The 144,179-nt window shown below is 34.7% G+C and overlaps 1 protein-coding gene across 1 annotated transcript; it reads right to left on the bottom strand.

The window, feature by feature from the left end:
- Positions 1–59,252: 59,252 nt before the first annotated feature.
- On the bottom strand, positions 59,253–137,233 carry YTHDC2 (YTH N6-methyladenosine RNA binding protein C2). The gene is made up of 29 exons (XM_001370029.4): positions 136,713–137,233; positions 133,656–133,746; positions 128,556–128,752; positions 125,248–125,447; positions 121,901–122,067; positions 121,163–121,265; positions 120,525–120,681; positions 116,623–116,730; positions 113,513–113,661; positions 112,194–112,329; positions 109,466–109,592; positions 109,213–109,278; positions 102,331–102,509; positions 101,971–102,067; positions 101,716–101,803; positions 101,546–101,626; positions 93,947–94,029; positions 88,649–88,754; positions 87,882–88,001; positions 86,131–86,403; positions 81,915–82,041; positions 79,881–80,086; positions 79,282–79,477; positions 68,344–68,453; positions 67,336–67,628; positions 65,019–65,196; positions 63,658–63,861; positions 60,880–61,062; positions 59,253–59,692 (listed from the first exon to the last, which is right to left on the bottom strand). The coding sequence occupies exons 1-29, from the start codon at positions 136,948–136,950 to the stop codon at positions 59,612–59,614; spliced, it is 4,344 nt and encodes a 1,447-aa protein (XP_001370066.1). The 5' UTR covers positions 136,951–137,233; the 3' UTR covers positions 59,253–59,611.
- Positions 137,234–144,179: the final 6,946 nt, after the last annotated feature.

Raw genomic sequence — 144,179 nt, 5'->3', positions numbered from 1 at the left:
GTAATTACAGTCTATACTAGACAATGAGGAAATATCTGTACTCAATATGTATGCACCAAATGGCAGGGTATCCAAATTTTTAAAGGAGAAACTAGAGGAGCTCAAGGATGAAATAGATAGAAAAACTATACTAGTGGGAGATCTGAACCTTCCCCTATCTGGACTAGAGAAATCAAATAAAAAAATAAATAAGGAAGAGGTGAGAGAAGCAAATGAAATCTTAGAAAAATTAGAGTTAGTAGACATATGGAGAAAAATAAATAGGGACAAAAAGGAATACACCTCCTTTTCAGCAGTACATGGTACATTCACAAAAATTTACCATGTACTAGGGCACAAAATCATTGCAAACAAGTGCAAAAGGGCAGAAATAATAAATGCAACCTTCTCAGACCACAGTGCAATAAAAATAATAATTAGAAAAGGTACATGGATAGATAAATCAAAAATTAATTGGAAATTAAACAATATGATGTTCCAAAACCAGTTAGTTAAAGAACAAGTCGTAGAAACAATTAATAACTTCATTGAAGAAAATGACAATGGTGAGACATCCTTTCAAAACCTCTGGGATGCAGCCAAAGCAGTACTCAGGGGGAAATTTATATCCTTGAGTTCATATATAAACAAATTAAGAAGGGCAGAGGTCAATGAATTGGGCATGCAAATTAAAAAACTAGAAAGTGAACAAATTAAAAATCCTCAGATGAAGACTAAATTAGAGATCCTAAAAATCAAAGGAGAAATTAATAAAATTGAAAGTCAAAGAACTATTGATTTAATAAATAAGACTAGAAGCTGGTACTTTGAAAAAACAAATAAAATAGACAAAGTACTAGTCAGTCTAATTTTAAAAAAATGAAAGAAAAAAACCAAATTGATAGTATCCAAGAGGAAAAGGGAGACCTCACCTCTAATGAAGAGGAAATCAAGGCAATCATTAAAAACAACTATGCCTAATTATATGGCAAAAATATGGCAATCTAGGTGATATGGATGAATACTTACAAAAATATAAATTGCCTAGACTAAAAGAAGAAGAAATTAATTACCTAAACAACCCCATATCAGAAAAAGAAATTGAACAAGCCATGAAAGAACTCCCTAAGAAAAAATCCCCAGGTCCAGACGGATTCACAAATGAATTCTATCAAACATTCAAAGAATAGCTAACTCCAATACTATACAAACTATTTGACAGAATAAGCCAAGAAGGAGTTCTACCAAATTCTTTTTACGACACAAACATGGTACTGATCCCAAAGCCAGGCAGGTTAAAAACAGAGAAAGAAAACTATAGGTCAATCTCCCTAATGAATATAGATGCAAAAATCTTAAATAGGATACTAGCAAAAAGACTCCAGCAAGTCATCACAAGGGTTATCCACTACGATCAGGTAGGATTCATTCCAGGAATGCAAGGATGGTTCAGTATTAGGAAAACCATTCACATAATTGACCATATAAACAAGCAAACCGACAAAAATCACATGATTATTTCAATAGATTCAGAAAAAGCCTTTGACAAAATACAACACCCATACCTATTGAAAACACTAGAAAGTATAGGAATAGAAGGGCCTTTCCTAAAAATAATAAACAGTATATACCTAAAACCATCAGCAAACATCAGCTGCAATGGGGGAAAACTCAAAGCCTTCCCAATAAGATCAGGAGTCAAACAAGGATGCCCATTATCACCTTTATTATTTAATATTGTACTAGAAACACTAGCAGTAGCAATTAGAGAATAAAAAGAAATTGAAGGTATTAAAATTGGCAATGAGGAAACCACGCTGTCACTCTTTGCAGATGATATGATGATTTGCTTAAAGAATCCCAGGGAATTCACCAAAAAGCTAATTGAAATAATCAACAACTTTAGCAAAGTTGCAGGATACAAAATAAACCCACATAAGTCATCAGCATTTCTATATATCTCCAACCCAGTTCAGCAGCAAGAATTAGAAAGAGAAATTCCATTTAAAGTCACCCGAGACAATATAAAATACTTAGGAATCTATCTGCCGAGACAAACACAGGAACTATATGAACACAACTACAAAACACTCTCCACACAATTAAAACTAGATCTAAACAATTGGAAAAACATTGATTACTCGTGGATGGGACGAGCTAACATAATAAAAATGACCATCCTACCCAAATTTATCTATCTATTTAGTGCCATACCCATTGAACTACCAAAAAACTATTTTACTGAATTAGAGAAAACCATAACAAAGTTCATTTGGAAGAATAAAGGATCAAGGATATCCAGGGAAATAATGAAAAAAAAAATACAAAGGAAGGGGGCCTTGCAGTCCCAGATCTCAAACTATATTACAAAGCAGCAGTCATCAAAACAATTTGGTACTGGCTAAGAGACAGAAAGGAGGATCAGTGGAATAGACTTGGGGTAAATGACCTCAGTAAGACAGTCTTTGACAAACCCAAAGACCCCAGCTTTTGGGACAAAAATCCAGTATTTGATAAAAACTGCTGGGAAAATTGGAAGACAGTGTGGGAGAGATTAGGTTTGGATTAATATCTCACACCCTACACCAAGATAAACTCAGAATGGCGAATGACTTGAATATAAAGAAGGAAACTATAAGTAAACTAGGTGAACACAGAATAGTATACATGTCAGAACTTTGGGAAGGGAAAGATTTTAAAACCAAGCAAGACTTAGAAAGAGTCACAAAATGCAAAATAAATAATTTTGACTACATCAAATTAAAAAGGTTTTGTACAAACAAAACCAATGTAACTAAAATTAGAAGTAAAGCAACAAATTTGGAAACAATCTTCATAACAAAAACCTCTGATAAATGTCTAATTACTCAGATCTATAAAGAGCTAAACCAGTTGTACAAAAAATCAAGCCATTCTCCAATTGATAAATGGGCAAGGGACATGAATAGGCAATTTTCAGTAAAACAAATCAAGACTATTAATAAGCACATGAAAAAGTGTTCTAGATCTCTTATAATCAGAGAGATGCAAATCAAAACAACTTTGAGGTATCACCTCACACCTAGCAGATTGTTCAACATGACAGCAAAGGAAAGTAATGAATGCTGGAGGGGATGTGGCAAAGTAGGGACATTAATGCATTGCTGGTGAAGTTGTGAATTGATCCAACCATTCTGGAGGGCAATTTGGAACTATGCCCAAAGGGCGATAAAAGACTGTCTGCCCTTTGATCCAGCCATAGCACTGCTGGGTTTGTACCCCAAAGAGATAATAAGGAAAAAGACTTGTACAAGAATATTCATTGCAGTGCTCTTTGTGGTAGCCAAAAATTGAAAAATGAGGGGATGCCCTTCAATTGGAGAATGGCTGAACAAATTGTGGTATATGTTGGTGATGGAATACTATTGTGCTAAAAGGAATAATAAAGTGGAGGGATCCCATGGAGACTGGAACAACCTCCAGGAAGTGATGCAGAGTGAGAGGAGCAGAACCAGGAGAACATTGTACCCAGAGACTGACACATTTTGGTACAAGAGAATGTAATGGACTTCTCCAGTAATTGCTTTAGAATGTCCCTGAACAACCTGTAGCAATCTATGAGGGGAAAAAAAAAAACTATCCTCAAGCAGAGGACAAACTGAGGGAGTAAAAACACCAAGGAAAAGCAACTGCTTGACTACAGAGGTTGAGGGGACATGATGGAGGAGAGACGCTAAATGAGCACCCTAATGCAAATACCAACAACAAGGAAATGGGTTCAGAGCAAGGACACATGTGATACCCAGACGAATCGCGCATCGGCTAGGGAAGGGGAGTTGAGGGTTGGGGGGGAGGAAAAGAAAATGATCTCTTTCCAATGAACAATGTATGAAAATGACCAAATAAAATAATGTTTAAAAAAAAAAGCAGAATAGGCCAATTGGTAAGAGAGGCAGAAAAATCTAAATAGAACTTCTTAAAAAGCAGAATTGGTGGGGACTGCCAAGCCAAGTTGGAAAAGAGCATGGAAAACTTGAACTATTTTGAGAATCCTCTCAAACCAACCTTAAAATAGCTTCTCAAAACGAATACTAGAGTAACAGAACCAACATGGAGGTGGAGCTAAGTAACTAGTTCTTTAGAAAGCAACTTGAAAGTTAGGTGAAGGGGTTCTGTTTCTGTAGGTAGCTTCTAGCTACCTACACCCTACCTACTCTTGTGGGGCAGCACCCCACAAACTACTCCATGTTCTGAACATTGGCCCATGCCCAATTTGAACCCCCAAGACTCTGTCTAGGCTAATACCAGAGCACCCCAAACCCCCTCCTTAAATTCTAAGATGTAACCAAAAGCCTGGTGTGAGGCTCCAAGTCCTAGTACAAGGCAGTTCTTGATGCCTGGTCTATTCAAGCTTAAGTGGAGTCCTAAAGCCCCTGCCCAAGCCTGCAGTTAGGCCATAAGATGTATCTCAGGGAAGTCTACAGTGCATCAGGCTGGTTTAAGCCCAGAGTAAGCCTCTGAGCTTCTGCCAAAGCCTACAGTGAATACCTGAAATACAGAGCATCCCCAGAGCAAAATAGTCCATGTATGTCTGGTCCAGAGCCCTGCCCAAGACTGCACTGAGACCCCAAGCCCCAGGGTAAGATACTCTCCATTGTTTCTGATTGGCATAGGCCCCCAATTTGGCACAGAGCTCCTGAACAAGACTGTAATGAGGCTCCAACACTTGGCCTCAGTGAGCCAGAGCCTCTTCCCAGGCTTGAGATGAGGCCATGAGCCCCAGTACAATGCTCTGACCCCTGCAAGCCAAGAGTAGTCCTGAATAAGCAATGGGAGGTAGCTTTCAAAGCTCACAGCCCTTAAGTCATCATAACAACTTGGAAATTCTCAGAAACTGAAAGTGGACCTGAGGAAAGCAGCAAAGAAAAACTGAAGTTTAAGATCCTGCCCCCTCTACCCTGAGAACAGAGCCTTCCTTTGAGATAAAAGTAAATTTTTAAAAAGTCCAAGAAAATGGGGGAAAAAAGAACAACATATAACCATAGGAAATTATTATGGAAACAAAAAAAGGCCAAGGCACAGACCCAGAAAAGGAGAGTGAAATCAAAACAGATACATACAAAACTTCAAAGAGAAATGGGAATTGGTTTCAGGCTCTGGAAAAACTAAAAAAGGCATAAAAACTACATAAGAAAGGCATAAGAAAAATGGAAAAGAAGAATGAAAGTAATACAAAAAGAAAATAATTGCTTAAAGAGCTTAATTAGCCAAAAGGGGAAAAGGCACAAAATCCAATGAAGAAAAGTGCTTTTTAAAAAATCAGAATTGGCCAAATGCAAAAAAAAAAAAGTACAAAAATGTAACAAAGAAATGAATTTTCTAAAAAGTAGACTCGACCAAAAGGAAAAGGAGTTTCAGAAGCTCACAAAAGAAAAGAATTCTCTAAAAATTGAAATTGGGCAAATAAAAGCTAACAACTCCACAAGACAGCAAGAAACAATAAAACAAAATCAAAAGAATGAAAAAATAGAAGAAAATATGAAACATCTGATTGAAGAAATAATTGACATGGAAAATAGATCCTGGAGAGTCAATCTAAGAATTATTAGACTACTTGAATATCACAATTTTAAAAAATTCTAGCCATAATATTATAAGAAATCATAAAAGAAAACTGCCCTGATATTTTTGAACAAGAAAGTAAAATAGAAATTGAGAGAATCCATCATTTACCTCCTAAAAGAAATCCCCAAAAGAAAACTCCCTAGAATATTATAGCCAAATTCCAGAGCTCTCAGGTGAAAGAGAAAATACTACAAACAGCCAGAAAGAAACAAATTCAAATATCATTGAGTCACAGTCAGAATTAGAATTAGCAGCTTCTACATGAAAGTATTTTAAGGTATGGATTATGATTCCAGAAGGAAAAACCAAGAATAACTAACCCCCCCCCCCAAAATTGAGCATATTCTTTCAGGGGAAAAAAAGTGGTCATTCAATAAAATAGAAGATTTCCAAAAATTCCTAATGAAAAGACCAGACTTAAACAGAAAATTTTGAGTATCCAAATGCAAGACTGAAGAGAAGCATAAAAAGGAAAATAAGAAAGAAAACTTAAGGAATTCAACAATGTCAAACTGTTTATATTCCTACATGAAAGATGTTTGTAACTTAAAAATTTTTATCAGTATTAGGATAGTTAGAATTCATATATATATATAGATAAGGGATGTTGGAGTAAGCTTTTTAGGATGACATGCAAAAAAAAAACAAGGGGTGAAAAAGAGGAATGCACTGAGATGAAAGGGAAGAGAGAGGCAAAATGAGGTAAATATTATCACTTAAATAGGCATAAAAAAACTTACAATGGAGGAAAGGATGAGGCTGGTGATGGGTAGCGCTTAAACTTTAATTTCATTATAATTGGCTCAGAAAGGAAATAACAGCTAGGACTTCAACCAAGAATCACTTACCCAACAAAAATGAGCATAATCTTTCAGGGGAGAAAATAGGTATTTGGTGAATTATATAACTTTCAAACATTCCTTATGAAAAGACCAGACCTAAATAGGAAATTTGATTCTCAAATACAAAACTCAAGAGAATCATAAACAGCTAAACAAGAAAAAGAAATCAAAAGACATGTCAATAAGATTAATTTGTATATATCTCTCCATGTGGAAATGATTTTTATTACTCAGAAAACTTTGTTATTACTAGGGCAGTTATCAGGAGTATACATAGACAGTGGGAAATGATGTGAATTGAATAAGGTGGGATAATATAAAAAATAAAATTAAGGCATGAGAAAGAGAATTCATTGGGAGGAGGGAGAAGGGAAAATAGAATGGGGTAAATTATTGCACATAAAAAAGGAATGAAAGAGTATTTACAGTAGGTGAAGATGGGAAATGTGGAGAGTAGATCATATGAATCTTAAATATAGAATATACACAATTGAGTATAGAAAGCTATCTCGTCCTACAGGAAAGTAAGAGGGGAAGAGGATAAGAAAAGGGGGGGTGAGACTGATTGAAAGGAGGATCAGTTGGGGGAGTTAGAGCTTAGAAACTAAACAGGAGGAAATAGAATAGAGAATAATTATAATGGTGCAAATTTTTTTTATAAAGGCCTCATTTCTCAAATACATAGAGAAATGAGTTGACTATATAAGAATACATTGTTATCAAACTGATAAATTGTCAAAGATATGAACAGGCATTTCTCAGACAAAGTAATTAAAGCTCTCTGAAGTCATGCAAAAATGTTCTAAATTCCTATTAGAGAAATGCAAATTAAAACAACTCTGGGGTAACTCCCCATACCTATCAGTTTGTCTATTATGTCAGAAAAGGAAAATCACAAAACTTGGAGGGGATATGGGAGAATTGAGACATGAATGCCCTCTTGAGGGAGTTGGGAAATGATTTACTCATTATGCAGAATAATTTAGACCTATGCCCACTACTAGTTTTGTATCCCAAAGAGATTGATGAAGGCAGAGGAAGAAACTAGAAGTAGTAATGTGGAGCAAGGAGTATTTAATTGGTCCAGAACAGAGATCACACTGGCCTCAGTGACTCTTGGATGAAGCAAAAGAGTGTAGTGCTGTTTTTCCATATTCCTGTCTAATTATCATTTTATTTAGTATTCTATTTCATCCATTTGTGGGCGTTTTTAGACATTGCTGGAATTATTTATGCCAAGATATTTATCAAAAGAAGCAGTTTCAGACTTTTAGTTACACTTTCCCAGTACTGGCTACAACTTCATATAGTCTTCTCAACTCATTCAATGTAACAAGAATCTAGGTACCAAACCCAAGCCAACTCAGTGCAAGGATAGTCTATATGCTAAAAGTCAAAATCTAGACTGTTGTCTGGAAACCAGGAACAAGACTAACTAGGTGTCTGGGCACAAAGAATGGGGTTGAAAAGAACTATTTGAATTCAGAAGTGAAATGGTAAGATATGCAATTTAGAGACAATTTGTAGAATATGGATCAGAGATAGAAAATGTTGAATCAAGGACATCAGCTAGGAGACTGTATTCCAAACCAGACATTATGGGGTCCTGAACTAGAGCAGTTGCTATGTGAATAGAGAAGAAACAGATATGAGAGATCTTGTAGAGGTAGAATTGATAAGACTTGAAAAATATCTTGATATGAAAATTAAGAGTGAAAATTAACCTGGAAAAGTGGAGGTGTGCTAAGTTAAAAATATGCTGTCCAAAATGCTCATCATTTTCATAACATGATGTTGATTAAACATGCATTAGTTGGTTCATGAAATAAAGGTCCATAAGCAATACTAATAAGATTTCTAAATTAATTGGAAGAACTCAATACTTGATGAATATCCAACAAATATAATACAAATGTGTAACTTTCTGAATATAATTTTAAAGATTTAGAATCTTTAAAAGACAATAGCAAAAAAAAAAGAGCTGTAATGAGAAGCAATAGGAAAATGCCATCCCCTTTTTAAGAATTTTTTGAAAGTTTTCCAATAGTATGAAAAATTTATATTTCTAGCATTTACAATAATCCATTACTCAGAAAAAGATAAAGGTAGTTTTACTGACCTGTTGTATATTTTCCTGTGGTTCAGTCTTGTATCCGTGCTGAATTTCTGTTTGGTTCTTGCCAGACTTTCTCTGAAGACTTTTCTCTCTTGTTCTGATAGTTGTATCCAGCTTCCAATCTCCTCTACTAAGTAAAATATTGCCTCTATTATCTCTTTTTAGGTCAAATCATTACAGAACTGCTTTATTTAGAGATTAAAACCAATATTTTAAAACAAACAAAAACATTCATTTCAAGCATCTAATTCTCTTGCTTGTGATGGGGACTAAGTAAAGATAAGATTTTGAAAGAAAAAATGATATTTCTATGAATAGTAAATGAAAAAAATCATACTCAGATCCCTAGAAGTTTCAAAAAGGCTCCTACAGAAAACAGCAAAGGTATAACCAAAACCAAAGATATACTAGCTTAACTAAATAGTTTCTGTGCAAGGGGAAATGAATATCTTACAAAAGACATACATCTGACAGAAAAACAGTCTTTTGAAAGGCTAGGATGGGCTATAGAAATACAACATGATTGACATTCTCACAGCCCTTTTTTCTTTTGTGTTGCCATCTATGCATATGCATTTACATTTCACATACACACACACACAAAGAACTAAAAATAATTCCATTTAGGCTACCAAAGTTTTACAGAATAAGAGCCATTTGACATGCTAATAAACCATATTAAGTCTATAATGTACTACTTTATCTTATATTAATTGTTGATTATTTTTGGAATAATATATTTTGGGGATCTGGAGACAGTAATAAAGGAGAAAATATATCTAAGGCTTTTTCTCAAATTAACAGAGAAATGTTGCTGTGAATCTTACCTCTGCTCCATAAAGAAATACAGGAAAATTATACTATTGATATTATATGCTTTGAATTGCTTTCTCTTACAGTGGTAAAATATGTGCATTAATATAGGAACTCCATCACAAGTCTCTAGTGAGAACAATAATATACATTTAAAATATGATTGTCTTTGGTGTAGTTTATAGATATTAAACTGAAGAAAATATACTGGGAGTTATCAGGGTTAAATATATTATTTTGGTCTCATTAGCAAGGTACTCTAACTTAATGATCTCAAACTTTTTTTTTTTTATCGCAATCTCCTACAGGTAAAATGTTTCTGAGCCTTCTCCACTAATTTGTGTGTAAATTCTTATTTACAAATTATATATATAAGGTTTATAATGAATAAAATGTCAGAATTGCTGTTAAAATGGGATGAAAAAAGGATGAAATACTATTTTATCCTAGAGTTGAGAGAACAATTGGAATTTACTGATAAAGAAGATGGTATAGTCAGACACATACTTTAAGAAAATCACTTTGGCAACTATGTAGAGGATGAACTAGAGAGAAGAAACATGAGGCAGGATGACAATTTTGTCCAGGAGAAAAATGATGAGGTTTGAATTAAAGTAGTGACTATGTGAACAGAAAAAGAAAATAGATGCAAGAGATATGGAGAAATTGACAACTGACTTGGATATATTGGTAAAATAGACTGAGAAACTAAAGATAACACTAAATTGTGAACACTAAGGCAATGTGGAAAGATAATAATACTCTTGAAACTAATAGAGACATTTGGAAGGAAGGTAGCTCCTTTCCTTCTATCTCAGACAGTAAGAGAAAGAGAGAAAAGATGTCACCTTCTCGAAGCCCTGAGAAAGAGAGAGAGAGAGAGAGAGAGAGAGAGAGAGAGAGAGATTGACTCTGCCAACTGCCAGAGACCAACTGCCACACAGAGAGCAACTGTCACAGAAAAACCGTTAGCCTTGAAACTGACACTCTGTCTCTCTCTGAAACTCCAATTCTTTCTCAAGCCAGCTTCTCAACTTCTTATCTCTCTACTATCATCCTCATAACTGTGGTCAGGGAATTACAGAAGGAATCAAAATGACTGAAATGATGAAGACCCAAGAAAAATATACACATTACTGTTTCCTTCTTTATATGATTTCATTCCAAGCAATACACAACTACTAAAAATCACCAATCTACTTCCAATATTCTTTTCACATCAAAGCTGGTCTCATTCTTCTACCACCGTTTGATGAAAATGGATACTCTTTTTTTTCTTTTTTCTTTTTATTTGGTCATTTCCAAACATTATTCATTGGAAACAAAGATCATTTTCTTTTCTTCCCCCCCCCCCCCACTCTCCCATAGTCGACGCACGATTCCACTGGGTATCACATGTGTTCTTGATTCAAACCCATTTCCATGTTGTTGGTATTTGCATTAGAGTGTTCATTTAGAGTCTCTCCTCAATCATATCCCCTCCACCCCTGTAGTCAAGCAGTTGCTTTTCATCGGTATTTTTACTCCCACAGTTTATCTTCTGCTTGTGGATAGTGTTTTTTAGATCCCTGCAGATTGTTCAGGGACACTGCATTGCCACTAATGGAGAAGTCCATTACCTTTGATTGTACCACAATGTATCAGTCTCTGTGTACAATGTTTTCCTGGTTCTGCTCCTTTCACTCTGCATCACTTCTTGGAGGTTGTTCCAGTCTCCATGGAATTCCTCCACTTTATTATTCCTTTTAGCACAATAGTATTCCATCACCAACATATACGACAATTTGTTCAGCCATTCCCCAATTGAAGGGCATCCCCTCATTTTCCAATTTTTGGCCACCACAAAAAGTGCAGCTATGAATATTCTTGTGCAGTTCTTTTTCCTTATTATCTCTTTAGGGTACAAGCCCAGTAGTGCTATGGCTGGATCAAAGGGCAGACAGTCTTTTATCGCCCTTTGGGCATAGTTCCAAATTGCCCTCCAGAATGGTTGGATTAATTCACAACTCCACCAGCAATGCATTAATGTCCCTACTTTGCCACATCCCCTCCAGCATTCATTACTTTCCATAGCTGTTATGTTAGCCAATCTGCTAGGTGTGAGGTGATACCTCAGAGTTGTTTTGATTTGCATCTCTCTGATTATAAGAGATGTAGAGCACTTTTTCATGTGCTTATTAATAATTTTGATTTCTTTGGCTGAGAACTGCCTGTTCATGTCCCTTGCCCATTTATCAATTGGAGAATGGCTTGATTTTTTTGTACAATTGATTTATCTCTTTGTAAATTTGAGTAATTAAACCTTTGTCAGAGGTTTTTATGAAGATTGTTTCCCAAGTTGTTGCTACCCTTCTGATTTTAGTTACATTGGTTTTGTTTGTACAAAAACTTTTTAATTTGATGTAGTCAAAATTATTTATTTTACATTTTGTGACTCTTTCTAATTCTTGCTTGGTTTTAAAATCTTTCTCTTCCCAAAGGTCTAACAGGTATACTATTCTGTGTTCACCTAGTTTACTTACAGTTTCCTTCTTTATGTTCAAGTCATTCACCCATTCTGAATTTATCTTGGTGTAGGGTGTGAGATATTGATCCAAACCTAATGTCTCCTACACTGACTTCCAATTTCCCCAGCAGTTTTTATCAAATACTGGATTTTTGTCCCAAAAGCTGGGGTCTTTGGGTTTGTAATAAACTGTCTTGCTGAGATCATTTACGCCAAGTCTATTCCACTGATCCTCCTTTCTGTCTCTTAGCCAGTACCAAATGGTTTTGATAACCACTACTTTATAGTATAGTTTGAAATCTGGGACTGCAAGTCCTCCTTCCTTTGCATTTTTTCCTTCTTTTTGTCAGTTGATGCCCAATAGATTTGGTTCCACCCTCTTACTTTCACCCTATGTGTATCTACCTTTCTCATATGTGTTTCTTGTAGACAGCATATGGTAGGGTTTTGGACTCTAATCCACTCTGCTATTCACTTGCGTTTTATGGGTGAGTTCATTCCATTCACATTCAGAGTTATGATTACTAGCTGTGCATTTTCCAGCATTTTGATTTCTGTTCCTTTACCTGCCTTTTCTTCTTTCACTATTTCCTTCTACACCAATGTTTGCTTTTGAACAGTCCCCCTTGTTCCCACCCTTATTTTACTTCCCTTTCTACCCCACTCCGTATTTATCCCCCCCTTATTTTCCCTGTAGTCTTTCTAAAATTAACCCCCTGCTCCCTCCCTCTCTTGTACTGCTTTCCTCTCCACCAGACCATTTGTTACCCTTCTACTCCCCTTATAGGGTGCAAATCTATTCTCTGCCCCCAATGGATTGTATTGTTTTTCCCTCTTTGAGTCACTTTCAAAGCACGTAAAAGTTGAGTATTTCCTGTCTCTGACCTCTTTACCCTTCCAGTATATTGATGTTCTCTCCCCTCCCACCATGAGCTTCTTTATGACATATAAATTTACCCCCATTTGTTTCTTTTCCCATTTCTTTCAATATTAACCTATTTTTAAGCTCTAGTTATATGCATACTCATGTGTATGTATTTTTGCATGCATATATCTATATACTTATTTATGTCTTGTCCTTTCATCCTATACAGTTTGTCACTGTTCCCTCTAAGTGTACTTCTTTTTGCTGCCCAGGCAATAACAACAGTTTTTAAGAGTTACCAATGACCTCTTTTCTTATAGGGATACATATCATTTTAACTTATTGAGTTCTTAAAAATTTTTTTTATTTTTCTTTTTTCCCCTCTTTTTTTATTACCTTTTGTTGATTCTCTTGAGTTCTGTGCTTGGACATCAAATTTTCTGTTCAGGTCTGCTCTTTTCTTTATGAATTCTTGAAATTCTTCTATTTTGTTGAATGACCATACTTTCCCCTGTAAGAATATAGTCAGTTTTTCTGGGTAGTTGATTCTTAGTTGTAGACCTAGTTCCCTTGCTTTCCAGAATATCGTATTCCATGCCTTTCTTTTTTTCAGTGTGGATGCAGCCAGATCCTGAGTTATCTTCACTGTGGTTCCTTGGTATCTGAATGACTTCTTCTTGGCAGCTTGTAATATCTTTTCTTTGGTCTTATAGTTCTTGAATTTGGCTATAACATTCCTGGGTGTTGTCAGTTGGGGATTAAGTACAGGAGGTGATCTGTGGATTCTATCAATCTCCACTTTTCCCTCTTGTTCAAGGATTTCGGGGCAGTTTTCTTTAATAATTTCCTGTAATATAATGTCCAGGCTTTTTCTTTTGTCATGGTCTTCTGGTAGGCCAATAATTCTTAAATTGTCTCTCCTTGAACAGTTTTCTAAATCCTCTGTTTTGTGAATGAGATGCTTCATATTTTCCTAAATTTTTTCATTCTTTTGGTTTTGTTTTATAGTGTCTTGCTGCCTTGTGAGGTCGCTCGATTCAAGTTGTTGTATTCTGGTTCTTAAAGACTGGATTTCATCCTTAGTTTTTTGGTCATCCTTTTCCTTTTGGTTGGATTTTCTTTGGAGGTCATCTTTCATCTTCTTCACCTCATCTTTTATCTGCTTTGCCTCATCTTTCATCTCCTTTGCCTCATTTCCCAGCTGGTTGATTTTGGCTTTCAAGACACTATTTTCTGTTTCCAGATGACTTATCTTAGTTTTTAAGATCTTTTCCCAATTGTCTTCAGCCTCTCTTAATTGTGTTTTGAATTGCATTTTGAGTTCTTCCAAAGCCTGTATCCAATTCGCTGGGATTTCTGATTTTTTCTTTGCTGGGTCCTCTCCCTCTGTTTCATTCGCTCTTTGCTCATTACCTGTGCAGAAGCTGTCTATTGTAATTTCTTTCTTCTTTTTCTGTTGTTTGCTCGAGTTTACCCCTTCTTTGCTCTCTGTATTTGGCTGTGCTCTTGCTCCTCTCATTTCGTTTTGGTTTTGGGGCTGTCAGTCTCCCCTCTTGGAGCTTTGTCAAATCTCTTGGTACAGTCTCTAGGGGAGGAATGTTAGCTCCCCTGTCCTCTGGAGGCTTTTGATTGGATTGAGTTCAAGTGGGTTGGGCTGTATGTGGTATGAAGCACTGAGGCTCTGAAGACTCCTGGAAGGCTGGGCGGCCCAGGCTCTCTCCAGTTCTCTCCAGCTGCTTCTCCGCTGTCCGCAAGTGCCTTTGCCTGCCTCTCTAAACTCTGAGGAGTTCTGATGGGATTAGTTGAACTGGATTGGTCTGGATGTGCCCAAGGCAAGGGTGAGACTGGAGCCCAATCGAGGGACCCAGCCATGGCCTGTTTCTCCCTGGCTTCCTCTCTGCTGTCCAAGCTGGATGCTCCGAGCCCGGCACCCCGCTGCTCCCAAGGTAGACCCTGCAAACCAGCACCTTTGCCTGCTCAGAGGTTCCCGCTGCTGCTGGGGGCTCAGCGCTCTGGGTTGTGGGGAAGGGGTCCTGGGACCTTCACTCTGCCTTCCCCTTAGCCCTGAGTATTCTCGGATTCTGGCTTTTGGGGGGGCGTACCTTTTGATTTGAGTCCAGAAGGAGGGTTCTTTGCTTCTGTCCTGTTGTTCAGATTGAATTTCAGTGCCCTAGGAGCATTCAGTCTGTATTGGTAAGGAAGGGTCTTCCACGAGGTCTGAACTTTTGCTGCTTGCTAAGCTGCCATCTTGACTCCGCCAAAACAGATCCTCTTGATATTCTTGATACCTGAAAATACATTCAGAGAGTCAAAAATCAATCACTTCTCTCTTCAAGATATTAGCAACCGTAATGTCATCTTTAGATTGCTTAGAATGATGTCTACTGTTTTTGTTCATGGTCTGGTGAAGACTAAGGATACTTCCTCAAAAAAAAATTTATACCTAAAATTGAAAGAAATGCTAATGTTCAGTTGGAACTTAGAAAAAATAGAGATACAATTTTTCCCATAAAAGTTTACAGAATTGAAATCTTTCCATGGATCCCTAGGAGATCATGGACTCCAGATAAAGAATCTCTGCTCTAAGTTCCAAGATCGGCAACATTAATCAAAGGCTTTCAGTCTTTTGACATTGAAATTAGAACAGTATTCCCTAAAATTTTTTCAAGTTATGAGCATATGACCATGCTTCATGATTGTGCCTGTCATTGACTAGCAAAAGATTAGCCACACCCCAGTGGCATTTTATTTTTAATTTTTTCTATTAATATTTATTTTATTTCCCCCAATTATATTTGGAAATAACTTTTAACATTTGTTTTCTGACATTTTGCAATCTGTATTTTCTCCCTCCTCCAAAATGTCAAGTAATTTGATATGGATTGTAAATATGCTATTATGCAATACGTATTTCCATAATTGTCTTGTTGTGAAGGAAGGACATACAAGAGAAAACTCATGAAGTAAGCAAAGTATATGCTTCCATCTGCACTCAGTTTCTATCAGTTTGTTCTGTGGTGTTGGATAGCATTTTTCATCATGAGCTCCTTAGAGTTGTGTGAATGTTTGCATTGCTGATAATAATGAATTCATTCAGAGATGATCATCCTAAATATTGCTGTTACTATGTACAATGTTCTTCTGGTTCTTCTCATTTCACTTTGTTTCAGTTAATATAAGTCCTTTCAAGTTTTTCTGAAATCATCTTGTTTGTCATTTCTTATGGCATAATAGTATTCTGTTACAATATATACTACAACTTGTTTAGCCATTCCAAAATGGAGGGACATGCCTTCAGTTTCCAATTGTTTGCCATCGCAAAAAAAGAGGTGCTATAAATATTTTTTACATATAGATCCTTTTCCCTTTTCTTTGAGCTCTTTGAAATACAAAGGGCATGCGGTTTTGGGCATAGTTCCAAATTGTTCTCCAGAATGTTTATATCAGTTCACGACTCCACCAACAATGTATTAGTGTCCCACTTTTCTCACATCCCCTCAAACATTTACCATTTTCCTTTTTAGGTCTTTCTTATAAGTGTGGTAAGGGAAAAAGGAGTGAAAGGATAGGGCAAAGGAAGGGTAGGAAAGTAGCTAGGGGTCTTCCCCTCACCCCTGGCCTGGCATCAGGGAAATTGACCAGGCTTTCTTCTTCTTAACTAGGTTAGGGAGTTTAAATCAAATCAAAGCTAGACTCAATAGAAAGTCAGGCATTTTTATTTGGGATTTTAGAAAGGGAAGATTTGAATGTATAAGAAAGTTTGATCTCCAGCAGCTATGCAGGGACCAAAGCTTTCTACCCAGGTTCAGGAAAAAGGCACCAAAACCAGCACTTCTCTCTTCTTTTATTCTCTCTCAGACATCTCCCACAAAAGAAATGAGATATGTCCAAGGAAGTTTCAGTAGAGCAGTGGTTCTCAACCTTTCTAATGCTGTGACCCCGCAATACAGTTCCTCATGTTACGGTGACCCCAAACCAAAAAATTATTTTGGTGGCTACTTCACAACTGTAATTTTGCTACAGTTATGATTTGGAATGTAAATACCTGATATACATTATGTATTCTCATTGCTACAAATCAAACATAACTAAACATAGTGATTAATCACAAAAACAATATTTAATTATATGTTGAGAAATGTTAATCCAGCAGGAGGCAGCCTGAGCACTGGGGCAGGAGATAAGTCCTGCCTGGGGAGGGGGTCCGCAGAGGCTGCCTTCTTCTTCCTGTCTCCCTCCAGCTCGAGCTGAGGCTTCACTTTGCGGGGGTTACTTGGCTCCGTTATCCGCTCCAGGAGTTATCCGCTCCAGGACTCATTCTTAACCCCTCTGGAGCCAGCGCCCAGGTGCTCTCTCTGGGTCTCTGTTTGAGTCCGGTCTCCAGACAACAGGGTAAATCCATCGTCCCTCATAGGGGGAGGGCTGCTGATAGGTAACTAATATTAGTACAATGTGTGAGCAGCAGGCTCCCTGTTCTTTCTGAGATCTTGCTGTAAAGTGGTGTGATTTCTCAGTGGTTTTAGGCGACCCCTGTGTTTTGGTCATTCGACCCCCACTGGGGTGGCGACCCACAGGTTGATAACCACTGCAGTAGAGAGTCCTGGGAGATGTACTCTCCCAGGGCTTAGATCCATTTCAAAACTCACATAGATGTGAAGTGGTAGTTCAGTATTGTTTTAATTTGCATTTCTCTAATCAATAGTGATTTAGAGCATTTTTATATGGCCATAAATAGTCTAATTTCTTTCTTTGACAACTGCCTGTTCATATCTTTGATAATTTATTAACTGGAGAATGACTTGTATTCTTATAAATTTGCATCAATTCTCTATATATTTGAGAAATGAGACACTTGCTATAAACCCCCCATTTTTTGATTCCTTTCTTATCTTGATTGTATTGATTTTGTTTATAAAAAACTTTTTAATCAAAATGATCTATTTTACATCTCAAAAAGTTCTATATGTCTTATTTGTTATAAATTTTTCCATTATCCATAGGCCTGACAGGTAAAGTATTCCATGTTTCCCTAATTTGCTTATTTTTTATTTCTAAAACATGTATCCACTTTGACCTTGTCTTTGTATGTATATAGTGTAAGACTTTGGCATATGTCTAGTTTCTGTCATACTTATTTTCCAGGTTGACACTATTTTGTCAAATAGTGAGTTCTTTTCCCAAAAGCTTAGATTTTTCAGTTTAACAAGCACCAAATTACTATGGTTATTTATGTTTTTAGAGTATCAAATCTATTCTACTGATCCATTGCTTTATTTATTTTTATTTATTCATATATATTATTTATTACTTTTTATTTATTTATTACCCAGAATCAAGTTATTTTAATGATTACCACTTTATAAGTTTGAAATCTAATATGATCAAGCACTTTCCTTAAAAAAATTTCCCATTAATTCCCTTGATATTCTTCACCTTTTGTTCTTCCAGATTCATTTGTTATCTTTTCTAGCTCTATGAAATAATGATTTATGAAATAATAATTTTTGTGCAATTTGATTATTATATTACTGAGTAAGTAAATTAATTTAGGTAGAATGGTCATTTTTATTATATTAGTTTGGCCTACCCATTGTAAACCTTAAAATTTCTTAGGCTTATAAATGTTGGAAATTTCACCATTGGGAAATTTCATACTTGAAAAATTTCCTATTGATAATGGGAACTCTATTGGAATGTGAACCCCATTGGCATGGGAGGTTCCTACTCCTCCCTTCTTAAGATTACTTTAGGACAGAAACCTTTTGCTGAACAATGGAAAGGGCTTTGACCTATGCTTAAGCATAGAACAGGAATTTCTTTGAGTCATGATTGATTTTAGAATTGATACAATAGAGATACTTGGAATGACAGAACCAGGTCTTGGAAAATACAATTTCCACCCCACTCAGTCCTAACAGGATTTAGGAAGGGCTGCAGCAAAGGATCAAGATTTAATTATTTGAGAATATTACCTTCAACAGACATGTGCAAAGCCACAGACCTCTGGGTGGTCCTGGGTTAAGCTAGAGCCACCATTGGCACAGGGAAGACATGGACAGTGATTGGTAGATGTGAGAACCGAGGGGAGGGAACTTGGAGGGTTTCCTTAAAGAAAGAGGGGTCTGAGGACTGAGGGTGGTTGGTTGGAGAGGTTTTTGGTCTGAGATGTGGTGCTTTGAGAGTTGGCTCTGAAGGAAGCTGGAGGTGGAGGCCCCTGAGACTGTTTCTCCATTTTGGTCACGTGAGTGATAGGGACTGATCTCCTTTCTTTGCCTCAGCTATCTAAGGGCTTGGGCCTTTTGGCCCAGCCTAAACAGAAGGGGGTATTTAAGCCCTATTCCCTTCTCTCCCCTTTCTCTCTCCCTCTCTCTCTCTCTCTCTCTAATTCCTTTCTTCCTCCTGTTTGTAATTAAACTCTATAAAAGGTTGACTGCTGACTTGAGTTTTCATTTAGGAATTACATATCTGAATTCCTTGGTGACCTTAAATTAATATATATCAGTCTTTTAAAGTGATTTCCTTGTCACACCATGAGCAACTAATGTTCTTCCAATTATTTATTTTTTTGGGAAGTGATAAATGTAGGACTTTTATTTTGAATTAATATGTTTGTTACCAAGGTATCCCCACTCCATCATCTCCCAAAAAGCAAATGCTTAGTAACTGAAAAAAAAATTATATTTTAAAGAAAGAGCTCTGAGGGGCATGGTAGGGGAAGCCTACAGTCTTTATATTAAACAAAGATGGCAGGGCCAGCTTTTTCCCTGGAGAAAGCTAAGAATTTCATATGAGTCATAAGTATAAGATAGTCAATGTCTGTCAGACTACATGGAAAAGCAGTGTTCAGTCCAACAGCACACATACCCTTGAATGACATTAGTCAGTGGTTATGATGACAGCAGAGTGGGGTCCAGGACTCTTCCAATTATTTAGATATGACTCTATTTCTGTGAAAAATGTTTTGTAATTATGTTCATATAGTTCCTGGATTTGTCTTGGCAGGTAGACTCCCAATTATTTCATATTTTCTATAATTATTTTAAATGGGATTCCTTTTCTGTCTTTTGATGGTGAACTTTGATGTTGAACTTTGTTGATATAATAAAATATAGATTATATAGAGTATAGATTAGCACAGATGATTATGTTATTTTTTTTATTCCCTGAAATTTTGCAAAAGTTATTGTTTCATGGTCAATTCTCTAGGGTTCTCTAAGTATTCCATCATATCATCTGCAAAGAGTGATCACTTTGTTTCCTCATTGCTTAACCTAATTCCTTCAATTTCTTTTTCTTCTCTTTTTTCTTCTTTCTTTTCTTCTTATTATATCTAGATTTTCTAGTATAATATTGAATAGTAATAGTGATAATGGGCATTTTCTCTTCACTACTATGAAAGTTTCTTGCTTATCCTGATTAGAAAATCATCCTTGCTGATGATCTTAGACTGATGTTATTCATTATTTTAAGGAGACCTCCATTCATTCCAATGTTCTCTAATGTTTTTAATAGAAATGGATGTCATATTTTGTCAAAAGCTTTTTCTGTATCTCTTGAGATAATGATATGATTTCTGTTGGTTTTATTATTATGGTCAATTATTCTAATTGTTTTCCCCATATTGAACCATCCTTGCACTACTGGTATAAAGCCCATCACAGTATGTGATCCTTGTGATATATTATTGTAATTTCCTTGTTAGTCCATTATTTTAAATTTTGTATCAATACTCATTAGAGAGATTGATATATAGTTTTCTTTCTCTGATTTTTATCTTACTGGCTTAAGTATCAGAACCATATTAGTATCATAAAAGAAATTTAATAGAATTCCTTTTTTACCTATTTTTCCAAATGGTTTACATAGTAGTGAAATGAGCTGTTCTTTAAATGTTTGGTAGAATTCATTTGTGAATCCATATGTCCAGTTTATTTTTTCTGAGATATGGTCATTTAAATATTTTGTTACCTCTTCTGTTAGGGCAATATTCATCTCTTTCACTTAGACTGTTTTATGAGGAGTTTTATGAGGAAGAGGTGTTTAGTAGGAAAATGAAGGTTTGCAGAGGATAGATGAATGAGACCTGCAGAGAAAGATTCTGGAATGCTGGAAGGAAGGATTAAGCTGGAACTGAGAGGTGGTTGACTGTCTAAGCTGGGGAGAGGGGCTGTCAGTCCTGAGGTTTCTGATCCTATCCTGCTTGCTGTCCTTGTTGTTATCCTGTTGCTGTGTTTCCTTGGGAGAAGAACTCTGCACTGTCAGTAAGCCAAGGTCTGGGACCATTTGTACCTGGGACATACCCTGGGGCCCTGCAAAATCTGTCACAGACCATCACCTCTACTAATAACCAAGAGAGGGGTTTAGTGCTGATTATCTAGAACAGGGACTGGGTTTATAGATTAAAGAGGAAAGGGTGATAAGACATTATATCTTTGAAGACCCTCTGTGAGGAGGTTTAGTATTCACCTTACCCTTCAAACCTCTCTCTCTGGAAATAAACTATACCTTCCATTTACTATATCCAGCTCTGTGACTAGGTAAATCTGTGTGCTGGTCCCAGATCAGGCTCTGGCCTAGTCAGGGCTAACTGTTAGGCCCTTCATCCCACAGTGAGGAAATCCTGACATTGGTCCAAAGTAGTCCATTGGTATTCCATCTGAACCTACCTCCCCAAAACCCCCATTATAGTTTAGCGAAGCCAGATAGTGCTGAACCTTTTTGAAATCAGGATTTTTGAGTTCCAACTTACTGTGGGTCCAGATTGTCAGTTGGGGCCTTCAGGAAAGTTTGAAACCAATTGGGAGTAGGTTTATTCAACATGCTGGGAGGGGCTAACTGCTTGGAATCTTGGCAGGGTGCCAGTGGAATTCTGAAGCTGGTTAGCTGTGCTACTGGAGGAACTGTCAATCAAGTCAGGAAGTTAGTGAAACTTTAGCAAAGTCCCCCCCCCCCCCCAGGTCATTTTGAAATATCACAGTGGCAGAGAATTTTACTGAGCCATTGTATTTAAACCTACAGTGTACAGGGTACTCCTGCTATATGGCCATAATGGTAATTTCGCTACCAGAGGCTATACCAACTTACTGCTGGTACCATATTTTATCCTGGTGGTCATCCCAGGTTATTGTTATGAGGTGTTAGGGTATCATGTTATTATATTGGTTATGCAAATTGCTCTTCAAAAATATATGTTCCTATATACCTATAGGATTGGTTATTGTTGGATGCCTTTATAAATCAAATGGGTTATACTGGCTAGCATGTATAAGTTCAAAGCAGTTGTTTGTACAGTGTTTAGGGATCCTGAATTGAAGTTGATGGTTATTATACTGCAGGTTAAATTGGATAAAATGGAGCAATGCTGTTGTGGTGGTGGTAAACATGATGAGGTTAATGAAAGTGGTCAGCAAACTGAGGGGGGTGCTGAAACATCCCAACTTTCTTCTAGGCTTGATAGGGAAACTGAGGCATTAAGTAACAAGGCTGCTTCATTGTTTCCCTTGCATGAGTTGACCTTGCATGAGTTGACCTATTTAACACCAGATGTAGGGTTGTGTGCATAAGAACACACTAACAGTTTACCTCAGCTGATTTAGATTCACTTAAACAAAGAACACCTCATTTTTATGATGATTCCCATAAATTCATCAAGGAATTCAAATGGGTTGTTAAAAGTTTTGACCCTGATTTTGCTGATTTGTTTTTGATGGAAGAATTGCTCACTAGAAAGGAAAGAGAGCAATTCATTGAGGAAATACACAGAAATGCTGATTTAACTTCATGGCCTGTTACTTTCCAAGAACTTGAATTGAATTCAGTAGACAACTACAGATTTCTGAACCAAGCTAGGGGACCATTCTTGAGTCTATGAAAGTCTATTCAAAACAACCTGACACCTGGTTTAAATTTGAGAGAATAAGACAGGAGAGTGGAGAGTCACCTACAACATATTTAGACAGGTTAATGTTTGCAGCTGAAATTCAACTAGGAATGGATGTATTATCTAAGGATACTATTGCCCATATCAGGAGACAATTCGTTAAAAATTCTTGCAGTATGGTTAAGAATTTCTTTTAAAATAATTGCCCTGATTGGGAAAGTTTGGGTTTGGAAGATATGAAAAGGAAAGCTTGTTATATCTATGAGGCCACTAAGGGTAAACATTATGAAGAAAAGAATGGGGTGATTAAAGATCTGAAAAAGAAATTTCAGGAAGCTGATAAGAAAATTAAGGATAGTGAAATTAAAGAAACAAAGACTGTGTCTGCTTTGATATCAGTGAGGCCTAAAATACAGTTTGTGTCTAGTCAGAGAAGATCAGAAGCTTCAAGATGTTTCTTATGTAATCGCTTAGGACATTTTGTTAGAGATTGTCATTTTAGGGGACAATTCTATAGACAAATAAACAGGAATAATGGGAATTATAACAATAACTAGAGACAAAATTTGTTTGGGTAGCAAAATAATAATAATGCAAATAGATATTCCCAATACCAAGGATGGGGTAATTCCAAAGGGTGCACTAATTCTTGCTGCCAAGGAAGGCAAACTCCAGACTTGGTTACAAATTACATAAAATCAGGAGCTAGACCCAAGTTTTCCCAGGTAGATGGTTGCCAGAAGGGGGATCAGAACAAAGATGTCTGTTCATTATGAAGGTTTACCCAGAATTCTCCAGTGTTGGGTAAATCACTTCAAAATGGGTTCATGGTTGCAGATATTGGATGTGATGGGGATAATGTAAATGAATCAGTGAACAGTGTAATTGATGATAGTGAATGTGGGGAACAAGAACATCTTGATGTAATAATGTCTAAAAATTCTGTGGATTGTGTAATAATGGATGATATTGGAGAATGTGAAATGGATACAAAAAATGTCATTGCATGTATAAAAAATGGAACTAATTCAGAAGTTGATGGGACCAATGAGAGTAGTGTTAAATATGGAGAATGTGATACAGATGTAAAATCCTGGCAAAGTCATGCAGTTCAAGCAGTTATGTGTTTGGGTGGACTGATGTGACTGTATTGTCTCCAGTGTTGGAAACATTCCAACCACCAAATAGCATGGACCCGACTATTGGAGACCAGATTTATGATCTTTTGTAAGCAAACTCTGTGGTAAAAACTCCTCCTAAAAATTGTAAGGCTATTGGTACAATAGAAGTTGTGGGAGCTACGGGAAGACCACAAAGAGTAACCAAATTGCAATCAAAGATGGTTTCTTTGGGACCATTGTCTGTAGAACATGCTTTTCTCTGTATGCCATGTGGCCCAATGAATCTCTTAGGAAGATATATTTTACATAAACTGTGGGCAACAATCCACTGTACTCCAACTGGAGTAATTCCATTGCATCTTCCTGAAGAATCTTTGAAAGCCTTTCCAATGCTTTTCTTAGATTTAGTGAGTACACAAGGGGAATCAGGTTCAGTTTATCCAATACCTGGTGACATCCCTAAGGATCTCTGGTCTAAGTTTTCTACAGATGTGGGATTTTTAAAATCTGCTTCTCCAGTAAGGGTGAGGACCAAAGGAGGACCAGTTCCATTTGTGCCTCAATATCCCCTGACCAAGGAAGCAATTGAGGGAATTAGGCCAATAATAGAATCCCTAATCCAACAAGGGATCATAATTCCTTGCTTCTCAGAATTTAAAACTCCTATCCTTCCTATTAAAAAGCTAAAGTTAGATGAGAATGGCAGACCTATGTATCATTTTATTCAATATTTATAGACTGTCAATGATTATGTTATCAAAAATTATCCTGTTGTACCAAGTCCAACTACTATATTTTCTTCCATTCCAAACCAGGCAATATATTTCACTGTGGCAGACTTATGCTCAGCTTTTTTCTCTATCCCTATTCATGGGGATTCTCAAAAGATCTTTGCTTTTACTTGGAAAAGGGAAAAAGACACAGTGGACCTGGACTCGTTGGCCTCAAGGGTTCTCAGATTCAAGTAGCCAATTTTCACAAATTTTAAATAGAGACCTTAAGAGAGACATTCAAAGAGAGAAAATTAGTGCATTTTGTGGGCAATATCCTCCTTGTGTTCCCAAATGCCAAAGTGTGTCTTAGGGATAACAGAATTCTTTTGTTGAAATTGTATAAGCATGGGCATAAGATCTCCAAGACAAAATTATAGTGAGTTTTGCCTAGAGTGCAATATCTAGGTTTTGTGTTATCAGAGGGTTCAAGAAGTGTCACTCAGAAAAGAAGAGCTGATATCCAAAAACTGAGTGCTCCAAAAACAAAAAGCAGCTCAGAGCTGTTCTTGGAACCACAAGGTTCTGTCATCAATGGATCCCTGGTTACAGTGAGATAACCAAATGTTTTACTGATTTGACTAGGAACACAGAACCTGAACCTCTGAAACTTAAGCCTAAACATCTGCAAGCTCTTGCAAAGCTTAAGGCAGCCATTTTGTCTGCTCTGACTTTGGGTATCCCAGACTATTCAAAATCTTTCCATTTATTTGTAAATGAGACCAAGGAAATTGCTTCTGGGGTGCTAACACAGACTTTGGGACAAAGTTATCATCTGGGTATTATGTTGGATATTATAGCTGTCAGCTTGATCCCATAGTTGCAGGGCCTGTACCTTGTCTGTGATGGGGTAGCTGCTGCTGCCATGTTAGTCCAGAAATCAACTGACTTAGTTTTGGGATGTCCATTGAATGTATACTGTTCACATCAAATAGAGGCATTGATGAGGAAATTTCATACTCAAGCTTATTCAGATCAAAGAATTTCTAAGTATAAAATTATTCTTCTGAGTACTGAGAACATCCAGTTGAAGAGGGGTAGTGTATTAAACCCTGCTACGCTTCTTCCTGATCTTCTGAAAAATGGTGAACTATCATATGAGTGTGTGGAAGTGGCTGATTTGGTGGACATGCCTAGCATGGATTTGAAAGACACTTTTATTGAAAATCCAGACTTGATTTTGTTCACCAATGATTCTTTCTATTTGTGTAATGGTGTTTACTGTACAGGGGATGTAGAGGTTTCAGAATTTGAGACCCTGTAGTTTGGCTCATTACTTGGAAATATTAGTGCTAAGGCGGCAGAGCTAGTGGCATTGAAGCAAGTCTGTCTTCTAGCTGATGGTAAAATTGCAAATATCTATACAAACTCTCGGTACACTTTTTCAGTTTGTCATGCAATAGGGAAAATCTAGAAACAGCATGGTTTTATTAATGCACCAGGGAAACCAATTGCACATGCAGAAATAATAACTGCTTTGCTGGATGCTATCCAGAAACCAAAACAGCTGTCTGTGATTCATTGCAGAAACCACACTTTTGGTATTAAAGATTTAGTGTAACCTGGGAAACCAGGACTTAAGAGACTTCATGTGAAGGCAGCTCACTTTGGGACCTTCTCAGCACCTAATTGCTTATTATTCTGCCCAACTGGACCCAGTAGCATCAGGAGCACCACCATGTCTTAGAGGAGTAGCTGCTACAGCCTTACTAGTGACAAAAACTGTTGATCTAGTATTGGGATGTCCATTAACAATTATGTTCCCACATGAGGTAGAAGCAATGTTGCTAAAGCATAGAACACAGGAATTCTCGGATCAGAGAATTACAAGGTATGAAATAACCTTGTTAAATAGCGAAAACATTACCTTGAAACGTTGTACTACTCTTAACCCTGCCACCTTGCTTCCAGATTTACCAACTTCAGGAGAACCATTACACAATTGTGAAACATTAGTGTCCACGGCAGAAAAGTCTCAAGATAATCTCTTGGACATTCCCTTAGACAATGCAGATCTAATCTTATTTACCAATGGTTCCTCTTTTATGAGGGATGGCATATGCTACACTGGAGCTGCAGAAGTCTCAGAATTTGCCACTGAATGGTCAGCTTCACTACCTTCTAATATTAGCGCTCAAGGAGCAGAACTCATAGCTCTGAAGCACGCTTGTATAATTGCCAAGGATAAAAAGCCAACAATTTATACAGATTCTAGATAGGCTTTTGGCATTTGTCACTCAGTCAGAATGCTATGGCTCCAGAGAGGATTTTTAACCTCAGCTGGAAAATCTATAGCTAATGCAGAAATTATTAATGAAGTTCTTTCTGCTCTCCAGCTTCCTGAAGCCCTAGCTGTAGTTCATTGCTCTGTCCATACAGGTGGCACTGACCCTGTCTCTAGAGGAAATGATCGAGCAGATGCCACTGCAAAGCTAGCAACCATAGAAGGGCCTGAATTAACTTTAACATTAACAACCAATGATGATTTAAAATTGTCACTTTCCTATAAAGAAAAGGAAGTGGAAAAATGGAAACAAAAATTCAAAGCAAAACAGATTAATGGAGTATGGGTGTCATCTGAAGGAAAACTCCTGCTCCCTAGAAGTTTCTATCACCAAATTTGCCAATCTATACATAAAAATGGTCACTTTGGTACCCAGGGCATCGTGAACTCTGTTAAGAGAGTTTGGGTAGCCCCTGGTATAACTACTATAGCCTCTAAAGTGTGTTCAGCCTGCTCTACGTGTCAAGCATATAACCAACATGCATTCTGTGGAAAAGCCTTTGATGGGCAACCTCTGGCTTACACACCTTTTGAACATCTACAGATAGATTTCATAACAATGCCAAAGGCTGAATATTATAAATTTTGTCTAGTCATTGTAGATCAACTGACCAGATGGCTGAAAGCATTTCCTGCAACCCAAGCCACAGCGGATTTTGTTGCTAAGATACTTTTAAAAGAAATATTTCCTTGCTTTGGACTGCCAGCACGTATTGATTACTGATTCTGTCCTAAACCAGATATATTCTTGCTTGGAGATAACTCCCAAATTCAACATTCCATATCAGCCTCAGAGCTCAGGCCAAGTGGAGAGAATGAACAAAGAACTTAAAACGATGATTGGAAAATTATACACTGAGACTCATTTAAAATGGCCTGAAAGCCTCCCTCTGGCCTTATTTTATCTTAGAAGTAGGCCTAGATAGACCTACACATTTCACCATTTGAGATTCTTTTTGGACATCTGCCTATACAGGCTAAACCTTTTTCCCCTGCATATACCTCACTATTAGGGGAAGATAGATAGGGGTGTATGGGGTGCTCAGGGAGGGGTAGTATCTCTGGTATGGAGTGCTTTTCATGCCCTCCTAGGGCAGCTCTCCAGCCACTGACCCCCACCTGACACCCAGCTCTCACTTGTGGCTCCTAGTAGCTGCTAACATGCAGCAGTGGCCACACCCCGGGCAACGGCTTCGACAGGCCGGCTAAACCTTTTGAGGGTAGCCATCGGGTCATTGACCGCTGGTGAACTAGGGCTTTGCTCACCCAGCATGTGAAGACTGCTTCGGCTGAACAGACGGAAGAAACCAATAAGGTTCAACAGCTGAGAGGGCGATGCAGCAAAGCACTGTGGAGTGCTTAGGGTGTGTTGGAGCACAAAAGACAATATGGCCATCCAATGCAGCTGAGGAAGTCTTCAGGTGTAATGATCTTTCGTGCCATTGGACACAGGCTTTCAATGCCGAGAGAGAGTGGGACTGTCTCTGTGCATTGACTCTTCCACTTAAATCTCTTTCACACACAAGTGTCTTTGTGCACACTCATCTATCCACAGATGAAAATGCACAAAGACAATCATCATTCTCAGTTACCAAGAGACTACTACTACTACTACAGGGGAAGATACTACTATTGTTTCCTATATACAGGAATTACAGCACAAACTACGTGAACTTCATGAATCTGGAGCTGCAGTACAAGCCGGACCACTAGATTTTTCTCTTTATGACCTGAACCCAGGAGACAAAGTGTATATTAAGAATTTCAAGCGTACTGGGGCAACTCAGCCTTCGTGGGAAGGACCATTCCAAATATTGTTAACTACTCCAACATCTATAAAGGTTGGAGAAAAGGACTCTTGGATTCATTGCTCACATGTGAAGAAGGCATCTTCTGTTGAGACTGATTGACTGTACCCTATCATATGCATTGGAGATAATAATCCATTGACAAGTGGTTGCTGTTTTTCAAAGACACATTGTATTACTGATTTTTTTCCCTTATTTTTTATTTTGATTAGAATAATTTATTTTTTCCTTTATTTTTATTTCTTGTACTAAAGGTACATATTATTAATATTATTTTTTGCAGTAATATAAGTTATATATGTATATATATATATATATACATATATATATACTTGCTATAATATCAATGCATACCCAAAGCTTTAAACTATGGGAACCGGCCATTTATTGATAAAATATTATGGGACTGTGATTAATGTTTGTATCTGATTCCAGAAAATGGGATAAAAACAAGGAGCACAGACTTAACCTGAAAAGTGCCAAAAAGAGCACACAGGTCAAAATGAAACCAATCCATGTGGGATTGGTGAACTTCTACACCAATATGGAAGAAGTTGAAATTAATGTGGACTTGAGGTTGTGACACTTGACATATTCATAGGACTTCCTTGTATCTACACTCTTTGTGAAAGACTCATAAAAGTACAAAATATCACTCTCATGCTGGCTCCCTATATCCCTGAGAATGACAAAAAAGTCAGACGAGGGAATGACACTTCCCTATCAAAATAGAATTCTAATTTTTTCCCTTCTTATAGTATGGCAACTTCCTGTAGTCTTGGCTGCAAATGGGTAAATGAAATATTACTGCATTCTGTCCTACAGACTTGTGGGATAGAAATTACTTTAAATTGGACCTATACAAGGGCCTATTTTCAATTTTTTTCCTTATGTTTTTGGTTGTGTTTTTCTCTTCTTTTGATAATTGACTCGTACATCCCTATAACTCAACATTGCATCCTGAGCTGAAATGGATTTTTTTTAAACCTGCTTCAGGGGGGATTGTATTTTAATTTAAAATCCAAGATTTTTTATCTTTTTTTTGAGATTGTATTTTTATAAAAACCACAAGATTTTGATTTTTTGTTTGAGAAAAGATCTTCAAGGAAGAAGCTTGATAACTCCTAAATCCAGAGAATGAAATGTTGCAGAAAGATGCCAGAAAACCCACACTACATCAAGAAGATCAAGAATGAACTTTGGATATGGTTGATTGAACTGAAGTTTGATTGAACATTTATTGTAAATGTCCACATTTATGCCAAAAGGGACTGCCCCTAATTTGGCTTTCTGTCAATGCGCCTAGCAAAACATTGGTTTTGCTTTCTTTCTTTTCTATTCCTCCCTCAGTACTCTAATTTCCTCTTAGAAAATTGAATATTGTATATATCTGTAGTTAGAAGTTCAAGATGATTATGTTAAATGATCAATTGGGAGACTAGTATCCCAATGATCATCAGATTGTGAATCTTAAAATTTCTCAGACTTGTGAATGTTAAAAATTCTCAGACTCTACCTTCGAACATTTGGTTAAGACCATTCCCCATTTTAAAGAATGAAGGTACTTGATCAGGAATGAGCGAACTTTACATTACTCCACCCATATTTAGGCATACTTTAGGGGAAGATAAAGTTGTAAACTCCTTACTGAACAATGAAAAGTAGTCAACCCATACTTAAAGTGAAGCTAAAACCCTTAAGCTAGGTCTATTTTTAGATCTAATACAAATGGGTGCTAAGTACCTATGAAGGTCAAATTAATCACTAAAAGGTCAGGCAACTTGCAAGGGACAAGCTTAACAAAAAAAGATGTGAAGTACTCAGAAGATATAATCTACCCAGAGAAGGTGAGAACTAAAAACTAAGAATGGACAGTCCTAGGAAAAAGCGTCTATTCAGGTGTGAATTAAGAATGGTCAGTACTTTGGAAAATGTCTATAGTGATTGTTAGACGTAGAAACACAGTTATAAATAGTTTTTCTTTTTTTTTAACATTATTTTATTTGGTCATTTCCAAACATTATTCATTGGAAACAAAGATCATTTTCTTTTCTTCCCTCCCCCCTCCCCCCACCTCTCCTATAGTCGACTGCGCGATTGATTCCACTGGGTATCACATGTGTTCTTGATTCGAAACCATTTCCATGTTGTTGGTATTTGCATTAGAGTGTTCATTTAGAGTCTCTCCTCAGTCATATCCCCTCCACCCCTGTAGTCAAGCAGTTGCTTTTCATTGGTGTTTTTACTCCCACAGTTTATCCTCTGCTTGTGGATACTGTTTTTTAGATCCCAACAGATTGGTCAGGGACACTGCATTGACACTAATGGAGAAGTCCATTACCTTTGATTGTACCACAGTGTATCAGTCTCTGTGTACAATGTTTTCCTGACTCTGCTCCTTTTGCTCTGCATCACTTCTTGGAGGTTGTTCCAGTCTCCATGGAATTCCTCCACTTTATTATTCCTTTTAGCACAATAGTATTCCATCACCAACATATACCACAATTTGTTCAGCCATTCCCCAATTGAAGGGCATCCCCTCGTTTTCCAATTTTTGCCACCACAAAGAGCGCTGCTATGAATATTCTTATATAAGTCTTTTCCCTTATTATCTCTTTGGGGTACAATCCGAATAGTGCTATGAATGGATCAAAGGGCAGACAGTCTTTTATCGTCCTTTGGGCATAGTTCCAAATTGCCCTCCAGAATGGTTGGATTAATTCACAACTCCACCAGCAATGCATTAATGTCCCTACTTTGCCACATCCCCTCCAGCATTCATTACTTTCCATAGCTGTTATGTTAGCCAATCTGCTAGGTGTGAGGTGATACCTCAGAGTTGTTGTGATTTGCATCTCTCTGATTATAAGAGATGTAGAGCACTTTTTCATGTGTTTATTAATAGTTTTGATTTCTTTGGCTGCGAACTGCCTGTTCATGTCCCTTGTCCATTTGTCAATTGGAGAATGGCTTGATTTTTTTGTACAATTGATTTAGCTCTTTGTAAATTCTAGTAATTAAACCTTTCTCAGAGGTTTTATGAAGATTGCTCCCCAATTTGTTGCTTCCCTTCTGATTTTATTTACATTGGTTTTGTTTGTACAAAAACTTTTTAATTTGATGTAGTCAAAATTATTTATTTTACATTTTGTGACTCTTTCTAAGTCTTGCTTGGTTTTAAAATCTTTCCCTTCCCAAAGTTCTGACATGTATACTATTCTGTGGTGACCTAACTTATTTATAGTTTCCTTCTTTATGTTCAAGTCATTCACCCATTCTGAATTTATCTTGGTGTAGGGTGTGAGATGTTGATCCAAACCTAATCTCTCCCACACTGTTTCCAATTTTCCAAGCAGTTTTTATCAAATAATGAATTTCTGTCCCAAAATCTGGGGTCTTTGGGATTGTCATAAACTATCTTGCTGAGACATTTATGCCAAGTCTATTTCACTGATCCTCCTTTCTGTCTCTTAGCCAGTACCAAATTGTTTTGATAACCACTGCTTTATAGTATAGTTTGAGATCTGGGACTGCAAGGCCACCTTCCTTTGTATTTTTTTTTTCATTATTTCCCTGGATATCCTTGATCTTTTGTTCTTCCAAATGAACTTTGTTATGTTTTTTTCTAATTCTGTAAAGAAGTTTTTTGGTAGTTCAATGGTATGGCACTAAGTAAGTAAATTATTTTGGATAGGATTGTCATTTTTATTATGTTAGCTCGTCCCACCCATGAGCAATCAATGTTTTTCCAGTTGTTTAGATCTAGTTTTAACTGTGTGGAAAGTGTTTTATAGCTGTGTTCATATAGTTCCTGTATTTTTCTTGGCAGATAGATTCCTAAGTATTTTATATTGGCTAGGGTGATTTTAAATGGAATTTCTCTTTCTAATCCTTGCTCCTGAAATGGGTGAGAGATATATAGAAATGCTGATGACTTATGGGATTTTATTTTGTATCCTGCAACTTTGCTAAAGTTGTTGATTATTTTGAGTAACTTTTTGGTTAATTCTCTAGGATTCCTTAAGTAAATCATCATATCATCCTCAAAGAGTGATAGCTTGGTCTTCTCATTGCCAATTTTAATACCTTCAATTTCTTTTTCTTCTCTAACTGCTACTGCTAGTGTTTCTAGTACAATGTTAAATAATAGAGGTGGTAATGGGCATCCTTGTTTTACTCCTGATCTTATTGGGAAGGCTTTGAGTTTTCCCCCATTGCAGATGATGTTTGCTGATGGTTTTAGGTATATACTGTTTATTGTTTTTAGGAAAGGCCCTTCTATTCCTATACTTTCGAGTGTTTTCAATAGGTATGGGTGCTGTATTTTGTCAAAGGCTTTTCCTGAATCTATTGAAATAATCATGTCATTTTTATCGGTTTGCTTGTTTATATGGTCAATTATATGAATGGTTTTCCTAATATTGAACCATCCTTGCATTCCTGGAATGAATTCTACCTGATCGTAGTGGATAACCCTTGTGATGACTTGCTGGAGTCTTTTTGCTAGTATCGTATTTTAAGATTTTTGCATCTATATTCATTAGGGAGATTGGTCTGTAGTTTTCTTTCCCTGTTTTTGACCTGCCTGGCTTTGAGATCAGTACCATGTTTGTGTTGTAAAATGAATTTGGTAGAACTCCTTCTTGGCTTATTCTGTCAAATAGTTTGTATAATATTGGGATTAGTTGTTCTTTGAATCTTTGATAGAATTCATTTGTGAATCCATCTGGACCTGGGGATGTTTTCTTAGGGAGTTCTTTGATGGCTTGTTCAATTTCTTTTTCTGATATGGGGTTGTTTAGGTAATTTATTTCTTCCTCTTTTAGTCTAGGCAATTTATATTTTTGTAAGTATTCATCCATATCACGTAGATTGCAATATTTGTTGCCATATAATTGGGCATAGTAGTTTTTAATGATTGCCTTGATTTCCTCTTCATTGGAGGTGAGGTCTCCCTTTTCATCTTGAATAATATCAATTTGTTTTTTTTTCCCCTTTCCTTTTTTTAATTAGACTGACTAGTACTTTGTCTATTTTATTTGTTTTTTCAAAATTCCAGCTTCTAGTCTTATTTATTAAATCAATAGTTCTTTGATTTTCAATTTTATTAATTTCTCCTTTGATTTTTAGGATCTCTAATTTAGTCTTCATCTGAGGATTTTTAATTTGTTTGCTTTCTAATTTTTTAATTTGCATGCCCAATTCATTGACCCCTGCCCTTCTTAATTTGTTTATATATGAACTCAAGGATATAAATTTCCCCCTTAGTACTGCTTTGGCTGCATCCCATAGATTTTTGAAAGAATGTCTCATCATTGTCATTTTCTTCAATTAAGTTATTAATTGTTTCTACAATTTGTTCTTTAACTAACTGGTTTTGGAGAATCGTATTGTTTAATTTCCAATTAATTTTCAATTTACCTCTCCATGTTCCCTTACTAAATATTATTTAAATTGCATTGTGATCTGAGAAAGTTGCATTTATTATTTCTGCTCTTTTGCACTTGTTTGCAATGTTTTTATGCCCTAATACATGGTCAATTTTTGTGAATGTACCACATGCTGCTCAAAAGAAGGTTTTATGCCTTTTTCTCCCTATTTATTTTTCTCCACATATCTACTAACTCTAATTTTTCTAAGATTTCATTCACTTCTCTTACCTCTTTCTTATTTATTTTTTTGTTTTGTTTTATCTAGTTTGGATAGAGGAAGTTTCAGGTCTCCCACAAGTATCGTTTTTCTATCTATTTCGTCCTTGAGCTCCTCTTTAGAAATTTGTATGCTATGCCATTTGGTGTATACATGTTGAGTACAGATATTTCCTCCCTGTCTATACTGCCTTTTATCGGGATGTAATGACCTTCCTGTAACTAGATTTATTTTTACCTTGGCTTTGTTGGATATCATGATTGCGACTCCTGCCTTCTTTTTGTCAGTTGACGCCCAATAGATTTGACTCCACCCTCTTACTTTCACCCTATGTGTATCTACCTTCCTCATGTGTGTTTCTTGTAGACAGCATATGGTAGGGTTTTGGATTCTAATCCACTCTCCTATTTGCTTGTGTTTTATGGGTGAGTTCATTCAATTTACATTCAGAGTTATGATTACTAGCTGTGTATTTCCGAGCATTTTGATTTCTACTACTTTTCTTGCTTTTTCTTCTTTCACTATTTCCTTCTAAACCAATGTTTGCTTTTAAACAGTCCCCCTTGTTCCCACCCTTATTTTACTTTCCTTTCTACCCCACTCCCTTCTTATTCCCCCCTTTATTTTCCCTGTAGTCTTTCTAAAATTAACCCCACCCCCTCATTCCCTTGTACTGCTTCCCTCTCCACCAGACCATTTGTTACCCTTCTACTCCCCTATAGAGCACAAATCTATTCTCTCCCCCAATGGATTGGATTGTTTTTTCCTTCTTTCAGTCAATTTCAAAACATGTAAAAGTTGAGTATTCCCTGTGTCTGACCTCTTTACAGTTCCAGTGTATTGATGTTCTCCCCCATTCCACCATGAGCTGCTTTGTGACATATAAATTTACCCCCATTTGTTTCTTTTCCCATTTCTTTCAATATTAACCTATTTTAAGCTCTAGTTATATATATGTTATATATATGTTATATATATATATATGTTATATATATATAGTTATATATATGTTATATATATGCATACACATGTGTATGTACTGATGCATGCATATATCTATATACCTATTTATGTCTTGTCCTTTCATCCTATACAGTTTGTCACTGTTCCCTCTAAGTTTACTTTTTTTTGCTGCCCAGGTAATAACAACAGTTTTTAAGAGTTACCAATGACCTCTTTTCTTATAGGGATATATGTCATTTTAACTTATTGAAAAATTTTGTTTTGTTTTGTTTTGTCTTTCTTTTTCCCCTCTTTTTAAATTACCTTTTGATGATTCTCTTGAGTTCTGTGCTTGGACATCAAATTTTCTGTTCAGGTCTGCTCTTTTCTTTACGAATTCTTGAAATTCTTCTATTTTGTTGAATGACCATACTTTCCCCTGTAAGAATATAGTCACTTTTGCTGGGTAGTTGATTCTTGGTTGTAGACCTAGTTCCCTTGCTTTCTGGAATATCATATTCCATGCCTTTTTTTTTTGTCAGTGTGGATTCAGCCAGATCCTGTGTTATCCTCACTGTGGTTCCTTGGTATCTGAATGATTTCTTCTTGGCAGCTTGTAATATCTTTTCTTTGGTTTAATAGTTCTTGAATTTGGCTATAACATTCCTGGGTGTTGTCAGTTGGGGATTAAGTACAGGAGGTGATCTGTGGATTCTATCAATCTCCACTTTTCCCTCTTGTTCTAGGATATCGGGGTAGTTTTCTTTAATAATTTCTTGTAATATAATGTCCAGGCTTTTTCTTTTTTCATGGTCTTCTGGGAGACCAATGATTCTTAAATTGTCTCTCCTTGAATGATTTTCTAAACCCTCTGTTTCGTGAATGGGATGCTTCATATTTTCCTCAATTTTTTCATTCTTTTGGTTTTGTTTTATAGTGTCCTGCTGCCTTGTGAGGTCACTTGATTCTGGTTGTTGTATTCTGGTTCTTAAAGCCTGGTTTTCATCGTTGGCTTTTTGGTCATCCCATTCCTTTTGGTCTGATTTTCTTTGCAGGTCATCTTTCATCCTCTTTACTTCATCTTTCATCTCCTTTTTTCTCATCTTTCATCTTCTTCATCTAATCTTTCATCTACTTTGCCTCATCTTTCATCTCCTTTGCCTCATTTTCCACCTGGTTTATTTTGGCTTTCAAGACACTATTTTCTTGTTTTAGTTCAAGTTCCTCTGTCTCCAGATGACTTATCTTAGATTTTAAGTGCTTTTCCCAATTGTCTTCAGCCTCTCTTAATTGTGTTTTGACTTGCATTTTGAGTTCTTCCAAAGCCTGTATCCAATTCACTGGGATTTCTGATTTTTCCTTTGCTGATCCCTCCCCCTCTGTTTCATTTGCTCTTTGCTCATTACCTGTGCAGAAGTTGTCTATATTAATTTCTTTCTTCTTTTTCTATTGTTTGCTTGAGTTTACCCCCTTCTTTGCTCCCCGTATTTGTCTGTGCACTTGCTCCTCTCATTTTTTTTTTTGGTTTTGGGGCTGTCAGTCTCCCCCCTTGGAGCTTTGTCAGATCTCTTGGTACAGTCTCTAGGGGAGGATTGTTAGCTTCCCTGTCCTCTGGAGGCTTTTGATCAGATTAAGTTCAACTGGGTTGGGCTGTATGTGCTCTGAGGCCAAAGACTCCTGGAAGGCTGGGCCGCCCAAGCTCTCTCCAGTTCTCTCCAGCTGCTTCTCCACTGTCCGCAAGGTTCCGCAGTGCCTTTGCCTGCCCTGAAGTTCCTGTCCTTGCTGGAGGCCCTGCACTTTGGGGGTGGAGTAGGGGTACTGGCCTCCCTGAGCTCTGAGGAGTCCTGATGGGATTAGGTTCAACTGGATTGATCTGGATGTGCCCCGAGGCAAAAACCTCCTGGTTAGACTGGAGCCAGATGGAAGGACCCACTCATGGCCCTGGTCTCTCCCTGGCTTCCTCCCCGCTGTCCACGCTGGATGCTCCGAGCCTGGCTCCCTGCTGCTCACAAGGTAGACCTTCCAAACCAGCAACTTTGCCCGCCCAGAGGTTCCCACTGCCCCTGGGGGCTCAGCCTTCTGGGCTGGGTAGAGGGGGAGCGGTCCTGGGACCTTCCTTCTGCCTTCCCCTTACACCCGAGTGTTCTCGGATTCCGGCTTTTGGGGGTGGTGTACCTTTTGATTTGAGTCCAGAAGGAGGGTTCCCTGCCTCTGTCTGGTTGTTAAGTTTGAATTTCAGTCCCCTAGGAGCATTCAGTTTGTGATCGGTAAGGAAGGGTTTTCAGAGGTCTGAACTTTTGCTGCTTCTAAGCCGACATCTTGACTCCTGTACAATGTTTTCCTGATTCTGCTCCTCTCACTCTGCATCAATTCCTGGAGGTTGTTCCAGTCCCCATGGAATTCCTCCACTTTATTATTCCTTTTAGCACAATAGTATTCCATCACCAAAATATACCTCAATTTATTCAGCCATTCCCCAATTGAAGGGCATCCACTCGTTTTCCAATTTTTGGCCACCACAAAGAGTGCAGTTATGAATATTCTTGTACAAGTCTTTTTCCTTATTATCTCTTTGGGGTACAAACCCAGCAGTGCTATGGCTGGATCAAAGGGCAGACAGTCTTTTATCGCCCTTTGGGCATAGTTCCAAATTGCCCTCCAGAATGGTTGAATCAATTCACAACTCCACCAGCAGTGTATTAATGTCCCAACTTTGCAACATCCCCTCCAGCATTCATTACTTTCCATAGCTGTCATGTTGACCAATCTGCTAGGTGTGAAGTGATACCTCAGAGTTGTTTTGATTTGCATTTCTCTGATTATAAGAGATTTAGAGCACTTTTCATGTGCTTATTAATAGTTTTGATTTCTTTGGCTGAAAATTGCCTATTCATATCCCTTGCCCATTTTTAAATTGGAGAATGGATTCATTTTTTTGTACAACTGGTTTAGCTCTTAATAATTTTTAGTAATTAGATCTTTGTCAGATGTTTTTGTAATGGAGATTGTTTCCCAATTTGTTCCTTCCCTTCTAATTTTGAATGCATTCATTTTGTTTGTACAAAAACTTTTTAATTTGATGTAATCAAAATTATTGATATTACATTTTGTGATTTTTTTCTAGCTCTTACTTAGTTTTAAAGTCTTTCCTTTCCCAAAGATCTGTCAAGTATACTATTCTTTGTTTGCCCAATCTGATTATAGTTTCCTTCTTTATATTCAGGTCATTCACCCATTCTGAGTTTATCCTGATGTAGGGTGTAAGATGTTGATCCAAACCTAATCTCTCCCATACTGTCTTCCAATTTTCCCAGCAATTTTTTTTTATTAAAAAGTGAGTTTTGGTCCCCAAAACTGGGATCTTTGGGTTTATCATAGATTGTCCTGCTGAAGTCATTTATCCCAAGTCTATTCCACTGATCCTCCTTTCTGTCTCTTAGCCAGTACCAAATTGTTTTGATAACCACTGCTTTATAGTATAGTTTGAGATCTGTGACTGCACGTCCTCCTTCCTTTGCATTTTTTTTTCATGATTTCCTTGGATATCCTTGATCTTTTCTTCTTCCAAATGAACTTTGTTATGGTTTTTTCTAATTCTGTAAAGAAGTTTTTTGGTAGTTCAATGGGTATTTCACTAAATAAGTAAATCAATTTGGGTAGGATTATCATTTTTATTATGTTAGCTCATCCCACCCATGAGCAATCAATGTTTTTTGAATTGTTTAGATCTAGTTTTAATTGTGTGGAGAGTTTTTTGTAGTTGTGTTTATATAGTTCCTGTGTTTGTCTCATCACATACATTCCTAAGTATTTTATATTGGCTAGGGTGATTTTAAATGGAATTTCTCTTTCTAATTCTTGCTGCTGAGATGGATTGGAGATAGATAAAAATGCTTATGACTTATGCGAGTTTATTTTGTATCCTGCAACTTTGCTAAAGTCATTATTTGCACTACCTTTTTGGTTGCTTCTCTAGGATTCTTTAAGTAAACCATTTTATCATCCACAAAGAATGATACCTTAATCTCCTCATTGCTAATTTTAATACCTTCAATTTCTTTTTCTTCTCTAATTGCTACTGCTAGTGTTTCTAGTACAATGTTAAATAATAGGGGTGATAATGAACATCCTTGTTTCATTCCTGACCTTATTGGGAAGGTTTCTAGTTTATCCCCATTGCAGATGATGTTTGCTGATGGTTACAGATATATACTGTTTATTATTTTTAGGAAAGGCCCTTCTATTCCTATACTTTCGAGTGTTTTTAATAGGAATGGGTGTTGTATTTTATCAAAGGGTTTTTCTGTATCTATTGAGATAATCATGTGATTTTTGTCAGTTTGCTTGTTAATATGTTCAATTATATGGATAGTTTTCCTAATGTTGAACCATCCTTGCATTCCTGGTATGAATCCTACCTGGTCATAGTGAATAACCCTTGTGATGACTTGCTGGAGTCTTTTTCTAGTATCGTATTTAAGATTTTTGCATCTATATTCATTAAGGAGATTGGTCTATAGTTTTCTTTCTCTGTTTTTGACCTGCCTGGCTTTGGGATCAGTACCATGTTTGTATCGTAAAATGAATTTGGTAGAACTCCTTCTTGGCTTATTCTGTCAAATAGTTTGTATAATATTGGGATTAGTTGTTCTTTGAATCTTTGATAGAATTCATTTGTGAATCATGTGTACCACTCTCTTCTTCCAATTCTTTTAACAGTATTCTCCACCCCCACCCATACCATGCACCTCTTTAGGTGGTATAATTTATCTTATTTTTCTTCTTCCTTCAAGTTTCTCTTAGTACCATTCTCTTTTTTTTGTGTGTGTCCCCTGCCCAATTTTTTTTACACATCTTAAACAACCTAATAGCACAACCTCTACCTATAAATATTTCTTCTATCTACTATGATGATGAAAACAATTTTTAAGAGTTACAGATATCATTTTTCTATATAGGAATATAATCAATTTGACTTTACTGAATCTCTTAAAATTTCCCCCCTCTTTCTTGTTTACTTTTTTATTGTTCTCTTGAATTTTGTATTTGGACATCAAGTTTTCCATTTAGAGCTGGTCTTTTCTTTTTTTTCTTTTTTTCTTTAAATTTTAAACATTATTTTATTTGGTCATTTCCAAACATTATTCATTGGAAACAAAGACCATTTTCTTTTCCTCCCCTCCCCCCTTCCCACCACCTTTCCCTTTCCCATAGCCGACGCACGATTCCACTGGTTATCACATGTGTTCTTGACTCAAACCCATTTCCCTGTTGTTGGTATTTGGATTAGAGTGTTCATTTAGAGTCTCTCCTCAGTCATATTCCCTCAACCCCTGTAGTCAAGCAGTTGTTTTTCATCGGTGTTTTTACTTCCACAGTTTATCCTCTGCTTGTGGATAGTATTTTTTAGATCCCTGCAGATTGTTCAGGGACATTGCATTGACACTAATGGAGAAGTCCATCACCTTCGATTGTACCACAATGTATCAGTCTCTGTGTACAATGTTTTACTGGTTCTGCTCCTTTCGCTCTGCATCACTTCCTGGAGATTGTTCCAGTGTCCATGGAATTCCTCTACTTTATTATTCCTTTTAGCACAATAGTATTCCATCACCAACATATACCACAGTTTGTTCAGCCATTCCCCAATTGATGGGGATCCCCTCGTTTTCCAATTTTTGGCCACCACAAAGAGTGCAGTTATGAATATTCTTGTACAAGTCTTTTTCCTTATTATCTCTTTGGGGTACAAGCCCAGCAGTGCTATAGCTGGATCAAAGGGCAGACAGTCTTTTATCGTCCTTTGGGCATAGTTCCAAATTGCCCTCCAGAATGGCTGGATCAATTCACAACTCCACCAGCAATGAATTAGTGTCCCCACTTTGCCACATCCCCTCCAGCATTCATTACTTTCCATAGCTGTCATGTTAGCCAATCTGCTAGGTGTGAGGTGATACCTCAGAGTTGTTGTGATTTGCATCTCTCTGATTATAAGAGATGTAGAGCACTTTTTCATGTGCTTATTAATAGTTTTGATTTCTTTGGCTGAGAACTGCCTGTTCATGTCCTTTGCCCATTTGTCAATTGGAGAATGGCTTGATTTTTTGTACAATTGATTTAGTTCTTTGTAAATTTGAGTAATTAAACCTTTGTCAGAGGTTTTTATGAAGATTGTTTCCCAATTTGTTGCTACCCTTCTGATTTTGGTTACATTGGTTTTGTTTGTACAAAAACTTTTTAATTTGATGTATTCCAGATTATTTATTTTGCATTTTGTAACTCTTTCTAATTCTTGCTTGGTTTTGAAGTCTTTCCCTTCCCAAAGGTCTGACATGTATACTATTCTGTGTTTTCTTACAGTTTCCTTCTTTATGTTCAAGTCATTCACCCATTTTGAATTTATCTTGGTGTAGGGTGTGAGGTGTTGATCTAAACCTAATCTTTCCCACACTGTCCTCCAATTTTCCCAGCAGTTTTTATGAAATAGTGGATTTTTGTCCCCCAAACTGGGATCTTTAGTGCTGGTCTTTTCTTTAGGATTGCTTGGACACCTTCTATTTTATTAAATGCCTATACTTTTCCCCTGAAAGTATATAGTCAGTTTTGATGGGCAGGCAATTCTTTGTTGTAGATCCAATTCTCTTGCCTTACTGAATATCATATAACAAGCCTTGCAGTCCTTTAGTGTGGAGGATGCCAGACCCTATGTAATCCTGAGTAGGGGTCCTTTCTGTCTCTTTCTGGCTGTTTTCAATATTTCCTCCTTGGTCTGGAAGCTTTTGATTTTGGCTATTACATTCTTGGGAGGGTTGTCTTTCAAGGATTTGATGTAGGGGTGATCTATAGATTTGTTCAATGTCTATTTTCTCCTCTTGTTCAAGGATATCAGGGCAGTTTTCTTGGATAGTTTCTTATAATATGTTGTCAAAATTTTTATTTCTTTCCAGGCTTTCAGGTAGACCAATAATTCTCAAATTGTCTCTCCTGGACCTATTTTCAAGATGAGTTGTCTATTCAATGAGATATTTCATGTTTCCTTCTATTTTTTTTCCTTCTTTTTATTTTGCTTTATTAATTCTTGCTGTTTTGTGAGATCATTACCTTCTACTTGCCCAATTCTAGTCACTAAAGACTGATTTTCAGCTATGCTCTTTTGATTGTCCTTTTTGGTTTGGACTATTCTGCTTTTCACAGCCTCCAGCTGGTCATTTCTAGTTTCCAATTTGCTTATTACTTCATTTGATTTCTGTGTCTCTTTTTCCATATGGGCTATTTTGTATTTTAAGCTATTTTCTTTTTGTATTACTTTCGTTTCTTTTACCAACTTCTCTTCCCATTTTTCTTCTATCTTTCTTACTTGGTTCTTGGACTCCTTTTTGAGTTTGAGAGCTTGAGACCAATTTCCATTTTTGTTTGAGTTTGGATGTGTTTGCTTATTTGTCACTCTCTGCTATTGCTTCTGTATTTTGCTCTTTTTTTCCACAGAAATTATCCAATGTTAAGAGGTTTTTTGTGTTGTTTTGTTTTTTGGTGTTGCTTATTCCTTTTGCCACTAGTGGATTGGGGTTCCTACATGTTGGTGGCCTTTCTTAGTTTCTGTCTTGTAAGACTTTGCCTTGGCAGTATCTTCCCTTCCTAGTCAGAAGCTTCAGTGAGGGTAGGTAGATCTATGATGTTCTTTGTGTAGCAGCTTTAAAGTATTTGGCCTGAGATCCCTGTTGGGGTTGGACTTCCAACCCCTGTTGCCTTGGCCATGGGCAACCTTATCTCTGCCCAAGCTCTATACTCAGCTGCCCAGGCTCTATGCTCTTCAGCCTTGAGTCTCAAGTCTCATTGCCAAGGCTCTGCACTGCCCTCAGAGCTAAGTCTGTGGTGCTTTCAGTCAGTCCCCAAGAATTTAGAGATTGCCCCAGCCTTCACTCTGACTCCGGCATGGTAGATGGTGTGGGGGAGCGGTGATCAGCTTGTGCTTTGATTAGTGCAGTTTTGCCCCCTTATAGTGTGGGAATATCCAAACACTGCCTACCTTTAAGGTTGTGTCCAAGAGGAAAGCCCCTTTACTCATCTGATTTTTATTTCTGTCCTTCTGAGATGTTTTGTGATGACTGGTTGGAAGGAGATTCAGAAGGCTCCTGCTATTACACCACTATCTTGACTCCACCTCTCCCATTGGAGGAATTTAGTAGATTCTTGCAAACAGTTGTTTCTGGGGCAGGTAAACACCCATTAGAGATATCATATGCTAAACAACTATGCTGGGGCCATTATTAAAATAGCAGAGACTGGTAAGTAGATCCATTACTAATCTGGGCATGGGAGTTTTGAGAACATGTTGTGCTGGGCATGTGATGGGCATATGACTCCCCTAAAGAAAAAGCAGGTAATTCCTATCCAATTGGGTTCTTTGGACTACAGTACTTATCTAAGTGGTCCTTGGCTTATCACCAACTGGCAAAAGGACATCCTTCCATCACAGGGCAAGAGCTTTATCTCTGTTAACAAAGAACTATATCATTTTGCTCTCAATTATATAGAAGTTTTCAGCCTCCAAGAAGCCATGTCTGTGACAAATAAATGCTCTCTTAGGAAGGAAAAGGGGTCCCTGTTCCAATGGTTTATCAGATCCAAACTCCAAAAAGACTTACTTGATATGGACTTTGACAGAAAAAAAGCTCACCTTTCCATTCCTTGTTTTGAAAGAGGTCTTCCTGTAACCTGAAGTAGTTCATGATCCCCTTATTAGGTTTTCTTTCCTCTGAAATTGCTGCCCTTCTGAGAAATTACTTGGTACAAATGAAGGGTGTCTACCTTTGTAATAACATAGGAGAGGTGAAACTACTGCTACATAAATATGGTAAGTGGGTGTATTTACTTAGGAGAAGGACCCTTAGCTTCTTTGGTTTAATTTCTGAGTACTTGGATGGGGGGGGGGGGTGTTGTCATTTAGGTTCTGTGAAAGAAGTTTTAGCAGATGGGCTAGATAAAACTGCTGAATGTACATCTATATGAGATGAGCCTCAGTACCAGCTTAGATCCCAAGAAAGGTTGTATGCAAGAGAATTTTTTATGTTTTTGTTACTTTCCTACAGATGACTGATGTGTGAAGAAAAATTATTGACTAGAGCATAAGTATCTATGATGCTCCTCAAGCTATTTTTGTTTATGGTTTAGTTCTTTATATCAGGAGAAGAAATATATGGCTCTACTAGAGTTTCATCATTTGTGCTGTCAATTTTGATGTTTGTGGTATTACTCTGATTCATCAGCAATACCCTATCATTAATAACTTCAAAGATTTAGCATCACCCACCACGTGAAGCATAATGTTGAGACTTGAAACTTTATCCTTCAGAAAGAGGAAGGAAAAACCTAGTATTTTTTGGCTTATGTTCTCCTCCAAATTTTTTTATTTTCTTTGTCCCTTGGTGACTTCTTGGGCAGAGACTGGGTAGGAGAGGATGTGGTTGTAATTTTACTTTATTGTGTGTTTGTATAATTATCCTAAAATCCAAGGTTTAAAGTCCTTTGGAGAAATTTCAGGAGAAGAAATTTGCCAACACCCTGAGGCAAGAGAGTGGATCTTTTGGAGAAGGTGTCATGGGGATGCCTGCTGAAACCACACAGTGCATCAAGGGATCCAGAATTAACTTTGGGATATACTGAAGTGAGCTGAAGGGGGGTGAATATCATTTATTATAAAAGTAAACTCTTAAGCCAAAGGGGAATGCCCCCTAATTGGCTTTTGTCAATGTGTCTTATCAATCATTGTTTGTTTTCTTTCTCTTTTCTCTTTTATCCCCAAATTGTTGTAATTTCCCCTTAGAAAGTGCAATATTCTATACACCTCTAGTAAGAGAATCTTTAGAGATATAATCTGGTTATTTTAAATGTTTCATTGGGGAGGCTAGCATGTTAATCTCCCCAAACCCTCAACAGGGGAGATTTCAACATGTTGTTCTCCCAATTTATTCTCCCAATTTATCACAGAGGAGATTGTGAAAAGGGAATTACCCACCCTTTGTTTACTTTAGTGCAATCAATCACCTTTGATGTAATCACTCAGGAACTTAAAGATCCTTTACCATTGATGTACAGACACACCCTTAGACAAAGGAAATGGATCCCACAGACACTTCCCCCCTGGGCGGTACCAGGCAAACTAAGAACTATGATTGTGAGATGTTATGTGGGAGAACTAATGGGTGGAGAAAATGGCTTATAAAGGTGTTTACAGAGGGCTGAACACACATTCTTGCATTGGTGACTTTCTTGCTGGAAACACTACTGCACTGATGACTCTTTGCTGAAGGGAGACACTTATTCTGGGGACTCTTGCTGAAGAGACTCTTGCTGACTTCTCACTGGAGATTGGAACCTGATGGCTCACACTCTCCGGCTCTTCTGACTGGAGACTGGACCTGAAAGAGTCTTTGTCAGAGGTGAACTTCATTCCATCAGAACACAATTAGGGTATTTAGCTAAACTGCTCCCTGTTTCTTTCCTACATTTCCTCTCTTTACCACCTCTACTTTGATTAAACTAAACTGTTAATGCTATTAACAGACTCATAATTTAATTTCAATTGTTAAAATTTGGTGACCTTTAATTATTACATGTTATTATTGGTGACAGTAGTAGTGGTGACTTTGTCCCTTCTGTTTTCTCCCTTTCCTCCTTGGTATTGTCCAAGGTTGTCAAGTAAAAGACTTAAAAGAATCAAAATGGTAGATTCTTAAAACCATATCACTAAAGGATGGTATGTTATGGGACAACATTTCTGTATATAACCGCATTTGTTCACAACATGGATTAGGCTTGCCCTTCCTTCTTCCCTACTTCAATAGGAATTAGTTTTCCTTAAAAGGACATAAAGCAGTCATAGGAACTGAATGGCTCAATATGATCTCTCAAATCTCTCCAAATAGGACTTATGCTCAAGAGATAAAGCAATTCCAGCTGTCTCCATGGTCTAAGGCAATGATGGTGAACCTTTTGCAGACCATGTGCCAAGCCCCACCCCCCACCAAGTGCTGGTCACAACTCACCCACCTCCTCTGTTACCCCACACAGGGGAGGGAGAAACCTCTCCTACTGGGCTCCTGGGCAGAGGGGCGGGGGATGTGAAAAAATGTCATTAGGTACAGTGGAGAAGGAGAGGGGAGCTGCTCTGCCCAAATCCTTCCACTTTTCTAGTAACAAACTCTGGGGCAGGGATGGGTAGGAGGGAAGCATATGTGCCTACAGAGAGCACTCTGCATTCCATTTCTGGCAAGCATGCCATAGATTCGCCATCACTGGTCTAAAACAACAAGAAAACTATGAAGGTAAAAACCTGATAAACTCACGAGAAAAGACTAATCTTACTCAGTTATCACCTGTTCCCCACCAGTCCCTATATTTTGGCTAGGCTGCATAAGACAATTCATAAGATTTCAACTTCCCCAGGCCCTTACTCCCCACTTTCTGAAATGCAAACAGTAAAAGATTTCTCTGGCTGGGTCAGCAGGCTGACAGCATTCTGAAGAACAGAGAAGCAGGGTACTATGAAGTAGTATGTGGCTTTACTACAAAGAGAAGCAAAGGGTAATTGGGATCTAGTTGTGGTCAGTTTGAAGCCACTTAGGACAGAGACTAAGGCCAGTGAAATATAAATTGCTCAACATAGGAGCATATGTCTCACCTTTTAGGGAAACTGCCATCAAACGGAATGAAGTAAAAAAGTGAATCATAAGGGAATATAAGGGAAAAAATGTGAAAACTATCAAAGGTCTCAAAAGAAAGACAACTTGGTTAAAAAGTACATGAGAATAAGTAAATAACATAACAGAAGATATTAGCAACAGAAGGAACTGTGACCTCTAGGTTATCAAAATGAATGTCAATGTTGATGAAAAAATATTATAAGGCAAAGGAAAACGAAGTAATACTTGATGAAGTAAAGGATCTTGTGGATTCCCAAGAGAGTACTGAACCAGAGTGAGATATTCTCAGATGGTTTAAGAGATAATTTTTTTGTTCAGTCTTTTCAGTCATGACTGACTCTTTATGACCCCATTTTGAGTTTTCATGACAAAATAATAGAACAGTTTGCTATTTCCTTCTCCAACTCATTTTGACAGATAAGGAATTGAGGTGACTTGCTCGGGGTCACACACCTGGTAAATCTGAAGCTATATTTGAATTCACAAGGTTAAGTCTTCCTGACCCAAGACTGGCACTCTATCCACTGTACCACATTAAAGAAAGAAAGAATAATTATGAAAATAGAATTAATGGCCTGTGCAGTAGAATAATTGGCAGAAGAGAAAAACTTGAATCCATAGTGGCAAGTCTTACCAAAGAAACAAAAAACAGAACTAAGTGGGAATGTAAATACACAGAAGAAGCAAAAATAGTTGCATTAAAAGAAAACATGATTTCTATAAAAGCAAAACATACTGATCTCAAAGACTGATCTGAGGATACAGAGCCAATTTAAGGATTATAGATCTCTCAGGAAAAAAAAAAAACACAAGAAAACTGATCATAAAGCAAAAAAATAATACAAGAAAACTGCCCTAAACTTTTATACCTGGAAATCAAAGTGACAATCAAGTATCTACAGATTAACTATTGAAGAAAAAAAAAAGGAACCCTATGCTTTCAACTCCAAGAGATACAGTGGTTAAATTTAACAATTCCAATAAGAAACAACAAATTCCACAAGAAGTCAGGAGAAAGACCTTTAAGTACAAGGAAAAGAAATTCTATTAATGCTGTCCTATTCTGCACCCACCAAAAATTATAGGCAAGAGTGCAATGTGCTATAAAGAGCAAAGGAGCTCAAGATACAAACCAAGGTGATATACACTAAAAACCTGACCATGAATGAAAAAAAAAGATGGTCATGCAATTTTTTTTAAAAAGGCATTTGATGTTGGAGAGGATGTGGCAAAATTGGAACACTAATAAACTGCTGGTGGATTTGTGAATTGGTCCAACCATTCTGGAGGACAATTTGGAACTATGCACAAAGAGCTTTAAATAAATGCATACCCCTTGACCCTGCCATTCCACTGCTGGTTTTGAACCCCAAAGATATAATAAGGAAAAAGACTTGTACAAAAATATTTATTAGCCACGCTCTTCATGGTAGCAAAAAATTGGAAAATGGGGAGGTGTCCATCAATTGGGGAATGGCTCTGTAAATTGGGGTATATGTTGGTGATGGAATATTATTGTGTTGAAAGGAATAAAGAACTGGAGGAATTCCACGTGAACTGGAATGACTTCCAGGAATTGATGCAGAGTGAAAGGAGAACCAGGAGAACACTATAGATGAGACTGATACATTGTGGCATAAGACTTTTCTACTAATAGCAATGCAATGTTCCATGACAATCCAGAGGAACTTAGAAGAAAGAATGTTGTCCACATCCAGAGAAAGAACTGTGGAAATAGGAAATGCATTAGAAAAATATGTGATCAATCATGTAGCACGATAAAGATATGATTGGGTTTTTATTTTATGTTAAAGGATCGCTCTACTGTAGATATGAATAACATGGAAATAGATTTTGAACAATGATACTTGTATAACCCAGTGGAACTGCTTGTCAGCTTTGGGAGGGGGAAGTAAAGGGGGGGATCATGAGTCATGTAACCATGGAAAATATTCTAAATAAAAAAGGAAAAATAAATAAAAAATAACGGTATCTGAAGCATTTCTCTTTTTTTTTAAACCCTTCCGTCTTGGAGTCAATACTGTGTATTGGCTCCAAGGCAGAAGAGTGGTAAGGGCTAGGCAATGGGGGTCAAGTGACTTGCCCAGGGTCACACAGCTAGGAAGTGGCTGACGCCAGATTTGAACCTAGGACCTCCCATCTCTAGGCCTGGCTCTCAATCCACTGAGCTACCCAGCTGCCCCCTATCTCTGACGCATTTCTACAAAGAAAAACAAACCTCAGCAGATTATCTGCTTTCCAAACACTCAGAAAAAGGACAGGCAAAAGAAATTCAGTAGTCTCCCCTCCACTTCACCCCACTTAAAAAAACAAACAAACAAATAACTAAAGAGTGACTATTATAGGTTAACAAAAACAACAAAATAACAACAAAAGAGACTAAAAGTAAAAAAAAAAAAGGTAAAAAGCATTAGTAAAATAGAGAAAACAATGGAGTAGGAACAGGCCTGAAACATAACAGACTCAGGCTACAGGGGAGGACGCATGAAAGGAGAGAAGTATGAAGCTAGAGAGGGACATATGATATATTCTAATCACTGTCAAAAGTTAACAAAAAGAAGAAAATAATTCCTGTAATCTTTCAGGAAGAAAGTCTATAGGAGAATATGTTAGAAGGAAAGGGGAGGGATTAAACAGGGGAAAAGTGGGGAGAATTTTATTTATGTTGGGAACAGGTTCCAAATAATGCTTTGATGAAAAAAAGAGATTCTATCATGGGAGATGGAGACCCTACCATGATTATAATTTGTTGGGCACTTATTCTGCCTCAGGATGAGGGGGACAAAGAGTTTCTGGGGGGCAACTGATACCCAAAAGAATGAGAGGGCATGGATTCAGAGAGGAAACTTAAAGGAAATGTGAAAAAAAATTATCACGAGGAAGGCTAAGGGTAATAATGAACTTCAAAATGATTTACAAAGGAAAATTCTTGCCATGTAATCTATCTCCTGCAGGAAATATTTCCTAAATAGAAGCACAAAATTAAAAAAAAAAAGAGCAAGATCAAAGCTAATAACAGAGAAACTGTTTAGAAGAGAGAAGTCAAAAGAGTTACTTTAGAAGCTTTAATTCCATGAGGAAGACATAGACAAAAGAACTAAAGCATAAGAGCTATTAAAAAAAAAAAAGCATAAATGTCTAGAATAACAGAGAAGGCAGAAAAGTAATGAAGAGAGGCATAGAAATAAATTCTTAAGAAAAAAGTCTAGAAAATGAAATTAAAAACTACAGGAAATTTTACTTACTAAGATAAGAAAGACAACTAGATAAAAGGAAGAAAGAAAAAGCAATATATAAGTTAAGCAAAATTCCAAAACTGGAGAAAGGAATAAATTGAGGGGAAGAAGGGAATGATGATAAGGGGAAGGGAGCTTGTAGGAAAAGGGTTGCTTTAAAATGGATCAAGCTAAAATAATTGAAAAGAAGTGCTGACTTTAGAAAGAAATAGGGGGGAAATCCTAATAAAGATAACAAGCCACATTAATGGCTTGTTTTGTTATGTTAAATAAAGATAACAAGCCAAATTAAAAACAAGTGGAGGAAAATATGAAACTAATTCGTGACTTTAAATCTGAATAGATTAAACAACCCAGTAAAATGAAAAAACACACACACACACACACACACACACACACAACAGATTGGAGAAGAACACATAATATCACAATGTTTTGGTTAGAAAAGATACATACAAGGATATAAACAAGGAGCTGGAAAAAAATTTTTTTACTATAAATTCCCAAAAGCAGGAGTTACAATCATATTATCAGACAAAGCAAAAACAAACATTCAAAACATAAAAATTGATTAATAAGTAAACTACATTTTGAAAAGAACTACAAACCAATATCAATATATGCTATAAATGCCTCAATTCATAAAGGAAAAATTAACTGAATTACAAGATATCATTAATGCAATAGTAGGTTTTATTATCCTTTTTAGCTGTGGATAAGACAGATAAACAAACGAGAAAGTACAGAATTGTAACAAATTATTGGAGAAAATAAAATCTAAATAATTATGGTAAATGGGACTGAAAAAGAAACATACTTCTCAATACCACATAGAACTTTCACTAAAACTAACCATGTATTAGGGCACAGGGATATTGCAAACAAATGTTAAAAAACAGAAATACTAAGCATATCCTTTACAGACCACAATGCAGTAAAAATGGTAATCAGTTCAGGGAGCAAAAACTGAAGACAAAAACCCAAAGGGAAACAATGAAATCCTAAATAATTAATGGTTCAAATAATAAATCCTAGAAACAATCAATCATTATGTGAAAGAAAATGATAATGATGATATAACATACCAAAATTTCTGGGATGCAGCTAAAGCAGTCCTTAAGGGAAAAATAATACCCCTAAAACATATATTAACAAAATGGAGAAAGAAAAGATTAATAAACTGAATGTATATTTTAAAAAAATTAGAAAGCCAACAGATAACCCTAAAATGAGGACGAAAGAGGAGATAATAAAAACTAGAGAAGAAATAGATAAATTAGAAACCCCCAAAAATCTAAATGATAAATAAAACTAAAAGCTGAGACTGTGATTTCATTAGCACAGGCAACTCTCAAGTAAGGAAATTACCTTCTATCAAGCAGGGTGCATATTTTTTTTCTGTAATTTATAGTCTTAAATTACTAAGAGGTTGTGACATATCCAGAGTCATAAGAGATGTAAAATCTCATAAGAGATGTAAAATCAAGAGAACTTAGAGAACCAAGTCCAACATCCAGAGTATGTGCTGGATTTTGGACTTGGTTCTAAGTTCTCTTGATTTTGAGGCAAGTTATCTATTTACTATGAATTTGGAAAGGCATATATTTGGGTTTTGATTGAGGGTAAAATTATTGCTTTAGCATAGCCATTTATAGGTTCTTTAGCAGGAAACTGACATTTAGATTAGAAGATGAATTTAGAGGTTATCTAATCTAACTCCTTCATTTTACAAATGAAGAAACTGACCTAGAGAGGTCAAGTGGGCTTCTGACAGCTACATAGACAGTAACTGTCAAAGCTAGAATTTGAACAGCACAGGTCCCAAATTCAGCATAACAACTGCCTAAAAGCATCTTACAAAAGTTGTCAGTCAACAATTACTAAGTATTTATTGTATGCTAGGCACAATGTTAAGGGCTAGAGATTCAACAAAAGGCAAAACAAAGAAAGAAAAAAGCAACCAAAAAACCCTACTCTGTTTTCAAGTACTTCCCAGTGTAAGGGGGGAGACAATATTCAAACAAAAGATATACAGGATAAATTAGAAATAAACAGATTACCCAATGGTCTTGCAGTAGAGTGCCAGATGGTTTAAAGAGGCACCAGTTAAAAGGTTACTAGAGTAGTTCAAATATAAACTGAGTGCCTAAAGTAGGAATGAAACAGTTGTAATAAGGAGAAGGGGCAAATCCAAGAGATGTTTTGAAAGAAGACAACAGGATTTGGTAGCAGATTAGTTATAGGTGGAGACATAGAGTAAGCATTTAATGCTTGATGTTCAAATCAGTGTTATTGATGAATTTTATAGAATAGTCAAAGATGAACCCAGGGTTTCTTGCCTATGAAAATAGTAGTTGAAAGAAGTTGGAAAGAGAAAGATAATGTACTATATTGGGTTTGAGGTGATACCTCAAATTAGAAACAGAGTAGAATGAGGAAAATGGGTCAGAGATGAATACTAAAGCTCACAGAAAAGTCACTTTAGAAGGAGAACAGTGTATAGTCAAGGAATGATCCCTGAAGGAAATAAATTTAGAATCAGAAAGTGGAAAAAAAGCCAGCAAAAGGGAAAGAAAAGAGTACAAAAGTAAAAGATTCAAACAATAACAAGTACCATTTTTTTTATTAATAAAGAGTAGTATACTAAAGCTAGAAGTATTGGATAATAGTAATTTTCCATAATTGTTAGAGTATTTAGTTTTTATTTTGGTCAATCTGCATTTATTAAATACCTGATAAGGGTCAGACACTGCTAAGCTAGGGATTAAAAAAAAAAAAGGTGTATTTGACGAGCTCTCCTATCAAAAAACTCACAGTCTAATGAGAGAAACAACAGGCAAACAACTATGTACAAATAACATATATGAAGGATAAATTAGAGATAAAAATTAACAGGGGAAAGCATTATAAGGGGAAGCTGCTCCCACAAGAAAGGCTTCTTATACAAGATGAAATGTTTAACTAAGGCTTGAGAGAATCTAGGGGACAGAAATGAGGAGGGAGAGAATTCCAGTCATGAGGAACAGCCAGTGGAAAAGGAGTATCTTGTTTGAGAAACAGCAAAGAGGCCAGTGTTACTGGATCACAAAAATTATACAGGGTAGTAAGGCATCTTGGAAACAAGAGGTTTCATTTATTCTATGTGAATCTAACTCCAAACTGAATTTGTTTGATTCTTGGTGATTAGTGTCCTTAAGAAGGTGGAATGGTGTATAGAAAACTGGACTATTCTGGATTTGAATCCTACCTCAGTTACCCTGAACAAGTAAATTAACCACTCTAGCAATTTCCATATCTGTAAAATAAGGATGATAATAACAGCACTACCCTCACAGGATTGTTTCAAGTATCAAATGAAATAAAGTAATTAAAGCAACAAGTAAATATTAGTTATTATCATTTGGTATTACTTTGTGCTTTCATTAATATACAGAACTAACACATAAATTCCTTTTCCCAAGAACAAATGACAATTATTCTATAATTTATAGAGTGGCCTGAAGTAGTAAAAGGTTAAGTCCATTTGGGGTCTCACAGACAATTTGTGTCAGAGGTGGGACTTGAATACATGTCTTTCTGACTCCATGGGGGACTCTATCCAGTATACTATTACACTCTTCAATGATTACTTAGAAAAGTTCAATACTAAGACACTTCAAAATCATGAGAAACTTAACTCCAAATGTCTTATGGATCTGACTAATTTCATTTCCAGAGAATAAAAAGGCAGCACAAAAATTGCTACTTTATTTAAGGATGCAGAAAATATCCTATACAATTACTCTGACTACTTGGTAAGCAAATGTACACAGAAAAAAGTCATTAAACTTCCATCTTACTAAGAAATTTTTAAAAATTCAATCATGTGGAAATATATATATTTTTGATTGAAAAATATACTTTGATAACCAAAAGTGGCAGGTGCAATTTTATTTACTGGTTCTATATGTATATTTTGGGTGGAGGTTTAAATAAGAATGATTTTCTTTGAAGAACCAATATCATCAACAGGGTCACATTTACAGAACAAGATAAAAGTAAAGAAGAATTAAATCAGGAGTCAATATCATAATGGATATTATCTTTAATAATTAGAAAAATGTTTTGGAAAATAAATTATTCAAGTTCCAATACAGTATTCATGAATAAGTCTTTTGTGCCGTAAGGTCCAATCTTTTTAGGTCACTGATCTCAAAATGGATTGTATAAATAAAATTTGTAACAATCTTAAAAAATTAGATCATGGAGTTATCGATGAACCAGTGAAAAGCAATTGGATTAGTATGGCTCCAGCCCCTAATGATGCAGATCAGGCATACTGCCCCGAACCCCAGCATCTTCTTTTCTTGAATAGTTAATTCCCTGCTCTTTGCCTCATTTCTCACTAACTTCTTAAGAAATTTAGAAAATACTCTCACAAATACCAACAGTACTACTATTTTGCATATAACTTGGTTGTACATAGTTGTTTGCATGATCTCTCCCCCTTATATTGTGAGCTCAGAGATAGAGATGGGGACTGTCCTCTGACTTGCTTTGAATTTCCAGCAATTAGTACAGTGAGTGGAACATAACAAAACAGGTGCTAACATACTTATTGAGTGATGGAGGAATAGGGCATAGTCTATTCTTAGTGCCACACTGCTCTTTGTCTAAAACTCTATTTTTGGGTCCTGAGGAGCTTTGAGTCATTTGATTGGAGTGAAAATATCTTTGCACAGTTGCATATTTGAAACCACCACACTATGTGCTGTGCAGTGCTGCTTCTTTTCATGCTGCAGACTGCTGCATTATAATCCCTTTGCCAACTGATAGTGAAGTATGAAAAACTAAAAATGAAAACATCGTAGTTTGTTTTTAGTAATCATCAGTTATTTTTTAATTATACATTACCAAAAATGTTAGCTAACTTTTTAGGAGAAAGTACTGTTTTAAGACACATTTTAATTTACTATCAATTTTCAAGGCAAAAATGAACTTGATTTTAATGTGGAAGGCAGTGTGTCATGACGAGTAAAGTGCTGGGCTTTCATTCAGAAAGACCTGGGCTCAAATTCCAAAGATGTTTATGCTACAATTGAATCATCCTGGGGAAGTTTCTTAAAATCCTTGAAACATATTTCCTCACAAGTAAAATAAAGATAGTCCTTATTTTATCTATAATTAACAATTATTGAGGTAGGCATTACCTACTTTGAAAACTTTATATCACTATATGAAATATTAATTTTTAAGTGCTTAATATAAATGCTTGTTATATTGAAAGAAAAACCTTAAATCAATTAAAATAACTAAAAATGTAAGACTACAGACATGTCTTGAATTTAAAGAGCTTTTCTTCACCAAATATTCATTTTAAAAGTTTCAAGATTTTCAATACTTCAAAGAAAATGTATTTGCCATGTCAAATATTAACATGTTAAAAAAGTAAATCAAAAAATTAAAACAATAAGGTAGGTCTGTGCAGAGTAACATATCTATTAAAATCCTAACCACAATTCAAGGGTCAGTTCAACATACCACCTTTTTTAAGGATTTTGCCTCCTCACCTAAACAGAAGTAATCAGTCTCTCTTTTAAACTCTGTACCATGACATATCATCCAATACCTTGTATTTGGTTATTTTTGTTTTCTTATCTCCTTTATGGGATTATATACTTCTTAAAGACTGGATTATATGTCTTATTCCATACAGCACCTAGCACAATTCCTTTCCCGAATTAAACTTTCCAAATTATGTTTAACATATGACAACCACTTATTAGATTGTGAGTTTCTTGACGGCATAGAACACCTGATTTGGTATTCCCAGTGTAGAGCCTAGCTGGTTGTAGGCACTTAATAAAAGTTTGATTGTTTCTAATTCCTTCCAGAAGACCAAAGACTTTCTAATATTAAAGAAAATGATGACAATAGAATCTAAGTGTAAATAGCATGTTGTTTTGCTCATAGGGAAACATGTGAGCACATAGATGGAACTTAAGAGATCATATTTCTGTTTACTATCAATTACCATTAAACTGTTACTAAACTGGACATTTTCGGAATTCATCAGTTCTTTATTGTCCCTAGAATACCATTAAGTATGCAGAAGTAGAAAACCAGCAGATAATCTAGCATCTTAAAAACCCCAACATACTTCCTGTTATACAAGAAAATAGACTGTTCATGTGTACAGCAATATCTTTATATGCCTATCTATATACCTCTGAAAAAAACCTATGTAAGATATGAAGTTTAAAATACTTTAAATTATTTTCTGTTGCTTGCTCAGATAAAAATTTGATATAAATATTTGAAAGTCTTAAAATTTATTACAATTTGAGGTACTCTATAGAATAGGTACTCATAGAAGTGATTTCCTAATACTAACTGTGACAGAGGCTGGCTAGAGAAAAAGTGCCAGGCTGAAGAATATGTGAAATTGATCACCTCAATGCGGAAGGGGCCTCAGGAGTGGAAACCAGAGGAGGAGAAGACTCTGGCTGGGAAAGCAGTGAGAGTCTCTCAGTCTTGAGAAGCAGAAGAGAGAAGTTGGGAAAAAGACTTTCTCCTGAGGGTTACCCATTTTTCCTGCTGGTGACTGGAAATCTTTCCCCCCAACACTTCCCAATTGAAGGGACTTCTAAAGAGAAACCTGAGCAGACTTTACCTCAGCTCCTGTTGCCCATTCTCTCAGGGGGCTCAGGCTGCCAACGCCTGAGTTCCCCCCAAACTCAAGGAGGGAGGGAAAAGGATCTAGATAGAGACAAGGACCCCCCTTTCCCACATTCCTTTTCCCATTCTTCCCTTCCTGTTATTTCCTTTTGTATTACCTGATTGAGTTGACATTAAAAGTTATCTGTTCCCCAAGCTCAGTGTGAGAGAACAGATCAGACCCTTTGGTCTCAAGAAATAGAGGGGGGACAAGAGGTACAAGAGTGAATTGGGGAGAGCAGCTTTAGCTAAGGAGGGAATGCAGAAAGGGGAAAACCTTCAAATCACCTCTCCTCTCTCTGAGCCAACTCATTACATCTGCTGTTTCCCGTGAACCTCGCTTTGAGAGGGAGTCTCCACTCTTTCCCCCTCTCCTTACCTTGGGGTACAAACTTCCCTTGGGGTACAAACTTCCCTCTTTTATCTTTCTTTAATACAGTTGGCACCCCAGATTTAAAAGAACCCCATTTATTAAAGAAAAAATGTGACTGTCACCAACTGTCAATAACTGTCAATTGTGAAGTTGTTGTCAATTACAACTCCTGAGGCTAACAGTCATAGTCACTGACTGCCTAGCAAGTTTCCACATAGGATCAAAAACATCTTGATTCCTGGAGGGGGGTAGAACAAGTCAGTTGCCAACTGCCACTCTGGGTAGTTACAAAAAAGAGAAAGAGTCTACTGTAAAAGAGAAGTTTGAATTTAATTTCTATATAATAATAGGGATATATCATGGTTTCACTGTAGTAAATGTGCAATTATTAACATTTAGCATCTCTTTCCTTCAAATATTAAATTTTCATGAGCTTATTTCAAGTGCTTTCTGAGGAATATAATTCTCAAAGTATCTTAGTATATACATTATGAGGCATTTCATGAATGTAAAAAATTATTTTTAGGATGTCACTATTAAAATAGTTCAATATATTTAAAGTTTGTTTCTTTTACTATCACCACTATCATTATTTACTAATTTTATTTTAATACCAATAACTCAATTTCTATAAAACTAGAATTCAAAGAAGAGAATAAAATTGAAACAGGTTTTATTCAAGGAGGTGGGGGGAAACCTTACTTCCAAATTAAAAACACTATAAAATACTAAAAAGGTATCTAAATAAAATATCTACATTATCATGGAACTGTAACAAGTTGCCATAATAATATAATAAAGCTGTAAGTAATGTGGAACATAATTCAAGTAGAATTTCTGTAAGTACATTTAAAAAAGTAAATCTTCTACCTATAAATGGAAATATAAATTATTCAACTCATGGCAAATGTGCACATATCAATATGTTTTACTAGAAATAAATGGAAGAGTTCTCAAGGTCTTTTTGACCCATGATTTTTCATTTCTTAGAGGTTAGGGGCTTAAAGAAAAAAGGATATTTCTAATACACTAATACAACTTTAGGAGTTGTACTACCCAGATCTTCTTCCTATATAGTAACTATCTATATTTTCTCCAAGCTTCTAATCATAAACCAAACCTTTCTGAAGTCTCTAAGGAAATGTTTTTTAACATTTTCTGTAAAAGTAAATATGATGATGGTTCCAGGAAGAAAAATTTGAAGTACTTCTTTCACAAACAATAATGAATGTCAAAAATACTTAGAAAAATCACTGCCTAAAAGGCAACTTAAAAAAAGCTCGACTTTCTAAGCCATTCTATTCATCAAGATGGCAGAGAAAACCTGTGTCAATACTAACACAGGCTTAAATTACAAATTAACAAAAAATGCTGATTGAAATATGTGAAAAACAAAAGTATTTTCCTACGATCCACTTAGGGAAAAATGAAAAAAAATGGGAAAAATATTTACATTTAGCGCCTCTCTTTGCTTAAATATTGCTCACAACTAGGCAATTTTTTTCCTGTACCCTTAGTGTTAACCTAAATAACAATGACTATTGACTAGCCTAAATTAAATCATTCTCACCAAAAAAAAGATGTCATATTTACTATGTCCATGTGTGATGAGAATCACTAGAAGTTTCACAAAATAAATGAAGGAAAACATTAAGTTAAATAGGAATGGGAATAAAACTGAGTCCAGTCTACAGTCAAGAAAAATCCTTTTTACTCAAATTTTAAACTAAATGTGTTATGTAATCATTAAAAAAGACATTTTTCCCTATCTCTAATATGTCTTATATTAACTATCGTCATATAATTAGTCCTTGTCCAATATAAGTGTTAGTGACATTTTGAGAATTTTTGTTCTCAGGAGAAAAATATAAATCCTAAAAGCTTTACCCAAATTTAGATATGACTAATATTATGTATGATTAATTTTTCAGAAAGAAAATAATTTGTTACTCTTAAAAGTTATCAATAACAGTCTTTTAAGACAATACTTTAGATAATTTCAATTTTTAAAAAATTTCCAACGTATAAAAATAAGGGCCATTCAATTTCAAATGCAGAAACGAATTTATTCCAGTTTTATTCAATCAAAAACATTGCCAACATACACTGTATGATCATTCACTATGATCTTCAAAAATTAAAATTATCCTTTTCTCTGTTGTGAGAAGGTGATTCTAGACCAAGATCATGAATTACAAGGTCCCAGTCATTAGTCATTCCCCCCACCTTTAGTTCTTGCAAGTCAGTGCATTCAGTGGTCATAAACAGATATGACATTTTTTAGCATTTAAAGCACTTTTAAAAATGACTTAAAATATTTAGCTTAAGTCCTTTATCAACATAAAATAGTCAGTATTTAGAAAACTTCAACAATACCTCAAAGTATGCTACCATAAGCTAAATGTCAATCAGTTGCATTTTTCTCTCCTAGAGGAATACGTTCCCATAACTGTAAGAGTTGTTCTCCAACCTGGGGCTCCAATTCCTATGTGAAAAATAATAAAAATTAAACACAAAAGAAAATAACATTTTTCTCCTGGGCTAGACATCAGAATATGTGATGGACTGATGTCAGCTACATATAAAACACTATTACTAGGTGCTAGAAGAAACACACATGTTTAAATGCCTCACAGTTTCAGGTTTTAGGGAGCTTAAATTTCCCAACTAAGATGGGATGAGGAGGTTTAGCAAAACAAATAAATACAATATTATCTGAAAAATATATAAGGAGGTCTGGGGATGGGAAGGGGATGGGGATGATTTCATAAAAAAGGTAGGCATTTGAGTTGGATTTTAAAGGCTAGGTAGAATTTCAACAAAGATCAGGATAGAGAATAGAATCCCAGGAATTGATAGAAAGTTAAAAAGTATTGACGCAAAAAGGAAAGGAACAAAGTGGCTTGGAATAACAAATTATTCAGTTTGCCTACACCAATGAATATATGAAAATAGTATGAGAAACTGCTAGAGAGGCTGAGTAAACATTGCAAACAAAATATTATCTTTTAAATGAATAAGAACCAAAGTATGCAAAAGAGTAACCCATTAGTCCTTTTTCTAAAAAGCAAACAAATCTAGAAGATACTCATTTACAGAAGTCATTCTATTGATTTGAAAAGTTATTAGATAAGCTTCTAAATCTTTTTTTGTTTTCTTAAAAATAATATCATATACTTAAAGGAAAATATTTTCTAGAACTTTAACAAAAAGAAAAACTTAAAAATATAACACTTATAATGATGATTAAACCATGAAAAGATAAATGATTATTTTCATCTTTAGGAATTTGATCAAGGGCTCATTATTAGTCTCTAAAGTATCTCCTTGACTAAATATTCCAAGAAATTAGAAAGGCAAAACAAAATTGCAATAACTGTTGAAAGATTTTATAATTTAGCAAAATGATAGTTAAATTTGCAAAACTTCTGATTAGTAGTAATGAAGTTAGTGAATTAATGTCAATAGGATTAACCTAATTTTTAGTTTTCCCATCTGTAAAATGTGAACAATGATACAAAAACCATCTCAAAAGTTCATAGAACTTAATCCACAATTTCCTACATATAAATGATCAACACAATAGCATTAATCTTTAAAACAAAACGCTGGACAATAGAAGGGGGGAAAAGTATTTTTCTATAATACCAAAAAGCAACATATTTAATATACCTGTCCATCTCTGCTTATTTGTACTTTCTTATTGTCATTCCAAGGATTGAGTAAATGGTGTGCAAACTGAAAAGGAAGACTTTCTTTTCGTATCCATTCCACCTTGAACACTCCTCCAAGACCTGCTGAGCCCCAATCCTGACTCTTTTCCCGTCCTATCTCTGAAGACATCCTTGAAAACCCCTGTAGTGAAATTTAGAGAAAAAATATTCAAGATTTTTGAAATGTCTGCTTTAATATTTTAAAATGTAATGTTAACATGTGTCACAAATTATAAAAAATGGTACTGATTCATATTTAAATAAAACTAGGAGAAAAATCTACAAAAACTTATAAAGATAATTTATTAGCATGAGTTATATATATATAACTATATATATGTAAGTATACACACACACACACACACACACACACACACACACACACACATATATATAGAAAGAGAGATACAGATATACACAATTTTTAAAAGATAAGATCTATGGTTTTGTCAAGCAGATCAGCACCTGTTCTGCAACTTATAGTGTTAGTTCATTGTGTGGGTCACTAAGAGGTTAAGTGTCTTGCTCCAGGTCATATAGCTAGTATGTATCAGAAAGGAAATGTGAAATCAAGTCTTCTTGACTCTGGACAAGACAGACCACTATTTATCTACTATATGACCTAGGATAGATATCCACTATATTTCCTAGGACAACAAGCATTTATGAAGCACTTACTATGTGCCAAGAACTGTGCTAAGCTTTTTAAAAACCTTTATTATTATGTGATATACACACATATATACTAGCAAAATTAATAGACAATATTTAAACAATGCAATTTTGTCTATAAGTCATTTCACAGTAATCTTTACTGCTTAACCTTTATTTCTAAAAGTTTACATAAGAATTTCATTATTTTATTAATTTCAGTGTTTTGAAGGATGAATTTCTTCTTCCCTTAGAGAAAATGACCTCTCTGTTTATTCACTATAAGAGGCAGCACAGAAAATTATAGAGCAGGATTCAGAGAATATGGAAACCCTGGATTCAAGTTCCACCTCTAAAACAAACTGTCTCTGGGACCATGGACAAGACACTTAATCTCTGAGGATTTGAAGGACTTAATAAGCTTTTACATTGCAGAAAATACTTGTCTACAATGCCAAGTAGTTTGATAATACTGATGAAACTAGAGTTTCCATCTCTGTACAAGAAGTAATTTTTTTATATCTCAGGAAACAGGAACTTAATGGGCAATCCAAAAGGCATAAATTTTTAAAGAGTTGATGATGAGCTTACACTATCAGGGAAAATTGCTGCTAGCTAGCCTAGGCCCAGGTCCTAGTTTAGAAATGAAGGAAGTTTAGTTTTACTGAAGGATGGAATCAGTTTTAGTAATTCACTAGGGAATATGTTTTAAGCAAATTGAACATATTTCACCCACACATTAGTCAGAGAACTACAGTATAACTTCCAAGCTCTCAGACGCATATAAGCATTCTCCCAGAATTGTCCATCACCAGAAAAAAGAGGAAATGTCTGTAAAGTCAATAGAGTATGATCTGAAGTCCAAAGTGATAAAGTGACTCTAGAGGACCAGGGAATAAAAATCAAAAGAAGCCAAGTTAATTACAAAGTAGAAATGTAGCTAAATCTTCAAAGGGTCTGATTATGAAAGAAGCAATATTGGGATGAAGCAAACTATAAAATGGTTTGGTAACTAATTATGAGTCCTTTCCACAATCTGTGGAGAACTGGGACTATAACTAAGGTACTGTCTGGTCTTGAAAATGTTCTGAAATTTTCAAGAGATTCTGCTCACAGTGTCACACTGCTATTTAGTTGAAATAGTAATAAGTCCTGCAGTTGTACAATTCAAATACCAGAAAGATAGAAAACAAATTAACTAGAATAACACATTTCAGGATTTTGCTACAAGCCTGACAACTTTCTTTATCCAGTCTTAAATTCCCTCCCCATCTAGTGTTGGACTTGGAGTTTAGGAAGACTTTAGCCTAAATTTTGCCTTAGACTATAGTGACTCAGCTCAGTAATATGACTTAACTTCTGTGCCTCAGTTTTCTCATATATAAAACAAAGCTAATAATGGTATCTATCTCACAAGGTTGTTATGAGAATCAAATTAATTAAAATGTATTTGGCAAACCTTAAATAAATTCTATTATTATAATTGTTATTGTTATCAGTCTTGCTTATTTTCCCAGAGATGAAGATTAATATAGTGAGAGGCATTATAATAGAGTGAGTAATAAACAAGAATCAAAAGTTCAAGTTCTGAGTTCCACATTTTGTAGCTAAGTAACTGTAGGCAAATCACTTAACCTAATCCTCAGTTTCTCCATCTGTAAAATGGAAATGATGCTTACAAAAAATACTTACACTTAAATGTGAGCTATTGTAATTATTTTTTGAGGTAGGCTACATATACCATTGAGTTCCCTTTTTAAGGTTCTTTTTTCCTCACATATAATGCCTTCAGGCATGATACAATGAGTAAACCAAGTCCTAATGTCTACTTAAGTGTTTACTACCAATAGGGCAGTGTCTTAATTGACTGGAATAAAAAGAAATTAGACACTATTCTTTAGAAATTTGGGTAAGTACAAAGGACAGAAAGGTAAATGCAAAGCAATGATAAAATAAACTGGGAGTGAGGGTAGGGGCTAGGAGACAAAAAGAAAAGAGTATTTCAATGAGTTGAGATATGCACATGCCCATCTATAGTCATAAGTAAAAGAACCCCAAAGCATTTTAATGTATTAGGATGACTTACCTGGAAATGTCCAGATCCTTGAACAGAAAACACCAAATAAACCATGCTGCTCTCCCAAAAGGCTCTATTTAATTTTCGCTCATTGCTAGGAGTTGTAGACCATATACCCTTCTGTTGAGAAATCTCAAGATTTCTCAGATTGCTACTTTTCATTATGAAGTATCGAACTGGCATATTTGGCCTTGGTGAAGGGGATTTTGAACCCTGCAAAAGAGTATTTAATTTTTGAAAGGTAACATAAAATCCAAAAGCTCACTTAAAAGTAAGTGCTAAAAAGACAAATCAAGATAATCTAACAGAACACTTTTCAGACACTAGGATTAGTATTCCATGAGAATATGCTGATATTAGTATTATTTCCCTCCAAAATGTTAAATATAAAATTATGTATGTATCCAAAATACTTTATTCGTGTAATTTTTAAGTACAAAAATGAGTTTAATTTCTGATTTTGGTCTCATTTATTCTCTCTCTATATTCCAATACCCCAAATGTTCCCAGTCCCATTTATCGACTCCTATAAAAAATAAAATCCCTAAGTATTTCAAAGCCAAATTCATTTGGAGGAACTAACCTAACAAATATTTAAAAGTCAAATAATTCCAATATGATGAAAATTCTCCACAAAATGTAGTTAGTAGAACTAGAGTGCATATTTTAGTGTCTTCAAAATATCTGTTATGGAAAAAAAGAAGCCTATTAAAATGAAAGTATCTTCCTGCCATTAAACTTAAAATAAATTAAAATAAAATTTTATTAAGAATGAAAAAACAAATTCTTTTTTTATTATTTAACATTAATTCTTGGAAAATTTTTTAAATGAAATGACAACATTTGGGTATTTACTTGTTATATATTTAGATTTTAATTCAATATTCACAATTTAATATATATATATGTATGTACATTCATACCTGTATTTCAAGAAATTATCAAACACAGGAGGCTAATATTCAAATACTGAAAATCATTCATATAAACCAACTCCATAAAAACTTATATTTTCAAATCTATCCCTACAGAATTTTATACATGGCAATACTAATAAGTAGATTTAGTTATATTTACTGAATTTCCTTCATTCAGTTTTTTAAGTACAATAAAAAGTTCATCCCAAAGATTAAGTATAGTTTTCAAATTCTCCTTTGAAATAATTATAAACCACATCACAAGAACATAAGATACTCATTTTTTGACCCAAAGGTAATTGTTTATGAATGGATAAATTAGAAAGTATGTACACAACTCTCTAATTGCATTTCACAATGACCTTTATATAGTTATAAATGCAACATTAAAACCACAGCTAAAAATCTGGTCATATTCACTTATTTTTAAGTTTATAGAAACAGATACTCTACCTTTCCTGAGGATGGAGGAGAAGGACTAGCACAAGGACTAGGATAACTACTACTATCTGTAGATTTCACAGAAGATTGGTCAGATCGATCATCAGAGCTTCGTTTAGGATGCAAAATACCTCTATCCTTATATTTCTGGGGTGGGTGGAATGCTGGAGATGGAGACTTCATCAAGACTCTTGTAGAATGGGAAGGATAGCAAAGGCAACTTGGTAAGTAACCTTATAAAAATAAAGCTAATTTAATTCCAATAAAATTTTTTAATGTTCTGCAAGGGTTTAAAATTATATTTTATGGAATGGTAATTCACAAAGAAACTACAATTTTCCATATTAATATTTGGAAGTTAAAAATATAAATTTGTATTTTACATTTACTCTCTGTAAAAAGTTGATCAACTTCCCAACAGCTAAAAAATTTCATCAATAAACCCTATATATAGTGCCATTTGAAAATTCCTAACTGCTTTTTAGCAATCAAAAGTGATGTCAACCACATAAAAAAATTTCAGATTTGTGACTTCATTGGTTCTCAGTGAAAAAACTCCTTTTACCAATGTAAAATAGCAATTAGTTTACAATTAATTTATAATCTTAGTCACCAGGGACCACCGAGAGATTGTGACTTGCCCAGGTCAAGGTGTCCTGTATGCATCAAAGAAAGCACTTGAACCCAAATATTCTGATCTTCCATGAGACTTCTCATGAATTTTTAATAACTGTTTTATACTGAAATATCTTTTAAACTTTGATGGCTTCAGATATGCATAATATATATAACATCATCCTACTGGTCTTTTCTAAAAAAGAATTTAAAAGACCCAAGAGTCCTGTACAACAGACAGAATAAATATACTCTACAATACAAAAGAATGGGTAGAATACTAAAGTATTGGAAATATAGGTTCTAGTTCCAGCTCTGCTACTAACTTCCTTTGGCCTCAATTTCTTCATATATAAAAAGAGGGGGTAATCTTTAGGTATCATCTAGCTCTAACATTCCATAATTCTCCAAATATTTGTAACAAGATTCTATCTTCCTCCATATTTTGCAAACTTTGAAAAATTCTTAAAAGATACTTTACTCTGATTTCAAGACAAACTAAACTAGCATACTGAAAGAAAGATTTTAAAATTTGTTCTTTTAATAAATTTCATCAACCTAGCATTATTTCTGGGACAGACATATAAGTTGAAACATAAAACATATTAACAATGAAAACCGGGAAAGAGGCATTAAAGTTATTTAGTACTTTTCCCTCTGTAAGTGTTTTAGTTACTTTTTAAAAACCCTTACCTTCTATCTTAGTAACAACTCAAAAACAGAAGAGCAAGAAGAGTTATATGACTTTCTCAGGGTCACACCACTATAAAGTGTCTGAGGTAACATCTGAATTCAGGTCCTCTAGACTCCAGGCCCGGGCCTTTACCCACTGTGCCACCCAGCTGCTCCTTTTCAGTTAATTTTGATACAACAAAAAATGTAGTTGAGAAACCTACAAAACTTCGCCATGTTTAAATACTGCTTACTAGAACTAAAATTCAGAGGAAAAGCTGAATAAGGTTGAAGCTAAATAAAATTAAAATAATGGTACTAATAATATTAGGACATTATGGGGTAATTCTTTTCTCTTACATGAAAAAAAAAATCTTAGCCACCAAGATTTTGGGAAATTCTAGGTAGTTTTAAATTTATTTAAATCACTGTTTGAGTTGGCTGTTCTATTTGCTATATAACAGACTGTAAGCTCCTTGAGGACAAGGATCATTCTATTTTGTCTTTTTATCCCCAGTGCCTATTATAGTGCCCAGCAAATAACAGGTGCTTAATAATCTGGTAGAATGCATAAAAATTTCATTTGGGTCTTAATATCCACAGTGCTTGGCATAGCACTTTACACATATTAAGTAATGAATAAACGTTTATTAAATTGAAATGAAATTATAAAATATCAAAACAATTTGGATTCCAAATTCCACTAACAGGAAAGAGGAAGCATAACACATTTTCCATTGGCCCAGTGGAAAATTATTAAATCTACTAGTCTATAGTATAAGATAATATTCAACTTTTTAAAGTGTCTTTTCCCAATTTTGAGATATTTTAAAGATTTAAGGGCAGGATTTCAATAGAGCAATTTATACTGATGCTGCTATCAATTCTTAGTGAAGAAGAGGAAAACTGAAGGAAAGAAGATGGGAGAAGGGAAAATAGGAAAGAAGGAAAGGGAAGTAAATAAATGCTACAGTGAATTTTTCTACACACATAAATTTTCTTCATACAGTTTCTAAATTTCTTAAAAATCTAAAATATTTACCGTTCTGCATTAGAAGAGTCATCAGAGAATTCAGTATCTGCTGAACTTTTCCTGCTATTATTTGACCTCCAAGAAGATGCTAAAGGAAGTTCCTCTGAAGACATTGGTCTTGGTCGCTGGCCAATTCCTGATGGTTGCTGTAATCCTGCAGACTGTTCTTCTGTGCTTAAAACGGCTATAATTGCTCTTATAGTTGCTTCATCAACTTGAGACCAAGGCTTGGAAGGAGCTCTCATACGGCGCAAAAATAAACTATGCCATTTTTGTCTAAGTTGTAGCAATAAGCTGGCAGCCTGTAAATAATTTTTATTCAATTAGAATTCATGCTGAAACATGGGATCTACTAAATAATTGCTTGTTATATTATTTAGGGTATTTTGAAGGTTCCAAAGAAAAAAATGTGGATTTATATTTATCTCATAATTTTACCCATAATTTTAGAGAAAACTTGTTCTTTCTACCAGCTTTTTTTCCTCTCCTCTCAGTCTTCCCTCTCTTTTTCACACATTCTCCCTAAGTAAGTAGAAGGAAAGTAAACCAATCTTTTAGAAGTTCTTCGTATCAAAGAACTTAAAGATGGAAGGGACCTCAGAGATCACCAACTACTTCGTTTTACAAATATTAGGAAACTAAGGCATAACTAGGTGGCATGAAACAGGTAGTAAATGACAGGAGATTCAAACACAGGTCTTCTGACTATGAACCCCATGCTAACATACCATACACTCTTTTTTACCACTAAAGTTCTGTGTTCTGTGAGGAACTATCTTTCAGAAATTCTCCCAGGTTCACTGAAATGCTACCTAACTTTTCTCTCTTGTGGCCATGAACTTGATTTTTCTACCTATCTTTGGACTGAGCAAAAAGTTCATCTAAAGATAAGAGTCTACTGTGAGAATAACAGTAACAAAGACTTCTCCTAATATTCAGGGGAGAGAACTGTTTAGAAAAAAATCACTTAAACACAGTTGCCCAATATGCTTATATAGTCTACTGAAAGAGAACTACCTCTGGATCCATTTTGAAATTTAGCCACTCATCCAGTTTCAAGGCAGCCAAATTAGCAGTGGTCCTATCTTCCATTTCACTGTCACTGCTGTCATTAGGAACACCATCCACTATTCAAACAAAATATTAAGGAAGAAAAAATATGCAAATTTTAGCATATAATATGTTCCCAGGCTCACAAAAATCTCCCTGACTTAAATATTTATATGGACAGATCTCTTCTAGCTTTCCCTGACTCAAATGCCAGCAAGGAGGAATGAAATGGGAGGTGGTAGAAGAAAAGCAAACCCATTAGGAAAGCTCAAGTAATCATTTAGATACATACAAGTAATGCATTTTACAAACTATAAAACACTACGTAAATTCAGTTATTATTTTCATAGTGAGGAATGCACATATAAATCTTAAGATATTTTGGAAATGTAGAAACCATTTATCTAGAATGTATGAAATATAGAAACTTGTATATTGGTTTCTTAATATCCTTTCAATTGTAATGTCTCAAAAATAGATAAACTATGCATACTTGATTTAATCTAGATTTTTTTCATCTTTGTCCTCTTCATTTATAAGTACCTCAGAAACTGTGATGTTAGAATTCATGTGGTGGTTTCATTATTCTTGATAACTTGTGTTAAAAGCTTTTGAATATTTTTTTCCATTTGTCTTCTTATTTGTAGCCTTTGAATGCATCTGAGAGACTTGCTATTAAAGTAGTTTTATACTGCTTCTGACTGCTCTATGATAGTGCTCATAGTCATTCATCATCCTGCTTCATACAATATTTCCAATTAATTTATAGTCTAACTCAGTGTCAACATAAAAGATAAGCTAATTAAGCAACTTTAGTTTACATTCATTATTTTATTCCTCTGTATAACCGTACATTCTCTGAATGTAACCCTATTAGTTAATCAGTATTTTAAAGATGTTGTAATCAGTAGTAAGGAATAATTCCAATTATTAAGTAACTGTTAAAAGAAACAATGATCAATAACTGTAGTATGCTTAATTAAAATTAATAATACAATTCCCTGTAGATATCTTTGCTAAGGAAGTCTGTGCATGCCTTCAATATCTTGAAATATATCCAGGAGTTTCTAAACCTGTTATTTCAGCTAGTTTTGAAGCTACAGAATAACACTGGCTATCTTATTATTACCATATATGGAGGGGAGGGGAACAAAATATGGCATAATCTGACCATTCTGCCAAAAAAAACACTAGACTTTCTCATCAAGAAGGTGTCCAGTCTTCCTGCTAAGAAAAACCTACAACTTCCTGTCAAAAGGGTGTCCAGTCCTTCAAGGGAGGATCTGATTTTCACAAGAAAAAATCCCACCTGGCAGACTTTCTTGCTAAGGGAGCACTGCTAAGCATGCCCCCCAAAGGGAGAAAAAAATCATTTTGCCAAAAAAAAAATCCTATTTATCAGATCTCCTAAGAAATGAATTTGTGTAGTCTATATGTATACACACACACACACACACATGCCTCTCAAGTCAAAGCTCAGTGTCTGGGGCTACTAAAAGTCTGCAGACCACAGATTTATGTGAAATGCGCATTTAAAATAAATTCTGTTTTGCTATGAAGATTGCTCACAGTATTTTTTAATGGTTACACCAGTTATTTCTCTCTATTTGGCCAGCAAAGCAATTATTTCCTAAATTATATCCCATATTTTTTTGTGATCTCCTTATTATAGAAATTAATATATGTTGGTTTAACTTTTGAATGAAATAATTAGTTGGTGTTGATGTCATTTATGATATCCACTTCCCATTTTAATCTTAGTTTGTTTAAATAATTTAAATTGTCTTACTTGTTCACTATCTTCTGATTACAATTCTTTGTCCTTGTTATTATAAATTTTGGTCTTACCTATAATGTGTCAACAGTCTGACAATACATATATAGCTAACTACACAATAAATCTCAAGTAAATAGCATTTCTTTTCTAGGCTGTTAAAATGTAGTCAATATCATTCTTGGAGAAGTTACTTCAATGCTCACCTTGTCTAACAATTTTTTTTTTAAGAAAAGAGTTCATGACATAGAGATACAAGGCAGAAGTGCAACTGTCAAGTTTTTGGTCAATTTAATTTCTTTCTCTGGAATCACATTTTCACATTTATTTCTCTTCATCTTCCCATTTTCCTACCTTTCCACCAAAGTCACCGAGTATCAGGCTAGATGGATTTGATTTGGAAGATTTATATCAAGTTGTTCACAGAATTCCTATACTGTTTCATTCTAACACAGAAAAAAAGATACTGTACATAAAGTGCCTTATGAACCTTAAAAGTATTATATGGAAAATTAGATATTATTAATCATTTTGATTTATGTATGAGAAAGAATTTATAGAAAGAAGGTCTTTAAGACTATGGTTTGGGTGTTATCTATTCAAATGCATCTTTTGTTATTCAATAGTCAACAAACTATACACAATGAGATTTTTATGTACACATTTTTCAATTATATGAAGGTAAAGATATGATCTACTATAGAACATTGCTAAGAAAGTAGGTTTGCTCAATACTAATACCATCCATCAAGGATGTCTTTGATGTGACAATAGATTATTATCATACAACTGTTATATAGTTGTTGACAGGTTTTTTATCTTATTTTGGGGGGTATTAATAAGGTTCAAGATTTTTCCATATCTTTGGTTCCTTTTCTACAAATAACCTGTGAATTTTATTCACTCAACACTTTCACAATTGTATTACTTCCAAGCTAATCCCACTAGGATCTAACCTGGGGATGGGGTGGAGTAGCTAGATGGCTCAGTAGCTAGACTGCTGGGTCTGGAGTCAAGGAGACTCAAGTTCAAATCCAGTCTCAGACATTTAATAGCTGTGTGACCTTGGGCAAGTCATTTAACCTGTTTGCCTTAATCCACTGGAGAAGGAAATGGCAAGTCACTCTAGTATTTTTGCCAAGAAAACCCCATGACATTAAGAGTTTGGACACAACTGAATGACTGGGGAACAAATTTCCAAATTTGTTCTCTTTACTGGCATTTCTATTTACTTGATAAGCACATCGAGGTGGCTCCATTGTTCTTCATGGTGAAAAGTTTGTTAAAAATATTTTAGCAGACTTCCGGTTAAGATGGCGGCTTAGAGAAAGCTGAAGTTCAGATCTCCGGAAAACCCTTCCCGACCGATCTCAAACTAGAAGCTCCTAAGGCGCCGAAATTCAAAACGATCAACAGCACAGACCCTGGGAACCCTCCTCCTGGACCTGGACCCGGTTCAAAAGGTACGGCTCCCCTTAAAAGCCAGAACCCGAGATCCCTCGGACCTCAGGGGTAGGAGCGCAGAGTCCAAGGCTCCCGGAAGCGGCAGCCGCGCCAGGCTCAGAGAGCAGGGTCTGAGGAACAACAACCCTCAGGGTCTTCTACCCAAGTCCCAGTCCGGGTGAAAGTTACTGCCTGGGGCCTCCGCTGCAAAGAGCCTGTAGGTCCGGGTGAAAGTTACTGCCTGGGGCCTCCGCTGCAGAGAGCTGGTCAAAACAACAGCAACCCTCAGGGCGGGCAAGACAGCCTCACGGGCTGGATCCTGCTATCCAAGTCTCAGTGAAAGTCTGTGCTCTAGGAGCTTGGGGAAGCGGCAGCCCATCCCCCCGTAGGCCAACGAAACAGCCTCACGGCCAGGGATTCTGAAGGCAACTTCCGGAAATCGAGCCAGAGGGAGAGTGTGGCCTCGTGGTCCGACCCTTCCATTCCAGTTCCAGTGAGGCATATTCAGTTTAACCCAGGGAACGCTCATAGAACCAACATCTGCCCAGGACTAAAGCCTCTGATCACCAGACAAAGACAAGAAAAGCCAATCCTCCACGTTCAGAGATGACAAACTCCACAGAAGCACAGAAGCCCCAAAATACCAAGAAAAATAAGAAGAAAGGGGCGACTCTGGACACATTCTATGGAGCCAAAATACAAAATACAGAGCAGATAGAAGAAGATATACAAGAAAATTCTCCAAAATCTTCCAAAGGAAATAGAAACTCTCCACAAACCCATGAAGAATTTGAATCAGAAAGGACCAAAAAGATGGAAGCCCTCTGGGAGGAAAAGTGGGAAATGATGCAAAAGAAATTCACGCATCTACAAAACCAGTTTGACCAAACTGTAAAAGAAAACCAGGCTTTAAAGCAAGAACTAATAAAGCAAAGCCAAAACACCAAGAAATTAGAAGAGAACATAAAATATCTCACCGACAAGGTGATAGATCTGGAAAACAGGGGGAGAAGAGAAAATTTAAGAATAATTGGACTCCCAGAAAAGCCAGAAATAAACACCAAACTGGACATGGTGATACAAGATATAATCAAAGAAAATTGCCCAGAGATTCTAGAACAAGGGGGCAATACAGCCACTGACAGAGCTCACAGAACACCTTCTACACTAAACCCCCAAAAGACAACTCCCAGGAATGTAATTGCCAAATTCCAAAGCTATCAAACAAAAGAAAAAATCCTACAGGAAGCCAGAAAAAGACAATTTAGATATAAAGGAATGCCAATCAGGGTCACACAAGATCTTGCAAGTTCTACGCTGAATGATCGTAAGGCATGGAACATGATCTTCAGAAAGGCAAGAGAGCTGGGTCTCCAACCAAGAATCAGCTACCCAGCAAAACTGACTATATACTTCCAAGGGAAAGTATGGGCATTCAACAAAATAGAAGACTTCCAACTTTTTGCAAAGAAAAGACCAGAGCTCTGTGGAAAGTTTGATACCGAAAATCAAAGAGCAAGGAATACCTGAAAAGGTAAATATTAAGGAAAGGGGAAAAATGTTATCTTCTTTTACTCAAACTCTCTTCTATAAGGACTACATTTATATCAACCTATGTATACTAATATGTGGGGAAAATGTAATGTATAAATAGGGGGTAAAGAAAGACCAAATAGAATAATGGTTCTCACACAAAGATTCACAGGGGAAGGGGAGGGGAAGAAAACTCCTATAAGAAGGAGAGGAAGAGAGGGGGGGGGGGTTACTTAAACCTCAATCTCAGGGAAATCAACTCTGAGAGGGAAAAACATCCAGATCCATTGGGATCTTGAATTCTATCTTACCCAACAAGGGTAAGGAGAAGGGAAAACCAAGGGGGGGAGGGGGAGAGGGAGAACAAAAAGGGAGGGAAAGAGAGGGGGTTGGGGGAGGGAACAAAAAGGGAGGGACTAAAAAGGGAAACATCAAGGGAGGGGACAAGGGGGACTGATTCAAAGTAAATCACTGGACTAAAAGGTAGAGCCGAAGAAGAAAAGGTTAGAATTAGGGAAGGCAATCAAAATGCCAGGGAGTCCACAAATGACAATCATAACTTTGAACGTGAATGGGATGAACTCACCCATAAAACGTAGACGAATAGCTGAATGGATTAGAATCCAAAACCCTACCATATGTTGTCTTCAAGAAACACACATGAGGCGGGTTGACACCCACAAGGTCAGAATTAAAGGATGGAGTAAGACCTTCTGGGCCTCAACTGATAGAAAGAAGGCAGGAGTGGTAATCATGATATCTGATAAAGCCAATGCAAAAATAGACCTGATCAAAAGGGATAGGGAAGGTAATTATATTTTGTTAAAAGGGACTATAGGCAATGAGGAAATATCATTAATCAACATGTATGCACCAAATAATATAGCACCCAAATTTCTAATGGAGAAACTAGGAGAATTGAAGGAAGAAATAGACAATAAAACCATACTAGTGGGAGACTTAAACCAACCATTATCAAATTTAGATAAATCAAATCAAAAAATAAATAAGAAAGAGGTAAAAGAAGTGAATGAAATCTTAGAAAAATTAGAATTAATAGACATATGGAGAAAAATAAATAGGGATAAAAAGGAATACACCTTCTTCTCAGCACCACATGGCACATTCACAAAAATTGACCATACATTAGGTCACAGAAACATAGCACACAAATGCAGAAAAGCAGAAATAATGAATGCAGCCTTCTCAGATCACAAGGCAATAAAAATAATGATCAGTAATGGTACATGGAAAACCAAATCTAAAACCAATTGGAAATTAAACAATATGATACTCCAAAACCGTTTAGCTAAAGAAGAAATCATAGAAACAATAATTTCATCAAGGAAAATGACAATGGCGAAACATCCTTTCAAACCTTTTGGGATGCAGCCAAAGCGGTAATCAGAGGCAAATTCATATCCCTGAAAGCTCATATTAACAAACAAGGGAGAGCAGAGATCAATCAATTGGAAATGCAATTGAAAAAACTCGAAAGCGATCAAATTAAAAACCCCCAGCAGAAAACCAAATTAGAAATCCTAAAAATTAAGGGAGAAATTAATAAAATCGAAAGTGATAGAACTATTGATTTAATAAATAAGACAAGAAGCTGGTACTTTGAAAAAACAAACAAAATAGACAAAGTACTGGTCAATCTAATTAAAAAAAGGAAGGAAGAAAAGCAAATTCACAGCATTAAAGATGAAAAGGGGGACAGCACCTCCAATGAGGAGGAAATTAAGGCAATCATTAGAAATTACTTTGCCCAATTATATGGCAATAAATACACCAATTTAGGAGAAATGGATGAATATATACAAAAATACAAACTGCCTAGACTAACAGAAGAGGAAATAGAATTCTTAAATAATCCCATATCAGAAATTGAAATCCATCAAGCCATCAAAGAACTTCCTAAGAAAAAATCCCCAGGGCCTGATGGATTCACCAGTGAATTCTATCAAACATTCAGAGAACAGTTAACCCCAATACTATACAAACTATTTGACATAATAAGCAAAGAGGGAGTTCTACCAAACTCCTTTTACGACACAAACATGGTACTGATTCCAAAACCAGGCAGGTCAAAAACAGAGAAAGAAAACTATAGACCAATCTCCCTAATGAATATAGATGCAAAAATTTTAAATAGGATACTAGCAAAAAGACTCCAGCAAGTGATCAGAAGGATCATTCACCATGATCAAGTAGGATTCATACCAGGGATGCAGGGCTGGTTCAACATTAGGAAAACCATCCACATAATTGACCACATCAACAAGCAAACTAGCAAGAACCACATGATTATCTCAATAGATGCAGAAAAAGCCTTTGATAAAATACAACACCCATTCCTATTAAAAACACTAGAAAGCATAGGAATAGAAGGGTCATTCCTAAAAATAATAAACAGTATATATCTAAAACCAACAGCTAATATCATCTGCAATGGGGATAAACTAGATGCATTCCCAATAAGATCAGGAGTGAAACAAGGATGCCCATTATCACCTCTACTATTTGACATTGTACTAGAAACACTAGCAGTAGCAATTAGAGAAGATAAAGAAATTGAAGGCATCAGAATAGGCAAGGAGGAGACCAAGTTATCACTCTTTGCGGATGACATGATGGTCTACTTAAAGAATCCTAGAGATTCAACCAAAAAGCTAATTGAAATAATCAACAACTTTAGCAAAGTTGCAGGATACAAAATAAACCCACATAAATCATCAGCTTTTCTATATATCTCCAACACAGCTCAGCAGCAAGAACTAGAAAGAGAAATCCCATTCAAAATCACCTTAGACAAAATAAAATACCTAGGAATCTATCTCCCAAGACAAACACAGGAACTATATGAACACAACTACAAAACACTCGCCACACAACTAAAACTAGACTTGAACAATTGGAAAAACATTAACTGCTCATGGATAGGACGAGCCAATATAATAAAAATGACCATCCTACCCAAACTTATTTATCTATTTAGTGCCATACCCATTGAACTACCAAAATACTTCTTCACTGATTTAGAAAAAACCATAACAAAGTTCATTTGGAAGAACAAAAGATCAAGGATATCCAGGGAAATAATGAAAAAAAACACATATGATGGGGGCCTTGCAGTCCCAGACCTCAAACTATATTACAAAGCAGCAGTCATCAAAACAATTTGGTACTGGCTAAGAAACAGAAAGGAAGATCAGTGGAATAGACTGGGGGAAAACGACCTCAGCAAGACAGTATACGATAAACCCAAAGATCCCAGCTTTTGGGACAAAAATCCACTATTCGATAAAAACTGCTGGGAAAATTGGAAGACAGTGTGGGAGAGACTAGGAATAGATCAACACCTCACACCCTACACCAAGATAAATTCAAAATGGGTGAGTGACTTAAACATAAAGAAGGAAACCATAAGTAAATTGGGTAAACACAGAATAGTATACATGTCAGACCTTTGGGAGGGGAAAGGCTTTAAAACCAAGCAAGATATAGAAAGAATCACAAAATGTAAAATAAATAATTTTGACTACATCAAACTAAAAAGCTTTTGTACAAACAAAACCAATATAACTAAAATCAGAAGGAAAACAACAAATTGGGAAAAAATCTTCATAGAAACCTCTGACAAAGGTTTAATTACTCATATTTATAATGAGCTAAATCAATTGTACAAAAAATCAAGCCATTCTCCAATTGATAAATGGGCAAGGGAAATGGATAGGCAGTTCTCAGATAAAGAAATCAAAACTATTAACAAGCACATGAAGAAGTGTTCTACATCTCTTATAATCAGAGAGATGCAAATCAAAACAACTCTGAGGTATCACCTCACACCTAGCAGATTGGCTAACATAACAGCAAAGGAAAGTAATGAATGCTGGAGGGGATGTGGCAAAGTAGGGACATTAATTCATTGCTGGTGGAGTTGTGAACTGATCCAACCATTCTGGAGGGCAATTTGGAACTATGCCCAAAGGGCGACAAAAGAATATCTACCCTTTGACCCAGCCATAGCACTGCTGGGTCTGTACCCCAAAGAGATAATGGACACAAAGACTTGTACAAAAATATTCATAGCTGCGCTCTTTGTGGTGGCCCAAAACTGGAAAACGAGGGGATGCCCATCAATTGGGGAATGGCTGAACAAACTGTGGTATATGTTGGTGATGGAATACTATTGTGCTCAAAGGAATAATAAAGTGGAGAAGTTCCATGGAGACTGGAACAACCTCCAGGAAGTGATGCAGAGCGAGAGGAGCAGAACCAGGAGAACATTGTACACAGAGACTAATACACTGTGGTATAATCGAACGTAATGGACTTCTCCATTAGGGGCGGTGTAATGTCCCTGAACAACTTTCAGGGATCCAGGAGAAAAAAAACACCATTCATAAGCAAAGGATAAACTATGGGAGTGGAAACACCGAGAAAAAGCAACTGCCTGAATACAGAGGTTGAGGGGACATGACAGAGGATAGACTTTAAATGAACACTCTAATGCAAATACTATCAACAAAGCAATGGGTTCAAATCAAGAAAACATCTAATGCCCAGTGGACTTACGCGTCGGCTATGGGGGGTGGGGGGGAGGAAAAGAAAATGATCTATGTCTTTAACGAATAATGCTTGGAAATGATCAAATAAAATATATTTAAAAAAAAAATATTTTAGCAATCTACATCTTTCTTCTGTTATACTCTTCTCCCAGTTTTATCCCTAAATGCCTTCAGGATGACTATTTAGTTCAGTTGCTGCCAAGCTTTCTCTAAAGTAGATTAATTTCTTAGGTTTCCTCTATTTTATAAAGCAATAATGGCTTCTGCCATTGATGATCATAAGATTTTGTATTTTTAACTGGTGTTGCTCTTGAATATCATTGTGTTATGCAACTAAGGAAATTTTTAATCTTATTATATAATCATGTCAATCAGTCAAACTTCTAAGATGTTATTTTTGTATATATATATATATATATATATATATATATATATATATATATATATATAAATTACACTCAGCACCAATGTATTTTTGTCCATCTGTATCCCATTTTCAACACTGACAACTTACTCAAAAAGTTTAGGTCAAAGTTATCTTAATGCATACTATAATTTTTTTCAATTTTCTTTTCTTTTGATTTTATATTATTTTGATCTTTGCTCTAACAAATTTGAGTGTAAAGACAACTTATTTAGGAATTCTCCCACATAAATATTGGATCTGTTCCAATTTTCTATGTGTAAACATATTTCATTTTTTTGTGTTTATGTGAAATTATTTAGTGCTAAGTGTGTCCAGGGATTTCCAAGTTTTTTTGAAGCAAGTATTTATGATGTAGAGTCAAATGTTAACTCTGCAAATCATAAGTTTTGGCCTCTCTCACTATGTCCAATATATTTTTCATCCTTACTCATTGTCCCTATTTCCACCTTTGTAATGAAGTCAAGAAAGTACAGGTTTGATTTGGATGGTTAGCAATTCTTCATAGAATTATTCTATGGCTTTTGTTCTCAGAAATAGACATTGGTTTTCATAGTGGTCTTTCTTCCAATACTTATAAGCACAACAATATGAGATAATGTCTCATGAAATAATGTTTTTAAAAGTGATTCTAATTTTTTATGATTTTATTTATAATAAAGATGTTATTGATATGATTCATTTTTTTCTAGTAGTAAAGCTGCTCCTTTGGCAATGGGCAAAAATATATATAAAGCTAAATTAAAATTGAGAGATGGTCAAAAGTTGTGAGATTCTTAACATTCTCTGTTCACTATACCAGAACTCTGCCAATGGCACTGTAGGAGCTGAAAGGTTAAGGGCCATTTTGTATTTTTCTTTATTTAGTGGTTTGCCCTGACTTGATATTTATCAAGTTGGATAACCTAGGAAGGTCCTCAAAAAGTGACTCATTTTGTTGCTGGGATCATATTCAACCTTTCTAGTACAATATGACCTGCCAACCAGGAATATATTGTGATGAGAAAACATCAGAATAGCATTTTGCAAAGGCAATAAATCTTTACAATGCACCTTATACATAATGTTCGTACTGTGTTTGATTTTTTACTTCATAATATTGTTGTTTTAATAAGAACTTTAAATTACAACTATTTTTATCCAAATCAGCATATATTTACCTCTAAAAGATGAAGGTTCCTGAAGAGCATTACTTGCTAACCTAGCTGGTCCACAAAATACTGAAACAGTCACAGGTGTCACAGCAGAACAGCATCGGATATTGGCTATTCTATGTGCTCTGGTCATTTCATCATATATGAGCCAATCTGTGGGGAGTGCTTGAAGAGCTGCTGCTTGGCCATTAGCTGGAGGAATCTGTTAAAATCATAAAAAATAAAATTACATATAATCTCACAAATAAAAATGTGTGATTATAAAACTATAAAAATTTAACTATTGCTCAGTTTAAGATATTTCAAAATGTGAATGATTTCTCATGAAATACATATGTATGCTAACTTATACCCTGTGTCCCAATTCTGTAACATATTTCATGAGGCTTAAAGTAAATTTTTCAAAATTTTAAAACAATCACTCTAGTTCTTTCATCTCCATGTCTCTATCAAATTTTCTTTTTCCTAGTATTTAATTTCATATATATAAATATTTTAATTCTAAAAAATGTAAAACAAACCAATTCTAGCATTTTAATATTTTTAAGCTAAATTGGATTCTATTCATTCTGCATTCTAAAAGTGGGATCAACAGTATAATTTACCTTTTTATACTGTGGCTGACTGAGAACAGAAGTTGGATGAAACCGTACTTTTTTCTCTTTTGGTCCTGTCAATACTACATTCTCTCTGTCCACATGAACTAAATTAGGATACATGCCTGCCACCAGTGCAGCTTTAACCACAGCCCAATTCTCAGAATTTGTGTTAACATCCCGAATGTCACCACCACCTCGTGCTCTAACAAAACCTAGAATATAAAAAACCCATAATATTATATAAATGATTCCCAAACTAAACAAAACTTTCTTGCAATAAAAACTATAACCCATTAAATTAAACATAGGTATACATGAGAGTTTATGGAATACCCTCTTCTGGTAAGTAAGGGAAGGCATTTCATAATTAATTCTACAACCTTAACAAGTGAAGTCACAAAATCTGATTGTTTCTTAATCTACAAAATGAGCAATTTATCTGAGCTGTTTTATTAAATGTTATTATTCAATAATCTGTATGACATTTTTTTCATCATTCAAGATGAAGGCAAGTAGTGGGGATAAAATGATGTAAAATCTCTTCCATTTCTATTATTTGAAATGTCAGCTCTTGACCTATCAATCACTAGGTGCTACCAATAGGTGCCAAAAATAGACAACTGAACATTTTCCCAGGTCAAAGTAAATTAAATATTGGCTACAGTATGAAGCGAAATGTCAAAAACTTTTTTTTTTACTTTTTCCATATTCAACACATTATTAAACTTCATCCTAACAATTGCATGCTATCTTTCTTTTGTCTCACCTGTAATCTAAAGCCTGGTCTTTTCTATATGTATTTCCCCTCACTGAACTGCAATCCTCAATAACTGTTTCAAAGTAATTACCCTAGGGGGAAATGAAACTTTAAAAGTTTTCTAAAAGAAAAAAAAGACATTTTGTGCTGTCCAGCAAATCATTTTTTAAATCTTTATCAATTAAAAAAAAATCTCCACCATGTCTTACTTTGTGGTGATTCTGGATTCTCAAAGGTTCTACCATAAGAATATAAGTTTTGGCAGGTTCTACCATTCTGAAAAGGCTTCAAAGCATTGCCCCAGCAAATGGCTGAATCTGTTATTCAAGAAACAACCTAACTAAATACAGAGAAGTCTATTATTAGAAAGCTGGCCACGTGATGATTAATTTTAAGCTATAGCAGCTAAACAAAGAGAAAAATATAAAAGTCACTGTGTCAAGACCAGAAAAAAGAAGGAAAAACAGCTTAAATTAAGGAATAGTTCACAATTCCCCCTTGAAGAAAGGCAAAGAAAGTTGAGTTACTTTTGCTGCCACTCCAAAGGAAATAAGAAATATTATTTTACAAAATAGTTGGTTACCTCACATTCTAATACATATGCAAAAAGATCACCATGAAAATAATTGTAGCTCATATAGTTTCAACATGTCTTGCAGAAGGTTAAAGGGTGGAGAAATTCTATGAAGAACTTGATAAGATCTTCCAACTTAAATTAATAAGCACTGAGACTGGAACTTCAGTGGTTGAAAAAAGCAAAAAGGATTTTAAAGCATGTTTCAAGATGGAACAAGAGAGGGCTATACAGAAACTTCAAATTTTTAATTCATAAATACTTTCATCAAGAAAGAACTGGTGGTAGGCACTGGATGTAGCAAGTACTAAATAATATAAATAATTTTAATTAATAGTAATAATTTTAATAAATAGGGAAAGGCTCATTATTGATGTGGGAATTATATCCGAATCAGCTCTGTATGTAAAGTTAGACATTAAACTTATCAGAACAAAGTTTGAGAAAATAATCATAAAAAATATGGAAGTAAGTTTATTTAAAAAGCACAAAGCAAAATGCCATCTTAAAAGCTCTCTTCCAACAAGGTATGTTCCATCCAAAAATTGGATCTAGATTCCTTGAAAGATATAACAGAGTTAACTCTGTTCATTGACTTCTCATTACAAACATCTTGTGAGGTACAAGAAAATTTATGCTTGCCATAGGTGTCTATCACTGTAATGAAAGAAATACAGTGCAAAGTATAGTAACTACTTTAGAACTTTACCTGATGCTCTAAGCTGACCGAGCAACTGAGTTCTCATGCCTATGATGATTTCCATTGTAGCTTGTGAAAGAAAATTCTTTTCACAAAAAGCTCGTTCCCATCCATCGCTTCGTGCTTTCTGCCATGCCTATAGAAACAATTAAATGATACTTAATGAACATCAATGATGTGCAAGGCAGAAATATTATTGAAAACTAAGACTTACTTCATCTCACTCTAGTTTTGATTTTTTTTACTTTTTTCCCCTGATATCTTCCAACCTTTAAAAAAGTATTATAAGCTAATTTAGCCTCCTTGGAGGTCTTCAAGAGTAGAGTCTCTTCATGTATAGGTTAATCAGCAAGGTCTTTCTAACTTTCATTTTCTGTGACTCTGTGATCCTCTATATTATCATACAAATCAAAAGCTCCTTAACTTACTTGTTTATTATATGAAGAGAAGAGCATTAATAAGGTAAGTATTCTCAGATATGGGAAAGGTTCAGCAATAACGATTCATTCTCTTGCCCTCTTCTTAGGGTTGGGGGAATAGCTAATCTTTAATGAAACTTTGAAATCAAATATATTGCAAAAATTTACACCAGTCACCTTAGCTAAGGCAACTCTCACATTCTTTGATAGGAGCTGCAAAGTGATAACTTTTGTGAAATTCCTATGCAGCAATGGAAGCTGAAATAGAGCAGCAGAAAAAGTAGAGAAGGCCAAAAAACGAGAGAATGCTCTTGTTCCCATTCCTTCTTTCTTCTTTTCTAACAAGATTCTCCGTTTTTGAGGGGACATGAAGAAATTAAGGTAAAAATGCTAACCATACTATTATTTCAATATCTTGTATTGCTACTCTGCCATTTAGTAATTTAATGGTTTGTTGTTATAAGGCTTACATAATGCAATAATGACTCGCCTGTAATGGGCATATATTGAACTTTCAATTATACAAGAGTAGCTCCTAGCCCCACAAATATCATTTGAGCCAAAACAATTTTTCGTGTGGTTCAACTTATTGAGCACTAGATATATGTGCAATTATTTGGAAAAGTTTTAAGGATACAGAAAGAATTCATAATAGAATTATTTTAATAGATTACAAGATGTCCAGATTAGTGGACATTAGTATTTTGATTTGGCTCCTTAGTGACAGAGGAGGATTTTTAATTTGAGTTCTACAATATAAATTCAATAGCCTTTATAATATACTTGAGGTCTTCTTTACTATTTATTACTTCCCTCCATTTCTCATATTTCCTGTTCATCTCCCTGATTCTAAAATTTTATTTTTTTTTCTCCATCCTTTACTATGGTATTTTTCCTTGCAGTAGTACAAGATCTTTTTTAAAAATTATATTCTCGGTATATTTCTCTGAAGTTCGACTCTACATTAGGCATAGTGCCTAGCACATAGTAAGTCCTTAATAAATGCCCTGTTGACTTGATGTTTTTGGATCATGAAAGTTACAGAAATATGATAAAAATTCTAGCAGATTATACTAAATTATAAAGGCTTCAAAAATATTAGTCTAGCAACAGATTATATGTCTTTCATCTAAAAACTAGTCTAGCTAAGTTGGAAAGGGTTTATTACTAGCAGATTGAGAGAAAAATGATTAATTTTCTAGTTAGAGCTCACAAAGACCATTTATTAAAAGAACATTTGATCTGCATTTAGTGAGGGAGAGCAATATAAATAAAATTACAGATTCTTAAAAGTGTTGAAACACTATATCTTATATAATATATACCATACAAGGATATTGGGAGCCAAAAACATAAAATCAAGATATAGGCCTATAAGTAGGACAAGGATCTGTAGTTCTCTCTCTTTAAAAAAAATTTTTTTTAATCCTTACCTTCTGTCTTAGAATAGATACTAAGTATTGGTTCCAAAGCAGAAAAGTGGTAAGGGATAGACAATTGGGATCAAGTGACTTGCCCAGGCTTACACAGCTATGAAATGTAGCCCCCTAGCTGTCTCTTTCTCTCTCCACCAAACTCCTAAAAAAAAACACAACACCTAAAACTACTACTCTCCTGTAACGTTTTCAGTAATCTTTTAGTTGCTGAATCCAATGATGATCTTTCTTGATTTAATGACCTTGTTAAGCCCCCTCCTGCTCTCTAATAATTTCATGATTAAAATCTAGTTCTTCCCTAGACTAAATGCAGAATTCAAGCTACTATGTCACACTACTTTTCCAAAGCCTCTGGTATTAGAGCAAAAAAAAAGGTGTATTCCCCTACTTCAACCTGGTTCTGTTCTGTTGTATTTTCTTTCTACACTTTCTCACCATCACCTCCTATAGATTCAATTATCAGCTCAATGAAAATTACTTCCAAATCTATAAATTAAGTCCTGATCTTTCTTCTGAAGATTAGTTCCACTTCCATTTGCCATGAACATCTGAGAAGTTTTCCCATAAATTCAACACACTCAAATTTAAACTCATTAACATTACCCACAAAACTTAATCCTTCTCCAAACTTCCCTATGATATCTATGGGCACCACCAGCATTCTAATAATCCAGATTTATAACCTCATAATCATCCCCTGACTTTGCTTGTTTCTTCATCCCATGTCTCTTGCCTCCACTCCCTAAAAGTTTCACTCTAGTTCAGGCCTCCTACTTCTCACTTGGTGTAAGATAAGAGCTTAAATGGAAGCTTCCAAACCAGCTTCTAGTCTTTTCTCTCTCTAGTTCATGTTCCACACAACTGCCAAAATAATTTTTCTAAAGTACAGGTCTGGCCATGTCACTTCATTGTGATATGAACCTTCAGTGGTTCCCTATTACCTCTATAATGAAATACAAACTCCTCAACTTTGCATTTGAAACCCTTCACAATCTGACTCCCAGCTTATTTCACATTGTTCTTTTTTGAAACCCTACATACTCATTACATTAGCATACTTTTTGTTCCATAAATTTAATATTCCATGTATAAACAGATTTGTTCCTAGAATGGATTTCCTTTTCCCCCTCAACCTCTTAAAATACCTTGTGTTCCAGGTTTAGTTTACATGCCAACACCTGTTGTAGGCTTTCCTGACCTTTCTACTACCCCAATTGTTATTATTTTCCCTATCCTCAAATAATCAGGTATGTATTTAGCTTACATCTTATATGCTCCCAGGAAAATGTAAGCTCATTAGGAGAAGGTTCTGCTTTATTCTAGAGACAGTGGGGCAGCTAGGTAGTACAATGGATAGGGCACCAGGCTTAGAATCAGGAAGACTCCTCTTCATGAATTAAAATCCAGCCACAGACATTTACTGGCTTTGTGACTCTGGGTAAATCACTAAACCCTATTTGCCTCAGTTTTCCATCTAAAAAATGAGCTGGAAAAGGAAATGACAAACCACTCCAATATCTTTGCCAAGAAAACCTCAAATATGGAGAGTCAAACATCATGGCTGAAAAATGATTGAACATCAAACACCATCTAAGAAAGTGTCTTGGCACATATCAGATACTAAGTAAATGTTTATTAGATTAAATTGTTGGCTTGGCTTGGGACCTGAGGTTCAGAGAAGTCAAATGACATGTCTATGATCACAAGGCTAATTAAATGGCAGAAGTGGAATTCAAACCCTGGTCTTCCTGGATCCAAGAATAACCTTCTAGCCACTATATCATACTACCTCTCTAAGGACTATGATACTGATGTACTGAAGCAAAAAAAAAAAAAAAAAAACAACAACAACAAAAACAAAAAAACACCATATTAATGATCCTTAATGTACAAGCTAGTATTCAAGATATTATTGTCCTCTCTTTTAAGATTACTATTACCAAAAAAAAAGGGTAAGATAACAAATACTTAAGTATTTTAAAAGTTGTGATTTCATGAGTACGGGTATTTTCCCTGCATAAATATATAACACAAAAGCATTTCATACCTTAATAGATGATCTCATGCTTTTCTATAGTCAAAAAGATCCATCAGCTTATGTTCAACCTTCTGGTGATGAATTTTTTGAAATTTTGGTACACTAGTCCTCAAAAGACTTCTCATAATCAAAGTCTGCAATTTGCTATAAAAGCTTTTGCTTCATTGATATAACTTCTAAGCACCCAACATCAAGTACAAAGTGGAATTTCAGCAAAATAACATATAGCAAATATGACTAGATATTTTTGAGATTTAAAATTTTTTTCTCCCCCATGCTATGTACAGTTGACACCTGTAACTTTTCCATAAATTAAATAATAATGACAGTACCTGAAATGCTCTCAGAAGTGCCATATGGTCGCTAAAGGTGCCTGCAGTAAAACGTTTCCTACACAGCATGGCTGCACGCTTTTGAGAAGCTTGTGTGGGTAGCACAAAAGGATCTCTATATGCTAGAGTACAGGCAATGGTAAGGATAGGATCCAGACACTTCAAAACGACAGCACACAAGACCATTTTACCAAGATGTGGTTCTACTGGCAAGTCAGCCAAATGATATCCAAGCTCAGTCAGATCCTCCCAGGTATCCATAGCATCTATTGTCTAAAGACAAAGTCAAGTTTAAATGGATATTAATTGTTATGCCCAGGGTATCAATCATATCAAACAAAATTATACTCCTATATTAAAGAATATTTTATCACCATTTCACATACCCAAAATGTGAGTTGGAAGGGACCTTTGAGGTCATCTAGTCCAGCTCCATAATCAGTTCACAGATCTTATCTATAAGATTCCTAACAAGAGCTCCTCAGGTATTTCACCTTGAGTAAAGAGAATCTCATTTCTTTATAAGGGAACCCATTACTATATTTTTTAATATCACTAAGCATTAAAAAGGTTTTTCTTTTACTTAGATAAATCTACCTCCCTATAATTGTTATCCAATGGTTCTAGTCTCTCCTTTATAGCTAAGAAGAATTAAGTTTGATGTGAGTTTTCCACATGGCAACCTTTAAATGTTTTAAGACTAACATTATTCCTTTACTTTCTTATCAGAAACATGACAACTTGCTTCTGAAACACTATATTTATTGAAAATACAAAGTACTGATTTATTTTGATTAGTATTAATCATTTTTTAATTTTAAACTGTTTGGTTTTATTAACCATTTGTCCTAATCATTGGATATATATATATAATATATATATAAATTATATAAAATATAATATAAAAACAAAAAGCAAAGCAAAACAACCTTGAGACTTTTACCTATCCAACAAATGAGCAAAGCTAATGAAAAAGAAATAGTCACTGTTGATAGGCTACACACGCTAGTTTAATGTTGAAAGAGTTATGAATTAGGATAACCACTTAGGAACTCTATGCGGTATATACTACATAGAAATATAGTATATATGCATATATATGAAGTAATTAAAAATGAGAGTTCCTACATATATCAAAATAATTATTTATCACAGCATTTTTTGTCATGTCAAAGAAGGAAAAATAAAGTAGATGCCCACTTAATAAATGAATAAAATGGAACATTACTACACTATAAGAAATGATAAAGACAAAGAAGTATGGAAAGACTTACATGAACTGATTCAGAGTAAAGCAAGAAGATCCAAGAAAAGCAATTTATGCAATCACTACAATAACATAAATGGAAAGAACTACTACAAAACAATTGAAATTGAATGTTGCAAAATTACAAAGAACAAGCAAAGGTTCAAAGGTTCATTCAAAAAATGAGAAGACACTTTCTACCCTCAGTTTCTTTACACAGGTGGGAGATCCACAGGTATGTAACACTATGTTTTCAGATTTCTTTTCATTAAATTGATTGATTTTGCCAGTTATCTTTTTCTTCCCTTCTCCCTCTTTTTTCAAAGAAATACTCTTTATTAACACAGAGCATCTCTCTGGGAGGAGGATATGGTAGGGGTACAGGTAGGTAATGAAGACAATATAAAAAAAAGAGATAGTAATAAAATGTATTTTTCAAAAGGCTCAGTTTTATTTAAGAGTACAAAAACAATTATAGATTAACTAATATAATTAAGACACTCACCTTGAGCATTTGAACAGCATTTCTAACAATCAAAGCTGGTGGAGGTTCTGGGGCTTTCATAAGAAAGTCAGCAATGGGACAATTAATAGGTGCTAATAGTTTGGTATGTAAACAAAGCTCCTGTAAAATCAAAATCAGCAAACATATTTTGAAAACATTAATAAAGTTATTCTCTAACATTTACTTTTGGAATTTTGCCCACACTCACCAAAGCAATATATGATTTTTGAAAAATGAACTCTAAAATACAAAATTTTTAAATATATAGTTTTAAATTAAATTCTAGATTATACCTTATGTAGTAGCTATAAGCACAGAAAAAGCATATTCTCCAGAATTTGACAAATTCCTAAAAATAAGTGCTGGATTTCTTACAATACTGTAACACTGATAACACAAAAAATAACCTAGTATACTAGAAGCTTGGGAGTCAATATATTTTGCCATCATATCTTGAAATCTAACAAAGCCTTTTCTACTTGAAATACTATCTCTTTATTTCTAAAATAAATGAAAACATAAAAGAATCATTGAGAAATGAACTTGGGAAATATGCTAGTTAAAGGCTGTACATAAAGTATTTCTTGCAAACTGAAATATCATTAAAATTTACTACTAATATAATTAGCTTTAAAAGAACCTTTAAAAGATTCTCTTTTTGCATACAAATAAAACATTTGCTTAATTTCTGTGATTGTTTTCTTAAAGCATGGGCATTTTCAGAATTAATAAATTCTATTGTTCAAAGTTCTCAATCAAATTCCCACCTGAAGTGGCATTCTCAGAAGTTCTGGTGTCTGAAATTCCAACATATTCTGAAATCGAAGTCTGCTGAATAGACGAAAACAGATTCCCGGTCTACAACGCCCCGCTCTTAGGAAGAAAAAATTAAACTGAGATTTGAGTATATAAATATTTGTAAGTTCAAGAAAATAAAAAACAAAAAATCTGTCCTTTAATGATATAGGTATGGGACAAAAAGTGGCTTATGACTTTTCAAGTAAATATTTCCTATGTAAATTATGTTTACCAGTTAGATCTTTTCAATAAAAAAAACATATCCTAATGAAATTAAAAACTCATATTCAAGATCACTTGACTTCTCTGGACATCATTTTCCTAATCAATAAATGTTAAATTGAAGATCACTTAAATTTAGTAATTACAATAGTTCAATTTAATTACTCAGTACCTTACTAGATCACTTGACTTCATTTTCTCTTCTGCAAAATAGACTAATCTCTAAGACTCAATTCAATTTAATTAAGTAATGATACAGCTCAGAATAAGCTGAGACTGTCAAAGTAAGCTAAGCACAACAAAAAAGATACGTTGAAATATACTGGGAGAAAAAAAGAAGGATCAAAAAATAGTTAGGACCTTTGCTTGGGGTGTTTGGAACAATAATAACTGACAACACAGAAAGTAGATTTACTCAGTTCTCATTTTTGTTTCCTTTGCAAAGAAAAATTAATTTTATATTGGAAATGGTAGAACCAAAATTACTAAGAAAATGGATTTCCAACTCATGTAAAAGGATAGTAAAAGAGTGCCTAACTATCTTTGATGACTTCTAATTATTTAGCCCAGGTCAATTACATCCTTCAGTCCTGAAAGAATATGTAGATCTGATTGCTAAGCTACTATCAATTATATTTCAAAAATCATTGGAAAATGGAAAGAAACTATGAGATTAGAGAAGGGCAAATGTATGGATTTTCAAAAGATGGAAGAGCTCAGTCTTCAATATTCTGGTTTTAGGACAAAGTCCAAAGAAAGGCAACTAGTTTGGGACCTGATCCCATGTCATATGAAGTTTTACTGAAAGAATTAGACATAGATAAGAAAATACTCCAAGGAAACATAATAGCCATAGTATATATTTTTCCAATTAAACTGTTAGTAATTAACTTTTGTTAAGTTAGTTAATATTTGCAAGAAAAAAATCATCTTTGCCTTGAGAACCCAAAATTGAAAATGCACAAGAATAGATAAAATGTATAGCTTTCAGGTCAAAGAAAAAAATAGTGCAAGAAGTTGGAGAGAAAGAGTTCAAAGAACTATATTAAGGATCATAAAAGGATAAACTTCAATTCCTATAAAGGAAAGTAAATCCTAGAATATCACATAAAAGGGAAAAGAAAAAAGGCTGTAGTTAAGAAAAACTTATCTTGTAACACTAAATATAATCTTATTGGAAGGGGAAAAAATGGACATTTTGTAAAAAAAAAAAGAATTTTCAAGCCTTGCTAAAGAAAAGGCTAAATCTGGATCTAATCTTTGAAACAAAACCATGAGACCAAGACAAACTCAGAAAGGTATAATTATTCAGAAGGGGATAATGATCAAATGTTTGTAGTATAACAGGTAGAGAAAACACATGTTTGTTCAAAATCCCAAGGGTCATGAAGAGAATAAAGTCAAACACAAAGTTTAAAGGTGGTTTGGTTCTATTTTGTTGTTTTTGAGAAAGCAAAGAAAATGAAGGGAAGAAATAAGGAAGGGGAAGCACCCATAATTGGGATAATATTTATGAATTCTGTCTATTCAATGCTACGTACTATGCTAAAAGTGTTACGAAGAAAAAAAAAATAAAAGTGTTACGAAGAAAAGCAAAAAACAAAACTGTGCTAAAAGTGTTACGAAGAAAAGCAAAAAACAAAAATATCAGGCCTAGTTCTCAAGGAGTTTTTATAAACAGAGTAAAAAATTATGGGGGTAGAATTAGGGAAATAATCTCATGAGCTATTTGGGCAAAGAAAAGTTGAAAACACATGAAAGTTTTGCTATGGGGAAGAAGCATGAAAAATGAATAGGAAAACAGGAATTTAAGAGAAAGGATAGATCCAGGAAATCAAAACAAATTTCATAAATATCAGCGAATAGTCCTAAGCTGAGTGAAGAAAAAAGGAACAAAGGAACTGAATGAAACCACTTCAATTATGGAATCCTAATGTCAATATCATTTTATTTCTTTCCCCATCTTTTGCTCTTTGCAAAGTAGTGGTAGTGGAGGCAAAGAGGGACAAAAACTATGAGGACACGATGAAAGGAAAAACATAATTAACAATCATAACCATAAATATCCATAAAATGGAAGAAGGCAGCAGAAAAGATATTAGAAAGCAGATTCCAACAATGAGCTATTTACAAAAACACATTTAAAGTATAAAGATGCACAATGAATTAAATTGAAGGGCTAGAACAGAATTTATCATATCTGTTTGCAAAGGTAGCAATCTTAGACAAGGAAATAGTGAAAATGGACGTAGTTAAAAAAGAGATTAAAAATAAAAAAGCTACATTATGCTTAAAGATAGAAGAGATAATAAACTACTATCAATATATGGAATATATGATTTGAATGGTATATCATTTAAGTACTTATAAGAAAAACCAGTCAAGCTATAGGGGGAAATATACCACAAATTCATAACAACTGAGGACCTTGGTATGTCCCACTCAGAAACAGAATATAATAAAAAGATTACAAAAAAAAGAAGACAAGTTCCTTTTATTTTTTTTCCAAGTTCCTTTTAAAAATTAGATATGTTACTAAATGAAGATCAATGAATAATATCTTCTTATCTCTTTTACTTTACCCAAGTCTGAAAAAAAAAATTCAGTCTTTCTGGTCAAAATCAACTCCTTTATAATTGCACTTGATCCTATCCCCATCTATTTTTATCCAGCAGGATACAACCTAAATCATTCCCCATATCTCTCAAATCTCTCTTCATTTAATAGTTTGTTGCCTTAGCAATAGCCTTTTAAATATATTCGTATCTTCCTCGTCTTTAAAAAACTTCACTAGACTGTACCACACCTTCAAGCTATGTTGCAAAATTTCTAACCACAGGAATGCAAATAAGGGAAACAAAGTCTCAGGTTCCAAGCCAAAAAGGAAATGGGTTTATTGAGAAAGGGTCTATCTCACAATAAAGCCAGACTTCTGGTCAAAACCAAAAAACCCAGAGTCTTGTAAGAGGTCTTTCTTTATGCTGCAAAGAATATCATAACTTATATCCCAAGTTAAAAATAATCCAAGACCTTGTTAAAAATAGAGAGATACAGTACTGGTTGAAGCAGTCAGAAAGTACTTCTCAATGGTAGAAGAAGTCACTTGATGACTTGAATGGGGGAGTGGGAGAGTCTGAACCCTACTTTCTAAGCCTGATGATGTATACTAAATCACAAGTTCAAAACACAAGTTCAGGATCATAACTGCTAAGGGTGCATGACATAGCAAGTTTACGGCTAAAACTAAGACCTATTCTAACAATTATTAATTAGGCTAATGCTACATTTCTGTTACTAAAACAATCATAAAATGCTACTAAAATAATAAAGAATATTATATTACAAGTTCACTTATGCTAACATGATTAACTATCCTAGAATTACAACATTGATTAATTCAATACTAATTGCTAACCTAACAATCTGACCGTCATATAAGGGTGTAGGGGATTTCACACTCAAAGCTATTGTCTTATACCTCCCCCTTCCCTTTCTCAATCACACTCTTTGAAAAAGTCATCTACCCACATTGCCTATATTTCTCAATCCTTTGCAATTGGACCATCTCTTCCCTTCTAATTAGTATCACTAACTCAAGACTCAAGACTCAAATACTCTAATTCTTCCTTCTCTGGTACTTAATGATCTAACCAAACTGGCCTCCCTCTTCCTCATATATGATACCCCATACCTCAATTCTCTAAAATTTTGTAATGACTGTACCACTGAGGCTGGAAAAACAGATTGGAGGGGGGCATAGTTGTGAAGTGCTTGAAAAGCTAAATAGAGGAGAAGATATTTTATCTAAGAATCAATAGGGAAAGTCCGTGGATAGAAGTAGGGAGTTTCCTGTTCAGATTTTCAGTTAAGGAAAATCATGTTGATAGCAGTTTGTAGGATGGACTAGAGTAGTAAAAGACCAGGGGAAGAGAAACCAATTAAGGGACTACTGAAATATTCTAAATAAGAGATGATAAGGATCTGCACTCTAGTGATAAAAGGGCTTTATGAGTAGATAGAAGTGGTTAGTGGCCTGATGTGAGAGAGATTATAAAAGTTGAAACAGTAGTATAGGGTACTTGGATGTACAGGATAAGAAGTATGAGGGAGAAAGAGAGATTAATTAGGTGAATGGGAAACTGGAAGAATGGTGGTATCTTTGACTGAAATAGAGAAGTTTGGAAGAACGTTGAGATTGTGGGAAAAAGAATAAATTCTACTTATGTCTACAGAATATCCATTCTGAAATGTTCAATAAGCAATTTATAATATCAGACTGAAACTAATCAAACAGGGACTGAATATACGGCTCTGTGAGTCATCAAAACAGAGACAAACTAAAGTAACTAAGAAAGTAAAAAGAATAAGAGAAAAAGGCTTAGGACAAAGACTTGGGGACATCCCACAGTCAGGGAGTATAATAGGTGTGGCAGCAAAGGAGACTAAGAGGTAGCAGACAGAAAGGATGAGAACTAAAAGAAGAAAGTCTCTGTACATATCTATATATCTTCTGTGGAAGACTTACATGAAATAAGAATCACATAGAAGGCATAGAAATGTTTTAGATCGGATCAGTGAAGAAAGGAATTATTGCTATGAAAGCATTTCCATATTACAGGATTTAAGAGCTAAGAGAAAGTTAAAGATTTTATAGAATCCAGGGATTCTTAACCTAGGGTCATGAATTTGATGATAACTGTATTTAATCATTTCAATATAATGATTTCCTCAGAGATCCTATGTATTTTAATTCATTTAAAAACATTATCCTAAGAATGAGTCCATAAACTTCAACAGAATGATAAAGGAATCCATGACACAAAAGGTTAAAAACCTTAATCTAGTCCAATACTCTAATTTTCTATACATAGGAAAACTGAGGCACAGAGAGACAATGTCACAAAAGAGTGAATGACAAAATTGGATATGATTACAAAAATTACATTTTTATTGCCTTTCACATCCAAGTTTCAATATCAATTTTAACATTAAGATGCAAAATTGATAACTTAAATTTAATAAAAAACACAGTAGATACACATTACCTGCCTTTTCTTTGGATAGCACTGGCTTTTGAAATCCAAACCATTTTTAGCATCGTAACATAATTCAGGGCATCAAAGGATTTCTGCAATTAAAATTTTTAAAAATGAAAATCTTTTAAAAAGAAATAGTAAAGAGTTGTATAACTGTATTTTAACATATAGTCCTTACTATCTCTTGATTAGAAACAGTATTGGAAGGGAATAATTTAATAAATTATCCAAAATTCTTTGGTTATTCTATGGTTATTATGGTTAATTTTTATTTGAAATACTTTTCTTAGTTGCTAGGGCATGCTAAGAAGAATGAGAACAATTCTTATTAACCAGATCTCTTCCCTAAAATTCCCCAGACTCTCTTCTAGTCTTCATTAGGCTTCTAATGCAATAAATGAACACAAGACATAAAAACAAACAGGTTCAGAAAATTAAAGCACAGCAAACACTAATCTACACTGGTTATAAACTTTCAAAGTCCCCTAAATTAAAATTAAATACAGAGGTGCAAACTATTTCCAAAATCTGCCCATGGTAACACTTCTAGACTGAGGTTAAATTGGAACTCATGTCTTCCTGATTAAAGGTTCAGTAAAATTACCCACTATGACACCTAATTGCCCCTAATTGGAGTCAGAGAACCAAAGTTTGAATCCTATGGCACCTTGCCAGAAGGGGAAAGTGTCTGGCCTCCACTCCCTTTCATTCCACTTAAAACCTCACAGAGATTTTGGACTTCTCTAAAAAATGTTAATCTCCTTTGGATCATAAGCCCCAGGATGGAAAGAATCATGTTTATTTTAGCTCTAGATTTCCTTCACAATCTAACGGAATATTCAGTACATTAGACATTTGCTGAATTGAATTTGCTGAGTGTATATAAAGTACTCTATAACCCAAGTTTTATATAAATGTAAGCTATCATCAATTTTACTTCAACCCGCCTATGACTTGCTTTGTTTTTCCTATGTATAACATTTTATATGCAAAAGGGGGAAAAGTTTATATAATATAGATTAAGTCCAATTTTTTAAAAAAGGCATTGTTTATGTAACATAGAACAGAATAAAACATTTCTTGCTTGTCCACTTCAGGTACAGAACTATATTATCAATACATCATATCAAAATAGTAGTCTTTAAAACCACAGCATCTAAAATTTTCTCAACTAATTTTTCAAAATTTTCTTAACTGGCACAGCAAACATTAATTTGTTTACATGGTCAAAAGAGTAGTCCCCCATTTGACTAACTTCTTAAGTTATGCTTAATAGTGTTGATGCTTTATATTAAAGTTGAACTAAAATTCATATTTTGGATAACCAGCTATCATTAAGTTTGATAGGTCTTTCACTTCTATTATAAACTCTTCTCACTATTTTGCTTCACAGGCAAGTTGCTTCTATTTAGCTGTTTTATAGCAGCTCGCTTAATGTTGGGAAATTGGGCATAGTTCTTTTTGTCCATGTTGATTGGCTAAATCGTTATGCAAAGGTACAAGGGCAGATCTTTGCTTTTATATGCTGTTAACTATTCTTTCATTTTTCCTTTGTAGTACTATCATTATTGTGTCTATAATATCTGTTCTATCACCTATATTAGGATAGTTTTAATGGTTTGGGTTGATTTAATAGTAATTGCTTGGGTGTTTATTAGGGCTATTGTTAGCTCAAAATGGTTAGAATTAACTGAAATCTTGTAGGTGTAAGTTAAATGGTTTAAGTTAAGCTACACTTTGATATTTCAAGTGCATTTTCCAGTAAACTTACTGTGTTATCACTTCTCTCCTATTTTGATAGTAATATTAGTAATTTTGATAAATTGTATTGAGGAGGGTGATGGGCAGTGTATGTGTGCCCTATTGCATATTTCAATTAAGCAATCTATTCTTAATTTACTACTAAATCCTCCTTCAAACACTTTAGTTTCATAACGTGATTCGTTGTTCTCTAATGTAGAGAATGTAGCCCATTTCTTTCCCCTTTGTGTGCTATACCTTCACCTAAAGTTTTTATGGAAAAATAATTTCCCTTATTCTTTGGCACTTTTAAGGTGGACTGATGATGGCAGTATATAGGCTGTATTGGCAAGAAAGGGTTGGGGTTTATCGATTATAAAACAGCCTTCTCTAGATGGGTTTAGGGCACTGCCAACTCTTTTGAGTTTTAAGCAATGGCTAGTAGTTCTCTGGCAAATACTTTCATCATCTAGTTTATGGCTAAGCATAGTGGTGTATCTAATCCCAGTTTGTGTCTTAGTTGTCCTGTGGTCAGCATAATGAAAGTCATTTTAATTGCTTATTTTAGAACTAGAGCACATTACAGTTTAGTTAAGTAGTAACATTATTTGAGATATAGCTTAAACACACTTTATGCTAAAATTCTGTTAATTTGGGTTAATTGTATCGCCAAGGTGGCTGGCACAAAATTTACCAACCCTAAGTAATTATGATTTAGTAAAACTTTCACTGCTGCATTCTAGGGAGGGAGGGGGTTGAGTAAGGTATAGGGCGCTACTAATAGTGTGCCTGATACCGGCTCCTCGTGTCTGATATTAATACTTTTAAGGGCATTCTCACTGGACAGCAGAAACTTGCAAGTGTAGATATAATTAAAATTAACAGTAAGGCTAGCACCAAACCTTTTTGTTTATGTGACTATATTAAAGACCATCTAAGCATTTTCAGTGCTTTGCTTTAAATTTAAGCTACTTTAACTAGTAAAATAATACATTTCATGGCTTTCTGTAAGTTGAAACTTTATATACTATGTTATGAATTTAATTTTGAAATTAATTATGAATTTAATTTTGAAAAAATTAAAAATTAAATTAATGTTTTATAGTGTTTTACTCTAATTCATATATTATATAGCTTAAAATTATGTCTACCAGTTTTGGAGTTTGATGGAAATAAAGGTATAATCTTTTGATTTAAGGGGTAGGAGTTTAATGAATATAAACATGAGAGAGTGCTAGATTTGGAGTCAGAGGACCTGGTTTAAAATCCTAGGTATATGACTTAATACTTAATCTCAGGCATGTCACTTCACCTCAGAGCCTGTTTCCTCCTCTGAAAAATGAAGAAACTGGACTAAATAAACTCTAGGGTACCTTTCATTTTTAACCTAATTCTAATCTAGGATCCTATACTTGGAAAAATATATTCACATAAAACTTGATTTTAAGGTTTCTAATCAACAAAATTTCTTTTCTTGTCAGACAAAATTAATAGGACATATAGAATTAGAATTTTTTTTGTGATTTAAATCCTGTCATGATAAATTTCAGAAAAAGCCCAAATTCTTTTATGATAGAATTCTGTTCTAATCATTTCTAAAAATTAATCAAAATAATCAATAATAATCCTTATGAAGCCTAAGTCCTCTAGTAGGAAGATAAAAATAAATTTTTTTTTCAATAACATAGAAAATATTTTTACTACAATAATCAATTATTCCTACAACTATTTTGTGATGTGATTCCTACAGTGTTTTACTGATTCAGTCATTGTTGGAAGAGGGAACTAAGAAGAAAATAGTTGCTAATTTTTAAAGAATCATTTGGTATTCTATTTTTTTAGAAAGGAGGTTATCTGGTATTTCTAGGAACCCATCTAGGAAACTTCATTACTCTTGTTATCAGTTGCTACTGTCCAAATGAAAAACTTCCACAACTAATGTGAGTCTTGAAATTTTTCAGACTTGTGAATGTTAAAAAAATTCCCCATTGGGGAATTCTCCATTGGGACAATTCCCTATTGGGACCACTCCCCATTTGGACAGTGAGAACTCTACTTAGATCAGAAATGTGAAGACCTCTACTCCACCCATACTTAAGCCATGCCTATTTTTAGAATTAATTACAAAGGGGTGCTAAGTACCTATAAAGGTCAGGCAACTTGTGAACTTAAAAGGAGCAAAGAGGAAAAAACTTACACAGAGATTCTAACCTACTCAGGTGTGGATTACTAAAAGGATTAATCTACTCGGGTGTGAATTCAGAATGGGCTGTCCTTTGGAAAACGTCTACTGTGATTGGTAGATGGAAGAACTTAGGGGAGGTAACATAGGAGAAAACCCACTATAAGAAAAAGGATAGACTGTTGAGAACAATCTCTTGAGATATACAGGCTCTTGAGAGACAATCTCTAAGGAGGTCTTTCAAGGGAGGCTGACTCTGGCTGGAACTCCCTCTGGGGAGACTCTGTCCCCCTGAATCCTTGCTTGAACAGATCTTATGATGAGTGATTAGGACTGACTGATCTTTTTTTTTAGGGCTTAGGCCTGGGTCGGCCTATTCTTTTCTCATTTATTCCCTTTCTCTCTCTCTCTCTTTTTCTTTGGTTCCTCATTGTATTATTAATTAAAAATCTCTATAAAACCCATTTGACTTGGGTATATTCATAATTGGGAATATTTCCCTGGCGACCACCTTAAATATTTGATTTAAAACAAGACACTGTGGTGACAACATATTTCCTGCGGTCACAATTTACTCACCCACTCTTATATCTATCACAATTTAAGTCTTCCACTATTTTAATCTACTACAGTTTACGACCCTCAACCATTTTAACTCTTACAGTTTATGGCATCCACTCTTTTAAATGCCACACTAAATAATATACTTAATTTCCTCCTTACACAATACTAAATTAGGTGCCAATTCCCCACCCCATATTGGCAAATGGCTATTAATGGATAATTCAGAGATAATATTAAGAGATAATAATTCACTATATTTAAGTAACTGTAGTGGGAAATTCTGCTTTGAAACGAGAAAATTGCTATTATAATGGTTAAACAGCCAATACTAAGAATATTTTTTATAGTGAATTCTGGTTGTAAGAACATCCATTAAAACTAAGATCAGATCTATAACAGACATCCTGCGGCTGTTACAAAAAAAAATTTTCCTTAGTGGGTTTGGGCTTGAGAAGGAGCAAGGAGTCTGAGAAAATGGGTGATAAATAAAGAGACACAGACAAGTTAATTTAAGCTGATGACATTTTCCTTAGAAAAATAGTAAAAGGAAAATGTGAGAATTAAGCTAACACGTAGAAGTAAGAATTCCAAGATAGAAAGCATGTGGCCATGAGTGGCGCTAGGAAAGATAAAGAGAGAAAGATCAGGGAGAGTTCCAAGGTTGCAGGAAATGAGGCGCCTCACCCCAGGCTTTATTGTGGATTGAGAGGATCAATGAATACGTAACAAAGCATAGCTGATTCACATTGGTTGCATGGACAATGACAATATCAGAGTAGGTGGGGATTCACCTGACATGCCCTTTTCAGAGGAATGAGGCTTGACAAGGTGAGGGCTAAGCCTTTGTGGCATAGGCCCAGGAATTCTCTTGCCCTTAGAACTGCCTACACATTGATCATTAACTGCTCTGATCAAGTATTTAATACATCAACCATGTATTATCATTCCATGCCTGGTATGCTACAAGATCTATTACTATTACTGCCAATAAATGAACAAGCATACATAAGTGCCTATTTTATACTAAGGAAAGCTAGGTGGTGCACTAGATAGAGCAGGGAGAATCATCTTCATGAGTTCAAATCTGCCTGCAGATACTTACCAGCTGTGTGACCCTGGAGAAGTCACTTAACCGTGTTTGCCTTAGGTTCTTCATCTATAAAATGAGCTGGAGAAGGAAATGGCAAACCATCCCAGTATTTTTGCCAAAAAAAAAAAAAAACTCAAATAGGATCACTTCCCCCCAAACTCATAAAGAGTCCAAAATAACTGAATGACAACAAAAATTAACACTGTGTTAAGTGCTAGGGATATAAAAATAAAAGCAAAATTGTCCCTGCCCTTCAGGAGTGGACATTCTAACAGGGAAGATAATAGATACATATATATGTATATATAAGCTATGTGAAATAGTTATTTAGTAAACTTAGAAGGCACTGGCAATTGAAGGGACCAAGGAAAGCACAAAAGGTGGCATTTCAAATGATTTTTTTTTTGAAAAAAAAAAAGCCAGGGATTTCAAGATAGAGACAAGGAGGAAAAAGGTGAAATCCAGTGCTGAGGCAGAGTGAGAAGATAAAATATCATGCATGAGGAAGAGCAAGTATAAGACACCACAGAGCACTGGAACGTGTGACAAAGATGGCACAGAGAGCACTCCGTGGGCATGCCGCCCTCTTTCCCTCCCCCACCCTGAATTTGTTACTAGAAAGGCAGAGGGACTTGGGGGGAGTTTCTCCCTTCGCCCTCACCACCATGCCTGATGACATTTTTTTCATATTCCCCACCCCTCTGCCCAGCAGCCCAATGGAAGTGCACAGGGGGTAAGGTGGACAGCTCACAAGTGGCAGAACTGGAGTAAAGGGGGGGTGCTCCTAGCACTCAGTGGGGGAAAAGGACATAGTATTCAGTCTCTGGGAGGGGTAGGAATGGCACTCAGTCTGGGGGAAGGAGGGGTTTGTGTCTACCACTCCTTCCCTAAAACGTTTGCCACCACTGTCACAGAGTATCTGCAGAAGTAATGTATAAGAAGACTTGAAGGTCAGTTGGAAACAGGTCATGAAGAGCTTTTATGAATTTCTTAAAGGCAAAAAAAGTTTTTATTTTATCCTAGAGGTAAGAGAGAATCTTTGGATTTTACTAAATAGAGAGGTGATATGGTCAAATGTGTGCTTTAGGGAAATCATTTCCATTGTTATATGGAGGACAGAATGTAGTAGGGAGAGACACAGCTTAGGCTAATTGATTATTTGTTGTTGTTTAGTCTTTCAGTCATGTTCAATTCTTTGACCTTATTTGAGATTTTGTTTAAAAAGATACTGAAGTGATTTGTTATTTCTTTCTCTAGCTGATTTTACAGATGAAGAAACTGAGGCAAACAGGTTAAAGTGATGTGCCTAGGGTCACACAGCTAATAAATGTCTTGAGGTCAGATTTGAACTAAAGAAGATGATTCTTCCAGACTCCAGGGCCAACACTGTACCACCCTACTGCCTTAAGGCTAACTTATAAATTAATGCAACATAGTCTAGGTGATGAGTGCCTTCATTAAGATGATAGTCATGTAAGCAGAGATGGGGAGTTATGAGAGATTTTCTTTTTTTTTTTCCAAACCCTTACCTTCCATCTTGGAATCAATACTGTGTTCCAAGGCAGAAAAGTGGTAAGGGCTGGGCAATGGGGGTTAAGTGACTTGCCCAGGGTCACACAGCTGGGAAGTGTGTGAGGCCAGATTTGAACCTAGGACCTCCCATCTCAGGCCTGGTTCTCAATCCACTGAGATACCCAGCTGCCCACTATGAGAGATTTTCTGAAGAAAAAATGACAAAATATAAAACTTAATTAGATATATGGGGTCAGTCACAGTAAGGTACCAAGAATGACACCAAGTTTATGACCCTGAGTTAATGGAAGGATGGTTGTATCCTCCTTTAAAAATAAGTTTAGAAGATAGACATCTGAGGGAAAAGATAATGAGTTGTTCTGGACACATGAAATCTAAGATGTCTATGAAACATACAGCATGAAATGTCCAACAGCCAGCTAGTGATACAAATCTGGTCATCATATACATAAATATGATAATTAAACACACAAGAGCTAATAATAGCACTAAAACATACCTCTTTCACCTTGCCAGAATCAATAACAAAGACAACATCATTGACTGTAATGCTTGTTTCTGCAATATTGGTAGAAAGAATCTGCAATAAGAATATTATTTTTTAAGTAATGCTAGAAATAGAAAATAATTACTAATAACAATGGAAATAAAAATTTACATTATACTTACTATTTTCCGAATACCTGAGGGTGGATTTTTTAGTACTTTTTTTTGATCAGATGTTTGCATATTTGAATGAAGCATAAAGACTTGATACCTATGAGCAACAAAAAGATTACAATGAACTAAATATGAAAAGTTCAGCTTTACTTAGATAAATCACTTCACCTCTCTAGAGTTCCATTTCCTCTCTCTACAAAATAAGTGGCTTGAATTAGATAATTTCTAAAGGCCATTCCAATCCTAAAATTCTATGAGTTTTACCTATGTGTGTTATCTGCAAAACGCTTGTCATCAAACAGAATGCGATCTCTCAGTCCAACAATTTCATCATATCCAGGCAGGAAAATTAAGATTGCTCCTATGGGAAGTAAAAAGAAGAATTTCCAACAAAACTCAATAGATTTCATTTTGAAATAACAACTTCAATCAAACAAGAACTATTTACTAAAGTTCTACAATATGAAACCACCTAAATGTAGCTGATTTGTAAAGCTAAAATACTTTTGTGACTATTCATGCATTATTATACACAATTTCAAGTAAGACAATTTGGAAAAACAAGAATCACCTTGAAATAAAATTATTTTGGTTCCTTAAGTTTAATATATAGTACATATTTACCAGCATCACAACTATGACAGATATTATAGAGAAGGTGCATAATCAAATCCAAGTCTACTTTTTCATCATCAAAACTGTGATGATATGCTTTTAATAATTCTCTGTCTTCTGCATTGAGATCACTTCCATTCGCTTGGACTAAGGAACTTTCATCTAGGTTTCCAAATTCCAATGAAGCACTTAAAAAGAAAAAAGAAAAAAAAGCCAATTTCTCATAAAAAGAAAATTTCAAAGGCCAATATTACCTCAACACATTACAAATTTAACTTATTACTGTACTATCCAGTAGATGACATATTTTTCTAAATTTTTAATACATAACTTGGTAATTGCTATTTCAGGTTTCAAAGGTGTTTGAAGTCCCCTTGAAGAAACATGGCACAGAAGATAAGCCTTGGACTCAGGAAAACCTGGGTTCAAATCTTGTCTCTTAACTCTTAATATCTGTGAGACCATGGGCAAATCACTTAAGCAGTCAACCTCAGTTTCCTTGTTATTAAAATGGAGACAATCTGTAGCAACTAATACACGGGGGCTGAGGTTAGGCTCAGATACATATATTTTATATGTGTGTGTAACCATTATTATTATTATTATTGCTGCTGCTTTAAGGTGTGGTAGAATTAATGACTTTTAAATAGGATGTACTATTGATTTCTCTTTAAAGTAGCAAGGAGGTTATCCAGAGAACTTGGCGAGTCTAGGGAAATAGGGCTTAACTGCTGATATGGCTTTTTGGCTGCCCAAAGTATAAAAAACCCAGTCAAGATTCTTTGGATTGGACAGGATTACCATTGTTATGACAGTGAACATACTTCTCTGACTGAACATCGCTATCATGCCAAATGCAAAGGCAAACTGGAGCTTCATCCAGCTAATTCAACATTTCATACTTATTGATTCTTTTTGTAGATTAATAGATTTCTTTTTATTAAATATTTTATGGCCTACCAGTATTTCATTCCAATGGACCAGCCTTCATTAAGCCTAGCCCAAAGCATAAGGTAAAATTTGAAAATACTTTGGAAAACTTTTCCTTCAAAACTTGCTTCCTTCAACCTCTCCTTGCCATGGACTACAGAGAACAGTCTCTATAGCTACATTGTTCATTTTAGTCACTCTTTTTACTCAAGTCTCAATCTTTTAGGAAAATATACTAATGAAATGTGTAATTGTAAAATTAACATTTGATCTAAAACGGGAAAATTGCTCTACCCTGAAATAACAATATTCTTTATAAGTTTTAATATACACTTTTATCTAAGATGTTGTATTCTAGTGGATGCTTTTTTTCTATGTGGAATACAATTCTATATGCTATCTTTTGGTTTTATTTGAAATGGCTCCTATGCATTCAACATGTATGTGTGTGTGTGTGTATATATATATATATATATACGTCTATATGTATAATAAATATATTTAGTCTTAAAAAATTGTCAAACTGTCACAAATTATTTGTCTTTTTTTCTCCTTGTCTATGTATATTTCTTTAAAAACAGATTCAACAAACATTTATTAAATGCCTAAAATGCATTATGAATCTAATAACTAATAAAATACAGTGGTATTCTTAAAATGAAAAGATTTTTTAATGAATATATTTTCCTAAAGAGCTGTAACAAAACTAATAGTTCAAGGATCTATTAAAAAACATAATTTTCAAATGAAAATTAATTTTCATTCTCATCTTGCAGATAAGGAAATTGAGGCTTAGAGAAATTAAATGATTTACTTAAGGTTATATAGCCATTTAAATGTAAGAGTCAAAATTTGAATTCAGGTCTTCTGACTCCAAGTCCAGTGTTCTTTCCACTAAACTACACAACTCTCTCCACAAGTCGTTTTACCACAATCACAGAAGAAAATGGGAAAAAACAGCATAGAACCGTCATTTATTTGTAACTAGGGAAACTTCAATTTAGGTCACCTTCCTAATTTCTAAGATATTAATACAAAAGCCAGATCACAAAATCATCTTACTAAGAGATGCGTTGTAGAATACTGTGGAATATGGTGGAATACTAATATGTCCTAATATCCCACACAAACAACCAAAAATAACTTCACAGAATCAATGCTACAAGTGGCAAAAACAGATAGGAATCAGAAGTGAGGCTGAGCTGACAGGGATAAGGAGGAAGGAAGGTTTCTGATTTCCCTGGTCTCCTTCCCACTACTGTAAGTCCTGAAGGCAGGAACAGAGCAGAGTAAAATCAACAAGGTAGCCCCTGGGGATAGGAGGAAACCTCACCTTGTTTGCTGAGCCCCAGAGCTTCCATCCCAGAGGATACCACTGGAATTTGCAGCAGCTTCAACTCCAGAGACCCTTGCTGGCCCACAGCTAGAGACTGAAGAAGTGGTCACGACAAAGTCTACAGGCACCAGGCTCTAAGGGCAGGAATTGAAACCCTGCTGCTAACAAATGAGGGACTTTTGAGATCTGAGGAAAATGGACTAGACACCTACTCTCTCCCAGGCTGCAATAGTGGAAGAAGAAAGAAGAAGAAATGTGCACCAGTGAGTAGGGCTTTTGTAGCTCTCAATCAGTTGTGGTCACTCCCATGAGAGTGAAGTAACTGGCTGCTGCCACGGCAGGAGGTAGAGTCTGCTTGCAGTTTCAGTGACAAAACTGCCCACAATTTCTGGTTGCAGCACCCTGAGATCGATCATAGACTGGGGTTTGAGGTAAGAACCAGGAATACATATGATCCTGGACCATAAAAACTGGAAAAACTAATGAGAATCTAAGAAAAAACAAGCACACACAAAAAATCCTGAAACCTATGGTAACATATCTCAACACTCAAGGATTCTAGAAAAAAAAAGCAAGCCAGTAATTGTCTATTGATTTGGCTGCTAATTTTTTTAAAAATAGAAATAAAAATGACCAAGCAAAGAGAAATAACCCATCTATTACGAGCTATTATGGGAACAGAGAAGACCTTGGCTCAAACTCAGAAGATAGTGAAGTAAAAATACCTACTTCGAAAGCAGTAGAGAAATACAATAAATGGCCACAAGACCAAAAAAAGCTTCTGGAAGAAAAAAAACCTCAAAAATCAATGAGAGAGGTGGAGGAAAAATTAGAAAAAAAACAATTAAGACCAATGTAAGAAAATTATGAAAGACCACTCAAATGGAAAGAGAGATCTAGAAACTCACAGAAGAAAATAATGTATAAAGAACCCTTGGAAGTCAACAATCTCCTAAGCCAACAAGAAATAATAAAGCAAAATCAAAAGAATGTAATAATATAATGTGAAACATCTTACCACAACAATAACTGACCTAGAAAATAGATCAATGAGAGGCAATATAAGAACAGCAGAAATTCTGAAAAGTTATGATCAAAAAGTTTAGATCATACTCCAAGTATCATCAAGGAAAACTGCCCAGAAATTCTAGAATCAGAGGGTAAAACAGTAATTGAAAAGAATATACCAAAAACAACCTTAAAGAGACCCAAACGTGAAAATGCAAAGGAGCATCATTGCTAAGTTCTGTAGCTTCTAAGTTAAGTTGAAAATACTATACACAACAAGAAAAAAAAATTAAATACTGTGGTTAGAATAACCCAAAACTTAGCAGCTTCAATATTAAAAGAACTTGGGACATGGAACACAGAAATTTGCAAAACAAAAGAACTGGGTTTACAACCAAAAAAAACAAACCGTATCCAGCCAAGATGAGCATAATTATAAAAGGTAAAAAATGGATATTTAATGAACTAAGAGTTTCAACTATTCCTAAAGAAAAACTCAGAACTTAGTAGAAAAATCTAATCTATAAGAAACAAAGGTACATGAAAGACATACAAAGGTAATAAAAGACTAAGCAGAAGAAACTCAAAAGATAATTTTTATTCTGGTATGGGAAAATGTCATCTATGACCACTGGGAATAGCATCATTGCCTGGACATTTTGAAGAGGGTGGAAGACTCAAGGTTAAATGTAATAGAATGAGCCAAAATGGTAGTAAAATAGAGCAAGAGGTGACAGGATGGAATGGCTATCTCATATGGAGGAGGAATGAGTGAAGGAATTGCCACAGAGAAGGGGAGGAGGAGATAGATACATACACAATTAAAAGGGTAAAAATCTTAACATGGAGAGAAACATGATGGAAGGAGGACATAATAAGGAGGGGATTAGGGAGTCCCTTTGGGGTCTGAGGGAATAAAAGAGAAGGAAGAGCGACTAAAAGAAAAGAGGGCAAGGGGATAAGTAAAGGGAGAGAAGGAAGAGATACCTAGAGGGGAGTACATATTAAGAGGTAGTGGGATAAGGTGATAGGATAAGGGAGGGACTCTGAGGACAAAATAGAAGAGAGATATTCAGAATCAAACTCATATTAAGAAGAAGGAGAGTCTAGTTTGGGTGATAAGGAAGGAATTTGAGTAAAGATGGAAAGAATAAGAATTAAAAGGGGGAAAGGACAAGAGAGGTACTTTTGGAAAAGTGGATCAATTTGGAACTAGGAAGAAAAAAAGAGAGGATAAGGGAGGATTTCTGGAAAGCAGTGAAGATTGGAGAGGTATTGGTCAAAGGAAATTGGACATCTAAGGAAGGATATGGCAAAAAGAAAGGAAAAGGGGGACAAATATTGAGGAGAAATGGAATAGATGGAAATGCACATCTAGTAATTATGATAATGAATGTAAATGGGATTAAATCGCCCATGGGAAATAAATGGATAGCAGAAAGGATCAAAAATCAGGAGCTGACAATGTGTAATTTTCAAGAAACACACTGAAAATGAGGGACACAACAGAGTGAAGGTGAGGGGCTAGAGCAAAATATACTATGCCTCAGCTGATCCAGAGAAGGCAAGAGTACATAGTCATAATCTTTGACAAAGTTGGAGCTAAAATGGATATAACTGGAAGGTATGAAAAGGGTATTATATTATGTTGGGGGATACTATGGATAATAATTGTTAATCAATATTGGACCTATATGCACCAAGAATTAAAGAATCCAGATTTTTATTGGAACTAAATGAGATTCAGATGGAAATTGATAACAAAATAATAATATCAGGGGGTTTAATTTTCCCCTCTCAGAACTAGATAAATCTAACCAAAAAAATAAATAAAAAAGAAGTTTAAAGAGATGAAGGGAATATAAGTAAAATATGATAGATATGTGGAAAGCCCCCATACACCTGCATGAGGCTAGCAATAGATTTAAGCTTAAACATATACATAATCTAAACACAGTTTCATATGGGACAACAATGGTTTAGAGGACATTAATATTATGCAAAAGTTTTAGTTTAATATTCATCATACTATGGAAGTAAATCTTGAATTTCTCAGGGGTTGTGGCATTGAAACAAAAGTTCCACTGGGTATGATCAAGTTGGAAAAATTTGATTTTGGGAAGAGTATGGTCCCAGCAACAGATTGTATCTGTAGACTAAGGACCACTCTAGTTAAATATGGCCCTGGAAATATGTTAACTGAAAATCAGGTTCAATCAGGTCAATCAGATTAAATTAAATGTTGATAGGGACATGGAGATTACATCACTAAATCAGCTGTGAATTGTTTTTTACAAAACAATTTTGAAATAGACAGTAAGAGGTGTAAAGCTGTTCATGCTCATTGACCTAGAATCCCATTATTAGGATTAGGCCCTAAGAACATTATTGAAAAAGTTGTGTGTGAATGAAAATACTCATAGAAGCTCAACAAAATGATAAAATACCTAGAAATAACACAAATGCAATGACTGGGAGAAATGGCTAAATAATTTGTAATATCAGAATGTTATGGACTGTATTATATTATTAGAAATGACAAATACTGGAAATGTAAAGAAAATAAAGGAAATATATAAAGAGAAGAAAAGAGAAAAAGAACAATAAATATTAAGATAACAGTTAAAAAATAGCCACAAAAAGAAGAGAAGTAACTATCCAACTAAAACAAATCCAAAGGGAACTCAAAAGCAGAGTATATTTATATTAGTATACATATATAATTTACATATTTTAAAATATATTGTGAACAATGAGGTATATGTGGTTTTGCACATAATTTTTATATGCATTTGTTTATATTAATGTTTTTTGATGGTGGTAGCTACTATGCATCAAAAAATGAAAATGAATTAATTTAAAAATCATCCTACTTTTCATTATGCAACTGAAAGAGGTTCCTTTAGTGAATATTTTTTTTTTACAAAATCATGTTAAAGTTTATTTAAATTTCTTCTATGCTTAGCCTTGTGAATTTTGGAAAATAAATATATAATAATGTCTTTAAGAAAACAGAACATATTATCATTACATATTGCATATGTGGCAAGTTTTTAATTTTTTTTTTACAATTAATTTTTATTTTATCTTTTTCCTCAGTTACATATAAACAAATTTTAAAAATCCTAATTTAAAAGCATTCCATTCCTTACATAAGATCCTTAGGGTAAGAATTTCATTTATTTTTAAATAACAGATATTCTATCTTAAATACAACCAATTTTCCCTACAATTTTCTTCTTGTGTTAGGGCAAAACAAGAAAAGATAGTAGAAATTTAATTTTTTTTAAATCTTTGAAATTATTTTTTAAATTATTAAAACATCCATTCATTTCATTACAATTCAAAACAATATAGTTTTTTTTATTTTAAGAAAGTTTTATCCTTCTGACTTTTCAGTCTATTAGGAAAAATATGCCAAATCCCATTGACACTTAGTTGTTTAGTGTCATTATTTTCCTATAAAAATGACAAGTTAAACATATCTTTAATGGAATATCATATTCTATTATACAGATATTTGCCCCAATTTTATAATAGTATGTCATCCATAGAGAGAGCACAACTCTATGTATGTGTGTGTGTGAAATCTCTTTAAATCAAAAATATCACCTTACCTGTAAGACTCCAAAAGGTCTACAATCTCAGTCTGTCCAAAGTGTTTAGCCCAATCTAAAGCCATCCTGCCAAAATTTCAAAGATTCAAAATAAGATGAACTTTCCTTTAAATTAACATCCTAAAATATGTAATAGTTCATTATTCATCTATCAAAATGTAGATGAAAGAAGCTTTTTACAGGGCTTTTAGTATAAAAATACAAATGAATTAACAGATGTAAGAATACACATAACTTAAGTTTAAAAAATTACCAGCCATTTGATGCTTTGCTATGGACATTGGCTCCCATACTAATTAACTGTTCTACTTGACTCAAAAAACCTCTTCCTGCAGCAACCATTAGTGCTGTTGCACTGGTTTCGCTGTGCCTGTAATCCACTAACAAAAAAAAGCAATAAAATAGTTATAACAACATTTTTCAAACTATCATATCAAACAAATATGACTATTACAAATTTAAGATTTTAGTCAACAGAAACATTTTAATGTCCTTAATTCAGAAAATCAGATGTTTAAAAATATAGAAAAACTTGAAAATATTAAAAAATACTAGCCATTATTTTTAAATAAGGACAAACTTGAAATATAATTGCATAGTGAGAGAATTACAACAATATTTTTCTCTTCATAAAAAGCAAACTTCAGCCCATTAATCATTGAAGATCTTTGTTTTAACCCCCACAAGGTAGGATGAGAGAAAGGACTGTGCAATGTGGAGGAATGATTAAGTGGAGGTAACAGGTAACAGTTAAAATTTTAAAGAAAGAACAGTAATATTTTACATCTGTAACAATGGTAAAAAAGAATCATATGAATTATTTCCCTTACCCTAGATACTTTCTTGTCATAAAATGATGACATATAAATTAAAAACAGAACCTGGATACAAAATGCAAACTTATTTTATTAGTAATTGAATAGTTATACCAAAAGAGTTTTACCAGAAATCTATTAATTTAAAGTATTACAGAAGAAGACTAAACAATGAGATCATATTCCCATGGCATTTAAAGAGAATTTCATCACTGGCAAAATTGTTCTATGCCATAAAATCTCTCCATGAGGAAAATTTTGATAACTGAAAATTTTCTACAATGCATTTCTCAGGAACTTAAAAAATCAGCACTTCTAAAAATAATTTGCTCTTATTAAGTAAACAAAATTAAATAGGTAATTTCTGAAAAGAAGTTATCACAGGAAACAAAACTGCTTGATAAAAATTACTTAAACCAATGACTGAATTATCTTTCAGGACTTTTAATATGCTCTCAATCATTCCCAAATATATTTTGAATGACTCCATACAACCAATACTTTCCTTGGTCCTGAATCATAGAACAGTTAATTATCATGGCAGTATCTGATTCTGTAGCATCTCCTTTATAAGAAAAGAGAATTGGGTACTTCACAGGTAAAGATTATGACAATATGTAGCAAATTCCTTCTACTTTTCTCTAGTGTCTTTACATTTCAATTATCTATCAAACTAATGTAAACTTCCAAACCATAACCACTAACCAAAACAAGAAATACAAAAATATTTAAGAAGTTGTCAGAAGAAATGAATATGCATAAGTGTGTATTAGTTTTTTCTACATAGTGCCTCAAAATTTTTATGATAGTAAAGTTTTATAATGTACTAAGACTTTGGGGGCACATTATATATTCAAACTGAGTTAAAAAGGAAAATATTTTCCTAAAAAAAAAAATCTAAATCTTGAAATTGTATAACTAAAGACACAAACTCTAATTAGTCTTAGGAGGCTATATACAGACTTAAGATATATAAGATTTTATTGGTCATCAGAAACCTAATGATTATCAGTATCACATGCATCCAGTGAGATATACACTCAAAGAGAAAAATAGGGTACCAAAAAAATCTTCCCTGTTCCTTTCTCCCCTTCTACAAATACAAGAAAAGAAAATTTACAAAATGGGACTCAGTAGGAAAAAGAAGATACAAAGCTTACTTGTTGCCCTGTCCTGAATGGAAAATACCAAAGACCCAAGAAAGGCAAGGGGTAGTGTGGTATAGCAGACTAGATTCATCAACCTGGAGTAATAAAACCTGAATTTAAATTCCAACATTACCACCGATAAGCTACATATAAATAAACCCCTGATTCTCAAATCACTTATCTGATAAAATAAGTATGAATATTTGTGCTTTCTACCTCAAATAGGGGCTGGGAGGTTCAAAGGAGGTTCAACCATAGGTTACTTTATTTAAGTGGCACCACAAAGACTTCACAAACTCCCTACTCCAAAATTTTCCCATATCATTAACTAATTAAGGATACATCTGGTTTCATAAACTACTTTTGAAAAAGAATAAATATATTCAAAGATGATGATTCTGGTTAGTTCTCAAAATGCCTTGCAGAAATATTTGGGATTAAGTACTTTTCCTTATACATATATTTGCCTGCCTTTCCTTATATGTATATAGGGAGGCAACTTTGACAACTGGGGCACACTTTATAAGACAGGCATAGGCTTGTTTAAGGGGTCTGAAACACCAAGACAACAAACAGCATAAGGGCAATTAAGTGCTTCGTAAGGAATGGAAGAAAGGAACTAAGAAGTGGAAGAGAACAAAGATAAATAAGACTCTAACAAATTTTGCCTAGGGACCCATACACTCCCGAAAATCCATCCTGATATGTTATTATCAGTTGCTATTTCTTATCATCTTTCACAAACATGTTGTCAGCATATCTAGCGAATTGAAATATTGGTAACACTATGGTGGTAACACTACATATACACAGTATCTCAGTGTCTTATTACATAATACTTTTATTTAATTAATAATTTAGTGCATAAATGTTTTCTAATATATTAGAGCAAAGAACTGGTTTTCAAGATATGAAAAAAGTAAGGCAGAGACCATACCTATTTGTGTTTGTATCCTAAATTTCCTCTACAAAAAAACTACATGTATTGAATAACTTATTAAAAAGAGATATAACCTACCGCTAACATTTTCAGTTAAAATAAGGTGAAACACCTGAGCAAAGGCATCAACATCTTTATGCAGCCATATGTCAGAAAGACAAGCATCCATTTCTTTTATTAGCCATGGTTCAAGGCAATTCACATCTTTTTCGGTCTAAAAATGCAGAAATGCTCAAATTAATTGAATATCTGAAGAAATACTTGTTAAAATGTGAAAATCTGGAAAAGTATTATTGAAAAAAAAATCTTTAGATGAGTAGGCAACTAGGTGACACAGTGGATGGCATGCTGGTCATAGGAATCAGGAAGTACCAAGTTAAAATTATGCCTCAAACCCTTACTGTGTGACCCTTGCCAAGTAACTTAACCTCTCTTTCAATCTCATCTATTAAATGAGGGTAAACATAGCTTCTAGCTCAGAAGGTTATTAAGAAGATCACATGAGATTATATAGATTATATATGATTATATCTTATATATATATATATATACACACACAAATGTATGTATATATATATATCTCCTTGCAATTTGTATTATCATTACAAGCATATTATACAAATATATATACAAGTCTATATATTATAAAATGTAAATAATAACATGATTAGGATGATGATGACATGCTTAGCATAAGTTTAATAATAGGCATTCACAAAGTTATCTCCAGACATACAAAGAAGATTTAATTCCAGCAAACCACTGTTAAGTTTGCAATGACATGATCAAAAAAATATTTTGAAATACTTTACTATTTCAATTGATCTGAAATTTCATTGGTATTTGTATTTCCTCCAACCACAAAGATCACAACACTTCCATGTTTTAGGAAACAGTTTAATATGTGCTCTGACCATAAAAAGTCATTGGTTCACAGCCAACCAGATGATAATTATTAATTATAAATGAATTTAGGTCTTTAGACAATAGTAAGCAAAATATGTGTGTCACACTTAAAGTGTCATGCTTTCCAAATTTTAAAACCTTCCAGGTTTGTATCTTTATGCACATAGTCTTTGTGAATTCAAGGTCACTTCTAGACCATAGAAAGGCATCAAAATATCATGGTTTTTTGGATGTGCTCAAATCATGAACCATACTTCATAGAAATGAATATATTAGTAATAGTAATTGATAAAAAAAAATGTAAATTTTAAATATTTTCCTTTTTCTAAGAGGTTTAGTCACCCTTTTTTAAAAAAGTAAAAATTCTAGCACTATTTAACCAAAAAATTAATCTTCTAAGTTCATAATGGGCAATAATTAGAATACAACTTAATATTTAGAAAAAATAGAATATAAATCCTTAAAGTTCAAATTCAATGTAAAAGTCTTACCAGTTGACTGAACACAGCATCACCACCATCATCCAATAAATCATATTCTTCAGTAACATTTGGAACCGTTCTTTGCCTCTGAGATTCAGGTTTGATGCTATTCTCTTGAGCTGAGTACCATTCGGTAAGGGTAGTTTGCTGTTTCTCTTCTAAATAATTTATTAGGGAAAGATTATTTATCTTTATCTTTATATTTATTTGTTATTTTTCTTTCATGTGCTTTTCAAAAAAATTAATTGTGGCATATGAACATAATGGAATATTATTGTGGTATAAGAAACAACAAAAGGGACATTCAGAAAAAAACAAATTTTACAAACTGAGAGAGTGAAGTAAACAGAACCAGGAAAATAACTACCCTAAACCACTAATACAAAATGAACAATAAAATCAAGTTTGACACCAGATAAAGATTGAGAAAATGTTCCTCCTAGACTTCATTACAGATATGAAGGATCAAATGCTATTGCACATAGTGTCAGTCAAGGTCATTGTATTACTTGGTTTGTTGATTTCTTTTTTTTTCCTTTTTCTTTTTAAAAATCTTTATCACAAAGGAAGAATTAATGGACAGGAGGTATATTTGGAAATGACTACGACATAAAAAAACAAGATCAATTTTAAAAGTTTTTTAATTTATCTATTTATGAAATGAAATAATATAAATGCAGTGGCATTAAAAACTATTCTCCAAGATATTATTACTTCCCTTAAAGTTCTTATCATTAACAGGATTTAAAATGTTAGGTGTACTCATAAAAAGAAAATGGCAAATGCTAGAGGGGGTATGGAAAAATTGGGACACTGATGTATTGTTGGTGGAGTTGTGAACTGATCCAACCATCCTGTAGAACAATTTGGAACTATTCCTAAAGAGCTATAAAATTCTGCATTTTGTAGTGGTAAAGAATTGGAAACTGAAAGGATATCCATCAATTGGGGAATGGCTAAACAAATTAGAGTATATGACTGTATTAGAATACTACTGTGCTATAAAAAATAATCAGAAGTACGGTTTCAGAAAAACCTGGGAAGATTTATATGAACTGACACCAAGTGAAATTAGAACAAGAAGAACACTGTAAACAGCAACAGCAAGATTACAAGGATGATCAACTGTGAAAGACTTATCTATTCTGATCAAGACAATGATAGAAGACAATTCCAAAGGGCTCATGATAAAAAAAAAAATATTATTGATCACCAGAGATGAAACTGAAGTCTGAATACAGATTCTTGGGGTTTTTGCATGGTTTCTTTTGTACCATAACTAATATGGAAATGTTTGCATGACTCCACATATAAAATTAATACTATATTGCCTGCTTTCTCAAGGGGTATGGGAGGAGAAGGTAGGGAAACAATCTGGAAGTTAAAAAAAATTTTTTAGTGAATTAAAAAAAAATTTACATGTAATTGGGAAATATTTAAAGAAAATATATTTTAAATTAATTGAAACATTTTCCGATGAATGATGTTCTAAGATCTGAAACTATTTGCTAATCCAGTCTATTGAGTCATCCAAAATCCCCAAAAGGAATTTTTTAAAGCACTATAAAACTCACTCTTCAAGGAGGAAGTAGTGAAAAAAATATGAAAAAGTACTACTCGAAACACAAATCAGCAAAAAATTTATCACATTAAAGCTAATAAATGGAAAACTGCAAATTTAAAAATTTTGAATTATTAGATAGGTTCATTAAATTTACTAAGATGAGTGCTTAAAATAATTGAAAATTGGAATGGCTGTTTTGAAATAAGTAAACTATTACATTGTTAGTAGAGTTATAAAATAGTATCATCTTTTTTGAAAGCATTATGATAATACACAAAGAGCCACAAACTTCATACCCTTTAATCCAGAGTTCTATTATTAATATTATATTCTGAGGATGATATTCAGAGAAGTTTTATTCATGATAGCAAAATATTGGAAGTAACCCAGGCATCCAACAATTCAATCAGCCAGCAAATATTTATTAAGCTTTTGCTAAGTACTGGCCACTTCACTAGATGCTGGAAAAACAAATACAAAAGAAAGATAGTCCCTGCCTTCTTAGAACTTATATCCAACTAGAAGGTTCTGACAGATAAATACAGACTATATACAAAATAAGCACATTGAAATTGGGAAGTAGAGAGCACATTAGAAAGAATGACTATAAAGTGGAATATAATTGAACCCTAAAATAAAGTTATAAATAAAAACTATACAAAGAGCTATGGGAGATCTCATAAAATGTGATGTAGAATAATACACACACACAAAATCACAGCATACATGCTGATAACAAATTCGGCACAAAAAAACGTAGTGAGAGGAACCAGTGATGAGAAGAACCAAACATAATGTGTATGTTATCATTTTGTTAAAGTACAAATTTTACAAATATAAGTGTCTTACATATGAAGGAACTTAAATTTTTAACTGAAATTGTAAATAATGTATATAAGACTATATATACAATTTATCACTTTATTTCACTTATTTGTACTGAATGTTTCTTTTTATTTGGTGGGTGTTAAATTTAGAATTTTAAATTAAAATATTAAAGATACTCCAAAAGAATTCCTATGAACATTAACAATGAAGTTAAACAAGAGAAAAGCCAATTTCTAAAAACTGAAGATAAGGTAAAATTTTAAACCTTATTAAACTATATCAAAATTGAAGACAAAATGTTCATAAGATCATAGGATTTATAAATTAAGGAGACTTTGGAAGTAACTGAATCCAACCAATTCATTTTACCCTAACTAGGACCATAAATATAGCATAACCATTTCTAAGACAGGAAATCTCCACAACAAAGATAGCATCTGGAAAAAATGTCTCTGTCCCATCTCTCCTTCCCTATTCCCAGCAAGATCTGCTTCAAGCCAAAATAATTAGTTCCTGGTTTCACATTTCTTTTCCTCCTAAGAATAAGCCAATCCTCCCCAATCCTCAAGTCACCCAGAAAGTCAGCATACATATAAACAATGGCATTTATATAACAAAAACAAAAGAAAAGTATTCCAACTTTATTTCTCTCTGTTATGTGGGTAATTAAAAAACCTGCTGATTTACTTTATATTACATTTATATTCTTTGTGAGAGAAACACTCACCTCGCTGCTTTTCCTTTTTGTATTTTAACATTTCTTTGTTTGTGTATCCTGTACTTCTTAAAATGTCTTCCAGAAACATCTCTTTTACTTCGAAAGGTCTTCCCTGTACTAAATAATTTTAAAAAATTTTTCTCAATAAGCAAATTTGAAGTATTTTACTTTTTTCCAAATGAGGACATTAACATTTTTAAAAAGGAAAATTGTTTAAAAATATCTTCATTCTTTACAAAATTCCTTCATTTTTTAAACCAAATTTTAGTTCAACTTTAGTTTGTTCAACTCCTCAATATGGCATAGAATTAATCCTGAGTTGTTGAAGGTTATGTTAGAACACAAGTTCTATAAAGCATCTATGGTCCTAACAACTATCTTCTTTCTGAGAACCAGCCAAAATAGCTCCATTTTCAGTATATTGGTCACTAAGCAGTGAGTTCCTTGGTCATAGTAACTTCCTGAAACAAAGAAATATGTAAAATATCCTTTAGTCATATAAGTCTACCTTCTATTTCTGTAGTAATGGAGGCAAAGTAGTTGAAAAAGGGACAAAGAATGCTAAGCAATCATTCAATTATGAATCCCAAAATATGAGACTTTTGCTCACTGGTGAACATGGGAAATATTTGCATAGAAACTATCAAAAACCTTATTAAAATACTTCAAGTCACTAATAGAGGAATATAAATTAAAATGACTCTCAGACTCTATAACAAAAAAGAAAAAATTATAATTGTTGGAGTGGTTGTGGAAGGTTAGGCACTCATATGCACACATTATTTATGGAGCTGTGCATTGGTCTACCAATTATGGAAAGCAATTTGGGATATGGCTATTTTTATTTCATGTCTCCAAAGCATGACATGAATGGATGACTATTAACATTTTAACAAAAAGTAAACTAGAAGCAATGTAAAACAGTGGTGTCAAACGCAAACAGAGGCCACTACATTGTACATAAAAATCCTTGCAGACTGCATATTAACATCATCTATATTCTATTGTATTTTTATTTTATCAAACTACCCAATTACCCAAATATCATAATTTGGTTCAGGATGCACTTGTGAATGTTAAAAGCTGTGATAATCTAATACAAAAGAAGCCAAAAAATTATGTGACTAAAAAGTGGGAAGATCATGTAGAGAGAACAGGGAACACATAAGCAGCATATAGGTTCTATTGTAGCCACAGAATGTCAATAGATCTAGAACAATACACTAGGTAGCCCTCTTCGGGCTGGTTTAAACACAAACATGGACAAGAGTTGTACATTTTTTTATGCCTACACATCATAGGGACATGAAGAAAGTACACATATCAATGAAATGACAGTCTGAAAATTATCATATTTTCATATATTATACTTGATAGATAACTCTCGATTATTAAGTCCATTGCAAATAGGACTGTTTAATATTTTTATGAAATAACCTGAAAAAAAACATGTTACAAAACTTAGAGAAAATGTCTAAAAATCCAGAGAACTGAAACCAATCAAGATGCAAAATAAATAGGAGTGCAAACATAATTTTTAAATTCTTTAAAATAACCAAATCAACTGAAATTCCCAAAGTGATGAAAACAGAAAAAGAAACTGCAAAATTTTCTCTGAGGTTCCCTCAGAAACAAACATTCAAAGAAACTAAGCCAAAATAATCAATACTAAAAAACAAAATAAAAAAAAACAGTATTAAGTAAAAGACTTTAAAGAAGGTAAAATATCATATCTTAAGTATTTTTAAAAAGGCAAATTAATGAAGGAAATCACTAGTCAGTAGTTAATAAATACTTATTTAGCACCTACTATGTGCCAGGTACTATAAGAAGCCTTGGCAATAGAAAGGTAAGCAAATGAAAGTACCTGTTCTCAAGCAGTTCACAGTATAATAGGAGAGACAACATGAAAACGATGTTCAAAACAAGATATAAACAAAGTAAGTTAGAAATAAATTAGAGGCTTGATGGGAAAAAACACTTCCTAACAATCAGAACTCTTCAAAATGGGATTTTCCTAATTTTTAAAAATCTTATTTATTGATTCGTTTATTTATTTGTTTGTTTATTTACAAGCTCTATTTCAGACAAGAGACTAAACTGATCAAATTCTCATAGAACTTGAAATCACTGCTTAAAGGTTGGTTACATTTTTAAAATATTACTAATGATGAATTTAAACAAGGCTGGTGAAAATTCTGATGTGGTAAAATTACTAGTAACTATCAGCTAACCTTAAGAAGCAAGGAAACATGATATCCCAGGCAAATCGAATTACCACAACCATTATTGCCACTTAGGTCACCACTTACCTTCAGATTTCAATAAAAACAACCCAGGACCTAAAACAAACTTAAAACAACAACAACAAAACAGGAAAATGCAGTGCCCCCAAAACAATGTTCTTTAAAAGAATGAATACACTATACTTGCTATTATTAACACAAACTACTAACAAAATGCTAGGAGCAAGCAAGTTAAAGCCAAGAGCTCCAGGAATAGAAGTGACCCCTCTGTCACTGGCCCTAGTTTCAGGGCTCCAAAAGCCATTATCCATGAAACCAGTCCTTTGAAAATATGACCTCGCCACTGCTTCTGAAGTTTGAGCAGCTCCTATCTCCTCAGCAGGCAATTATTGAAGACCTAAGAAAGTTCTCACTAGCAAACTTTCACTTTTTAAGTGGATTAACCTAAGAAAGTTGGGGTTTTTTTAATCAATGGAGATAATATTAAAGAAGATGCATTAACATTTGTTTTTCTGTTGTACCCTTGGGGACAGTGAGCAGTTCCATATGACTACAGCTGAAACTCCCTATTATGTATTTCTGCCCCCTTAGAACATGAGTTTCTTGGGAACAGGAACTGTCTTACCTTTCTGCCTGTATCCTTTGAACTTAACAGAGTTCTCTGCACAGATTAAGTACTCAATAAATTTTTCATTTCATGCTGATACCACCTTAACTCTGGCCTTAATTATGTCTTTTTAAAATCATGAATCATTCAAATAGAATGTGTGTTCTTAGTTTGTCTTTCCCTACTCCATATTGAACACTATAAAAAAATTAATCTTAAGCACAGATCTGCTGAAATCATTTCCACAACTCAAAAGCCTTTCTACTAGAAGTTCAAACTTTCTAACATTCAAAGTCTTCCACAATCTCATTTCAACCCATTCCCATCTTATTACTTCTCTTCACATGCTATTCCCCAGAAAAGACTACTGTTTTCTAAACCCGTGTATTAGGGAATTACTCTGCTGCATACTTTTCCCATTTTCTCTCCTCCACAATATTACATCTCTCCTATGCCTTTATAGTTTACATTAAGCTACTCTTTACTCCTAAAAGGCCTTTATTATCCCTGGCCCTTCTGGATACATCTTTCAAGGTCCAACTCAAACGTTACCTCCTACATGGATATTTCCCCAGTATGATTCTTCCTCTTTCCCTCTCAGATGCATCAGTTCTAGCTTCCACAACTTATGACACATAATTTTGTTCCTTCTAACAGTTATTTGTCTTTGTATCCCCAACATTACTTTCTACATGGTACAAATTTAATAGGTGTTTGCTGAATTGATGAATTAAGGGGAAAAAAGGAGTTTTCTAAAATGAACTTCAAAGGACTTAAGAAAAGAAATGGGCAATATCTGGGTACAGTTCAGAAATCACTAGCCTAGAACTTCCTCTGTCTTTTCTTTGTAATTGCATTGGAATCTATTATAAGTTCACTACAACAGTAATTTTACTCAATTCTGCATATGATGTAGAGCTAAATTGATTTGAAATTTCCATAAAATTAATAAATTTTACTTCCAAAATGTTAATGAAGAATATTTAATAACGATATTCATAATACTTTTTTCTGAAATGTTTTATTTAAAAGTTTGACCACATTTTACATTTACTTACTGTATATCACTGGACAACTTCCAAAATATCTTATGAAGAGATTCACATCTAACGCAGCACTAGAAAGAATCAGTTTCAAAGTTGGATGTTTCTGTAACAAATCTCTTAACTTTGTCAGCAAAAAATCACTAAATCGATCCCTTTCGTGTACTTCATCCTGAATCAAGAAAAAAAGAAAAATATGACTATTAAGATGTTCTAAATCTAAATCAAATATCTGAAAATAGTTTAAGTGAATTACCTACAGGTACTAAACTAAACTAATATATTATATAAATCCTTTTTTCCCTAGAGATAGCAAAAAAACATAAACTTCAGTCAACCCATAATCAAATACAAAATCTGAATTTAATGGAATGAAAATTAAATAAGTTTTTACATTATACCCCATTCCATTACTTAAAAAATTACCACTGAGTTGACATCACTTACTTATCTCAGATATATCTTAAATCTGACCTCTAGATAAAGGACTATGGAAGATGGCATTCAGTATATGGAAAATTCACAGGCTCTCAAGTCAAAGGACCTCTATTAACCTTGCTATGCTGCCTCTCTTTTCTACTCTAGACTGGCAAATAGAAGTCATGATTACAATTACTGAATTTATTATGTATAGGAAAGGGTAAAATTCTTACCACAATAACATGTGTCACAGTTGATAATGTGCTATCTCCTGCCATCAATGTGCGAAGTAATACTCCATTAGTGCAAAATGTCAGAAGAGTCTTTGGAGAAACTCTATAAAAGTAAAGTATCTTGCAAAATTACAAATCTATTCTGATTAACCCCTTACATTAATAAAACTGCTATCAGATTAATTGTTAGCATGCACAATTACCAAAGTCTTGTGGAAAATGTCTCATATTTTATGTAAACCTCACAAACATATTATCAAGTGTCTTTTTGCTAACAGAGTTATGCTTGTCTTTTGAGTAATCAAGCACCCTCCAAAAGCTTTTTTTGGAAAAATTTCCTCTTCAGTAAAGCTGTTTTTTAGAGCTACCATGAATGCCTCTCCTACAAAGTATATGGAATAGCTGAAAAGTCAGCTATTCAAATTAAGGTAAATGATTTAAAGGAAAAGTAAAGAATCATATATCTGAAATTCAAATACTATGAGAGATTTCCTCCCAAATGGCACTGCTAATTTGGAAATAGGACAGAAAATATTTTCTATTTCCTATTCTCTAACTTTCATTGCCGAATCTTCAAAGGCAATTATTAAAACACTCAAATGGTTACCAAGTCTGAATCCAAATTTACTTAAATCAGTGGCATGAAGTATCTATCTCATTTTGACTAAACTTGGAAAATAAAATTTTATCAAACAATATACTAAAAAAAAAAACCTATTTTAGGAAAATTTACATCACCTGCTTTCTAATCGTATCTGATAGCCAATTGTCTGGCCAATCTTTTCTCTTCTTTCTGCTGCAACTCTTTCAGCCACAGCAATAGCTGCTAAACGTCTTGGTTGAGTACAAAATATACGGCAAGGAATTCCATTTTTAAAGCAGTCATCTAAAAGGAACTGAGGGATCTGAAAGAAATGTTTCAATTGCCTCTGTAATTCCTCAAACTCAGATTTCCTGTAATTGTTTAAATGCCAAGGCACAATTCCTTATAGTTTTGCAAAAAGACCCAAACACTTACAATAATATATTTTATTTGCTTTCTTCCCCATCTTTCAGGATTTCATCATTTCTTATTATATCAAGATAAATTTGGAGTTCTTAATTAAAATATTAATTACCTTAGTATATTAACATAGAATTAACATGGAAAATGTATAAAAGCTTAAAAAACAAGATTATAAAAGGGGAATTCTCATAATGTCAGTTGTTAAAAATACATGCTAAATGAAAAATATTTAGATCAATGTGTTTACCATGTTTGAAATCTATACATTATATTCCACTAACAATGAATATAATTACAATAGAAACAAAAAAGATATAAACAGATTACCTTTTACAAATATTTGATATTAAAAGAAAGTATTCTAGCACAACAGCTGAAACCAGAACAATTCCTTGCAGTTGACTATATTGGGACCTGACCTGTATCTTCCACTAACAATGTATATAATCACCATAGAACAACAACAACAAAAAAAAAGATTTCAAATAGATTACCTATTTCAAACAAAATTTGATATATTGAAACAAAATTTTATAAAACCAAGGCAATTCCTTGGAGTTAGTTCTAACAGGATTTGACCTGTATTGCTAATTACAAAAGAGCCTTTCACAAGAGGGAACTTAAATTGTACAATCTGGTTCTCTTCATGGAAAGGGGAGGAAAATGAAAATGAATGGTAAGGACTTATCATTATATGAATGTTCCCATTGATTTATTTTCATTATGTCTAAAAAATGAATAATGATGAAGCTTTGTGTTATTCTGTCTGTTGAGTAAACATAAAAAGGTATATACACAGAAAAGTTCAGGAAATTAAGGAATGTAAAATGTATTTGTCCATAACAAAAGAGAGGAAAAAGGTAGTTTCACCCACTTAGGAATATTTAGAAAAGTACAGAAACTTTTTTTTAAACAGGTTTTACTACAATGACAGTATACTTCCTTAAAGGTGAAACTGTCTTAATGAGGTGCTTTTGATACTTCAGTAACTACACTTCCTGAGACAAGTTCTCTTTGCTTCATACTAAATTTCATACTGAATTGTTTTTACATCGCTTACCAAATCCCAATCCTGGATTACTCACTCCCACCATCCCCTTACTTCAATTTATGTGCTGCTAAATGAGCTGGGAGGAAGATAAAACCAAGTTGCCTTGAGTCACTACAAATTATTTAACCCTAACTGGGACCATACTTTAGCAAGTCAATCATTTTACTTCTCCCTAACTGGTTTTCTATCCCACAGAGGCTGTTCTTATTCTCAAATTTCATAAACTTCTCCTTCCCTTCTATCCTCTCAGCTGACAACCTAACCCTCAACTAGGGGAAAAGGGGTCATTCATCACTAACTCCCTCTTCTTCTCTTATCAGAAGCTATTGGCATCATCCTCTACTCTTTTTTTCTTCACTCTATTCTCTGATGAGATGGCCTCCCTCTCCACCAAAGTCAATGTATGCCCTTACTTATCCCTAACTGCCTTATAGATTCTTTTGATATTAAGAGAAGATTACCCTCTTTATCATTCTCTATTTCTCTTCAATTGACATTACTCTCTCCTGGTTCTCCTATCTGTTTGGCCATTGCTCAATCTCTTTTGCTGCCTCTTTATCCATATCCCACTCTCTAACTGTGGGTGTATGTACCCCAAGGCTTTGTCCTGAGTTCTCTCCCATCTTTACATTCTTTTAAAGAACTCACTGGCTTCCATGGCTTTAAAAATCATCTCTGTAGATTATTTCCATATCTATACTTCAAACAGGACATTCCAGAAATAATCACAAATTTAACATGTCCAAAATAATTATCTTTAAACATTATCTCATTTTTTCCCACAAACCCACCCCTGTACCAAACTTCTATTTCTGTTCAAAGCAACACCATCCTTTCAATCTCCCAAGTTCACAACTTCAAAACTATCTTCAACTCCTTATTCCCCCTCATCCTGCATATTCAATCAGTTGTCAATGGTTGTCTTTTCTAGCTCTACAACATCTCTCTCATCCATACTTTTCATCCTATTCACAAAGGCATCAGCTTAATCTAGCCCTCTATCATTTCTCATCTGACTAATTACGGTTTTCAAGTCTCTCCCTGTTCCAAATGCATCTTCTACAGTTACCAAAGTGATTTTCTTTAAGCATTTATTTAAACCTGCCATTCCCCTACTCCATAAACTCCAGTTTATGTTTCCAGTTTATGTTTATGAAACCTACTGTTTCCTAGATCAAACACAAAATCCTCTGTTTGGTTTTTAAAGCCTTTCACAACCTAGCCCTTACCTATCTTTCAAATGTCATTATACACCGTCCCCCTTATCACACTCAGTTCTAGCCAAACCAGTCTTCTTCCTATTCTTCATGTGATATTTCATCTCTCATCTGTTTTCACACATCATGTCTGAATCATCACTCTCCTCACCTTCAACTTACACTTCCTTCAAGACTCAGTTCTATCATTACTTTCTACAGAAAAGCTTTCCAGACCTCTTCAGCACTTATACCCCTCCCTCTCTTACTTCCTAAACTATCCTATGTTTATTTTGCATATAATTATACAGACATGTGTCTCCTATTGAATTTAAACTCCTTAAGGATAGGAAGTTTTTCTTATCCCCAGCATCTGGCACATAGGAAGCACTTAATGAATGCTTGTTAAATGATATAATAGTATAGTGAAAATCTAGTATACTTAACTACAGTTTCATTTCTCTATGATCACTTCTGCCTTTCTTCCCTATTCCAAAATTCATTTACCTTTTTTTTCCTGATCTCTCCTCTTAACTATTTACCCAGGATGTGATATTCATCAAACAAAATGTAAATTCCTTGAGATGTTTGCTCCTCTAATTGTATTTCTAAAAACAAGCACAATGTCTTGCATATAGTAAGCACTTAATAATTAAATTTAATTTTCATTTACAACTAAATTTTTCCTATATAGTCATAAAAAGTAGAATATAATAGTTAGATATTAATTTTGTCTGCATCATATTTAGATCCTTGTTATAGATAAGATCAGGCTTAAAACTACAAAATACAATCAAATATTTTTCTTCAACTGAATTAAAGATAAACAAACCTGTGTGGTCTTTCCTGACCCAGTTTCTCCAACAATCAAAACAACCTTATTATCTTTAATTATTTTGACAATTTCTTCTTGTTTCTCAAACACTGGTAAAGACTGTCTAAAAGAATCAAATTCTGATTCTCCCCTTTTCACTGGAATCTGAGGTATGCCATTGTTCAGCCGTCCACTTGTCTTGCTCATTTCTCGGTTTTCTTTAAAAAATGGACAATACAATAAGGAATTAACAATTAATAGTAAATAAGGAAATATTCTAATATATTTACATAAATTTTATTTCCTCTTACATTGATAAAGATAGCTCTTTAGGTAGCTAACCAAAGCATAAGAAAGAAAAAAAAACATCACACAAGATGAAACAAACAATGCAAAAACAGGGAATGAAAATGTGTCTGTAAATTTTTGTTACTCACCATATGTAACCCCTAACCTTATTATAAAACCTCACTGAGTTTAAAACAACAATACACCTATTATTTTTGCTTTCGGGAATCTTTAATTTATATTTTAAGAGCTAAGATTTAGTCTTTTATTATAACAAACTAGCACATCATGACAATAACATTTTTCACATAAAGAAAAAAGCTTATAAATTTCCTTGAATGTGGAAAAAACCTTACAAAGTAGAAATAACAAAAAAAGACCTCCAAGAAAGAAGAATCAGAATACATGCATGACTACAGAAGTGTAAAAAAAAAAAGTAAAAAAAAGAAGCATAAAGAAAAAATTCTGATCAAAGACAAAGGTCAACACTATTAACTGATTGGTGATATCAAGCATGAATAGTTCCTGTGAGCAACTGTTAAGTTATAAAAGTCAATATAACCATTATTTCATGTCAAAAGTAGCATACAAATGAAACCACTCTATTGAGAACTTTAACTGTTTTCTGAAGGCTATACTTTGTATTAGAAAATCTATTGTAACAAAACAAATTATGCGAAAAAAATGTTTAAGTACAACATAAAGCTAATGGAGTTATGAAAGTACTCACCACCAATTGTCAAAAAGGTTCAACTTCAGAAACCAATAAGTTTTTTTTTAATCAATGGGAATAACTCTATTTCTATGTGTACTGTATCCCTCAATTAGAAAATGAGCTGCTAGGGAGGAGGAACTTTTTTTCTATATTTAGATATTTTTATTATATTATTATATTTATTTTTAATAAATAAATATTATATATAATATATATATATATAATAAATATATTTATCATATTTAGATAGAATATTTTTCTATCTGTATCCAGTGTTTTGCACATAAAATGCTATTTATATATTATCAAATTTTCGTTTCCATATCAAGATTGAATTTATATCCATCAGTGAAAAACAATTTGACTAGTATGACTCCAGAGACTAAACATTAATCTCCTTCAGACTCTTGTTATAATGTTATCATTAAGGTTAACTGCCCCCCATTATTACACAATTTAGAAACAAATCTCAACTTTACCGGTCCTATAAATAACAGGGAAATCCCACATTATAGTTATGTTCATTGTTTGTATAAAACCATATACCAGTGATGGCAAACCTTTTAGAGACCACATGTCATTTCCCTCCCTCCCCAAATGCCAGGTACATCTCACTCCACCTTATGTAAGGGAGGGAGGAAGCGCTCCCATTAGGCTGCAGGGTGGAGTGGCCAGTGAAGTGAATGTCCTCAGCAAGTATAGAGAGGGGGAGAGGAATAGCCCCAGTGCTCCACTCCCCTCCAGCTCTGCTGCCTATGAACTGTCCTCCTTACCAACTGTGCACACTCCCATTGGGCTGCTGAGCAGAGGGTGGGGGAAATGTGAAAAAAATGCTGTCAGGCACATAGAGAGAGGGAGGGAAGCAGTTCTTGGCAGGGGGTAAGGGGGTTGCTACACATGCCCACAGAGAGTGCTCTGTGAGCCTGTCATCTTTGGAACAAATGCCACAGGTTTGCCATCATTGGCTGAGCACATTAGAGCCTGAAGAGGCATTGGGCATTTCAATTGGAATGCAAAAATCATTACACATTTTCACATCCAATAACTTTCCTTCTTTGTGCTGCTCCTTATATTGCAAGCCAGAGGTGATGCAACTACAGTCCCAAGACTGTTCCTTGTTTGATATCTGTTCTGCTCCTTTTATAAGTAGTAGTAATAAAATTTTATAAACTATAAACTGTACCCCCTATGTGGTTTTGTTACTCTTTATCCCAACTCTTTTACCACATTTTAATTCAAACATTTAAAATTACAGATGTTCCAAAATCTGGAGAATGGTACTACTATGAGAAGTAGAACAGAAAACTTACTTTAATGTATTTACTCCAATATGCAACGACTTGTGATTTTCACAAATGTGGGTACTAATATTGATCATAGCCTTACTATAAGAGTTGGTCTTTGATAACTATTATGGCTGAAAAATTCATCACCCTGTTGCAACTCTGGAGATGTGTCATCTCCCAATCTCTGTAAGGATCTGCCAAAGTTTATGATCTACTGGCAGAACTTTCAAGACCCCAAGTATATCTCTGTACCATGATGAGACACTAAAATGGGATTTAAGTGAAGTTACTTATATAAAATATAAATTTCAGTGTCAGAACTTAAATTAGGAAGAGAAAATAAATGCTTGTTAATTTGAAAAATTAATTTAAAAGAAAAAAGACCGATACTCCAAAGAGTTAACAAATTTATCAAAACATCTCTTAATTGGATACTCTAAAAGAGAGGTTGTCAAATTTGCAGCTCACAGACCTAAATCAAAATATCCTATACATAATTTCAGGTGCAACTATTCTCTTAAATAGTTTCAAAATTCTTGAGTCTTAGAATCTCATGCTGACTATATCATCACAGATAAAATCCAATAGTATGTATCTTTCTGTAACCAGAAAAAAGATAAAAGATAATGATGTAGTAACAGAAGTACTAACTATTCCTATTTTCCTTTCTGAATCAGAAAATTAAAATTTGATTTTTTTATATTCTAGAACATAGCAAAAAAAATCATGTGAGTCAATGAATATATCATCTATCTCTGCTTTCAACAATAGTTAGCTCATAAGAGTTTTCAATTCAAAACTAAAACAATTGGTTAACTTTCTACCACTCCACTAAAAGAGTAACAGTCAAACCTTGTACTCTATATTAACAAACACATGTTTAAACAATGCCATGATTTAAATACATGTACTGCACAACTCTTTAGTCAAACTTGGAAAACATTTCATTCTAGTTTTAATTGCATTAGTCCACAGGTGAAAAAAAAACCATCATCACATAGAAAAATGTACTGGGAAATTAATCAGAAGATACATACCAGCTTCAACTGCAAACACATTTCCCCGTTCTGTTTTAGGCAGAAGTTCTGTACGTTCTTTATTGGTGACTGGAAATCTTTGAATTAGACTCCTAACAGCATGTTTTGTATTGTGAGTCAAACTACAGGTCATCATTGCATGTGCTGTTTCTGATCCATCCTTCTTCTTCACAGTTAAGTACCTATTTGCTCCCTTTCTGAAAAATAATAATTTAAAAAACTATAATCAATTATACACATAAAATTTATTTGTATTCAGAAAACTTAATTATAATGCTTTAGGGTTTTTTTTAAGGAACATGTTAGTTCTAGGCGCTCCCAACAAGGAACTTCTTAAGTCAATACAAACAACTTCTCTGTACTTTCTAATCTTAAAAATGCTGTCTTGCTGCAATAAGTTGCCCAAGGTCACAAAGCCAGTTATGTGGCAGAGGCTGGATTTCAAAAGTATTTATCTACTAAATGCCTTCCAAACATTAAGTAAAAAGGTGTCATGTCCAAATTTATCACAAAAATATGAAACAAAAAAAGATTTGAAACCCAATTTACAGTCACTGAAAAATGTTTACTTACCTATATGAATAGATTGCCTTTAGCAAGGTTTATTGTTGATAAAACAGCACCAGCTAATAAATGCTGAATGGAATCCAAGGGGGAGGGGTTTGGGGAAGGGAGTGGAAACAGTCTGAACAGTATCTAGAAATAATAATAGAAAAGTTTTAGGTCCCTGTTCAGACTGTGTTCCCTCTGAATGTCACCACAGGACATACTATGGTATGTTCATGGAACTCTTAACAGAATCTAATGCAATGGATGTATTTAACTAATCACAAAAACTCCCACCGTTAGAGCTGTAATTATAATGACCTAGTGAATGCATCTTGCTCCAATCTTTGGAAAGGGAGACTATGGGTAAAAAATTTGCCCATGTAAACATGTGTGAAAAGTGCTTTTGCTTAAAAAATGACTTGTCAAAAACAATCTTCAAAAAAATTCTACTGTAATTATTTAAAATATATAAATCCCAGTGTTAGTCCTGTTATCATCACAAATCAATAAAAGATTAAACAGTTACCTTAAGGTCTATTTATTCCGTTTCTAAGGAGGTGATATAGTTTTAAAGTTTTTTACGTATTATTTGTCTTAAATAGAATTCATTAAGTGAGGGATGACATTTTCTATAATCCTAAAGAAAACTGTCTCTTAAAAGTCCTTTTCCAATGTTTTATCACAGCACAAAAATGACATAGGTTCCTCTAGAAGACTAGTTCAGTAAAGCATAAGATGAGACAAGTCCAACTTTATGACAGTAGATCTAAGAACTAAACTCATTCATTCAATACTTTAAATACATTTTAAAGATATATTTCATCATTTACATACCCTAAATTTCCTCTTCTGTGCTCTGTCACTATAATATCCTAGGAATGATAGTTCACAAGAGTGAACATCAATAAGTGCAATAACAGATCAGAGAATACTTTCAGCCAGTTTACAAGAGAAAACAATAGACTACTAGCTCTTTCTGTAATTTAATTTACACTTAATCCATTATATTTCTATTGTCTTTTGGCTATGACACACTTGTGCCATTACTTAATAGGTATCTAGCCAGGGGGCAATTACAAGCTTCTGAATCAATTTTTGTATCTATAAAATGCAAAGCCTAAACAAACTAAGGCCTTGACTTTGCAGTTATTGTGAGGAAATCACTATGCTAATAAAATTAAGAATTTTTCTGTTTATTTATACATCTATTGTATTTTTGTTTATTCTTATTTTGATTACTTATAATATTTCTTGATTACTCATCAAATAGAATCTGGGCATTTACACTGATTTTTTTATGTTTTGGACAGTAACTTTTATACTTATATTAGGAATAGCTATAATATATCTTTCTACTTTTTTTTTTTAAACTAGATATCTCCTAATTTCACCCATGCTAGAAATACACCAGCCATTCACAGATCCAATCCGATTGTTGATATACACAGAAGCTATGGTCTGCTTTGTTATTTCCAAGCTGGATCAGTTTGCCTCTCCTTAGGCAGCCTCATTTCACGAGGGACCCTTGCCCCTCCTCCACTTCTTCATCTACATAGGGCTCATCATAATCATAAAGATGCCAAACTTAGTGAGAACTGATTAGCGTTAGCCCTACTTCAACTTGGAGCTCCCAAATTCAAATAAACCACCAGCTTCAGCCTCCCTAGTTGCAGGGATTCCAAATGTTTACTTCTATACCAAAATGAAATATCAAATGTCATACTTTACTATAAAAAATTATTTTATGTGTACAAATACAGTCATTTTGTCTCTAATTATACTCTTCATTTCCACAATGTGAAAAGTTTCTATCTCCCCAGAGATTAATTTAAAATATCTCACTGGAGCTCTAAGATAAATGCATGCCAAAAATCAATGCCAGGTACTAAGGAGGTGAGCCAAAATTCCTACAATGAGCAAAGTCACAAGTGCTATTTCAAATAATAAATGAGTGAATTCACAAATCATTCAAAAATTAGACAAGACTACCCAAATGAAGTTAGGGGACTAAAAGGCATGAACAAGTAAACTCTAAAAATTAAAACAAAAGAGAGAATACTCCATAAAATGACTCAAATATATCCAAAAGAAGAAACTACCTTAAGAGTCAGTGGGATACTTACCCATGATGCAAAAGCTGACCTTAGGTATGAAAAAAGACTTTATTAGGTAGGTAGCAAAAAGGGTAACTTGATCAGGCTGCAACATCAGAAAATTGATATTCCTTTATATTCTCCATCAGGCTGTACTAAATGTTACTTTGTCCCTTTCTTGGCTCTCAATACTCCTTGTGTAATTATAAACTGCTCCCCAGGACTTTAAATCCCAGCATCCCACTTTCATTCTCACGTTACACCCATACATTTTGGAGATAAAGCTTGTGTGTGACCCCAGCTTTCTCTCTTTCTCCACAAACATGGCTGGGAAAACTTTTCTTTACTCAGGTTTTGACTTGTGTCCTTTTATTTCTTCTAATTCAAGTGATTATTAATAAATCTTATAAAATATAATACTTAGAGTTATTGGATATTAATTTATATTTTACATACTCTATCCAGTTTCCTATCAAATGCCATTGCAACCTAAGGGCCATGGGAACAGGGATCATCTAACTTTTCTACTTCTATCCCAAATACCTGGTATACTCCTTTGCATAAAATAAATGCTTAACAAATGTGTCTTAATTCATTCAATGATTCACTCATTTATTTATTTATTCATTAATAAGAGTAAAAATATTTTGTCTTTTTATCTCTGGCCTCTGTTTATAATCTTTCTACCCTGTCCTGATTTTTTATTCCCAGATACCTCTTTTTAACTGAACCTAAAATTTCCAAATTATCAGAAGTTCATATTCCAAAGATATTTTAGTTAATTATTTGGAATCTGAAACATTTTTCCTTACATAAAAATAGCTAAAATAATGTAAAATTTAAAATAAAAAAGTAGCTGAAAACAATTATTTTAAACATATTGGTTCTCTCAGTAACTATTTTTTGGGGAAAATATGTTCCAAATTGCAAATACAAGTTTTGAGACCTAAGAAGTACATTTTCCCTTATCTGAAACAGCAGCAGCAAGAAAGGATTTTAACCCAACTTCCAGACAAGTGATGATTATAAACAAACAGCCACTACTGCAGTGAAGATGAGGAGGAAGTTCCCTAGACTCAATGGCAAATCTGAATATTTAAAGGTATTTGCAGATGATGTGAATAGGTTTTTTTTTTGTTGTTGTTGCTCATGGTATTTTTTCTTGGGGGAGAAGGTGAAGCATTTTATTTTTCTTCTCCTTAACTCAGGAGTTCTTATTGTGAGGTATTTTGGGGAATTTTTTTAGTATTTTGATAACTCTTTCAAAATAGTCTCCTTTGTAATGTTACATATTTTGTTTTATTCATTTAATAGCATTATTCTGAGGAATCTATGGGGTTCACCAAATTGCCAAAATGTTCCATGATGCAAAAAAATTAAAAATTAATGATTTGAAAGATAAGTAAATTAGCAATTTCTCTCTTTGAAAACAAAATATGCTCAAAACATACTGCTTTTTCATTGAGTTCACCTCTCAGTGAACTCTCCTACCCTCTCCCTTTTACCCAACCTGTTATATAATTTTTTTTTAAATTTTGAGACAGGGTCTCCCTATTTTGCTCAGGATAGAAGAGCAGCAACAAATCATGAACCCAATTCCAAAACTGATAGGCACAGAATCTTTAACTTATTCCATTTTTTCCAACCTGGGTCATTTAGCCCCTCCTTCAGCAGGCTGGTGGCCCTCCACTCTAAGGCACACTATCTTGGAGCCAGATTTAGTGAAGACCCTCAAAACATAAGTTTTATTTATTCTATTGCAGTTCAGAATTCCTAAATTGAGTCAATCAACCAGCCTCAGCTTCCTCAGCATCTGGGCCTACAGGTATATGCCACCATGCTCTCAGCCTTATAATTATTTCTAAAACCTAAAACCTGGCCAAGAAGAGAAGAAAACAAAAAGAGGGCATGAAATACAATTCTTCATTACAATAAAATACAACAATAAAACAAATGTATATAAATAGACCAAAAAAAAGTGAAACAAGTATTAGATTCAACCTCTTCCATTCATTAGCATGATGTTAGAGAAGTTGTTTCACTTCTTTATTTCTCACACATGTAAAGAAAGGGAATTAAACTAGCTATTTCCTACAGTCATTTCCTGCGGTAACATTTCTATTCTAATATCAAAATCAAGACCATTTTCCCCCCTCCTCAATGAGATATGTTTGACTACTTTCTTCCTTTTTTCGATCCTAGGGAAGAAGAGATTTTGAAGGGGAGATAAGAAAGAGGAAAATAGGGCATCTAATATATAGAAAAGTCAGGGATGGTAAGAGGTGTTTCTCTCTCACTCCCTTCCTCCCCTCTTTCCCTTCCTCTCTCTTCTCTTCCTTTCCCCACCATCCCCTCTCTCTCTCCTCCACAAAAGGTAGTTAAAATGTATCTAAAATAGAAATAACTATAAAAAGTAGTCAGAAATATCTTTTTGATGAGAAAATTAACATCAACTTACCCTTTGCTTTTGGAGACCAAACCAAGAGACTGGCTTAACCGATGAATAAAAGCTCTTTCAGTACTGGTTAAAGAAGAAGGAAATTCCATTTCTAGAGAAAGAAAAATATTTTTTAAATGGTCACATGTGAAGAAAAAAATTTCTTTATTTTATTTAGCCCTTGATAAAACAATATACTTGAACTGAACCCTCATTTATTTTTTTTATTTACATGTTGGTAAGTAAATGGGATTGATTCACTTCAACAACTATTCACTATTAAGTCAGGTTTTATATTTTTTTCTTAAAACACAGCACCCAAATATTGGGCCTGGCAATGCATATACCACCAATATGGTGCAAAAGAATTTAAGCTTCATTTAAGCTACTTGTTACTCTCTAAACATGCACACTGGTTTCCTACCTCTATTCTTTAAACATAGTGGTTTACAAACCTAGAATGTTATTCTCCAGCTTCAATTGTCCAGTTATTACCTATCTTTCAAGGTGTAAATCATTGTTATTTCTTCCAAGAAGTCAGCTTCACTTGGAAGTAAGCAATCCTTCTGACTCAATTTAAATACTTTAGCCTTTCACTGTCTATATTGCATTGTAGTTATTTATACTTTCATTTTATTCTTCTCATTATAATTATTTGTGACCATATCATGAGGTATAAGAAAATGTTTCTTCCTCGAACTAACATAGCCTCTCCCAGTGACCTGCACAGAGAAGGTACATAAATGTTTTAAACTATCTAAATGTTTGGCTATTTGGGATATATAAAGTAATGACGAAATATGCCCAATACTACTTTTCAACATGTAGCTGTACTACCTTTTAATTACTGTTCTTATTTATTCTACTTTGTCTTTTGGTAATAAACATTTCAATTTCATTTCAATAAGGAATTTGTGAAAATTTAGACACTGTTCTGAAGCTTACTTTAAGCTACTAGAAATAATTTTTTTTTAAAATAATGTAAGTACAATTTAGACTGTTTTTAAAAAACTTTTTAAACATTTTAGAACTATTTATAAATGTTAATTACAAATCATTGTGTTGTTCATTAAATCAAATATTCTAATTTCTCTGCATTATTACATCCAATCTTCATCAACTGCATACATTTTAAAGTAACCAAATGGGTTCTTTCTTTCCAAATATTCTATATTCAGAAAGTAACTAATTAGTATTTGTTGCAGCTGATTATATTTTATTGTATTTATCTTATGTTTAATGACTTCCATTGAAGTTTTATTATAGGGTCTCACTAAGGTCTTGAAAATTATGCTAGGGGAATGAAAGGTGATCCAATGCTAAAAGGGCTTTCTGTAAGATCTAAATGGAACTGATATATACAAATCACGTGTATGTACACACACAATTCAGTAAACATTTATTAAGTTCCTACTACATGTAAGTCACTGGCAAAGCTATGTATGTTCCAGATATATTTTGCTTAGAACTGTTGCATAATTTGCATTAGTTAAGTGTTTACTATGTTTCAGCACTGTGTTAAGTGCTAGGGATGTAAATACATGCCAAGAGAAAAATAGTTCCTACTCTCAAGGAGCTAACATTCTAAGTAAAGATGACAATAATAAAGATGACAAAAACTGGAGCTGAAAGGAAGGCAGGAGGAGGTATGTGAGAGTTGGGGGAGCATGGGTGGGTGTATAATTGGGAAAATCAAGGATGGCTGGTCTGGGTGGGCCATTCCCCAAGATGGAGACTCTTGGGAAGAACTAACTAATGATATGATCAGTGTGGAGAAAAGCATAGTGAGTTGGTACAAAGGACCAGGTCTTACTTCTGCCATATTGTTGTGTGACCTGGGCAAGTCATCTCAGTGCACCAGGCAACTTTCTAAAACTATAAATTGCAAAGAAGGTAGCAGTCTACATCAGTAGTAGAAGATACTTACCAAGAGCTCTCTAATGTGAGGGAACCACATTTTCAAAAATAAAATATCCATGCAAGTCACTGTTACTGTTTTAGATTGTAATCTTCTATAGGAGGAGTTCTTAACTTTTTTTGTCTCATGGCAGTTTGGTGAAGTCTATGGGCTCTTTCTCAGAATAACATTTTAAAATGTGTAAAATGAAATACATAAAATTATGAAGGAAAACAATTAAAATAGAGTAATTAAAAAAATTTAATTGATGGGCCCTATGTTAAGAATGTCTCTTCCAGAGGGTTAAGGACCAGTCCACTTTATGCTGCACACAATTGAATCAATATACAAATATAGTGCATTAAAGTCTGGATAGCACTTTACATACATTATTTCATTTAAGACTCCCAACCTCATTAGCTTTCTCTAGCTATTATTATCCACATTTTACAGATGAGGAAACTAAAATTCAAGTGGTTAAGTGACTTGCCCAGCGTCCCTAATAAATGTCAGATGAAGAATTTGGTCTACTAGGTCTTCCTGATTCCCAGTCCAATGCCCAATAACCTGTTTACAATGCCATGACTAGATAACTATATGAAGTACACAAACTGAAACCCCTGGGTTGCCCAAAATGACAAAGTCTCAGTCCACTTCACCATTTTGGAAGCAAAGCAAGGGAAATGTTAGTTACTGGTATTTGACAAATGTACTTAAATTGGGTTCAACTCATTGTTGCTACCTGCTTCCGTGTGCTGTCTCACTGGTGTGCCCCGCTTAGACTGGAAGCTAAGTAAAAAAAAAAATTTTTTTAACCAGGTCCTGAGATTTCAAAGGCATAAAGAACTCTAGATGTGGAGGATCCCTATGAGGAATTCCCCGCTACCAAAGCAGAACAGCAAAAGTGTTCTGCAAGTCTTAGGGACTTTTTAGTGACTTGGGATCACCCAGCCAGTCTGTCAGGCTGAATAGGGTTTTCCGGAGTCGTGTCATTCTCACTCAGTACCCAGGATCTGGTACCCTAAATAGCAAAAATTCCTCTCCTCGGGCCCTTTCTGAATCCTGAATGACAACTGCCACACCGCCCTGCACCGAGTGGGAGGATCCCACTAACCCAAGCGAGGGGAAACGAAACCCAAGCTCCCGCTCCAGGAGGCCAGAGGAAGAGAGGCGGTACTCACCCCTCTGATCTCCATAACGAAATCGCTCCAGGGCGATGTTGACGGCGATCTTCACCTCCTCATCAATGCGAATGTCCTTCAGCCCCTTGGCTCGGCCACCACTTGCGGAAGAGCCGCACTGAGAAGAGACTCCGCCACTCCCGCCACCGCCACCGCCGCCGCCGCCACCGCCGCCACCGCCACCACCACCGCCGCCTGGAGCCGGGGGCCGCGGGGAGACGCTGCTCGGCCTGGACATGGTCTCTGCCGACGACGGCTCTGAGGAGACGCTGACTGACCGATGGATGGGCACAGAGAGCGCGAGACGAGAGGAGGCTGGACCCAAACCGCGCCTCAAAGGCGACCTACGGGTCGCCGAGATGGGAAGGTATAAGGGAGGTGTGAGAAGTCTAAACCCAGGGAACGAGATAAGACCTCACACTGAAAAGCCCGCAGGCACCTTACTACAGTTAGCCGGCGCCGCCTGTATCAGCCACTTCTATGCGGCTGAGGCTGAGAGGACGACGCCGACGTCGTGACGTCCTCTGACCTCAGCGCGCCCGCTCTCTTCTTAGCCCGGTCCCTTGTGCAGTTGAATGAGCTCTCCGAGGATCCTTGGGAGACTGGGAGGTATCCTAGAATTTGGAGGCTAGGCAAAACTTATAGCTTAAGGACACAAACTATAAACTGTCATAGTCAGGCTGTCTTTCCTGCACTTGAATCCATTAGAAGCTGCCGCAGTCTCTTTTGATTCCCCATCCCTCAGGCTAGGCTGTTTCCTGGAGGTGCTCAGTGAGAATCATAATAGATTCTCTTGAATAGTCTCTTTTCCCTCTTGTGACCATGTCATTCCATTGGGTCTTTTTTTTTAACCCTAACCTTTCATCTTAGATCCAATACTAAGTATTGGTTCCAAGGCTGAGTGGTATGGGCTAGGAAATTGGGAATAAGTGACTTGCTCAGTGAAACACAAGTAGGAAGTATCTAAGACTAGATTTGAACCTAGGACTTTCCTGCTCTAGGCCTGGATTTCTGAGCCACCTAACTGCCCCTCTCTAATACCTTTAGAATCGGAATTCCTTTCTTTGTCCTTTTAAAGAGCCTAATCATGTGTCCCCAATCTTGTTACATGTTATTCATCTTTTTGCTTTTTGCAGTTCAGACAAAATGAGCTCACACAGGTTTCTCACACATGAAACTCCACTCCCATTAGCCTCTGCGACTGTGCCCCATCCTGGGGACAGTTAAGAGATTAGAAAGAAGCAGTTTAAGTACTAAGGACCCACCAACAGGATTTCACAGAGCCTGACAGCCTCTATCGAAAAATGAGAAGAGATCTTGAAGTAAAGTATTATAAAAAACAAAAGATAATAGGATTATAACTAAAGATAACATACCCTGCAAAGTTGAGTAAGATGTTAGGGGAAAATGGATATTTAATAGAATAAAGGACTTTTCTGAAAACACCATATCTGAATAGGATCTTTGAAATGCAGACAGTGAGTAGAAAGGTAAATTTATATAGTGTTAATATTATAGTAGAAAGGAAAGAAACAAGCAGCCTTTAATGTCTTCAAAAATTAGTGAGGAAGCTAAATAAGGAAAATAGAAGACCTGAAAGTGGATTGGTTCTGCCCTGAGAGTTTTGAAGAGGGGGATGAGAGGGAAAGCAAAGAATACATTACTGTAGAAAAGAGGAAGAAGGAAATAAAACGTGTGGCCTCTAGTATATCTAGACAAATACAAACACCTCTAAATAACTGGAATTCATTAAAAGGTTTATGTAAACATGGAAGAATAGGTATGATAAGTTAAAATCAGATGGACTTTACCCTTATCTGAAAGGAACAAAGGAGAATTGAATATACAATTTGGTGTAGAAATACATCAAAATTTACTTCCAGATCACATGACCAATGAGACATATTCTCCAATCTTCACTAACACTCAGAACTCCTCCATATGAGAATTATGTGCAAGAAGTAAAGCAATTTGGATGTCTCCACTGGTTAAAGAAACCAAAAACCCTCTAAGAAAGTAGCACCTTGATGAATTAAAAGAAGGTTAATCCATAATCCCCAATTACCTTTTCCTCCAATCTCCATAATCTGGCAAAGTGGCACAACAATCTCATAAAACTTGTGATTTGCAATCTATTAAAAAATTTATCTGCTATTTATTAAAGTCTCTGCCAGAACATCCACACCCCTACACTACCCCCACAATAATTTGGCAAACAGTAACAGCATTCACCTCTATCCATCCACTCCCAGCGTCCTGTGTTGAGGAGGTTCCACCTGGAGGCAACATTGCTTAGACAGACCCTAAGGAGCAGAGAAATTGGGGTAAAGTACCAATTCATATAAGGGACTACAGTAGTTCTGAAAGAAAAAGAACAGGATTCCAAAAGGAAATATTTCTGTTCCCCTATAAAATTCCTTGAGGCAAAAAGGACTATGATCAAGGAAAAGGTAATTCCCCAATGTGGGAAAGTACTGAGCTTTAAGATCCAGTCCCCAGGAGATATGCCCACAAAAAATCAGAAAATGAGCAATAGAGGGATATAAGGGGAAAAGACTGAAATGACTAGAGATTTCTAGGTTTATTCCACAATATGATGCAATATCCAAAATTCATGTTTTTTACTATGATTTGGTTGCTACTTTTTGCCCTTTAATAGGACAGTTTTATTACCATGAAACCAAGTCTTTCCTTTCAATAATTTGTATCCTATACTAGGTTTCATAGAAACTCATCAAACACAATGCCATATTTAGAGAAAGATAAAAAACTAGAAATCAAGTACTTAAATGGCATAAATTAAATGGTCTACAGGTCAACTTATTTTCATCCATCATGTTTCTATGGTTCCAAGCAATAATATGGCTTTTATTCTTGAGATCCCAATAGATCAAATTGAGTGCTTTTTCTATACCTTTTCTAACTGCCATAGAAACAACCAATTTTATTATTTTGAGCTGTATTTTTCTCAATTCAAAGAACAGATACAAAGGAATGACATTGGGCTATGGAGAAGCAAGATTTGCAAATCTCATTGTTTTTGGAGGACCTTCCCAAATATCACTGAAGTTCTACAAATTATCTCTCAAGTCAATATCCATGTAGGAAATAGAAGCAAACCCTTTGGGGAAATATGCCTAAATAGAAGACTGACCCATCCATTCCTTGGATTAAATAAATTACATATATATTCCTCATACTTTCTATTAGTTTGCAGTCACATGAAGCCAGATTTTTCATTCAATCCATTTGAATGAAATCGTAACTTCTCTTGAGAAAACTGCCTACAAAAAAGTAAGTGGTATTTCTGACAGTAAAACCTGGTGGAATCTCTCCAAACTTTTATGTAAAGGTGAAAATACTGTATCATCAAACAGCTGATCCAGCTTTCCACTTCATGTCACATTGCTGCCTATTGGAGGAATCCTGGAAACCCTGAAGGAAATATACAATATACTCTACTGGTATCGAGGAATTTTATCAATGATTTGGGATATTCTTCAACAGGAAGATTTTTCCCATATTCCACAAGATTTAGAGCAATTTCATTGTGGCCCCACTCAATTGGAATGAGTATTCTTCCACAGGGAAAAAAATATATACTCCAATGAGATTGGCATTTCAATGAATATTAATAATATGTCAGCAAATAGAAATGTGTTTTATCTAATAACTAAAATATTTTTCTGAACATTTTATCTGAGTAATTGCCTAGAAAACAAAATTCTTCTTGCTTTGTATTATTTTCAATAAATGGCATTGGTTACTTCAAAACAGAGGAAGAGCATATGTCATTCTTATGTTCTGCAAATTGCCAGTAGAGACCTCCAAGTTCTGTTATATTTATATATAGAGATAGAATAAAAACAAAACATTTGAGAACAGACCAAATGATATGTAGGAATTAATGTATCTAACCAGGAAAATGGTACAATACACTTAAATTAAATATACAGTGGTACCTTGGTATTGGTTATTAATCCATTCCAGAAGATAGATGAAGCACCAAAAGGTTGAGTATAGAAAAATTTGTTCCCATAATGAATAATGTAAATTGTTCCAGACACCCAGAAAACCAAGATTTTATAAGGCATTATATACGTTACTGGAGTTGTATTCTACTAAATATGCATTAATAATATATAGGCATAAATAAAACAATAATTAGATTAAATAAATTAATTTTAACTTAGCTTTACCAGTATTAAGAAGAATTCATGACTTATGGGGATGATGGGGAGGAGAAATGTTATCATCTGGAAGAGGGGTCGCTTTCCATAATAGCTATTGGCAACTGCCCTTTTGGTGTTCTTTCTCTTTCTCTTTTCTGTCCCTTATCACCACTGAACCCTTCTTGAGATTCACCAGGTGCAAGATTCACAAAAACAAACAAACAAACAAAAAAACCCTATCCAATAATGTTTGGGGTTTTTTTCTGCATTTCAAAATATCTCTAAAGTGGGAAATGGTCTGGTCATTTAACACATTTATAATTCTGCATGTTAAACCTCTATCAGGGTGATATTTTTCAAAAAAGTTTTGCACTTCTACACATTTTGCAGACATTTCCTTGAATAATGAAATAGACTTCCTCCTCTGCCTCCTCCTAACCTGAAGAAAACTACCTCACCTCTAGCTACTCCCTTTGAAGTTCCTGCAGCAACTCAGTGTTGAGTTCTTTATGCTCCTGAGGTCTAACACATGATCCTTGGTTTCAGATGAAGAGGACATATGCCTCCTAAAATCCCAATGCCAATAAGTTCAAGCAAGCGTGTCAAGTACCAGAACAATGTTTGTCATCAGAATGCATCAAATACCTCATTCAAGGAGTTTGGAAACTTCGAGTACCAAGGTTTGACTATATTAGATCATCCTATGTACATTTTTTTATTTTGGATAGTTACTGCAGTAATATGAAGTGAGCTTTATTTTTCAATTCATTTGAATGAAATGCTACCTTCTGTTTAAAAAAAAAAAGTCCTAGAAAAGGATAACTGCTATTTCAGCAAATAAAAAGTAGTAGTAATGCAAAGGACTTTGATATAGTCATGGGGATCAAGGAGGTATCTGGAGTTATTGGATTCACGATCTTTGTATGGACATAGTTCCCATTAGATGAGATAGATGATGCCCATGTAAAGGAAAGACATAAAGAGCAAGACAACTAACTGTCATAGTTTCTTCAGCAACTTCATCAAAAAATTTTATAGGTGGTAACTAGATAGATGCTCAGTGGATTGAGAGCCAGGCCCAGAGACAGGAGGTCCTGGGTTCAAATGTGCCTCAGCCACTTCTTAGATGTTTGACCTTGGGCAAGTCCCTTAACCCCCATTGCCTAGCCCCTTACTGCTCTTCTGCTTTAGAATCAATATACACTATTGATTCTAAGGTGGAAAGGGTTTAAAAAAAATTTTTTTATAATCTTCTACTTCATGTCACATTACTGCCATTGTGATTCCTTTCAATGAAAAGAACTTTTGTCTTGCCATTTGTAAAAAGAGTTTATCTTTGGTATACCTGGGGCTTATATAAGGATTTGTAGAACTTCAGCAAAGCAAACTAAATGCTATCCCTAAGAAAGTGTATTGAATCGAAGTCACTTAATTGAATAGAACCTAATGATTTTATTTCTTTTTTGTTAGTACTATTCTCAATCAATTTGATAGTTACTTCAATATAGAAGAATGCTATAAGGAAGCAAGCTAAAGAAAACTCATTCAGTTTCTGGAGCATCTTAAAATTATATCTTTGTGATACATTGCTGTAATCTCACTAATGTTTTATTTAGAATTTTTGCATTCATATTCAATAGATAAATTTATCTATTGTTTTCTTTTTCTATTTCTGCCATTCCTGATTTAGGTATCAACACCGTATTAGTGGCAAAAAAGGAATGTGCCTATTTTCCCAAATAGTTTATATAATACTATAATTAATTGTTCTTTAAATGCTTATTAATATTCACTATTAATACTAATATTCGTAGACCCCTGGTGAACCAAGGCTTTGCTCACCCATCATGTGAAGACTGCTTTGGCTGAACAGACAGAAGAAACCAATAAGAAGGTTCAACAGCTGAGATGGCGATGCAGCAAGGCACTGTGGAGTGCTTAGGGCATGTTGGAGCACAAAGGACAACACGGCCATCCAATGCAGCTGAGGAAGTCTCCAGGTGTAACGATTTTTCATGCCATTGAACCCAGGCTTCCAACGCCGAGAGAGTGGGACTGTCTCTGTGCAACGACTTTTCCACTTAAATCTCCTTCACGCACAAGTGTCTTTGTGCACACTCATCTATACACCATAGATGAAAATACACAAAGACAATCATCATCCTTGGTTACCAAAAGACTACTACTATTCTAATATTCACTTGTGAGATCATTTGACCCTTAAGAGTCCATTGATGGCTTCTTCAGTTTCCTTTGCTAATATGTGATTATTTTTTTTTAACCCTTACCTTCCGTCTTGGAGTCAATACTGTGTATTGGCTTCAAGGCAGAAGAGTGGTAAGGGCTAGGCGATAGGGGTCAAGTGACTTGCCCAGGGTTGCACAGCTGGGAAGTATCTGAGGTCAGATTTGAACCTAGGACCTTTCGCCTCTAGGTCTGACTCTCAATCCACTCAATCCAGCTGCCCCCTATGTGATGATTTAAGCATTCTATTTCTTCTTCTGTTAATTTGGACAATTTATATTTCTATATATTAATTTTTTACTTAGATTGTTATAGATTTATTGACATATAAAAGGGCAAAATAGCTCCTAATAATTTACTGTTTATTAGTTTCCTCATCGTTGATAGCACATTAACCCTGTTCATTTTTTTATACTGGTAATTTGGTTTTCTTTCTTTTTTAATCAAATTAACTACTGGTTTATCCATTTTATTGGGGGGGGGGGATTTGCTTCATAAAGCCAGCTCCTAGTTTTATTCATCAGTTTAATGACTTTTTAAAACTTTCATTTTACTAGTTTTTCCTTTTATTTTCAAGATTCCCATATGGTCTTTAATTGGGAATTTTTAATTTTTATTTTTTCCAAATTTTTTTTGTTGCATGCAAGCATTGATATATTCTTTCTCTATTTTGTTGATATATTCATGTCTCTACACACATTTTCCCCTAAGTAGTAGAGTAAAGGTAAAGGAGTGAATCAGAATTTCCTATGCTTCAACCAAATATAAAAAAGCAGGGATAGCGATTATGATCTCAGATAAATTGTAATAAAATACTATTGTGTCATAAGGAATAACAAACAAGATAATAACAGAAAAACCTGAAAATACTCACATGAAGTGGTGCAAAGTAAAGTGAGCAGAACCAAGAGAATGTTGTACACAATAACAACAAAGTACAAGGATCAATTGTGAATGACAACCATTATCAATGAGGCAAGGATCCAGGACAACTCCAAGAGAAGAAAACGTTTATTCAGTGCTATAGAAAGCAGTAACAAAGTCTGAATGC

The sequence above is a fragment of the Monodelphis domestica genome, chromosome 3 (assembly GCF_027887165.1).
Source record: "Monodelphis domestica isolate mMonDom1 chromosome 3, mMonDom1.pri, whole genome shotgun sequence".
NCBI classification, from domain to species: Eukaryota; Metazoa; Chordata; class Mammalia; order Didelphimorphia; family Didelphidae; genus Monodelphis; species Monodelphis domestica.
Note: the sequence above shows the minus strand (reverse complement) of the source record. Positions and strands in the feature narration are given on the sequence as shown.

Excerpts from the sequence above, each read along its gene's own strand:
- YTHDC2 (XM_001370029.4), bottom strand. The coding sequence starts at position 136,950 with ATGTCCAGGCCGAGCAGCGTCTCCCCGCGGCCCCCGGCTCCAGGCGGC. Across the intron at positions 133,747-136,712 it reads TCGTTATGGAGATCAGAGGG|AAATGGAATTTCCTTCTTCT; the intron begins GTGAGTACCGCC and ends TTCTTTCTCTAG. Across the intron at positions 121,266-121,900 it reads CAGATACGATTAGAAAGCAG|AGTTTCTCCAAAGACTCTTC; the intron begins GTGATGTAAATT and ends TTACTTTTATAG.